The 144,179-nt window shown below is 37.0% G+C and overlaps 7 protein-coding genes, 3 long non-coding RNA genes and 2 pseudogenes across 15 annotated transcripts; 5 read left to right on the top strand and 7 right to left on the bottom strand.

The window, feature by feature from the left end:
- Positions 1 to 33,338: 33,338 nt before the first annotated feature.
- On the bottom strand, positions 33,339 to 42,335 carry LOC147494844 (uncharacterized). 2 transcript variants are annotated; one of them, XR_015199146.1, is made up of 4 exons: positions 42,304 to 42,335; positions 35,392 to 35,458; positions 33,765 to 34,035; positions 33,339 to 33,553 (listed from the first exon to the last, which is right to left on the bottom strand). It is a non-coding gene; the product is annotated as an uncharacterized LOC147494844 (long non-coding RNA). The 2 variants fall into 2 exon arrangements; XR_015199145.1 differs by having other exon boundaries at positions 33,339 to 34,035.
- A 1,257-nt stretch (positions 42,336 to 43,592) lies between these two features.
- Positions 43,593 to 45,028, top strand: LOC147494843 (geranylgeranyl pyrophosphate synthase 7, chloroplastic-like; annotated as a pseudogene).
- Positions 45,029 to 45,249: 221 nt separating this feature from the next.
- LOC147494842 (myrcene synthase, chloroplastic-like) lies at positions 45,250 to 50,731 on the bottom strand. Its single transcript, XM_086568261.1, has 8 exons — positions 50,719 to 50,731; positions 50,337 to 50,458; positions 49,083 to 49,218; positions 46,874 to 47,252; positions 46,552 to 46,763; positions 46,388 to 46,445; positions 45,967 to 46,132; positions 45,250 to 45,848 (listed from the first exon to the last, which is right to left on the bottom strand). The coding sequence occupies exons 1-8, from the start codon at positions 50,729 to 50,731 to the stop codon at positions 45,552 to 45,554; spliced, it is 1,383 nt and encodes a 460-aa protein (XP_086424387.1). The 3' UTR covers positions 45,250 to 45,551.
- A 1,050-nt stretch (positions 50,732 to 51,781) lies between these two features.
- LOC147494841 (uncharacterized) lies at positions 51,782 to 53,716 on the bottom strand (annotated as a pseudogene). Its single transcript, XR_015199536.1, has 5 exons — positions 53,422 to 53,716; positions 53,257 to 53,332; positions 53,090 to 53,159; positions 52,471 to 52,540; positions 51,782 to 52,233 (listed from the first exon to the last, which is right to left on the bottom strand). The product of XR_015199536.1 is annotated as an uncharacterized LOC147494841 (transcript).
- A 604-nt stretch (positions 53,717 to 54,320) lies between these two features.
- LOC147494840 (uncharacterized) lies at positions 54,321 to 58,149 on the bottom strand. Its single transcript, XM_086569327.1, has 3 exons — positions 57,890 to 58,149; positions 57,739 to 57,804; positions 54,321 to 54,555 (listed from the first exon to the last, which is right to left on the bottom strand). Exons 1-3 carry the CDS (start codon positions 58,037 to 58,039, stop codon positions 54,541 to 54,543), a joined length of 231 nt encoding a protein of 76 aa, XP_086425453.1. The 5' UTR covers positions 58,040 to 58,149; the 3' UTR covers positions 54,321 to 54,540.
- A 431-nt stretch (positions 58,150 to 58,580) lies between these two features.
- On the top strand, positions 58,581 to 68,155 carry LOC147494839 (uncharacterized). Of its 4 annotated transcripts, XR_015200238.1 has the most exons (9): positions 58,641 to 58,697; positions 61,011 to 61,124; positions 61,262 to 61,612; positions 61,743 to 61,872; positions 62,026 to 62,096; positions 62,233 to 62,571; positions 62,702 to 62,833; positions 63,528 to 63,633; positions 66,884 to 68,155. It is a non-coding gene; the product is annotated as an uncharacterized LOC147494839 (long non-coding RNA). The 4 variants fall into 4 exon arrangements; XR_015200239.1 differs by having other exon boundaries at positions 58,581 to 58,697; positions 61,054 to 61,612; positions 61,983 to 62,096; XR_015200240.1 differs by lacking the exons at positions 61,011 to 61,124; positions 61,262 to 61,612 and having other exon boundaries at positions 58,635 to 58,697; positions 61,983 to 62,096.
- A 2,738-nt stretch (positions 68,156 to 70,893) lies between these two features.
- On the bottom strand, positions 70,894 to 71,226 carry LOC147494838 (uncharacterized). The gene has a single exon (XM_086568260.1). It carries the CDS (start codon positions 71,224 to 71,226, stop codon positions 70,894 to 70,896), a length of 333 nt encoding a protein of 110 aa, XP_086424386.1.
- A 1,860-nt stretch (positions 71,227 to 73,086) lies between these two features.
- LOC147494837 (uncharacterized) lies at positions 73,087 to 75,061 on the bottom strand. The gene is made up of 3 exons (XM_086568259.1): positions 74,949 to 75,061; positions 74,801 to 74,864; positions 73,087 to 73,821 (listed from the first exon to the last, which is right to left on the bottom strand). Exons 1-3 carry the CDS (start codon positions 75,059 to 75,061, stop codon positions 73,087 to 73,089), a joined length of 912 nt encoding a protein of 303 aa, XP_086424385.1.
- Positions 75,062 to 89,533: 14,472 nt separating this feature from the next.
- Positions 89,534 to 91,539, top strand: LOC147494836 (uncharacterized). The gene is made up of 4 exons (XM_086568258.1): positions 89,534 to 89,687; positions 90,827 to 90,870; positions 90,933 to 90,992; positions 91,063 to 91,539. The coding sequence occupies exons 1-4, from the start codon at positions 89,534 to 89,536 to the stop codon at positions 91,234 to 91,236; spliced, it is 432 nt and encodes a 143-aa protein (XP_086424384.1). The 3' UTR covers positions 91,237 to 91,539.
- Positions 91,540 to 99,560: 8,021 nt separating this feature from the next.
- On the bottom strand, positions 99,561 to 108,584 carry LOC147494835 (uncharacterized). Its single transcript, XM_086568255.1, has 18 exons — positions 108,534 to 108,584; positions 108,056 to 108,154; positions 106,764 to 106,961; positions 106,613 to 106,672; positions 106,190 to 106,501; positions 105,943 to 106,108; positions 105,435 to 105,489; positions 105,269 to 105,332; positions 105,114 to 105,165; positions 104,890 to 104,992; positions 103,974 to 104,082; positions 102,192 to 102,289; positions 101,811 to 101,936; positions 101,578 to 101,714; positions 101,406 to 101,485; positions 101,159 to 101,283; positions 100,245 to 100,279; positions 99,561 to 100,035 (listed from the first exon to the last, which is right to left on the bottom strand). The coding sequence occupies exons 1-13, from the start codon at positions 108,582 to 108,584 to the stop codon at positions 101,900 to 101,902; spliced, it is 1,404 nt and encodes a 467-aa protein (XP_086424381.1). The 3' UTR covers positions 99,561 to 100,035; positions 100,245 to 100,279; positions 101,159 to 101,283; positions 101,406 to 101,485; positions 101,578 to 101,714; positions 101,811 to 101,899.
- Positions 108,585 to 111,283: 2,699 nt separating this feature from the next.
- LOC147494834 (diphthamide synthesis DPH2 family protein) lies at positions 111,284 to 123,854 on the top strand. The gene is made up of 10 exons (XM_086569324.1): positions 111,284 to 111,442; positions 111,542 to 111,762; positions 111,837 to 111,945; positions 114,875 to 115,241; positions 115,600 to 115,669; positions 115,799 to 115,866; positions 116,797 to 116,912; positions 116,998 to 117,104; positions 120,714 to 120,850; positions 123,200 to 123,854. Exons 1-10 carry the CDS (start codon positions 111,362 to 111,364, stop codon positions 123,442 to 123,444), a joined length of 1,521 nt encoding a protein of 506 aa, XP_086425450.1. The 5' UTR covers positions 111,284 to 111,361; the 3' UTR covers positions 123,445 to 123,854.
- Positions 123,855 to 126,874: 3,020 nt separating this feature from the next.
- LOC147494833 (uncharacterized) lies at positions 126,875 to 127,735 on the top strand. The gene is made up of 2 exons (XR_015199636.1): positions 126,875 to 127,063; positions 127,559 to 127,735. It is a non-coding gene; the product is annotated as an uncharacterized LOC147494833 (long non-coding RNA).
- The last annotated feature ends 16,444 nt before the right edge of the window (positions 127,736 to 144,179 follow it).

The following is a 144,179-nucleotide window of genomic DNA, read 5'->3' as shown; positions in this document are numbered from 1 at the left end:
ACGTTTTGGTAAATATTTTCTTCTTATGTATTCAATTTATTGTTCTTCTAGCATCAAATACTTTATTAAATGACATATTATTATTTTTTAAACAGTATCTATGCCCGGAACAAGTGAAGAAGAAGCTAAAATAAATAGAGCTAAATGAAAAGAGATGCTGAATTTGAAGAGCATTGGAAACGATAATTACATTGACGATGAAAGTGATGATGATTACCTATCACAAATGAGTGGATCAGATTCCGACATTGAAGTGGACAATGAAATTGAAGTTTCCATTTCACGTGGAATAGATGTCTCACATAAAAGTAATTTTCTTACAACAATGTTTTATATTCTTATTATAATTAAATTCTTTAATTTTTATTAACTTTTTGCCTTGCAGGAAGTTGTTTTGAGCCTTTGGATTTTGGATGTCCAACATCCATATGTTCTCACTGTGGAGCTATTGTCTGGTACGAAGAAAGGAATGATAGGAGCAAAAAACCTATTAATCCTAAATTCTCCATATGTTGTCAGAATGGAAAGGTTCAATTGCCTCTTCTAAAAGATACTCCAGAATTTTTGAAGAATCTTTTGGATTGCAATGGAGGGTCAAAATCATTAAATTACATGGAAAACATCAGCATTTACAACTCAATGTTCGCATTCACATCTACTGGTGGACAAGTTCAGAGCTCAGTTAATGATGGAAAGGCACCCTTTGTTTATAAAATAAAAGGGCAAAATCACCACAAAATTGGAACATTGCTTCCAGCTGAAGGAGTACGTCCAAGGTTTGCACAGTTGTACATACATGATACTGAAAATGAAGTCACCCACAGGTTGAACTCTCTTAGTAAAAAAATTGTTAAGAGGAATCCAAAATATACTTTAGATTCTAGCATTGTTCAAGGATTGATAAATATGTTGAATGTTACCAACGAACTCACTAAGACTTATAGAATGGCAAGGGATAGATTTAAAGAATGTCATGTGGCCGACGTCAATATACAATTGATTAATAGAAGATAAAAAGATGGAAGACTTTATAATTTGCCATCATCAAAAGAGATAGCTGGTCTAATCGTTGGCAATGGTGATGAATTTAATGAGCACAGAGATGTTATTGTGGACAAGAAAGGATTTGGCTTGAAGAGAATCAACGAATTGCTTTCCAAGTTTCATGGCAATGCAGTATCCACTTTTGTTCCCCCATGCTGAAGATGGATATAGACTTGACATTCCATATAGAAACAATGCAGTAGTTGGAAAAAGAAAAAATATCAGCATGAGAGAATACTATACTTTTAGATTACAACTCAGACGCAATGAAGGCCAAACTATAGTTCGTGGGAAAAAATTGAGACAACAACTTTGTGTAGATGCTTATACAACTGTTGAACAAAATAGAATGGATTGGGTTCGAAATAATCGACAAACGATTCGGGTAGAATTGTATCAAGGATTAGTAGATGCAGTTGTTCTTTGGTGACACGAGGCCCTGCAATCAGTAGGCAAACGGTTAGTTCTTCCTTCATCTTTCACGCAGGTGGTCCAGCGGTACATGGTACGAACTATCAAGATGCCATTGCAATATGCGAGCACACAGATCCCCGGATCTCTTCATTACTTTTACATGCAACCCTAAATGGCGAGAAATCCGTAGATGTATTGACATGATAGCTCCCGGTTATAAACCCGTAAGACTTTCCGATATTGTTGCAAGAGTTTTTGAGATGAAATTGCACGAACTGATGACTGATTTACAAAAGCGCAAGAAATTTGGGAAGGCTTGGGCAGGTAACCTATATACTATACTGTTTTAAATAATTTAAAAATTCATAATATTTTATGAAAATATTAATAAATACGGGTTTTGTTAATGTTTTGCAGCATTATACACTATTGAATTCCAAAAGAGAGGTTTACCACACGCTCACATTTTACTTTTTCTAGACAACGCTTCGAAGCCTACTACTCCTTCACTAATCAACAAGCTCATATCAGCAGAGTTACCCCGATTAATTGGTGACAAAATTGCCTATGATTGATTGCGAATTCATGATACATGGGCCATGTGGAATAGAAAACTTAGATTCCCCTTGCATGAATGAGAAAAAGTGTACTAAGTTCTATCCAAGACCGTTTAGTGAAGAAACAACTATTGACGACAATGACTTCACAGTTTACAGGAGGCGAAATAACAATCAAAAGGGAATGAAAAAGAATATAGAAATTGATAATAGATGGGTTGTTCCACACAATGTTGATTTGATAGTTAAGTACCAAACTCATATTAATGTGGAACACTGCAACAAGGGAAGATCAATCAAATACCTTTTCAAATACATTAACAAGGGAAGGGACAGGGTTACTGCAATTATTGTTGAAAACATGGTTACAGACAAAGATAGTACTCATCAAATAGTAAAAGACGTTGATGAAGTTGCAAATTTCTTAGACTGCCGATTCTTATCTGCTTCAGTACAGAAGACCAGGCGTTGAAAGATTACCATTCCATCTTGAAGGTGAGCATTTGGTTTATTATAGTGAGAGAGATGATGCAAGAGATGTAGTAAATAGGAAATCTTCATCAAAAACCAAGTTCACAGAGTGGTTTAAAGCAAATGTTGAGTATCCAGAATTAGCTAGGTCTTACGTATGTCGATTTTCCTATTAAATTCGTATGGGATAAGAAGGAAAGGAAGTGGAAGCCAAGAAAAAATGGGAAGAAAATTGGACGTGTCTACTACGCACATCCTACTTCAGGAGAGAGATTTTATCTGCGGCTGTTGCTGAATATCGTCGAAGGTCCTTTGTCTAGGAGATCCAGTTTTTATTCCAAGAACAGTTTTGTCCCCAAGCGATACGAAATGGCCATTTGAATTCAGAAGGAAGCAATTCCCTGTTAAAGTTTGTTTCGCTATGACCATAAACAAAAGTCAGGGACAAACATTCGAAAAAGTTGGAATATATTTGCCAACGCCAGTTTTCACTCATGGCCAGTTATATGTTGCAGTTTCAAGAACAAGCTCACGAGAGGGACTGAAGTTTTTAATCAGAAAGAATTGGGACGAGCCTGAAGGACATGCACAGAACATTGTCTATAAAGAAGTTTTCAATTCAATCTGAAGATTATTACACTCAAAGGTATTTTCTTAAAACAAATGATTATTATATTTTTTATAATTTAGACACTGATTTTATTTTTTTTACATTGTTTAATAGGAAAATCTCCTTTTAATAGAATATAGGGAAAACAAATAGAGACAGTATGGCCATAAACATCACAGAGATCAAATCCTCCTTACTTCAGTGTAATTGATTATCTCCTAAGTGCTTTGCTACTAATCCCTTTTTATAAGCCATGTAGTACTAGGGACAGTAGGAGATAATGTTAGCTACCTTAACGTTTCCTTCTACTCTGTCTTCTTCATGGTTCTATTAAATCATATTGTATGGAATATTATCTATTCTTAATTATTCTTCTTAATGTTTGGAATTCTTCTTAACATGCAAACTTTATTAAGTACATTAATGTTTGGATTGTGTACTCATTCAACAATGCAGTGAGAAGACCATTTTGGAACTGAAGGTGATGATTCTAAACACTCGATGATTCCAAACACCCAATTTTTTGGTTTCTATGTCCTGATTTCTGTAAGTGCTCTTAAGTTTATTAGAGTATGTATAATAAGACATATACTGACATGCAAATAAATTGAGGTGACCAACATGATTACTTGGATCAGTAATAAGTCCAGATTTTTCTCCAGTGAAATACATCTGCAAGTATCATCTGGTGTTTTGTGTTATTGCGTTACAATATTTCAATGACAGCGGTGGTAGCGTAGATTTCACTGAGCAAAGAATTCAGAATTCCACACCTACTCCGTTATATCGACGAAACAGATACAAGAAACAATATATGTTTTTCATGCAAGGATAAGAAATATAACATAAAAATTAACCTGAAGTCCAAGAGCACATTTCCGCTCAACCGGGAAGTGAGGTTTCAAACCGATTCCCTGATAATCCATATACCCAACAAAGCGATGCCCCATGGCTAAAGCTGCAGGTTCACTTGGATGCATACGACTGAAACTGCTATCCGGTTTAAGTACAGTCACAGAATATAATATAAAAACAACATATGCAACAATAATATAAAAACACTTATGATGCCACATGCCTAGAACATGACGCTAGTGAGAAAGTTAACAATGCTCCCAATTCTGAGTTTGTACATGCACTGCAGAGAGTGTGTGTGTGTGTGTGCGACTGTGCCTGTTGAACAGCGCAAATCAACGCCAGGTATCACGGTGTCACCAATTAAGTAAGTCACATGATAAAACTGATACCAGAGTATCTTGAGCAGCGAGTATTTTGACCACAGAGTGTTGATGACCTAAACTCACGTTGTATTTTTGTAGCGTCTAGAGTATAGATTATCACACTTTACATACAATTCCTAATCATGTGATTTAGCATTCATGGTATCTTTGAGCATTCCTATCTGAACTCACAGGTAACTGAAACGAGGGTGGTTTCACATGGGAAATATTATCTTAAATAAATATAAATAAATAAATAAATAAACTCTTTATGGAGATATGCACCGCTGATTCCTGAAACTCTGCCCCTAGATAGCTGCTGGTGGAACGAAACCGATTGTCAACAGCAAATAATATGCAACAGTTGCCTGAGTCAAATCTTAATAAGTTAGCTAGGAAGATGCTCATGCTGAAGAAGTAGCGTGCCTCGAGGAGCAGTATGAGAAGAAACTAGCTCAGGAGAAGCGCCTTTCAATTCAATCATCTGTAAGATGCACATTGCGTGTTCTTGGGCTGTCTTTTGAGGAGTATCAAACTAGGTGCAAGCTTGAGCCAAATGGTGACTTTGTCCCCTTGGTGGACTTCGTGGACCTGGAATATGAGGAAAAAGGCAATGACAATGATGCTGACGAAAAAAAGGGCACCAGTGGGGTTGAAAGTGAAGCAACTCAAATGGAGCCTGTAATAAAATCACAATGACAGGGAGATGGGGCAGTAGTGGTTACTAAAACACTTCAAGAAGCCAGCCGGACAATGCAAATACCAACCAACAAATCCGAGGTGGAGAAGGATATTTCTCTTCCAACGGCTCTTGTTTTGATGGCATAGGATCCTATCTCTAGCTGAGGGTTTTTTTTTTTTTTTTTTTTTGATGTACAAGCTTCATTTTCTTTCTTTTTATTTTTTTGACCAAAAACATAATTTATTAGAATCAAGAAAAACCGTCGGGGCAAACTATTGTGGCTTTACCAGAATGTGGGTCCTTATGGTTGGATTTACAATGGGGCACTGGAATGACGAGTTATTAATTTGATCTAGAATACTTTGGTGTCCTGAGAATGCAGGATGACAATGCATCTAGCCGGAATGGTAATGGCCTGCTAGCAAGAGGAGGCCAAGTGTCCTAAGTTTAAGAACACTGAATAACACCTAGAGTTTGAGCTGTTCTAGCGAATCTCTGTACAAGTTTAAATTGTTGTTAACTCAGTTAGATTTGCACTAAATACGGGCCAAACTTGGATTGGTCCGGCCTTTACCATACTAAAATCAATTCTATTTTATATACTTATCCGTTTCTAATTCAGATAAGTATTCCTTAATTCAACTTCTACCTACGTTCAGTTTCAAATTTAGATAAGTATTGCTTAATTAAACTTATACATACGGTACAAGTCCAAAGCAGGTATACTTCTAAAACTAGAACAACACCTTCGGAACTTATAAATACAACACAACCGATTAATATAATTTACAGAAAACTATAGAGCTACTACAGAGAAAAGGTACACATGACAATAATTTCTTTTTCAATCTTATTAGATTTTTTAATAGTATTAGTAAACTGTTGTTATTTTAATCCATGAACTCAGCATAAATAATACATCTGTCCATGCATACATACAAAACGGTAGTATATTCATCATAATTGTGATAACAATTGTAATTCTAATAGCTGGATATACTGTAACAGAGCATTATGACTGGAAAATTCAATTTTTTCGATGAGGTGAACGACAAATCTGACAGTTGGAAGGTTCGAGCACGTATAAGCAGAATGTGGGAAGCTGTTAATCTATAGGACAAGACACAATCATATGGTCTACACATGCTGCTACTTGACGAAAAGGTAGAACAGACTCAAAAAATTACTTCTTTGATATCAAAAGAATTTTTGAATTTTAATCCACTTACATTACATTGTGCAGTCGAATCAAATTCATGCAAAGATTTCACCAGGAATCCAACACATGTTTGAAAAGAAACTAATAGAAGGAGACATATTTGTAATTGATAAATTTGAAGTCAAAGAAACAACTGGAAGATATCGTCCAGTAAGATCTAAGTACACTATTTCTTTCACAAAAGATATTATAGTATCTCCTTCAAAAGAAATTGGGACGACATTCAACAGATATAATTTTTCGTTCGTAGAATTTGAAGATCTTATGAAAACAAAGGATATCTCAGTTTTTCATACCAAAGGGTGAGTTCTTTATAAATACCATATTGTTTATTATAACTAATTTCTAACAATGTCTACAAATCAGATTTCATAGGAAAACTTATCAGAGTCGGGCCAAAGAAACCTCAAGGATTTAGGGAAATCACAATACAAAACGAAAGGTAAGCAAAATCTACATAAATTATTTTTTAACTTAATTTCTTACAAAGCTAACTATGTAAATACGTAATCAGGGGAAGTGAGCTTACTATAGCTTTATGGCGTGACAACTCCGATAGACTGGCAAATATCAGCAATGAAGAAGAAGATATGATGCTCATCATCACATCATTATACCTAAAAATGATTGGAAGTAAGTACAATTCTTAATCATCAATTATATAGACTGTTAAACATATATAATGGAAGTAAGTACAAATCTAATATTTTGAATTTTCATATTTTACAGAGGAATACAAACTTTGTTTAACATCTGCGACAAAGTTGTACTTGAATTTGGAACATTTTGGCCACGTTGACCAGATGAGAAACAGGTGATATTCGTTAACAAAAGCATTACTATTCCTCACAAAAGCATTAACAAATATGACTTATCCCTAATTTGTTTTTCGTAGATATCAAATTAGAAATACAAGAGTTCAAATTGAACAAACAGTGAGTGACGAACCTACTTCAATGAAGGAACTAATGAATCAAGACAGAGTCTCAATTTCGGAGCTAATTTTACTAGGAAAAGAAACACACAATCAGGTATACCAAGTAAATGCCTAAATAATACCGTGCTGAAATTAATAAAAACTGAACTAATAAACATATTTTTTGTAGGGAAAGCAATTCACTTGGAGGGCAAAGTTTGTGAAGATATTTGGAAACCAGTGGAGCTACAAATCAGGCGAGAACTACACTTATAAGCATGTTGACAAAGGATCAGAACCTTTTTGCACTAATTGTGAAACAACATACAAGACTCCACAAGACTGGTAAATAAATAACTAATAAATACTACATCTTCGGTTTTATAATTCATTACTAATTCCAACTTTAAAACATCAACATGTACCTACTTAAACTATGCATACAAGATGAGAGTGGAGATCAAACAACTTTTGTCGTCTTTGGTAAAAAGGCGCAGAAAATAGTCGAGTTTCCTATCCAAAAAATAATGGAGCTAACTTCTGAGGCAAGTACATAACTTAATACGAAAAATTATTTTATAGAATGATACAAAGTTCGTAATTGAACCGTACCTACATTTATTTTGTCAACAAGCAGGGAAAAAGTACTGAAGAAATTAAGGAAAAGCTTGAAAAGAATGCGGGGAAGGAGTATATTTTCAAAGTTAAGCTGAATGAGTATAGTATAAAAGAAAGGTTCCCTTCATTCAGCATTACAAATATATTAGAAGACTATGAAGACTCTGTTGAAGAAAATCATCTATCAAAAAAACCCCGTAAAGATTCAGAAACAGAGGAAAATGAGGACAACAAAGATATCAAAGGATGAAAAATATCGCCTTAGAATGGAAGATTACTAGGAATTCTAATAGGATTTATTCATATTTCATCAACAACATCTGTACTTTGAGATACATTAATGATGTTTAGGTTTTAAACTATTTGAGGTATTTAGTAGTGTCATTGGATTAATTTACTTTAATTCATTAATTCAATCTGAAATTTGTGAGTTCAATTTGAAATCTTTAGGATAAGTTATTTGTCCAAGTTTGTGTACGCAAGTCCTACATCTTGCAATTGTTGCATGCCACAAGTTGTCTCATGGCAAATTCTTAACATGATTTTCTGGAAAATGTTCCAATAAAGTTTACTGAGAAACACAGGGAAGCTTCAAAATATGACTTCGTAATTCCAGTTCCAACTTGAAAATACAAAGTTTGCATACAATGATAAAACTATCGTCTCTCATCAGTCAATCAGTTCTGAGCGAAGGAACAAGGCAGTCACTCACAGGTCAGTGTATCTCTCGAGTCCAATCTACACAGCTATGTTACACTTAAGTACATTGCCATTAAATAATTCTAACAGAAACTGGTATCTGCAGTTCAGCGCCTCCTTTGCGACACTCTCTTTATCATCTGGTCTTTATCTAAATTCCCTTCAGTAGCAACTTTTAAAATCATGTCAAACACTTTCTGAAAATTTGTGTTCAACCCGCTTTCCATGCCTTCAAGAGATTCCTTCTTGGAGCGCAAGTCGTATCCCTGGATCACATGAAGCTGAGGCTTGGCACTAAAGGTTATGACCTTGCCATTCCAAGGATTTTCACACAACTATGAAAGCAACAAACCAAGCGCAATACAAACCTTTAGGGGCTTATCATCATCGATATCTTGCATACTCTCATTAAATGCAAATTTGGCTAAGCTTTGGCCCCATGACCAACATCACTTGCTCTCCATCATTGTTTGTTGTCAGTCCTCCACTTCCTCAACTCCTACTCAATTGCTAGCTTGCCTTCCTTGGCCCTCTCATCCTTCTCCATTGCAATTCTCCTCTCTTTCAACTTTGCAGCCTTCTCCAGTTCCACTTCTTTTAATCTCTGTAGAGTTCTTAACTCAGATTCCTTGGCCTCTTCTATCTGAGAGATGGCAGCTGCCACTTTTAAGTTTGTTTGCTCCTCAACGTTGTGAGCCTTTTTGCTTAGTGTGTAGTACTCCTCTAGAGAGAGTGTCACCCCGTTTGGTGCATTTTCATTACTACCACTTCCAGCCAGTTCACTTTTTTCTAAGGTCATGACTGCTGCCAAAGCTAACCTTTCTGATGCTAGGGACTGTCTTCTCTACTTCTATGGATGCGGGAACAGCTTCCTCTGCTCTCTTCAAAGCCATCTGTTTCTCCAAATCCAAAGAAGAATACTTGACCCGCAATTTTTCCAACTCATCTTTCACAGATTTAAGTTTTGCCACTGTAGCAGAATGTCTTTCTTGGGCCACTTCGAACTATGCATTGGTCGTAGCACTTGCTTCATCACCTATCCCTTGGTGCATCTCCTTTACCCTTAGATTAGCAAGTTCTGAGTCCTGTTTTGCTTGCTATTCTTCCCTTTGTGCTCTCTCGAGGTTTAGCTTCAGCTCTTCTTTCACTCTATTTATACTGTCTAACTCATCCAGTGCCTTGGCCTTGGCATCAAGGGTTGCCTCTGCCTGTTTTTTATACTTTAAAAGCTCCTCTTCAGACTTCTCAAGTTCAAGTTCCATGAGCTTGCGCTTACGCACTCATCCGGATAGTTGAATTCAGAAATCTAATAAATAGCAAGTCATCGGCCGAGGAAAAATAGATACTTAATTAAGTCGTGGTCACTAAGGGACATTAAATCGATCTAAGTTCCTCATTTATTTTGTTTCATTCTTTCATATCCCGTCACTCTTTTTCAATGGATTTCTTTCTCTTCAAATCCAAAGTAAACTATGAGAACCGGAGAAAGCCAACCACAACAATGAGGATAGAAAAGAAGAGCTACCTATTGTTATTGTTGTTATGACTTACGATTACTTCACACCATGTTTTGCAAGGACACGATTAAGTTGCATGGTATAAGTACTGGTATAAGTACATTCCCAATAAATAATCTGAACAGAAACTGGTATCTGCAGTTCAGCACCTCATTTGGGCAGTAGGTGGTAGTTTCTCTGAAGGACCACATGGAAGCTTTTGCGCTGTCTCTCGCTCTATCCGACTTTTGTAAGGAGTCAGTTTACACTTCAAGTTTTTTACTACCGATTATAATTCCCTTCATCTACCACAAGGCCTCCCTATGCAAATGATATCTTTCAAATTTAACCGTATTCTCATCCTCAGCCTAGGTAATGACTGATGAACTTTTGTACTCAGCCTAGGGTTTTGTTGCATATGGGCCAGGCAGGCAAATTTCAGAAAAACTAATGTGCATATCCGTTTTCAAAAAGGAGCCTATCCTGCGTTGGAAACAGTTAGGAAACATGAACGTAGATCAGCCAGACACTTATGGATGGTATGAAATCTCACGTTCATGTCATCGTTCTTGGGGCTACCAATAGGCCTAACAACATTGATGCAGCTTTGAGAAGATTTGGAAGGTTTGATAGGGAAATTGAGATTTAAGTTCCAAATGAAGTTGGACGTCTTAAGGTTCCTCGCATCCAAACAAAGAACATGAGGCTTTTAGATGATGTTAACTTAGAGTGGGTTGTGAAGGATACTCATAGATATGTTGGTGCTGATCTAGCACCATTGTCCACTGAAGCTGTGTTACAGTGCATCAAAGAAAAAATGGACTTGATTGATTTGGAAGATGAATCTATAGATGTCGAGATACTTAATTCTATGGCTGTTACAAATCAGCACTTTACAACTGCCCTTGGAACCAGCAATCCCTCTGCTCTGCGTGAGACGGTTGTTGAACTGCCTAACGTAACCTACGAGGATATAGTGGGGGTTGGGAACGTTAAGAGGGAACTTAAAGAGACTGCGTAATATCCAGTGGAGCATCCTGAGAAGTTTGAAAAGTGTCGTATATATGTCTCCTTCATGAGGAGTGCTTTTCTATGGACCTCCAGGCTGTGGTAAAACTCTGTTAGTGAAGATGATTGCAAATGAATGTCAAGCGAACTTCATTAGTATTAGCCTAACCAAGGTGGCTACACAGACAAGATGCCATCAGTAAACTCGGCAATTGCCAATAAAGCTCTTTCGGCAAAAAACGTTGTGGCATCTAAGAATGGGTAACGAGACTTTAAATTATTACTAATAAAAGAGGAGGTTTAAAATATCTGAAGTTAAGAACGAAACTACAGATATACATATATCATATATGTATGTACATTCAACTTTTTAGAATATCTCTGCCCCTCGACAATCTTGTAAACCTAGAATTGAAATAAAATAATTCAAGAACCTTAATAAATGAGCAAGCAAAACAAACATAAAGGACTTGAGTGAAAAAAAAAGGAACCTCCATAGGAAAGTATGCTAGCTTTGAATCACTTCCCTCTTGAAGGGCTGGCCAATGACCATACCGCAGCTTGACATCGTACTTATCATGGAAGTATTGAGCAACAAGCATCCTTCGGCCACCCTCATCAACAGTAAACCTAAATAGGCAGCAAAAATCAAAACATAATATTAAGAAACATGACTACGCCTAGGACCAAATTATAAGAGACTTTCTTATTATGATTATTATACTTTTAATGCAAGAAGCAAGTAAATACATCAGTAAAAGTATAAAGTGCACAACTTCATCAAAATTGCTCGATGGGGATACAATCCCACTCCAACTCACGCCATAACTCTAACCATGGGACACATCATTCTTGAGAAGCAACAGAAGACTCACCATTAGATTGTTCTGAATCTAAAATACCAACCATCTTCTGAATTGAATCAACATCCCCAAATTCGAGCGCGTGTGTCCCAAGAGTAATCAAGTCCTCACTGCTGCGATGAGAAAATTATAGATCAATATAGATAACCTAGGATGGCTTAATTAGATTGTACAAGAGTTCCAGCAAAGGACCATACTCTGTAACTCCAAATATCTCCTTGATGATTAAAGAGCTCTCCCTTGAACAAAAATTCGCAACCGGGTCCACAATCCCCAAAAAAAGGAATCAGTTCAATATGTGATATACACATAAGATGCTTTTCACTTCAATGTCGTTCAAAATAAACTAAATCAAGCAACTCAAGAATGAAAACCAAGATCCAGTATCCACAACGGAGTGTGGCTTTGAACAAAGCTTGAGCATATTTACTCGGAATGAGTCGTTAGGGGAATCTAACTACAATCAAATGACATCTCTACCCAAGGACCCAACTAATAATTAAAATTTCAACTACTATGGTCTATGGCCAAATTGATAGAGTCCAATAAGTTTTATCAATGTAATTACAAACTTCAAAAGCCAGATGTATTCACACAGTTACCTCAGATAGATAAAATATCTTCCCAAAGAGTGCCTGCACAACAAGTTTTCTCTTAAAACCCTTCTCTGAGTATCCTGAAATATCCATGACAACTGGACCTGAAATGGATAGCAAGTTGTGATCAGAACACCATTACAATAATCCTTGAGCATTCATGTTATTATGTCAACCTTACTAAATTCTGAAGTAAATCATCTTTTTATATGAGATACTTCTGTTAAGATATCCAACAACATTTCTTCATTTCATTAAATCAAACTTATTTACTGATACTGTCTAACGTATTCTATTGTCTACCGTCAAACCATATACCAGGTGTTTTCTTCACTTTTCAAAGATTTTTCATATTTTCAACAGATGTGTTCACCTCAACAAGTTCAGCTGGTAACATCATATTCCAAAACAACATCCCGCATTTGATGCTTCTATATCTCCATTTTGTGCCAAACACAATAAGTGGTATCATATTGGTCGGTGATCACAACTCGCTAGAAAGAATAATGATACATACAACAATACCCCAAGTATAACATTCAAAATAATATACTACAAAACAAAAAATGTACCGACCCTTTTCAACTGCTGTCTCTTATATACAATAGGGTAGCCAAGTAGGATAGTACATTAAAGAACAAAGTATTATACCTGATATTTGTTTGATATGCCTATATAGTTTCTCTTAATACGTAAAGATGCAAATGTTGTTAAATGTAAATGGAAAGGTGGTTGAGATAACCACGGTAATACAAGTTAAAAAGTTCATACGTGGAGGGGGGGGATCAAAACACTAATCCTCTTAGTGCACCCAAAAGTACAACACAGAGTAGTGGGTGAATTCAATATACAAATTTTAAAGTATTTACAGCTTGCCACTTCATAAGGTACATTACATTTTTTCAATCTGAGGGTTATGGCCCCTTATTGATGTACTTTAGCAAGCTGTGAAGGTGAATAGATTCTCCATAGGTTTATATTTGTACGTTGTATTTACATCTCCTTTGATCAGTGTAGTTTAGCACACAGTATTTATGTCCTTCAATTTGGTGCATTGTTAAATTTAAGTTTGATAGCTATATATCTCACGCTTTGGTTCAGCACTTTGTCCTTCATAGAAGGTTACAGTTAATGCAGTAATATCCATTTCAGTGGTGAAGTTTCTATTTGAAACATAACCTAACATTTTGGTTAATTAGGGTGGACAGGAGCAAAACTGGCGCAGCTACTCCAAGAGGCTGCATTGGTGGTAGTTCGAAGAGGGTGTGGTTCAACTTCTATCCTTCAGTCAGACATAGATGATGTTGTTGACCGCTTAACTATGGGACCAAAGCGTGTAGGGATTGAGTTGGGTCATCAAGGGCAATGTCATAGAGCAACTACTGAGGTTGGAACTGCAATGACATCTTATTTACTGAAGGCGCTTGATTTATATTACTGGTTGGACAGTATACCACAAAGTCTGATTAGTTTGAGATGTTGCTTCTGGATCAGATGTCACTATAGAGGATATTCTCAAGTCCAAGTCGCAGGAAGGTGTGAGAGTGCTGCTTTTGATATGGGATGATCCTACTTCAAGAAGCATCTTGAGTTTGGATTCATGATTGTACCCGAACTTCATTGCCTGAGGAAGATCTCCTGGACTAGCAAGGAAGTATACGGTCTAATTCGCAGGCCTACATAATGACTTCTTCTACCAAAAGAATCCTATTTATACTTAACTTCTTAAACAAACATATCTAATAAGAATCCTATTAATAATAAACTTCTAATGACATAATAAAACCTAAACAAATCTATATATATAAAAAACCCACAATCCTCCTAACACAAAACAAAAAACAAAGGTAAACTTTCAGTTTTTTCTTTTAGTCTGATTTACATTAGTTTTACATATATAACTGAGTTCTTTTTCTTTTTTTCATTGCATGCAATAGAAGATATTCAATCAAGGCATTAGAAAGAGTTAACAAAAATGGATAAGGTAAACTATTTCTTTTCCAGTATCTTATTTAATAATTTTGTTGATTTCTCTTTTATGATTCAACTGATGATAATATTAAAGTTTAAACACATGAGATATTAGCGTAAGCCTGTAACGGTTTGTTTTTTATGATTCTTTTAATTCAAAATTATATTGAACTATATTGAACTTAAGACTTGTATTAGTGTAACAACCACTCACTATTAACTGTTTCTAGAACCCCTCTTACCCCTCCTCTTTATAATTCTTCTCAATATTGTGAAATCAGTGGGACTGTGGGAGAGACATGTCTCGAATTGAAGCTATTGAGTCAATCAATCCAACACGACAATTATTGATAAAATTATATGAAATATAAGAGAAGACCAAAGGAGAACATATCAACTTTCAAATCATCCATATGCTTTAAAATTTATTTCAAGGGGGTAAGGTGTGTGTGTATAAGGTACGGTATAGTATATATATGTAACTAGAGTACAAGAAAATGCATGTTTTTATATCAAAATTATGTAATGCTGGAACCAAGTTTAGTGGTATATATATACCTGCACTTATTCACTATAGCCCACTTTGACACACATTTGGTATCCTCCCACAAAGCCTACAAAACAGTAAAAGATCCATCAATAAAACAAAACCTAAAATTTACATGTTCTAAAAATACCAAATTACTATATGCCCTGACAATGGTGAGATCAGATATTTCGGATAATATAAACTAATGTAATTTTTAAAATGCAGCTCATGGAGTATGAAACCAAACACAAAATTTCACTCAAGACAGCATTGAGAGAAATTCTAATCAAGGAAAAAATTCAGGGAGAACCAGTTTACATATCAAAGACTAAAAACAACCGATACGCTGCAGACGTCAAAATAGATTTGCCGATAATGAGAGAAATCTTCAAAAATCCGAATTATCCTATAAGTCAATCATTTCCGGGGACGTATCAAACTAAAAAAGTGGACTCAGAAAATGCGGCTGCAGGAAACGCTATCTGCTTTCTACAGCAGATATACAAATTTGAGGTTTTAGACGTCAACTACAAAGAAGTCATTACTAAACGTGAAGAGCTACATGAAGCAAATACTAGAGAAAAACAACTTCATCAAGATATTGAAAACTTGAGAAAAGAAAATGCCTATTTGAAGTCAATAAATGAAGCATTGCTTATAGGAGGACCAAATTGGGATATGGACTACCTAAGCATCCCAAATAATTCATCAGATTTGGCTGAGGATTAACATAGTGTTTTTCAAGCTGAATTCTATATTGGATGAGGATTAACACAGTGTTAGATCTATCAAATTTATGTTTTTGTTTTTTCAATTTGAATTATCTATAGTTCATTATAACTTAATGAAATATTTATTTTAGGACATATACAGAGTCGTTTAGAATTTTCTTTTGATGACATTAAGAACCTGTTTTGGCTTGAATCCACCTAAGGTCATCTGAAACAAAACCTTTTGCTCCTCACGTGTTAGCCTACCCCCAATATGTATGACCCCCCCCCCCCCCCTAAGTCGGTCTTTGCAATCATAGATACATAATTGCCAGCTTTATGTATGTATTGGTAGCATGACAGTTTTACAGATAATGGAATTAAAAATGCAAACATTATCCGCATGATAACCCGAAACCTTCGCTTCCAATCCAACACAGCATGAACAAGATCTGGAACAGTTAACCTCCCACCAAAAATCTCATTCACAGCTACAGCTGCAGCAGCAGCACTCACAACACTCAATCCCAAACCACTCTCCAACTCAAAATCTCATTCACGCTACATACCACAAGCTTAAAGAACACTTCATAACTCGACCCCAAACCACTCTCCCACCAAAAATCTCATTAACAGCTACAGCAAAGACTCGCCGCACTTTTCGCCGACTCAACCCCAAACCACTCTCCCACCAAAAAATCTCATTCATCTTTCATACTACAAACGGCATCACTCGCCTCACTCGAACCCAAACAACTCCCTAACGGCAACCCTTTCTCAAGCGAAAGCAAGCACTCTCTTCGAACACTGCTAGGTAAATTTGTAAAGGAACACACTCACTCTCTCAAGTATAGATCGAGAGTAAGACCAAATTGAAAGGAAACCTATTGTTAAGGCATATGCATTTTGTTAAGTGGGTTTCAATGGTCACAAATACGTATCATGCAACCACAGAAGTTTAAGATGAGGGGTTGGGGAAAGACATTGCTCGAGCTACACAGTTCAAACAATACTCAGAGGAATCACAACACAGAAAACGGAAACAGCTCAATATGAGAAGAAATAGCATAATTATATCATCAGCAAAAAAAAAAAAGCATCAGCTTTTTACCACCTCTCAGAAAAACGATGCTTACAATTCTCATGAAGATAAGCAATTCCACGAGCTGAACAAGCAGCAACTTTAGACGTGGTTCCCCATTCCATAACAACCCTCCCCTAGCTTGAAAAATGTGAATGACAAAATTAAGAGAAAAGCTAAAGATACAATTCTTGAGAACACATCCACATAATCAGATACATATCTTACCATGAAGATTGGAGCAATTTAGTTGAAAGGAAGCTGCGAGGGAAAAAGAGGTAGCAATTCAAATTTGAATTGAATTTGAGATACAATACCCGCAATTTGTTCGGCCCAGGCCCAACAGTAATAGTATACTTATGGGTTTCTAAACCCAATAGCTTCTACCTAATTAAAAAAAAAAATCTAATTTAAAATAAGGTGATTTAGCTTTAGGTTGTCCCAATAATATGAGTATTTGCATTGGACACAAAGTTTTACGTTTCTTAGCTTTAGGTAACTCTATCGTTAGTTAACGACTCATTTACCAAGTTTGACCGTCATTGTGGTGTGTCTGGTGTTATGCCCTTTCAAAATGCAACAACTACCCCTCACACGTTTTGCACGTGCTCACACCATAAAACTCAAAATCCAAATTTCAAAATACCCGACACGTATCATAATCCATGCTCCTGATAGAGTGGAGGTTGCAAAAAAGGATAAGCCCACTGTTCCAAAATAGCAAAATTTAAGAGATATACAAAACTAAAAACCTACGAAAATTGAACTTCCAATCACTTAGTAAAACATAATCTATTAACCTAAAAAAAAAATTAACTACACATATTGAAAAACCAGGTAGCCCATTTTCTTCCTCTTCTCTATTATTTACAATTATTTATTGACTTCATTTTATTATGTATATTGCAGATAATGGCGTATGAAAATTACAGACTTATGTAAAAAAATATGCTAAAGGAAATTCTAGAAGCGACTTAACATTCAACAAGATCCAGTCTACAACACGTAATTAGAGAGCGACGATTCAAAAGCACCGGTGACATTAAAGTTACCAAAAGACTTATTCTTTAACAAAGTGAAGACGCCATAGGTAAAGAAATTGATAGAAGCCCAACATATTACATTGCAAAAGCAGAGGATTCAAAGACTTTTCACGCAATACGCTTTATAAAGGATGAACGTGATATGGAAATTGAAGACTTCAATTTCAAAGAACTTATGAAGAAAAGAATAGAAGTTGAAGAGAAACATAATCAACTCGACATCCTTAAAAATATTATGCTAGATTGTTTGGTTGATGATAAACACAACAAAGATAAAATATATTATCTCGAAGAAAAAATTAAAAGAATGAAGGGCATGGAAAGTTCCATAATAAAGAAAAGAAAACCATGAGGATTAGTACTTTAATACCAAAACTTTATTATGTTGGTCACATAGTATTTTTTTAATGGCCGAGGTTTAACGCTTCTTATTTATGAAAGTTTGTCACTATTGAGTCTGTTAATTTTTAGTTTAAATTTATAATATTAACACACTCACTTTTCCAATTCAACTACTTCAAGTTATATTGTGTTCGATATCGAAAAAAATATAAGTCATTTGTCACCTTTGGAGTAGGTATTCGTATCATAGCATTGTTTCGTTTGCTGACCTTCTAAAAGAAGTGAGTAATTGTAAATAAGTGGATGCCCTGAACATTCAACAATGTAAATACTGGACAATGTCTTCCAAATATTAATGAGATAGTGAGTTCCTCCTTCAGTATTCTAATGCCAAATACCAGATGATCTTTAAAAAAAAAACACACACACCATTGGGAGTGCGAAAGAATTAGGCAGTCAGCAACATTCTTAGATGTCTAGATTTTTTTAGTATTATCGAGGAAGTTTTGCAACTCCATTATATAAACTCTCCTAAATCACCACAAATTACCACAAGAGCACAATCGATTATGAAAATGGTGAAACATCATGTTATCCCTCAACAATCTCTCTCCTCATAATCCAAGGCGCACTACACATCACAGTGTGGAAATCCTCACACACTCTGAGTTTCTTTACAATCCTAATGGGGATTCCAGCAGTCGTAGTAAATAGTCAAAATGATGTCTGTAAAAGATCATCCAGTGCTTCCTTAAACTCTTTTGACTTTGGGTTCGTAATGTCACCAGCAAATAACTCACGTATGATCCCATCCTCTGCTTCCATCAAGCTGCAGCTAGGTTTCTTTCTAACTCCTTTTTCTCTAATTAGGATTTCAATGGATCCGACAAGCACCAAACAGTGCTCCACACATGCCTCGATAGGCATCGTCGCTGCAAGGTTTAAGCCTTCTTCCAAGTGTCCAGCACGACCAAGAAGATCTACCATTACTACGTCAAAAAAACACCAAGAAAATTAATATCTAGATTTTGGGCATATTCACATTTTGGACACTGCATAGCCACATGACTCGTTCGGACAGTCACGACCCAATATTGCCTATCAAATTTTTATAATTCTGCCATATCATGTCTAATAAGTTAATATATTGTTTTAAATATGGATCTACAAAAAGTATAAAAGGTACGATTTACATTTAGTTATTTCGATTAAAAAAATAATCTTCTACTTACTACAATGTGAACATAACATTTTTTCTTGGCTATCTTATACAAAAACGCATAAAAGGATCACTATGGAGATGAGAACAGAGCAATATTCAGGAGGGATTGAAGTGTCATTCAAACCTATGCTGGAATAAATATTTAAAAAGCTAAATCTGGATCAACCTATTTACGAAAGTTCAATACATAACAGAATGTACAATGCAAGCGTTAGGGTGAGAAATGATGTAGTTGGTGTGGAAGGTGCATCTGAAATCATAAGTTTTAAAGGATGACCATCAAAATTCATTGAAGAGATTGAAAACAATGCAACAAAACGGGCAATTGAATTTACAAAAAAAGTTAATGAATACAAAGTTGTTGACTACAACTTCAAGGAATTGAAAATCAAGCGAAAATTCTTCAAAGAACAACAAGAAAGAATATAATTCCTCAAGAAATCAATGAATATCAAACAACAAACAGAGTCAAGTTTTTTTTATTTAATATGATTTTTATATGTTATATATCACTAACTTTTTAAACTTTAGGTTGGAAGAATTGAAGCACGTAGTGGAATATCCAGTACAGATATTAAAAGTATTATTTTAGACAATACCAAACTCATGATCAAGGAGAATAAAGAACGGTACTCGAGTCTTAACAAATTCAATAAAAAGGTAGACAGATTTAACATTCATATTTTTTTGGTTAATTGTAATTTTAAAGTGTTTTACTAACAATAAATTGATCTATAAATTTCAAATTTCAAAAACTTATCCCTCTAAAATTCAAAGATATGCTGATACACTACACCAAAATATTAAAGATAGACGACCCAGAAGATTTAGAAAATTCAACAACTCGAGAAGATTCAGAAAATTCAGCATCGAAGAAAGCAATTGATTTTCTGCGCAGTGAGATAGGCTTTGAAGTAGTAGACTATAACTACGAGGAAATAGAAAAAATTTGCAACAAACTTGAGATTGCAGAAAATAACGACATGCTTAGAAATCAGTGCATACAAATTTAGGAAGAAGAAATTCAGAGTCTGAAAAAAAATATTGATTATCTAAAGGCAATTATAAATAGGGAATGGTAGAGTTATGATTCTCTCTACGTAATTATTTGTTCAATCTTGGAGATGAGATGACTTATTAGACATTTTTACATATATGGAATCATATTTTTAGTAATAAATGTAATCATTTATCTTTGAACAGATAAATTGCTCTAATCATATATATTAGAAAAATAAAATCAGAGATTAACTAATGAATTTTATCAATGTCTGCTGCTTCCATTTTAATTTGAATGAGTGATTAAAAAAAATCATATCTCATAGCTATGCATAGTTGCAAATATTTTTTTAAATAATTCAATATAACGGCACCCGTTCGTAGGACGGGTTCGAAAACTAGTATAAGGATAAAGATAAATATTTGTTTCCTATTTTATCTTAATTAGCCTTGACACGTGGACACTCTAGAAACGCTTCCTCAATTGAAAAGGGTAGAGCTATAATATATATATATATATATATATATAAAGATCTCATTGAAAGCAAAGCAACCAGTCAAGAATCCTACATATCTTAAGCTTTCAATGTTTTTGTATTGAAGAATTCAACTAATAATCATCTAATTGTGTGCCGGGCGCGGGTGCACCACTACTCTTGTCTTTGTCGTCCATAGTAAAGTGTTGAATAATTGCATCACCATTAAAAAGTAAAGCGGCAACCGGCAAGACCACCTGGTAGTAATGTCCACGTAGACGCAACGTTGCACATTAACTAATCCAACAGCAGCAGCAAAAGGGAGGACCATAACAAAGTTACATCATACCAAGGTTGAATCAACAAATCAGTTTCTACGATTCAGTTCAACTTGTGTGTTAACTTGTACTCATTATTTAAAGATATTTATTTTCACTTTTAATTCTTATTTAGTATGAATTTGGAGGAAGTATGCAGGATTTAACCTTCGTTAGCAAATAGCCTTACGAAGCTGACATGACTGAATTAACTTTGATGACAACAAAACAACCTCATTCCACAATCACAAAGCCCAAAACTTTTTCTCTCGAAACGCAGAAAACAAAACAAAAATAACGAAACACCAACACCAACAACTCCAAAATCAAGACCAAGACCAAGACAGATGCCTCGAGTATCGTGTAGTTATCAAAATCAAACGACATTTTTCGGCTTATATTGGAATGGGGTATTTGTATGTTAAAGGTTATGGAGTTAAGAAGAAGAACTACACTAAAGTAAGTTTTTAATTTTGTTATGTAAGGTTTTGTACCTTAGCTAGTACGTAGTAGAATTTTGCGTCCATTGATATCTTGTTTACTAATCGTTTGTTAGTAGTTGTCCCTGATATATTGACTGCCTGAGTTATACGATACCTGTTGGTAATAAGCATTTTTATGATAGATTGTAAGAATTAGCTTATTAAACCTGAAATACTGATGTACTGAAAGTCCGAAACTAATATTGGCATTGCATGTCCTTGCATATGCTAGTAACTATCAATGAAAAAAACAGCTTATTTATTTAAGCAATGCCAAACACATATATTCCGTAATAATGACTAAGATGACATGTTCCTATCAATACAATTTGAAATGTTTAGGATATTTGAGAGTTTTTTTGTTCGCAAGTTTGGATCATAAATCTTTCCTGCCCATTTTTCTGGCCTTTTGGGTAGTTACTTCGATGTACCCAGATATTGTTTAGACAATTTTGTATTCCGTTGATGACCAATGGCACTTTTGAATGTTTTGACTTTTGACCTATAGAGTCAGTTTTGCATTAATAGGTTTTATAGGCCATAGTTTGTTTAAATCCACATCTTATGAGTTTTTAGTTACTTTAGGCAAGTGAAGCTCTAGAAAGAGCTCTTTCTACAATAATTAACATCTTGCTTTAGGACTGTACCTTTTCAGGGTTAGCAATTTTAATGATACTTTATTTATTCTCAATATGTTTTCTTATTTATGCTTCTAAACAAGAGATCACTTTGGGAATATGATTCTCTATTACCAATACTTAGTCTCAGGCGATTGCAGATAAAATCGTCAAGAAATCTGTATAGACCCCTAATTCAGTACTCCACAATGTCTAGCTCCCTAGTTCACTCTTACACCAAATGTATGGACCCTCTTTTTCTGTCTTTTTACTGTTCCTCCCTCCTTTTTTTTTTTTTTTTTTTCCAGCGGCCCCCCTTTTCTCCACATCTTCTCCTTTTTATATTCCCCTTTCCTTCCTCAGGACCGTCCACTAATCCAATGTCCCCCTGTCCTCCCTCATGATTCTTCGATGTCGACCGTACACTTGCCACCGTGGACTAGGGTTCCGCGGCCTTGATCCGCTGCTCCTCCTCGTCCTTGCATATGTTGCTCCCTATCAGCTGCACCGCGGACTTGGTCCAAGAGGTACACATAATGCTATTACAAATGCCCCTTCTCGACTCCGCGGTCCTGTTAATGGATCCGGGGTCGAGAACACTTACCGCTATTCTCTCTCCACCGCCCCTTCCTTTTCCTTGGTTTGCGTGTGCACTTTATTGCACTCATCACGCGCAATTTCAGCCCTCCCTCGATCTTTGTGCGTCCACGTGTCTCGCGCTGGCTGGGCTACTCCACTGACTCCTCGAGTTCCACGACCCCTAAAATTACTCTTTTGCCCTTCCTTATTTAAATACCCTTCCCTCTCCCCCTTCCTCACTTCACTTTTCATCTCCTTTGTTTTTCCACTCCTCTTCACCCCCTTCCGCTCACCCTCCGGTTTGCGAGCACACTGCTGGTTTCTTAGCGATTCTCTCCTCCTTTCGGACTTCAACTCCGGTGTATCTACTCTCCTTGCTCCCCTTGGTACGTTTTCTAGGCCTATATTACTTTTGTTTAACTAGATAGTGCGTTCTTTCCATAATTTGCACCTGTCCCTCCATTTTTCCGATGTCGGATTCTAATTCCGACGACTCTTCCCCTTCCCGTTCGCCTCAGATAGCATCCCCACCTCCTCCTACCCCCGCTGCGGCCCCTTCCACCTCCGGGCGCCCAGCCTCTTTGTTACCTCCGCCCTCACGATGCCGCCGCCCTGACCTAGGTTCGATTAGGGCTGCTTATGGCATTCCGGCCAACATAACCCTAGAACATGTGCCATCCACCACCCATTACCCTCATTTGGTTCCCCGCCGACCCGGGCACCTTGTGATCACGGTGGGGCAAATACTTGCCGGGCTGCGGCTGCCCCTCACTCTCTTGGATGTCGAGGTGTGCAATCATTTCAACATTCCCCCTTGTCAAGGTATAGGAAATTTCTGGAGAACTATGTATGTTGCAACGCTTACAATAGAACCGACGAGCCCAAAATAACCAGCCGTGATATCTTCTCCCACTACTTCCTTAAGAAAAGCACTAAAGATGTCGGTGTGGGCTACCAATCATTTTGTGTGCGTCCTCAGAAGTTATCCCTCTTGCTCCACATTACCTCTTCTGACAAAGTATGACACCATTACCCCTTGTATGTATTGGGACAATTTCTGTCCGTGGACCTTCCTTCAGATTTAACTCTTAACCACCTCGCCTTCATCCCCCGTGGTGAGTATCTTTGTACTTCCCTTCTCTCTTATTGCATTATTACCGTTATGCTCTAACGCTCTGATCTTCTCTGTTTTGCTGGTTGGCGGCCAGATTCCAAGTCCCAAACTTACTCCGGCGTGTCTTGTCCCATTTTCCAAAGACTCCGCGATCTCGGACCCGATCAAGGCAGTCACTTAGGCATCCATCCTACCACCGCTACCCCTCTGCTACAAATCCCCAGTCTGCACACTTTCCGTGGATTCTCTTATCCCTTCTACCGCCCTCCTCCTCCCAAAGAACGGAAACCCAGAGCATCTCCCCCTATCCGAAAAAGATCTCGCGTCTCCTCCTCCCACCGCCGTTGTCCTCGCACCTCCTCTCAACCCCCCAGATCTCGTGACTCTCCTGCCGACTCCGCGCCCGAAGACATCCCCTCTTACCAATCCATTTCCAACTGGGACGACCAGTATATCGATCCCACCTCTCCTACCGATGACATGGACGTTCACAAGCAGAAACTTTTTGACAGTGACTCCGAGGAGGATGAGGTGACCGAAGTCTCCCCGTCTGAAGTGGTGGCACCTATCTAAATTCCCCCGTCCAAGAGGCAGCGGACCTCAACTTCTGAAGGGTCCGTCCCTGTCACTCCACGGACCTCTGTGCCCAACGCACCCTCCACCCTTAACTCCTCGCTTCCATCCGCGGTCTCTTCCCCTAGCATTCGCCGGCCTGGTAAAGAACCGATTCCTCCAGCCTCCAACCTGGCTCCTGTCGAAGACTTCTGCCCCGTCTTCAATGTGCGGAACCGCCGAGTATCCACTGCTGACTCCGCTCTAGATAATGCAGCCGTAGCTTCTTCCTTGTTCTACAACTCCCATCTGCCCAGGGACATCGCATATGCCGATGGGGGTTCGTTTGACACCCACCGCACTTCCTTTTATACCAATTGGGAACGGGTACGTGTTTTTTTTATTTATTTATTTTTTTTTAATCTCTATGTTTCTGTCTCTAGGTGAGCTTGGACATTTCTTTCATGATCCGCGGCCTTCTCAGCACCAAGAACAAACTTGCTGCCTTGGAGAAAGAGGTCAATGGCCCTTGTGGTCTGAAGGTCGCCCATGCCAGTCTTCAAGCTGAGTTGGCCGCTGCTAACCTGGCCAAACTCAAGGCCCAGGATGAACTGCACTCCACAGAGTCGTCTTATCAATCCTACATGGATTCGGTGAATGACCGTCTCAGCAGTCAGCGGGAACAGCTCCTCGAACACCATCAACTACACCTCTCTGAACTGTCACAACATCACCAAGCTGCCGTCACTTCACTCCGCCAAGAGCATGAGGCTGCTACCGCCACTCTGCTCCAGCAACATCAAGACGATATGACTATTCTCTGCGAATGCTTCAAGACCCTAGCTGAGAAACGGGTAGCCAAGAAGATCCAAGAAGAGCTTGCCCGGCTCACCCAAGAAGCGCGGCTTCTACCTGACAAGCCTTCCACCCCAGCCACCGACCCCTCCCCTGTGCATGAAGAAAACTCTCCGACAGCCGAGGCCACCGAAGAGACCCACACTGGAAGCTCGGAGCATGCTACTACGGCCCTCCCTACTGAACCCTCTGAAGAAGTGTCCGCTGTCCGTACTGCCGCTGACTCCCCACTCGAAAAGCAATAGAAATACCCTGTCTTTTGTAATCAGTCACTTTGTTCACTCTGAGCCAATTACGGCCTTACATTAGTTTGATCATTTCTGTTTGTGTTTGGATATTCACGGGGTTTCCCATCGGTTTATGTTTACGTTTATGCTTGCACACTACTCTCTTCCCCATGAAGTTCGATTTTGCTTAGCATGTTTGCCATCTCTATCTCTTATGATTTGTCTATTTGCACAACCAATCCTGTGTCTCCTGCCCCTTGATTAATAATGGCTAATGTTACCAGAGATTCTAGTTCAATAGGATGAGTACTTCTCTTTCTCGTCTCTCTCCTGTAACCCGCGCTTAGCCCTTTCCTATGAGCCTGGCTATCCCCTCAGTTGTGATCCGGCCTCTGTGCTCCACGATTGGTTCATCGTATTAGTAATAGACTCGCGGTGGATGAATATCTCTGCGGAGTACTCCACCTCCCCAATATTTCTCTTTATGTTTGGCCTCCCCCCACATTGGTCGTTAGTCTCTGTAATCCGCGAAGGGCTCCTCCCACTCCGCGGATTATATAACCACGGGGAGTCGCATGAGACAGCTCCTCCTGCCCTCGACTCCCTCTAGCTACATGTCAACGAAGGGCCCTTCCCCCCTGCTGTCTCTCTCCACACGGGGTTCTAATGCCCCATGTGTGATTTGCTCCCCCGCGGAGGGCTCATCCCACTCCGCGGTCTCGGTATTCTCGGCACGTCTCTTGGGGATGCTCCTCTTGCCCCCAACTCCTCCCGAGCCTCATATCAGCGATGGTCCCATCCCCTCCGCCGTCTCTCTCTATCTTCAGGCTCTATGCCCCATGTGTGTCTCGCACCTCTCGCCCCGCTCCGCGGGATTCATAGCTTTCGGGAGGCGCTGGGTTCAAATTTGGTCTGATGCCACCGCCGCCCATGTCTCACTGACATTCTCAGTTTCAGGTTTTATTTAAGTCTCCTATTTTCACAAATGGTGATTTCTTCTCAAAAGTGCTGGTGTATTATATATTTACATACAGCCACAAATTCATGTATTACATTTCCCTTACACTCAAGCGTGGAATTTTTTTAACATCCTCACGTTCCACGGTTTCTCTATCAGCTTGCCTTCTTGTGTCCGCAATCTATATGTGCCCGCCCCTCCGATATCCACCACCGTATATGGTCCTTCCCAGTTTGGGCCCAACTTTCCATCTTTCTCCTCCCTGGTACTAGGTGTCACTCGGCGGAGCACCAGGTCGCCTAGCCGGAACTGCCTTGGCTTGACCCTACGGTTGTACTGTCTTTGCAATCTCCGGTGATATTCCTCCAGTTTTATGCATGCAGTGTCTCTTCTCTCTTCTGCTAAATTCAGGTCCGCTGCCAATATTCTCCAGTTTGATCTTTCTTTCACGGACCTCGTCCGCGTTGTAGCTGCAACCATCTCCGAGGGGATCACAGCCTCCACCCCGTAGGCCAAGGAAAATGGAGTCTCTAGGGTGGAGTACCGGGGTGTGGTCCGGTAGGCCCATAGCACGTGATTCAGCTCATCGGCCCACGCCCCTTTCCTGTCCTCCAATTTTCTCTTAAGGTTGTTCATGATGATCTTGTTGGATGCCTCTGCCTATCCATTGCCCTCGGGATTGTAAGGGGTCGAGAACCCCTGTTTCACTTTATATGCTTGCAAGAACTTGGCCACCTTCGCTCCCGTGAACTGAGTATCATTGTCCGCGATGATTACATATGGCAACCCAAACCTGCAGATGATATTCTCCCATAGAAACTTTATGATTTGTGCTTCATTCACCTGTTGCAAGGGCACGACTTCAATCCATTTTGTGAAATAATCCGTTGCCGCGAGCATGAATCTCCTTTTGCTGCTGGCCATGGGCAGCGGCCCCACTATATCCATTGCCCACATAGCAAAAGGCCACGGACTTGAGACGTTATGAAGGGGTTTTGCGGGGGCAAATATCAGTTGAGAAAATCTCTGGCATTTGTCACATTTCTTTGCAAATTCCACATCATCCCTCTTCATGTGGGGCCAGAAATACCCCTGTGTCAGTAGGTGATGGGCCGTCGTTCTCCCCGCTGAGTGGCTCCCACAATCCCCCTCATGTAACTCTGCCAACACTTCATGCGATAGCCGCGGACCCAAACATTTTAACAGCGGTCCATTGAAGTTTTTTCGATATAGCTCTCCTTCCAGTAGAACGTATCTCCGAGAAGTTTGCTCTCGTCTCCTTCTTTCTTTTTTATCTGTCACTTCCTTTCCTGCCAAAAAGTCCTTAATTGGACCCATCCAACTCTCCTCCTCTTCCGCGACCTGACAAATCTCTATCACCTCCTCAATGCTCGGTCTCTCCAGCCTTCCCACGCGTATTGTTCTTTCCTCCGACCCGGGGATGGCAGCCGCTACATATGCCAGGGCATCAGCATGTCTGTTCTCTCCCCGGCCCAGATGAAGGAAACGGAGCTTTGTGAACTTCGCGAATCTTTTACGCACCACCTCCAAATATCTGGCCATCCGGGGGCATCTAGCTGCGAACCCTCCATTCGCTTGGCACACCACTAAGTTTGAATTAGAATATACTATTAGCTCCTGAACTCCCAGATCTTCGGCCATTCTTAGTCCTGCAACCACTACTTCGTACTCTGCCTTATTACTGGATGCCGCGATAGTTTCATGGTTTGCTCTATTTTACTATTGTCGGGCGTAACCAAAACCACCCCTATGCCGCTGCAGGTATCTGTCGCTGATCCGTCGGCGAATACCCTCCACCCATTCCTCTTATCCCAAGGGTCTAGGATATCCGGATCACCTTCTCGTTCTGGTTCCATAATTTTTTCCTCTCCCCAGGTGGGATCCTCTGCAGGAAACTCTGCCAGAAATTCAGCCATTGCCTGCGCTTTTTCTGCAGTCCTTATCTGATATTGTATCTCATAGAAACTCAGTATCACTGCCCACTTCAACATCCTACCCGAATTTTCTGTCTTCAGTGCTTGTCTTAGAGGCAGATTCGTTACTACCACTACCACATGTGCTTCAAAGTAGGGTTTCAGTTTGAGGGTGGAGAAAACTAGCGCCAAGGCATACCTCTCAATCCTGCTGTACCTCGTCTCTGCCTCTAACAGTGTCTTACTCTAAAAATACACTGGATTCTCTATTTTGTCCACCACACGCACTAGAACTGAACTAACCGCATACTCCGTGGCCCCCAAGTACAAATACAGCTTTTCCCCAATCTCGGGCCGCGATAGCAAAGGCGCTTTGCCCAAATATTTCTTCAAGTTCTGGAATGCCTCCTCACACTCCGCGGTCCATACGAAGTCCGGTGTGCTCCTTAGTAATCGATACAGCGGTCTACATTTATCGGATGACTTGGAAATGAATCTATTCAGTGCCGCTACCCTTCCTACTAACCGCTGTATTTCCTTCACATTCAGCGGAGATGTCATCTCTACCAGGGACCTTATCTGCTCGGGATTAGCCTCGGTTCCCCTATGAGTAACAATATAGCCCAAGAACTTCCCTGTAGTCACCCCAAAAGTACACTTCTCCGGATTCAGTTTCAAATTGTACTTACGTAGTATCTTGAACGTTTCCCGTAACCCCTCTATATGTTCCTCCTCTATCATGATTTTCTCCACCATGTCGTCTATATAAATCTCGATTCCCCTCCGGATCTTGCTTGCGAACATTTTTTCTCCCAACCGCTGGAAGGTAGCCCCTACATTTTTCAAACCAAACGGCATTCTCGTGTAGCAGTATGTACCGCCCTCCACTACAAATGATGTCTTCTCTTGGTCTAGCTCATACATCGCAACCTGATTAAACCCCATCGAGGCGTCCATGAAAGAAAATATTTCGAACCCGGCCGTCCTGTCCACCAACTCGTCTACTCGCGGCATGGGATAGCTGTCCTTCGGACACTCCAGGTTGACGTCGGTAAAGTCCACGCACATATGTACTTTCCCATTCTTTTTCGGTACCGCGACTATGTTTGACAACCAGTCCGTGAACTCCACCTCTCGGATTATCCCTGCCCCCTTCAATCTGGCAATCTCTTCCCGAATCCCCTCCACGTATTTCGGTCTGAGACTCCGCAATTTTTGTCTCACTGGTTTGGCATCCTCTCTCATATGCAGGTGGTGACATGCGAACTCTGGGTCCAACCCTGTAACGTCCTCTATCGCCCATGCAAAGACGTCTCTATTATCTGACAATAACTGTATCAACTTAGTCCTCCACTCCTCAGGCAAACTTGACCCTATCGACGTGATCTTCTCCTCTTCCCCTATCCCAATATTCACAACCTCTATCTCGTCAAGCGTCTTGGGATCCGTCGGCGCCTCTTCACCCCCCTCCCCCGAGGTGCACTATAACTACTATGCCAGCCTCTTCCTAGGGTTGGAAGTTTCTCCTTCTGACCCGCCGATCAAACGTTTCACGGTTCCTCTGTGACTATTCTTAGCTGTTACCTGATCCCCGTAGACCTCATACATGCCGGTAGGCGTGGGGAACCGTATCACATGGTAATACGTAGATGGGACCGCCTTCATCTCATGAATCCACCGCCTTCCCAAGATTGCATTATATTGTGAAGCCGCATCCACTACCATGAAGCGGGTGAAGACGGTCACCGGCCCCGCCGTCACGGGCAATAAGAGTTCCCCCATGGGCTCTGTCATACTCCCGTTAAATCCATACAAATTAGTGTGTGAAGGGCACATCTGCTTGGGATCCACTCCCATTTCCTCTAAGGCTCCTCTGAACAACAGGTCTACCGCACTTCCGCAATCAATCAACACCCTTTTCACCATGTAGTTTCCCATTGCCACTGTAATGACCAGCGCGTCCTCGTGTGGCGAATCCACTACCCGTAGGTCCGCATTGCTAAAGACGATTTTATCCTTCTCGGCCGCTGTGATCTCTCTTTGCCGTGGCCTATTCGCCTTCTCATTAATTTGTTGGATGCTCGCTGTCCGCCGTATCTTGTCTCTATGGGCATTATGACTCATAACTTCCCCACTGTAAATCACATTGATGGTTCCCAGTATTCTTCCTTGCTGCGGTACTCGCTTTTCGTTCAGGCCGTCTCTCACAAATTCTCCCATCCTCCCCTTCTCCACCATCCTCTGTACCAACCACTTGAGAGCGTAACAGTCATCCGTCTCATGATTTCTTATCTGATGGTATGCACAGAGTGGCTTCCCAGGTATCTCCGTTGGCATACTTCGCGGTCCTTCATATCCCGGTAAACCCTTTATTAAGGGCAAAATCTCACTGAGCGGTTTGTTCAACGGAGTTTGTTCCACTTCGCGGTATGGCTTCCTCTCCCTGTACTCCCTCCGAATCCCTTCCCGGCTTCCCTCCGTTCGTGCTCCGTATCCGCGGTATCGACCACTTTCTTTTTCCGACGCCCCCGATCTCCGTCGTTCCTGTTCCTTCTCCAAAGACAACACAGCCTTCCCTGCCCTCTTAGAATCCTTTTGCATAGAGTCTTCATACCTTATATACTTTTCCACTTTCGTGGATCTGGCTTCATCTGGCGCCGCTATCTCATTTTTTGTTACGGACTGGTGAACTCCGGTTCCCGGACGCAATCCCCTTTTAAACGCTATCACCACTGTCCTCTCATCCAGATTCTCTACTTTCAGTGTCTCCGCCTTAAATCGACATAGGAACTCTCTAATTGACTCCGCGGACCGTTGTCGCACATTGAACAGAGCTGCGATGTCCACCACCCTCTTTTTCTGGTGTATGAAATGATCCACGAACGCCTGCTCTAACTCTTGAAAGTTCTTAATGCTCCCAGACGGCAATCTGTAGTACCAATCCGACGCGCCCCCTTTCAGACTAGCCGGGAACATCATGCACCGTAGACCATCAAACCGAGCCTCCTGCCATAGCGGCATCTGCTGTCTAAAATGATGGATGTGGTCCGCCGGGTCTCCTTTGCCACCGTACCTCTCAAACCTCGGCTGGGCAAATCGCTTGGGAACCTCTGATGCCCATATGTCATCTGCTAGCGGGTTACAGTTCAACCCAGCCACCACCACGCGTGGCCGCTCCCCCCTTTTCGCTTTTTTCCCGATTGGGCTTCCCTATCATTGTCTATCATTTCTTGGACTTGCTCCATTGTTAACCCCGCCACCGGGTTTTCCACCAAGTTTGGTCCGGTCTCCTCCTCGTCTCCAGATTCCTCACTCTGCTCTTCCCCTGCCTCCTCATCCATCTTCTCTCTCTCTCTCCGCAGCTCATTGTTTTCTTTTCTCAGCCTTTCGATCTCTTCACGCATCAGACGCGCCTCTTCCGCTGCTCGTCCTTCTTCCAGTTCTTCCCCCTCCTCTATCATAGCTTCCAGCATCGGCTCCTGATCCCTAACTTTCGTTAGCCTTCCCGCTGCTCTCTTCGGTGACATTTCTGAATTGATCTTCTCTTCCCCACAGACGGCGCCAAATGTACCCCTAATTCACTACTCCACAATGTCTAGCTCCTAGTTCACTCTTACACCAAATGTATGAACCCTCTTTTTCTCTCTTTCTTCTCTCTTTTTAGTGTTCCTCCCTCTCTTTTTTTTTCCAACGGCCCCCCTTTTCTCCACATCTTCTCCTTTTTATATTCCCCTTTCCTTCCTCAGGACCGTCCACCTGTCCTGTCATCCTACGACCCCGATGTCGACCGTACACTTGCCACCGTGGACTAGGGTTCCGCGGCCTTGATCCGCTGCTCCTCCTCGTCCTTGCATATGTTGCTCCCTATCAGCTGCACCGCAGACTTGGTCCAAGAGGTACACATCATGCTATTACAAAATCGAAACTTTTTGTTCTTGAATAGAGATGCTCCTTTTGTAAGCATTGTCATAGTGGGATCATTGATCTCTCCATGAGATAGAGTCAATATTTGCTTTTTATCCCCTTTCTTAAGTATCACAACCTCAGTACATTCGTTATTCGAATGCGATCTAGTTAGAATATGTGGCATAACAACAGAGTTGACATCGGTATGGTCATCAAAGACCTCCCTTTCTTTTTCAGAGATATCATCATCCAAGAGTGAATGTTCCTCTACCAATGCTGCATACTCTTGATTCTCAGAGTAAAAGAGTTGTAATTCATCATTGTTCAGCTCTTGGGTCTCAGGAATGATGGTTACACTGGTATCATCATGTCTGTGTAATTGCTGAATGCTACATAAACTGTCTGTGTATCTTCTTCCCATCCTCACTCTCTCTCTTCCTTACCTCGCATGTCATTGTTTTAAGCAGTTAAATGGTTTCTTTCTTTTATTTAAAATAGTTTTGGTCTTTTTTCCCCACTTGTGATAGCCTCTAATAATGCTTGTTACGTGTTAGTAGCTAGTTTTTTAAAAGGCCATGCACTTATTTATGAAGCTTAATCTTCTAATCATTGCAGGCGAAGGAGTACTTTGAGAAAGCTGCCGAAAATGAGGAGGCTGGTGGTCATTGTAATCTTGAGGTGTTATATCTCAAAGGGATTGGTGTGAAAAAGGATGCGAAGATGGCATGCACATATTTCATAAAAGCAGCCAATGGCTGGTCATTCAAAGGCATTTTGTTTTATTGGCAAAAATTGTTCCATACAGGGATAGGGCTTAAAAATCTATCTTGCGATGGTAAGTTTGTTCATTCAGGTTACTTATTTTTTTTTTTATGCTCTCATTTGTAATCATTGTTTATCTCTGCTGGTTGGTGTTTCACTTCCAAATGAAAAATTCCGTGTAAATTAATTTTAATGGTTTTTATAAAATACTCTGTACCTTTGTACAAATAATATTTAACAGCATAAACATCTAAAAAAAATAAAAATTGCCAATTACAACATCAAAATCTCTCTTTACAAAGTTTAAAGACTCGTGTAGAGTTCCTCTAAAACCTTCTATTCTAGCACTGTGTTCCATGACTTCCATCTGAGGTAAACTCAATTTCTTCCGCATTTAACAAAGTTTCATCACGCCAGTGTCCCATCTTTGACACCACTCTTCACGATGGCGTAAAGTCCGGACCCTACATGCACATTAAGAAACATTTCCTGACATGTAACACGATCACTAGACAAGTATACTTTGTAAGCAGTTTATAGACCATAGATTAAGATTTATGCAGAGTACAAAATGAACTACCAGTATGCTACTTTTGATGTTCTAACCACTAAAATATGATCGGTTTTATACAAAGACCTATATGCTTAGTAAACTTAACAAGGCAAAATTCCTACTCGGTTTGTTTTTGGGCTTCTACTTTGGGCTTTTGAATGATTTTTTATTATCCAAACCAGGAACAGAAGGGGCATTTGCCTTGCGGAATATGTCAGGAGAAGGTTTCTCCGACTCACGGGGGCTCATCAGCTTCTTCTCAACATCTTCAAATTTGGCAGTAGCCCATGGTGCTGTTCCAACATTCCGAGCAACACTTGGTACATCAATGGTCAGTGTAGAGACTTCATCTCGAAAAGCATACCATGTGTTGCCGCATGCAATACATTCCAGCTGAACATAACCAAGAAAAAATGTACGAGGGGAGTTAACAAAAATATGGCTCCAGTTGATATACCACCAAATAGAGCAAAAAATATGTGCTGGTAAAACTCAAGTAGAACCGCAAAAAAATTATTGGATCTAAGTCATTTAACATCTGTAGGATGCCTTTGGGGTGAATTTTTTACAAGGAACTGTCCTGATTCTAGAGGCCATATGTTAAAAACATTATAATAATGAGTCGGGCTTTTGTAAAGCAAAGCCTATATTACAACTTTTCATAACCCCGAAACACATCACACTGTTTGAATTTAGTGTACTAAAATGGGACAAAGCGTTTATTGCAAAGACAATTGACTAAAAGGTGGAACCAGGATGCTAGAGACGAGTAGTTAGAAAAGGCAAGATAATGGGGATACTAAGCACCGATTCGCTAAACAAGAAGCTTACACATAAAAGTACATTTTGGCGAAGTTAAAGGTCAAAGAGGGATTCCGTGATTCTGTAAGATTTTTACTGATTAGGAAAAGCTGCTATTAGCTAGTTAAATCCTTGGGCAGGGCGCCTGTGTATCAGAGTAAGTTCTATTCTCAATCAATAATCTAGACAACTAGATGTGACATCGTGCATTGTTGATGAGGACTTGGTTACATTGTCACTCCCATCACTTCAACAGGGCAGTGGCATTGAATTAAGTTTAATTAGACAGAAACAGCGGAAGAGAAAGTATAAATCTGAATATCTGAAAACTTGACACACAAAATTCTGTGACAAAAAACCATCTGGACTTCTTATTGTGGCCTTTAGATAGATTCTATCCAAAATATTGTCTGAAACAAATACAAAGCGAGTTTACGGGTGTGGTAACCCTAGATAATCAAACTTCTTCAGCTGTGCTAGGCTTGGCAAGTCTAGGTTATCGGTCCTTGGAGGTCGAAAGGCCTACAATGAGTATCAAACACTTGTAAAGTGTGTGGTTGGTTCAGGATGAAATCCATTTTGATTTGAGATAAGCATCAGTAAATAAAACAACTTGGTTATTCTTCGGAAATTGGTGCTTTCAGGTTTTCTACTTGATTGGACTCTTACTTTGTTTCACAGCTTCCAGTCCCGAAGCAATGAGGTATTGGGAGGCGGACTAGAACTATGTAACATATAAGAGCACCTCTTTTTGTATCAACAAGTAGTAAAAGAAGAATAAGGAAGAGTGGAAGCCAAGAGAAGCATAGAACGAGACGAGGCACTGAGGTCATAAGCCCTATGTCTCGTTTTCAATGAACTTAGTAAGTTATTACTTACGTTGTTACACAACTTGAAGGTTTCTCTCTGATGGGAAAAAAAAAGAATATCACAGGGAAAGTATTGAACCTGATAGCGGTCTCCACGTGCTCCAGCTTGGATAATGTCTGTCAAACCCACTTTTTTCTCGTGGCATCTTTGGCATAGAGTGTAAGCATAAATTTAATAGAGAGGATCATGAATCACATATTATTTCACATAATATGAAGAATGTAAATAATGAATCAATAAAAGGTTGTATCTTGATCCATAGTGAAAATAATGTGTAGAATCCGATAATGAAAAGCAAATCACCATTTCTCTTCCAAACCTTTATAAGCTTTAATGTATTGATTGTTGTAGTAGAGAAATACGGGGTTTCTCCACTCTTATCTAAAGGATGGAGAGAGGACGGTGGTTTCAAAGTCCTTTAGTCTTCCACCTTCTCATAATTGGTGGAGTAAGTTATTTAACATTCTTCTCTTAATTAGCCAATGTAATTAAGGCATGAGTAATAGGATATTTACTTAAAAGTAACCCACATCAATTTAAAAACTGAAACTCTATAAGGTTTTGACTTGTTGACCACTTTATGGAGGATAATATAGTGGTCTTTGGACTATTATATCATATCTTACATTCTCCCACTTGGTCTATATGACAAAACTATATAGGGATTTTATTTTATAAAACGTTTTGTAAAACGACTCGTGTGGGTTAACAATAAAAACAACATAATTGCGATCGCATTTTGAAAATATATCCAATACATGCATTTACATAATTTGGTTATCATAATATCATTATCAAACAAATTACTAATGTGAGTTATGGCGGTAATATATCAAATATACACGTGTGCGACATCTTTCCTTCCATATACCATGTCACTAGCAACTTGTTTAATATGATCTATAACTGAGAAGTTAGGCAAAAATTTATTGCCTATTAATAGGGGTGTAAAATGGGCTGGGCCGGGCCAGCCCGGCCCTCAAATCATAAAGCCCATATGATTTGAGGGCGGACCCCCCCTTTTATGCTATGAGGGTCGGGCCTGTGAGGGCCAACACTTGAATTATACAGCCCTTGCCCTCACCTCAGCCCTCTTTAGAAAACTGTGGGCCGGGTCTATGGGCGCTACTTGTCATAACTTGTCAATTATTCAAAACTCTTGAATACAACTTGTTTAGACTTCATTAACATATTTGGTTTTATCAGTTTCATTAACTCGATTAACATATTCATTACAAAAATTCTTGAAAACCTATCAAACTTCATTAACATATACAATAGAATATATGAATATATTATATAGGATAGAGATATATCCATATAATACACACCATCCCTATAGAATATATTCACATATTCTAACAATATATTCATTACAAGAGAGAGAACCTCCATCAAGGACATTATACGTACAACTAAGGGTATTATACGTAATTTTATTTAGAAAATCTAAATATCAATGAGGGCCTTAATACGGGCTTTGTGAGGGCTTTAGAGGGTCGGGCGGAGGGCCGCCCTCATGTTTCCATATCTAGGCCCTTACCCTCCCCTCAAAACATGAGGGTCAGGCCGGCCCTGCCCTCAAATTGCATGCGGGCTTAAATTTGAGGGCTTTTTTTGTCTATGGGCTGGGTCGGGTTAGGCGAGGGGCGCGTTTTACCCTACCTATTAATGTCCAATAATAATATTCGGTTTCATTCATAATAAGTACGTACTCCCACTAATGAAACAGAAATGATAGAAACATGATAATTGAGCTCTTTAGGTGTTAGATGAAATAAACATAAAATTTCAATCCAATTAACCATCATTGCGTCATGGGTTATATCAAATACTCTTATTTTAGTCGACATTTCATAATTATACGTGCTTGATAGAAACCAAATGGTTAATGTATCAATTATTATAAGTTGGTGCTATTATCATCAATATACACTCGATGTTTCTACAGTTCATAAGTGTTCTCCAAATCCAATCTTGCATCTAAATCTCAGGTATAACTCTTGGAGAAGATAAGGTACAACATAAGTTTTAGCAACTTGGCAATAATGTAAACAACTAATCCAAACTCTAAGATAATATGCACACTATATATCATAAATTGTGGCCTCAAAGCAAACCACAAACTCAGCAGTAGCAAGATAATCTGTCTTATCTGAGTTTAAATATTCAATCACACGAATATGTGATAAATCATCATAAATGTGAGCAGATAGTCACCTATTCATATAAAGTACGTTAGTAACTGAACAAATCAATATAGATAATCTATAAGGAAGTTTACTAAGATATATATGCTTTATGAGACAACTCCATAATTTGCCTCTTCAATATTCTTAGTTTTGTGTAATAAACCAAAATCATAGTTGCTTAGCGTAAAAGTCATAAACATACAAGACTGAAATTATAAACTAACTCCCACTGACCTTCAAGTATATACATTGCTAGACAGTGTTTTCCATGCAACCGAAGGAATTAATGATATCGTTAAACTTAAGCTATCATTATGGGAATTTTGTTTAAGTTCATACTATGACTCTTACGTTTACAATATTTACATAAAGTTCCATGAAGGAAAGCGGTTTTACATATATTTGGTGTAATTCAAAATTAAAATGAGTCACCTAGCCATGATAATTCTATATAGAGTCATTTTAGGATACAAATAGAGACTCATAAAATAATCAACACCTTTCTTTAAGATGAAATCTTTAGAACAAGTCCATCTTTATTTCTCTCAACGAACTTGTATCCTTTACGCAATTCGAGATGATCTTAGACGTCATTATGTTCCATAGATTTCAACTTTGCTTTATAGTGTTAATCCATTTTAGTATAATCAATACATATACTATGGCCTCTTAAATGAAACCAAGTCTTCATAGTCCTTTTACTTAGACTCTTGTAGATATACCACAAACTTATTTGGAATTACAAACCTCTTTTCTATTTGAGATTTTGTGCAATTCCTTGTGGTTATTCTACTATATGTTCATTGGTGACATTTCATTATGGAGTGTACGTGATCAATCAATTGGTGTTCATTATTGTCAAACTAATCAACAACATGAGGAACAACAACTTTCTTAGAAGTGAAAGGTATGGGGACAAGCACCCAAACTTCTATATTTACCACATTTCTGAAATGAATCACAATATCTTTGTTGTATGTCACTCCCACTGATTTCACCAATCTTACTTATCTAACATTATTGGTTTCAATTATTCTTGTACCACAGTTAGATAAGTAAATACCCTTTGGATTTTCTAAGGCAACTTATTAATATAAACAACCAATAACTTGATTGAAAATCCAATTTTCTTTCATAGAGAATATAAAACTCTAACTCCGCTAAGCATCTTTAATTAACTTGCTGGTGCCTTAATATGTTTCTATAAAAGAAGTTCTTTGGAACTGTTTTTATAGAAACTTTATACATACATAGAAGCTTTTAGAGTTTCAATCCACAATGACATGGGTATAAATGATTTACTTAACATTCTCCTAACTATGTCTATAAAGGTCACGCCTTTCTAGAAACTTTATAGATACGCCAGGACATGGAGTTTAGCTTTAGTAATATTCACCACTTCGATTAGCTATGACATCTTCACTTTATGTCTAGTTGCTTCTCAAACTTAAGAATGTACATTCGTAATGTACATTAAAGAGATTTATTATGCAATAAATTGACACAATCATAATGTGAATTTTCATCTGTAAGTGTGTTAAGATAACCTCATCACGAAATATTAAGTGGTAGAATGGATACAAATGTTGAAACTTATTGTGGCTCTTTAGGGATGTGTTTGAATCATTTTCATTAATACAATTCACACACATTCACCTAAAAGATTAGTAAACTAAGATCCAGAAGAATCATACACTCTACCAATCTATCAATAATTGTCTTGAAGATGACTCCAAGCTAAGTCTTTTATGCCACAATAAAGACGACACATCACTAACTTAGCTACATTTAGTTCCAACTCGAAGATGTATGATCATTGAGGTTCCATTCAAATGGTTATGGAATTCTTGTTAGTATTAGTCATCACATAAGGTTCGATAATGAATAAAGGTGAAAAGACTCATATATATATATATATATATATATATATATATATATTCCATTACCATATCAAAATGATCATCCATTATCATCATAATAAGAACATGTACAGTAGCACTTAAGTAGATACACCAAGTATTAGAAGAATATGGTTTGATTCGAAAATACAAAAGCAAAGTGCTGACTCTCTATTTCAAATCATACCATTCCGTTATGACAGTCTTTCTAAAGATGCTTCAATTTCTTAATGAAGTAAAAGCACTTCATGTCTTATTCTTCTTTAAAAACCTAAATAACGTGAGTAGGTCATTTTAGCTTGGACAATCTCTTCTCCTTATGTCCTGGTCCTTAACGCATAAGATGAATTATCCTTACAGTTTAAGTCTTACTTCTTCTTAAATGACCAATTTAGTCAACCTAATTAATGACATTCCATTACCCTTCATCGTACTAAAATGAATTCTGGAATTGCTTCAACGAAGAATGTAAGAAATTCATTCAATGTAAGGACTCATCACATTCTTAACTAAATTTTGGTTTAACCCATTATATACATTGTCAGCTAAGTTCTAAAAGTTTCATATATAGACATATCATATAAGAAACTCTTAAACATTTTAGATTTTTACAAACTTTATGCAATATGAATAGGGACTCAGAAAAATAATGCTCACTATATAAATATTTTGATACACAACACGTAAATTTTAAAGTGAAGTGATGAGCAAAGTAGAATCATTACAACATTGCCTTTGGGCTAATGATGCAACACACAAAGCGTTCACTCACATATTAATATTATTATAATAGGGCTAAATAATATTGTATATCAAAATTGGATAAGTCTGTTACCTTTGCATATCCAGTTTAGTTCCAATTAAAAAACACAAACGGATTACCCTATCTCAATTTCCTAACCAATGAAATGATTATCAACCTTTGGGCCAATAAAACATTCCTCATGATTAGAAAATTGCAATATAATGTCATTAACGATAATACGAATGATACTTACAACTTCTTGATGTTAGGGTCACTTTGGTGACTACCAAACGATAATATTCGCAAATATCAACTCATGGAATGACAACAATCACCATGATGATCCTAATAGATCGCCATTTGTTACCATAAATAGCAGCAATTTAATGTCAATAACAATAATAATAAAGTATTCACAATATCATAATATTGGGCCACTTTGGCAGCTCCAAAGTTAATTTGTGAGTACCAAATCATGGAATGACATTGATAAAAAATTCATAATCATAGTGAAATATAAATATGCAACGGAATAACAAACAAACGTACTATCATAATATACGAATTACTAACGGGTTCAAATTATTTTCACTATACAACCATCATTGAAGTAGGAATTAATAGACAACGTTATTGGTAACATAATAGAAATAACCATCCTATCATATGCATGCTATTGAACATAAAGAACAAGTAATGCATGCAAGCTTAGCTCATTAATTAAGTCAATAAACCCAACTTGACAAACCTTAGAAAAAAAATAAAAAATAAAAAATCATATAGATATATCCGACAATGTTATCAAAAAAAATATGACTTCAAACATCTAAAGTGAATTTAAGTTTGTCATCAATAGTAATATGACATTCATAATTTCTCAAGGTTTTAAGCCACTTTGGTGGCTACCAAAACGGTAAATTGTATATACCATGTTCTTAATTGACATCAATAATATTATAATGAGTAACAACATTAATATCATAATATGCTCATATAATTAAAACGTGATATGCAGCGGAAAATAATCATGTATTCTTCGTTAAATAGAGCATGCATTCATATACCTGAAGTTGTTCCCAAACAAATTCAAATAATGTTTTAAGCCTTTATATAATGTGGGATTCGTAAAAACCTACGTAATGGCTACTTATGCGTTAAAAACAGACTTAAAACGAATTATATATGGCCAAAAACAAGTTATATGGGTCTGTAAACCGGTTTTGGGTTCGATCTAGTTCACTGGTTCGGGTCTGTTCTGGTTCAATCATAAAAAACAGAACAATACAAAACAGATTTTAATAACCAGAACAACGTAAGGGTAAATCGGAACAATTGCATTAGATTCCAAAACATAAATGGGAAGTTGGAACAACATAGTAATTTAGTTGACTTGACTCATCATCTTCCTCAATGAAACCCAAAACAAAACAGTACCATAAAAGAGAGTATGGGGGGTGATTTAAACACCCAAAAAAGACGGTGATTATAACTTCAAAACCACTGTGTAGGACAAAACCCATAACTATTACCAATAAATTTCGACCTCCAAACAAAACTGTTCATTAAAGAAAAACCAGATTCCGATTGAAAGTTTATGGGTTTAAGAAACCCTTCATACTAGTATACGTTAAAAGCCATCAAAATTAATCTTGTAACTCTAATGGATCTTGACAAATAAAACGGCATAATATCCGCACTATCCATCGGTAACTAGTCAGAATCCGGAGAAGAATGATAAAATATCATAATATGAAAGCCTTTCTAGTACATGCTCAGAAGAAGCTTTCTAAAATCTAACCTTAATTAAAATGGAAACATCCAAACTAATTAAGTTTCTAACCGAAGCCCATTACACATGATACGATGATATTAGATTCCCACACATGCGTAACGACCATGAATCAGTATATCAAATTCTTTCGCCGGTATAGAATCGACAAAACTTGGTCACCCAATCATGCTACGACTATCATGTTATAGCTCTATGACTTCATTATACAATTATAATCATATGCTTTAACGGAAAATAAACGTAATTCAAAACCTTGCGCTCCGATACCAAATGTAAGCATAAATTTAATAGAGAGGATCATGAATCACATATTATTTCACATAATATGAAGAATGTAAATAATGAATCAATAAAAGGTTGTACCTTGATCCATAGTGAAAATAATGTGTAGAATCCGATAATGAAAAGCAAATCACTGTTTCTCTTCCAAACCTTTATAAGCTTTAATGTGTTGATTGTTGTAGTAGAGAAATACGGGGTTTCTCCACTCTTATATAAAGGATGGAGAGAGGACGGTGGTTTCAAAGTCCTTTAGTCTTCCACATTCCCATAATTGGTGGAGTAAGTTATTTAACCTTCTTCTCTTAATTAGCTAATGTAATTAAGGCATGAGTAATAGGATATTTACTTAAGGAGTAACTCCCACATCAATTTAGAAACTGAAACTCTATAAGGTTTTGACTTGTTGACCACTTTATGGAGGATATAATATAGTGGTCTTTGGACTATTATATCATATCTTACATTGAGCATCTGTCATCTGTTGACATACCAAGTAACAAGTTGAGTGCATACCGTACTATACTAGCAATAAGTACTATCAAAAAGTATTCAAGAAAGAATTGTTACCTGCATGCGCTCTGATTCCTCAGGCAGTTCAAAAGATGTTAGTTATACAAATACACGAAAAAGATAATGCGCCCAATGTGAAAAATAACTGAATAGAACTAACCATTCTGCATATAGTATCTAAAATAAATACGAACAAGTATTTGTTTTTTCTTTCTCTTATCATTTTCTCGGGATTCGTGTTGTTTTTGGGATTTGATTTCACCTTCTTCATCGTCATCACTGTCTGAAATCCTCGCTACTCTTCTGTGTTTTCCCATCCTCAAAATACTAAGTGTTCATTTTTTTTTTATATTATATATATTTCACTATTTTTCAAGCATGGGCCTTTTGCGTAGGAACTGTGGGCCTATAAATGCAGGCCCATTTAGTTTCATACTCATTGTCAAGATACCAAATATATTATATATATATTTCACTATTTCTCGTTTTTTGACATAAATTATCATTTTATTTTATAGAACCAAGACGACGTTGTGTTTGGATTTTGGTATTTCATTTAATTGGACTATATCAAGATAATGTAAAATGAAATATTAGCTGGTTTGGTCATGGGATCAAGTCATGGTAAAACACCAAAAAGAAGCAAAACCAAAAAAATTAAAATGTGACTATTGATTCCAAGGTCTAGTTTAGAACTTAGACATATCAAGGTCATGAATATGTTGATCTTGTCATCGAACTGCGTTATATACGTCTACTTTTTGAGTTGTATATATAGTTTTTCTTCAAAGCTTGTTCACCTATACATACGACTGCAACTATCATAGAACAGAACACTACAATCCAAACTTGTAGGAAAAGAATAATGTTTGCCAAGAGAAAGGCATCTTGAATATATGTGTATTGTCTTCAACAATCATATATTTAACGTACGAAAGCTGGTACTTATAAGAAGCCATTAGTCCTCTATCAAGTTTTGAACTATCCTATAAACTAATTTCCATGGCTTCTTTTGCACCTTTGTGTCCTCAGGAAAATTCTCTACTTCTCGAAAGATTTCCTAGTTTTGGTCTCAAAAGCACTAGAAGAGTTTCCCATGTTGGACTTGATTTTTGGTTCCAGGGACACCATATGGTTCCTTCTACTTTGATGCGATCTGCTAAACCCAATCAATTTGTCAGTACAGAGACGCAAACTCAAACTGGATCTCTTCAATTTGATACTTACATGGCTAAAATGGCGAAACAGGTCCATGAGGCCCTTGATGAGGCAGTACCATTGCGACATCCCCTGAAAATTCATGAAGCAATGAGATATTCGCTCCTTGCTGGTGGAAAGCGAGTCCGACCAATTTTATGCATTGCCTCATGTGAATTAGTGGGAGGTGATGAAGTAGCCGCACGTCCAATTGCCTGTGCAATCGAAATGATACATACCATGTCCCTCATTCATGATGACCTCCCTTGTATGGACGACGATGATTTTCGTCGTGGAAAGCTTACTTGTCACAAGGCTTTTGGTGAAGAAACAGCAGTACTTGCAGGTGATGCACTTTTATCTCTTGCATTTGAGCATGTAGCAACTGAAACCACGAGTGTGTCTTCTGACCGTGTGGTTCGGGCCATAGCAATACTGGCTTCAGCAGTTGCATCAGATGGGCTGGCAGGAGGTCAAACAGTTGATATTGCTAGTGAAGGAAAAATAATTGATCTGAGTGAATTAGAGTACATACACTTGCACAAGACAGCATTGCTTTTAGAAGCTTCCGTTGTTTGTGGAGTGATCATGGGTGGGGGACACGCTGTCGACATGGATAGATTGCGAAAATATGCAAGGTATATAGGTCTTCTGTTTCAAGTGGTGGATGATATTTTGGATGTTACAAAGTCTTCAAAGGAATTGGGGAAAACGGCAGGAAAGGATTTGGAAAGTGATAAAGCAACATATCCTAAGCTGATGGGGATTGAGAAAGCCAAGGAATTTGCAAATGCATTGGTAGCAAAAGCTCATGAGGAACTTTCATACTACAATAGCACAAAAGCTGCACCCTGTATCAGTTCGCTAATTACATTGCACAAAGACAGAATTAGTACTGCAGGTTAGGAGAAAGATGTTATTATTGCTTTCCGTAGAACAGAACAGATGAACAAAAAAAAGCTACTCAACATATCAGCAGTCCAAAATCTTGGATAAAGAGATGTTGTATTAAATTACTCTGTAGATCATCTAAATAGACTTGGGACTTGCATTTTGGTTCCACAGTATACTAAGCTTTTGTGAAAACTAGGTTCCCAGTGCTTTGTTTCCGTTATGTGTATGCCTGTTTATAAGTGCGGTCGTTCTACACTATACTCTTCTTTATAATCGTAGATCTCATTTAGCCAGTTGTGCTGATATTGAAATTTACTTTTGGCTAAACTACAGATTATTTACATCTTGTTGCTTTGAATTGTTCTGATTAATTTGAGTAAATTATACAACAAGCTGGTATCCATTAAGGCATTTGATTCATGACTGGTGGCACTACTAACTTGAAAACCCTTGTGCACTGCTAGCGCACCACACCTCCATACCTTTGTTCAGTCAGTTGCTGGAGTTTGCTTTCAATCTGATCAACTCTGTCTTCTTTTCCAAATGGCTCCGGTACAATACCATGGAGCTTAGGTGTAGCACCAATGTTGTATCTCGTCGACTAATTTGTCAGCTTCAGCTACCATCCCAAAATCAAAAAAAAAAATTCAATTACGTTTTTTTAAAAAATATTTAGAGGGTTAATTCAACAATTATTTTGTAGTACAATTCAAAAAATAACAAAGCATTCATATCTCCATTATGGGCTCAACCAACAATGACAAAACTCGGCCTTTCGTCTCTCTGTCAGGAACACCATGTCCATCTCCATACTGATACATGCATTGAGCCATTCGAGCAAGGTTCACTACAGCTTCTATATAAGTTTGTGAAAAAACTGAATCATCCAATCGATCTTTGTTCATCTTCTTCCATAAGTTGCCGATCATATGTCTAATATACTCGCAAGCAACTTCTTCTGAGACTCCAGTTTCATGCATGTAGCATTGGATTGATTTTGGCACATCACCTCTTTCAAGCTCGGCCTATGTATAATAAAGAGAAGGAATTTGTAGGTTATATATTCTAATTATATTTGTAATACTCTATCCAAGGCAGTTAGGCAGCTGAGACTAGTTTAAGAAATGTTGCATTATTACACACCTTTGATGTTCCTAAATCATCTGAAAGTCGAAGAATCATTGATGAAGAACGTATAACATTTGGGCAGCTTCCTAAGCACTCTAGAGCCTCTTTAGTGATATCTTGTTCTATAAAGAAATAAATATGAACTAGCGAAGGGGGGCCTGATATTGAAATACATGCATTGCTTAGATATTAAGCCAAATGTTGGTGTATACTTGTTGTAATACCACTTTGCCTCCACCAAATAACTTTTGCATAAATCGTCCAATCGCGATAAAAGTTCAAAGGAATTAACTAATTAATGTGGTAACTTATATCAATTTATCAGTGACTGAATTAACAGTAAGGAAAATGTATTATCTATTAACATGCTTAATTGGGGGCATACCGATTGCTTTAGGTATGGTATGGCGTCCCAACCTTGTTCCTTCAGAATAACATAAGCCCAACCTTGTAGAGGGCTAGGAAGCATATTTTCATATAATCTGGAAGTTCTCCTATTGTGTTGATATCCCATCTAAAAATGTCAAACAAATTGAATCAGCACCATATATAGTATATGATACACTGAACTGAAGTAACGTGAGCCAATCTCCTACTAACCTCTCAAAAGCGTAAGCTCGTCCAAAGTGCCATAAACATCATAAACATCATCAATAGTTGTTACCATTGTATTTAGTTTTTTGTACCATTTTCTATAGTAATAGAATCTGGGATCACCTATCACTCCAGTTGTCCAAAAGAAACACTCCATCAACCTGTCTCGAGCAAAGCTCAACTTGGGATGGGAGCCTAGACCAAGATCCTTCCACCACCTAAAACATAAAGAACTGAGAGACAGTATATCACTGAATTTTAGTTGGAGGTATAATAATTCAAACTCTTGCATACATCAAGCAACAAATATTAACAACCAATCCCTAACCTTGACATATCCTTCAGATCATTCTGGTGTGTTTCTTGTACCATATTAAAATTCAAAATTGCAAATTTAAGTAGGTCATGATCAATATCTCCTTCTTTCATGCATACTTCAGTATACCACCTAGCCTCTAATCTTTGCATTCTCCAGTGCAGTGGAAGCTCCAAAGAATGACTCACTAGCTTAGGTAGACTTAGGCTTGTCCCTATAGGTGTTTTGATTTCCTTCAGATATGTGGTTGTTAAGTACTTGGCCTCATCCAGGATATCTTCCCCTTCAAATGCAAGGTGAGAAGCATCATTAAAACTTAACATTCCTTTAATGTCTTCATGTAGGCTTGATTTAAATTGTCTGCTATCATCCTTGAAGCAATTAAAAACATCTGCATCCACACACAAACGAGGAGTTGTGTTGTGCCCGACACGAAGTATCTAATTTCAATAAGAGAAACTAGCTAGCTTGGCCAATGTAGTACCAATGTTCTGAATTGCAACTGGAGTAGCATTGATCTTTGGTATTTTTGAAACAATAAAACCACATATGAAATCAAAAATTTAAGCAAAACTGTGAAACACAAGAAAACAAACACTGAAGAAAAGTAACAACAACAAAACAAGATCAAGGACAATTTTGGGCCAATCTACAAAAATGTAATAGAGCAACAAAGATAACATCTTGGTAATCGTACAAAAGACGCTTGGGCCAACCAAGATCAGCCTAGTGCAGAAGTTGAGATGATGTGTTTTCATTACCTCTCTTTCGGTTTCAGCTGAGCTAATTATTAATGATTGTACCATATTTCTTGGAGAGCCTCCAAAAAGAACGGTAAGGCAAGACTCTAAGTTGATGCAAGTTACCTATGATGGGAAGCATAGGAGGGCTATGTGGAAGATTGGGTTTCCTTCCTTGATTACTCTTTTTCATAATACACATTCATTGAAGGAGAAGAAGAGGAAGTAGGAAAAAGATGCACAGATACAAAATTGGGAATGCATCCATTACGATTAGTTCATTTGTTATCCCTGCAATGTGGATAGAGCACTGCATCATCAAACTATAAATAACAAAGTATCTGCATGGCAGTTGTTATTACAGAATTCCAAGAAGTAACCATCTTCTTGTATCGTTAACAAAACTAAAAAAACACCAGTATGCGTTTACTGGAAAATGATTAACACTTTGAAAGGGGAGCTTCAAAGGGACACACCTAGCCCCATATATAGAACTGAATGTTGCGCTAGACGTCTAGTCCTAGACAGTTGGACAGTTGATCAATTCACGATCATTATTCACAACTTAATCCACTGGAAAGACCATTAAATACTGCTAGTCCGACCGAAAAGGCCATTAAATACTTTGTCATCCAACTATGTTCGACGCTAGAATAAGTGAACAACTAATGAAAGAAATCATGTGAGCAAAAGACGACCGGCAACATAAGATGGTTTGGAGTGAAGCCAAGTACAATGTTGGTCTCTCACACTCTCTCGGTTTACTCGGTATAACCGCATAAGGCCCTCGCAATTTGATTTCCAATCAAGAAACAATGGATGATTGACTAGTCGATATGGTCGGATTAGGGAATTATTATTGTGACTATCGATAATAACGCCACACACCCGCAAGATAACCAAACTTTTCAACCAAAGATTGAGACGTGGTGATTGTGATTTGTGTTCATTAATATTCGGATTTTACTATATTGTTGATACTTCAAGAGTAATTTTTCTTTTACCGGGCCGAGTTGATAACATGAAATGATATACATGGCATGTCAAATGCAATATATGTTGATCTCAATTCTACACCGTTAATTCTCCCATCAGGCTCACTCAACATAATTGAAATTTATGTTGTATGAGACCACCAATAGGTAAATTGTGCCATGGCAATCAAGAGTCAAGACCATAAATTTCCGTGATGTATGACATTAGTCAGAAGTGATCGATCCGCAAACGATCAAACAAAACTCAAATGGCCCCAAGTATTTCATGTTTTGCTCTAGAGACAATTTATACTGTGATGCAACACAGATATTTAGGTCTGCATTACGAACAATGTATACAAGAAATACCTAAAGAGCAAGTGCCAACTAGCAAAGTCGGTAAAACCTTTGGGTGATGATACCAGAGGCCTAGGGCTCGAACCCCGCCAGCATCAAAGAGTTACTGATCTCATTTAAAACAGGCTTGCCAATAAATAAATAAAATACCTAAAGAGAACAATTTGTCGTCATCATCATTCTGACCCTTGAAAACACCTATCTCTTTCGACCTGACAGATTCTGCTATATGCAGGCCAAAATACAATGAACGAAAGAAAGGTCCCGCTAGCTGAAATTGGTATTGCTACAACAGCTTCAATGCACTGTGACATCATCTACCAAATCGGCAGTCCCGCCAAGAGAAAACACACAAAAGATATAAATAGAAAGAATTGAAAACTGTTCCTCCTCATTAAGTTCTCGCACAAACAAGTAGAAGAAAGAGTAATTAAGTGCCAAACAGAGACACCCAAATGCCATCTAGAAGAATATTTGACGAGTGCTAGACCAGAAGAAGGGAATTCAGGTAGCTCAACCCAAGTATCAAAAATGAAAAATTGCAATATTTATCAGGTGATTTACCAATAGAAGTACAATTATCTTGGTTAGATAGAAATCTTATATGGCTTCAATAAATAAAATGCAAAAGGTGAGATAGTAAGAGGGATTCGACCGTTACTGGTGCTTGTTTTCATCTACTAATAGAGGAACACTAACACTAAAAAAGATAACAATGACTGTGTTGACGATAATGATGCCGAACTTAATCACAACAACTTCTCATAAGAGCTTCTAGCTCAATTGGTTGGGTACCCCTCTCCTCATAGGAGAGGTTGCAAGTTCAAATCCCACCAAGTGTTGGTTGGGATTTCTTTCTTGTGTAATTATGTGATGGGCCAAGTGAGCCTTCAGGTAGAGACAAGGTGCTGCTACAATGGGTGGACCGAGCAGGGAAAGCAAGTCTTCATGGACAAGGTGGAGGCGGTTGGGTCTACTCAAAATGGCGCATCGGCGAGAGCCTTCGGGGTTGGTGAGCCTTCGGGCTAAGTTCCCTTCGAGGTTGATGAGCCTTCGGGTAGGGTCCTTCAATGTAACTAGTGTGGATCTGCCTTAACTCTCTAAATATTTATAAAAAACACAAAAAACTTCTCATAAGGAAAATAAATTCCCAGGGAGTGTTGTGTTTATATTGTTATCTGATTGAAAATCAAATCATTCAACTTGGGAGCATTTATAAAGTCCTTACAGCGGGTAACTCCTAACATAATTCCTAATTCTCCAAAAAAAAATCAATCGATCGACCATTCAAATTTCTTCCGTTTATGCGCTTCTACATGTGTCACCTTATACTCTAAATTTTTTTTTTGTGAAGTACTAGGTTTAGACACACATTAGAGCCAGATTCACATATTCACCCCTTACCACAAAAACCTTAGGTCCCAACTTATCACCAGAATCTCTATACACACCAATCCATGCAAATCGAAAAACATTCAACAAAAGAAACTGCGGTAACACCTCCTTTAGTCCAACCAACTTGCTTCCTGCAGCACAAAATGCCCATAAGCATAGTGAAATTCCCTATAAGCACCATCAACAATGGTCTTATCGGAGATCCTCCGAGATGAAATAGGGAATTTCCAATCAAACGCCAAAGCACATACAAAGTTATTCAAGAGGGACTATCATTTATAGAGATTATCTTTCAAATGCTTGTCACATAATCAATGACAATATAAGCACGCGATGGAATGCCTTAGAAGTCAATATATTCACCAAAGCCAATAGTGTCATTCTAAACTACCATGTGGTACCATAATGGTTCACTTCGCACAATCAATAGCCATGAATGTGAACTTCGAAAGCTCCCTCATTGGTCAAAGGTTCAACGAGTGCCCCGGTGCCAACCTTTTATTATTCATAGGTCTCCCTAAGTAAACCACCTTTAGCTTCTCCCTAAAGAAATCTCTTTAACCAACATTTTCTTTTCTCAAATCAACTTCGGAGATCGTGTTTTTCAAAGATAGAAATATCAATCGCAATGAAAGTGAAAGAAAATACAAAAAAAAAAGGACTAAGAAAACGTTAAAGAGGTCTCAATGAATATGAGGATCATCATTCTATACTCTATCCATATTGTCATCTCTTTCTCTCGAAGTTCACTATTCGAGCCAAAGGTGTTTTCTTTTAATGGATGGAGTCTCAGATAAATATATTAATCATTTTCATAACAGAGAAAATTCCTTTAATTTTTTTACTCGGTAAAAGAGGAACTCCATTACCAACGATAAAAAGATTGCATGGCACACATTAATGTGGTCTCTTATCTCCTCGATTAGATCCTTTCCTGAATATCAATGGTCTCCATCTTGTCAAAACACTAATTTGTTTCTAATAATAATGGAGAAAAACAGGGAGATCTTTTCGAGAACGATAAAAAGACATTCATGTGGTCTCTTATCTCCTCGATTAGATTCTCTCCTCGAATATCCATGAGCTCCATCTTGTAAAATACAATTTTGTTTCTAATCGGTGTAAGAAGATAGTGTTTGACTTCGGTCTCTATCGAAGAAAATTAATCCCAAATCCCATGTTTTTGAAGAAACTTTGTCCTCGAGTCCACTCCACGGTCGAGATATATGATTGCTCGCAAGGTGCTTCGCGATGGGTGCATGGCAATGTTTTCCTTTTACTTTTGCCTCACTCATTGTGTTTCTTTGTGTGTGTGTGGTGGGGTGTCATATAAGCAAATATTCACTCAAGATCGCTTATGTCACCCTACAAAGATCCATGACAATGGTTTGTTGGGCATTCTTTTCCATAGTCCCTACCCCCCAACCCCACCCCACACACACACACAATCTTCCTTGAGTACATAAGTACATAACAATACTCCTAGTACAATTTACTTCATTATTACAGTCTATCCACATTTTAATCTGATCAAGATCTCTACCCATTTTTTTTTCAATAACCACCACCCTTATAAAGATCTCTACCATTTTCATAATCATCGTATGTAATGGTGTTGTTTCAAATAGTATTCATATTTTTGGTACTACTGCCTATATACATCAGTTCTTAACCATGCATGAGCAGATTACTACAAGTTTTAATAATGTAGTGGCTGTCCAAAAACGCAAATACATTTCAATATTCAAATGATATTACCAATAAAAATTACCACAAAACTCAATTCAGATTGAAACAGTACGACTTCCTATAGAACTTGTGTCATTTAGTCAGATCTAGCTAATAAGTGTCATTTGAATGGGAAAAGTAAACCACTCACCAAGCAAAGCCATCACTGTCCTCGAATCTAGAAAAGGAAATAAATAAGAAAAAGAGAAGGATATTAATCAAGTTGGAGAACACAACTGAGGTAAAAAATCAATCTAAAAGTTATGTAATTACCTTTGCGGTGATATATCCTTGTTATTTATTTTTCAGAAAACTGGTATATATTCTAAGCAAATTCAAAACTATTAGCTCAATCTCCAGCACACAAAATGTATTGAACAAATTTGTAAAAGAAGTTTCATGCAAACCCACTCACTTGGTGCAATCTGTGTTCTTCCAGCATCAATTGTAATATGGGTTGGTAAGTTTAGTGATTTGGCCCTTTCCTGTAACAAATGGAATCCAAACAATTAATTATAAGACTCTATTATTTCATGATTTCCTATGGTGCTTGTTTGTTTGCTGGTGTGTTCCTATTTTAGCTTAAGAATTTGCTCTTACTCCTTGATAGAAGTTTACAACCGCATAACAGGTACAAGTTGTATTACTAGTAACCATATGGCATATGCATGAGATGAAATTAGAACTAGTGATTTTCTTCTGTTCAAGGTCATATTTCAAGTCGACTGTATCAGGAAAAGGATGAGAGCTAGTACAGAAGTGGAATAAGTTGGACCACATGACGACATTTAGAAACATATCGTGTTTGACCTATTAGACATTAAAACTTATTAAAAAGCTGTAATAAGTTTCGGAATATGTTTCATTATCAGGATACAAACTGGGGGTAAATACTGTGTTCATTAGCTAACCATTCTCATTAGCTAACCATTCCAAAAAGCATGAAGAAGAATAAAATGGTCACTATAGGACCTCCTAGATGTCAAAGAACACCAATAACAACTCAACTATATGCATATGCCATATAAACTTACTTGCAACACTAGCAAATCATCTTCACTTTCACTTTTCAAAACCACTTTCACTTGCCCACACATCTCCCACCTGCAAATAACAGAACAATAGAACTAAGGACTTGCACTGAAACCAAATTAAATAAACATAGGTGCAACATTCTTATAGTGGTAGTACGAGTGCGTACCTGTTCAAGGCTTTAGGTGCTCTATGAAGAAACTTCTTATAAAGGCCCAATGTCGCATGACTACACGTACAACAAAAAACACATGATTAGACAAAAATGCAAATGAACATCCTAAAAAGCGAAAGTGGGCGGGGATTGACAGACAAACCCGCATTGGCAAGCCGATCTTTCCTTTGCCCATCTTTAAGTCATTCTTAACAACCAAAACCATTTTAAAATCTTCCAAAATCTCAAAGAAGCTTTTCAACCTCCACAATACTCGACTTCAACTTCTTATTTGTAGTATTATTATTACTCCCCGCTTGCTTCTTTTTCTTAGTAAGAGAAGCCCCCTGAAGGTAAGTGAAGTAGTTTTCTAATAGGAGCAGCAAGCGGCAAAGACAAGTACCAAGGATGTATCCAATTGCAATGCAGCCATCCAAGCGCCAACAAGAATGGCACTCAACCAGACACATCCATTTTATTATTCCTTTAATCTAACTGCAACCACGCCCCTCTCTTTTCACATTACACCAAGTGGAGTTAACTCCGCAAAACCGCTTATCACTACATGTAAATTTTAAAATTAAAATCCGTTAATAGTTCGGAGATGTTACCTGATATATATAATAATAATAAAAGCACGGGTGGTCAATGGGCGGCCGGGGGTTTCGAACTTTCGAAGTCTCAGGCCTGCTTTGCTACTTATTTGGACTCGTTTGCCATTTTGCTTTCGTTCCTTTTGCTTTCGCCAATTTTGAAGTACAACGAAAATTTTGGATTTGCAAAGAGCAATATCCTAGATATTCATACTGAGTTCCTTCACAGTTGATTCACCTGTCAATAGGGTGTACATGTCTGTATGAGACTATTTTTTTTGTGGCTAATCTCTTATGATTACATTGAGCGTAATGTCTAACAAAATGCCTCCTTAATATTCTTTTCTCCTGTTGTATCAGCCAATGGCATATTAAGACTTACGAGCAGAATAACAGACAGGTAGGAGAACAACACCCTTGAGAAGTAGAACATTATTCATACTTATTATGTGTGGATCAACAACCATCAAGGACTCATAAAAACACTTGAAAGAAGCAGCATTCCATTTACCAAAACAAAGACAAAGTCAGATAAAGATAACTACATGTTAAACAAAAGCAATTAACAACTGCCACAAGATTCTATATAAAACACACTCCTGCCAAGAGTTATGGAAGACCATATCTATTTATTTTCATTCAAAATTACAATAAAGATCAAAGGGATTGAAAGTAGGAGGGTGATGTCCATTTCAGCCTTTGTGAGTCATTCTCCATATTTACGTAGATAAAACCAACATTAGCAAATAAATGGTTAACAAGAAAAACAAAACAAAACAAATTATAAGTAGACTATCAAAGCATTCCTCCTACAACTATGTCCGCTTTGAACATGCTATATTTAGAGTAGAGTCAGCCGCCTTGTGCAAATGTAAGATGAGGTAACACTGCTCTTCAAGAGTTGAAAGTGAAAATTGAGTGGGAACAAGCATCTTACATGCCTATGAGCATTACTACATATTGAACGTAATAAAAATCCACGTAAAACGGATCCGAAAGAATAGGAGGGGTGCTCAGATACATAATTTCTTGGTAAAGGCTCTTGAAAACAAGAGATAGAGCGAATAGGATATTGAAGAACATAGGGAAGAAGAGCTACAAACTACACTACACCATATGCTACTCTTTTAAGGAGAGTGGATTACCAATCAAAAAAAGTATTTTGATTTCCTAAGTTGGGTACCCTTTGCAAGGAGCACAATCTGTGGCTATGCTTGCAATCTAGTCATGATTATCAGCTACGTGTTCTTTGTTTGCAAATATATAACCCTCCCAGGTTTTAGGATTCGCATAGTTGTACGCATCTAAAAGAGGAAGTGCACAACCCAGTTAAGATATGCTAACCAGATTTACTAAGCAGGTGCCATAGAAGCACGCCACAATGCTACAACGCATGTTCCTATAAGAAACTAATGTGAAATATCCGCAACAAGAATTCTAATTTAGTATGCAAAATAAGTGCATACCCCCAAATATAAATTCCCATGAAAAGGGTGATTGCTTATTTATTGTAGCAGTAAATGTTCATGTTCGCCATCAAAATCAACAAGGTTCAAAGATACATTAAGATCATTAGGGCATAACTAATGGATCCCTTAATCGGTCTTTACTTTCACAGTTTCACATATGAGGGAGCAATTCAAAAATCACCTCTCCAATGCACCAGTGCACCACCTATATGGGCCTCTACTATTGCCAATATGCCACCCTTGAAAAGTGTTCAATTTTGAATATATTATATAAGGTGTTTGGGCGTAAAATAAAGTTCCATGCAAAGTTACGAGTGAAAGCATTTCATGCAAACAATAGCAGCTTAGTTGGTCAAGGTCATTGGACTCACAATCCTGAGTTGGAACACCAACCCCAGCATAACGGATTGATTTTATAATTACAAAAAATGGAAAGAAAAGGTGTTCGTATAAGAGTCGAACATGCGACCTACGGGTCTCGAGCCATGCACGTCACCTATAGACCAATTACACATGAATCGAAAGGTTTTGCAGAATCCAATCAATATTTTGAATTCCTGCGCTGTGGAACTCCTCCTTCAAAAGCCCTTTATACCATTTATCTGTTTTATAAAGAACTTCAAAGGCTGATGTGGCCCTTTATACCAATCGGCAATGCCCTTAAGTTGTTTCTTCTACCACTCCTTTATATGCATCACCTCGTTCCCCACACTAGGGGTTGATGAACGCTTTTGATTATTAATGACCAACTCAACGTCATGGAGGGGAAAGTTATCTTCTGGTGACATGTAAACCAAAGTAATAAGGTCTTCGTCTCCCTCTCCCTCCCCCTCTCCACTCCTCCCTCTCCCTCTCCCTCTCCACTTTCCACGCCCTTCCAATTTTCCGCTCATGCCCCCTCTGCTATGTAGTATACTAGTTTAACTCACCAGGCTCAAAGATATACTAGGTGTTGAACGCTACTTTTCACTATTAATGACCAACTCAATGTCATGGAAGGGAAATGTATCTTCCAATTGTGGTCTATCACACCTAAACCAAACTCATTTTCATTGAGAAATAGGTAATGGCTATTATAGATTAAGCTAATCCGCCTTTCTTGCGGTGACTTATTAAATGAGACTTATACCACGACAATAGTACACCATAAAAACCCACAATAATCATTTCTATAGTATTTTCCTTTCTACAAATTGTCCCTCACAAAAACCAAACTAACTAATAAACCATATCACAAATAAATCATATTTAAAAACATAAGATTGCAACAAACCTTGTGAGATATCAGTTTTTCTCAAAGAAATGCTTCTCGTTTCACCATTCGCGTTCCCATTTCTTGCAACACCTTGGACTGAGGAATGTGAGCAATATTAGGTGCATAAAACACCACTGCTTTCATCGTTCTATAATTCGCCTCCAAATAATGAGTGGGTAGTTCTATTTTTTTTATTCTTCGCTTCCTCAAATTCTAATTCATCAAAATAATTAACACAAACAATTAATAAATCAATTAATAAACAAATAAAAATTATTATTTTTTATTTTTTTACCATTCAACTTATTATTTGTTATTACCATTCTATTTTGCCAGCCTTTTCTATCACTACTGAAATAACGAGGAAGAACCCCCCTCATCATCATCGTGTTTCGTGAGGCTTTTAATAATAGGTTTAGTGAATAGCGATTTGAAATTGCAGCTCTCATTGCCATTGATGATGAACAAATGAGATGATGAATGAAAACCAATTTCTTAGTTTTTTTTTTTTTGTTTTTATAGTGTTCAAGATATCGGTAAATATCGAGTAAATATCGGTAATTTATATGCCGATTTAATTTACTAGTATACTGCTAAGCAGCCCATGGAGGGGAAAGTTATCTTCCGGTGACATGTAAACCAAAGTAATAAGATAGAGAGGTGTGTATCCAACATATGAATAAGCATTTATCCTCATTTCCCCTACAAAACTCATCTTTATAGACACACAGTGACACTACCAACCACAAAAACTAATCTAATCCAGTAATCCCTCCTCCATGACATCCCCAACCATTTGTGGCAACCACTTGAATATTACATAACGATAGATACCGCAACAAAAATACACCTTAAACCCCTCAAAACCCGCACAAATTTTTCTCTACAAATTTTGATTGATACCACCGCTAGTCTAACTTTCTTGCTAAACTATATCATCCTATAGTATACTCTTACTTCCTATCTATAATCTATATTACCCTATATACTACTATTTGTTTTTCATAAAATAGTATTCCTAACTGTAACCTCACAAATGATGAAATCTGCTATTACTCCATCACAAGATCAAAATAACTTGTATTTCTAAAATGGATCTAATATAAAAAAAACAAATCTTTTTTACGACAATAACACAAAATCAATTAAAACATGAATAGAAACCTTATTATAAATATACCTTGTCAGATTTGTACTTGTAGGCAGCTGGTTTCTCTTTCTCCAACTTCTTTTCTCTCTCCATTTTCTTCAAAACAAAAATGAAACAACCCCAATACTCTTAAAAAAATCAATCAAAACAATTAAACAATTAGCAAATTGAACTGGCTGACCTTAATGTAGATGTTCTCAGCTGCTTTTTCTTCTTCGCTAAAAACTCTCCCATCACTACTAAAGTAACGAGGAATCATCGTCGTCATCATCTTTCGTGAACTTCCCATTAGACAAACTTGAATCTTCGCAGCTGCAGCTCTCATCGCCATTTTGTCAAAGGAGACAGTGAATGAAAATCCACTCTTTTATTTTTTTTTGTTTTGATATATATATATATATATATATATATATATAGGCTAAATCTACGGCGCGCGAGATGTACCGAAAGTTTTGGTGCGCGCGAGATGTACAAAAAGTTTTGGTGCGCACGATTTCTAGCTACACAACAGGAGGGTAGAACCGGAAGAAAAAGATTTTAAAATATAGCCTCATAATTTTGTCGACAAAAACGAAAAATGGGTTTCCATTTCTAAAACTGAACCTGAACGAATCAAAGAAACTACTCCAAACTTCCAAACTGCTGCTTTTTCTTCTTCTTCTTCACCTTCAAACTGGTTCTTCAATATTTAATGAGGTTTTTGGACAACTTAGACTGTATTTTACTTTTTTGGTTAGTTCATCAATGGTTATTTGAAATGATGAACTTTTACACCATGGAAACTAAAAATTGAACTAGAGTTGAATCCTTTTTTTTTTTTGGTTTTCTGTTATTATTTGAGTCTTTACACCATGGAAACTAAAAAGAACTAGAGTTGAATTTTTTTTTTTTTTCCTTCTGTTGTGTCTTTGGGTTTTTTCACGTGATGATTGGGTCATGGAGAAAGCAGGATTCAGGGAATCAGGGGTGGAGCAAACAAGATTTGACAGGTTTGTGAATCTTAGGCAGCTAATTGGCCTAGTAATGGCTAGTGGTAAAAAATGATACTTAATTATATACATTCATATTTATGAAATATGATTCTTTGACAACATTTAAACAAAAGATCATGTGTATTGATTTTAATTGATGTTAATGTAGCATGAGATTGTATTTATGTTTGTCGAATCTCGTTCTTCAAATTTCTATGTCTAGAATCTATGAAAACCCGGAAGCAAAGTACGCACAATAATAATCATAAGAGGAATTAAAAAAACTAAGAGAGTGAGTACTTGTGGTGCTAGAAAAACTCTTGCTCAAGCTCCCCAATGATTTCTTCGTTTCTCAATGCTACAATATGGGATGATGTTATCGTCAAAAAATCTCATCTTCTTTTACGACACCAAAATAATATTCACAAAATCGGTAAATATATCAAATTACCGAGATGATATATTATATATACTAGACAACATAAGAAACTAACCTTGTTGTTGCTCAGTGGCTTTAGGGGAAATAATGAAAACCCGATGCCGAGGTGATAGTTTGTGGTTAATAAGTTGGACAAATGGATTGAAGTGAATATTTGAACAAGTTGGTGAAGAATAAGATGATGATGAAAGGGAGAAGAAGGGTTTGGAGGGAGGAGAAAAGAGTAAATGAGGAGAAGTGAGTGCAACCCCGAACTGGGTCACCATGTTTGAGTGAAGTAATTAGACAAGGGGTTGAAGGAGAATTAATTGGTGCAAACATTATAGAAGTGAGAGACGAGTGAGATGGAAATAAAGGAAAGATAAGGCAATGAGAATGTGCAGATGGAAGGAATTCAATAACTTGGATTGGACTGTTTTGCTTGACAAGATATCACTAAGAATTTGCCAAGTTGACTTGCTCTCTTATAAAAGAAATTAGGACACTGGAGCGGTCTTTATGAATTCTTCAAAGTGATATTTCGTAGCATTTTTGGCAAGTATTTTGGCAAGTATGCTTTTAAAGAAATCAATAACTTGATAGTGTGTAGCGGGGTTCGAACCCCCGACCTCTAGTATCATCACCCAAAGATTTTACCAACTAAGCTAGAAGACACGTAATATCATTTTCATATAGACCAAGTTGGCAAAAATATTGAGATCCGTATCAATTATAATATGGCCATCAAGTCTCTCAACTCAGCAGACCTTTGACAATCTTGAAGCTATCTTTTGCCAAACCATAATTTCTACGTAAAACTCAAGACTTCGAACAAAGTGTGAGTGTGTAGGAATAGTAGCCTTAGTAGGAGTGTGAGTGTTGTGCCCTCATACATTGTTTCCAAGAGTGGTGTGGCATGGGTCGGTCCGGTTCGGTTTTGGGCTGAAACCGTTATCCGAACTGCCCTAATCGATTTAGGTATTACAAGAACTGAACCAACCCTACACCTTATGGTTAACAGACCCGCAACCAGACCAACACCTTATGGTTAACCGATATGCAACTAAACCAATGTATTTTACAAAACCAAAAATTGACCCGAACTAATAATTTTATGGTTAACTGTCTTTAACCTCTTTAACCGTAACCAAACCAATATTATGGAAGAATAATCAAATAGCTTTTAAGTAGATATATATATCAACTTGTAATTTTGGTAGTAATATGGTTTAGTTCGGTTATTTTTTATTTATAATTCTAAAAACCGTTGACCGAACCAACCCTATTGGTATTCTATTTTTTTAAACTGATCCGAACCAACCCAACTCATGCGGTTCGGTTGGTCCGGTTAAATGGTTTTGTGACACCCCCTAATTGTTGCCAACTAATTTTTTCCCGCTGGTATCTCGGTGAAAAATTTAAGAATGCCGCCCAAATTCCAGTTTCCACTCAAAATTTAGAGACCGTGAATCCGTGAGCCTAGGCTTAATTCTTCGATTCGCTTTTCAAAAGTCTCCCAAAACCACTTACCATCTCTTTTTCTTTCCTCTTTCGCCTCCAACATCTCCCAATCTCTCCTCTTTGTCCCGTCGATACCTTCTCTGTCTCTCAACTCCTCTCTCATTCTCGCCACGGACTAATCTCTCACTCTCGCCTCTCTAAACCCACTCCAAATTAATCAACACGCACCTAGAAAACACAAAGAAGAAGAAGGTAGATTTTGTGTAAGTTTTATTCCTCTTACAAACTCTTCAATTCAAAGGGACTGATTACCGAAGTTAATTTAATAAGTTGGAGTTCTTTGAATTGAAGTATCCAGTGATTGGGGTATAATTATTTTAGTGATACTTGATGTTTTTTGATAGTTTTAGAACTTAGGGTGTTTGATATTTTTTCATTTTCATGATGAGAAGTTTGTGTAGTGAAAGAACAAGTGGTGTTGTTATGGCTGTGTAGAAATCATAAGAAGAGTGGCCGGCTATTTTATCTCCTGAGCAATTTGGGCTTTTGAGGGCAAAAGGGACTGAGTAAGTTTACCCTTTTCTCTTTTTTTTTAGCTTTGGGGGTGTTTTAATTTGATGTGAATTTTGATTTATCTAGAATAGACTCACACATTTTGCGTAGCAATCTTTCAAATCCATTCTTGTGCATCATTTCGATGCAGGAATAATGCACTGTTAGTTAATTCCCAATGTCATGGATGGGGACCAATTACATTCTACGGTGTAATTCAGATTTCATTTTGGTTAACTTGCTTTTGAGCAAGTTGGTCATGATGGGGACCAATTCTGTTTCACGGTGTAATTGAGCTTTCATTTTGGTCAACTTGCTTTTTAGAGCAAGTTGGCCCTTCCTACTACTTTCCTTCAATCCACTGCTGCTCGTTGTCGCCGGGTTAGCAAAGATAATAAGAGCCGCAAGTGGCAACAAGAATTACTACTCCTCATTGAATGTCAAGAGAAATGCAACACCTGCTGGAAATCAAGTTCTCTTTTTATCAAAAACTCACTCGTCGGTACAATTAATTAACAATCATCTTTTCTTTGCTGCCATGCATCATGATCTCTACGTGTTTGTGTTTATGTCCCAATATGTTTATTACTTATTTGCTGATGAACGCTGGTCACATGATTTTCTTGTTCTAGGGGCATAGCAAGTGACCTTTATTTGTTCGTTAATGTCAAGGAAAAACATGGAGTTGGGAGGGAGGGTCTTAATCTTTACTCCAAGATTAGCATTGATTGCACTGAGGCTATACTAGGGACTTCTATCATGGTAATCTGCGTTCATTTTTTCTTTCCCCTCATGTCCTATAGGACAGACAAGTAGTTTTATCAGTTTTAGAACTTAGGGTGTTTGATATTTTTCGTTTTCATGATGAGAAGTTTGTGTAGTGAAAGAACAAGTGGTGTTGTTATGGCTGTGTAGAAATCATAAGAAGAGTGGCCGGCTATTTTATCTCCTGAGCAATTTGGGCTTTTGAGGGCAAAAGGGACTAAGTAAGTTTATCTTTTTCTTTTTTTTTTAGCTTTGGGGGTGTTTTAATTCGATGTGAATTTTGATTTATCTAGAATAGACTCACACATTTTGCGTAGCAATCTTTCAAATCCATTCTTGTGCATCATTTCGATGCAGAATAATGCACCTTGTTAGTTAATTCCCAATGTCATGGATGGGGACCAATTCTGTTACGTGTAATTCAGATTTCATTTTGGTTAACTTGCTTTAGAGCAAGTTGGTCATGATGGGGACCAATTCTGTTAAGGTGTAATTGAGCTTTCATTTTGGTCAACTTGCTTTAGAGCAAGTTGGCCCTTCCTACTACTTTCCTTCAATCCACTGCTGCTCGTTGTCGCCGGAAGCAAAGACAATAAGAGCCGCAAGTGGCAACAAGAATTACTACTCCTCATTGAATGTCAAGAGAAATGCAACATCAAGGAAATCAAGTTCTCTTACTGAAAACTCGCTCGTCAGGTACAATTAATTAACAATCATCTTTTCTTTGCTGCCATGCATCATGATCTCTACGTGTTTGTGTTTATGTCCCAATATGTTTATTACTTATTTGCTGATGAACGCTGGTCACATGATTTTCTTGTTCTAGGGGCATAGCAAGTGACCTTTATTTGTTCGTTAATGTCAAGGAAAAACATGGAGTTGGGAGGGAGGGTCTTAATCTTTACTCCAAGATTAGCATTGATTGCACTGAGGCTATACTAGGGACTTCATCATCAAGGTAATCTATGCTCATTTTCTCTTCCCCACTCATGTCCTATGGGACGCATAAGTAGTTTTATCAGTTTAATAGGGACAAGTCGGTAATTGTAGTCGAAATGGATGTAATAGCATTAGGGCACGTGTCGGGTAGAGAAGTCAGAAAATCTCTTGGATCGGGTGCTTAAAAAGAAAGAAAAAGGATTGTAATAGTTAAGAAGGCGGCTCTAGTTTTCAAGGAAAACAGAGATAATTTTAAGTGTTCTTTGTTTTTGTTCTAGTTACGATTTTCTATTCACGATTTGGTTTTTGGTTTACTGTTACGATTTTGTGGTCTCATGAATGTCAATCTAATATTGACTTTATACATAGTTGGAGTGGTAATTGATATGACCATACGAGGGTGTTAGCAGTGGTTCTAAGTTTCAAAGTTCAAGTCTTACTCTCATAGCAATGAGAATTGAAATGCAGCATCTTTTTTTTTTTTTTTTTTTTTGCTAAATGCAGCATCATATCTTGTTGAATGGATATTTTTCGCTCTCTAGCTATATAAAGTAATGGCACGATTGATATTTTGTTCAGAACATGCACCATGAGTCCATGATGTATAGGCTATCATTTATATAGAATTATAGATGCTATATGCAGATGTTCATGAATAAAATATGTTTATGCATTCTTTCATCAAAGTGATGGGGGTGTTTTTTTTTTTTTAGAGAGCTGGAAGCCATAGATTGTGAAAACAAATTCTTTTGGATGATGTCCTGCAAAGACTTACCCATCATACGACAAAGATTGTATGGTTTTTGCCCTTTAAAGAAGGTAAGTTATTCTTCTACACCTTTTAATAAATTTTGTTTATTTCTTCCGATGAAGTTTTTAAAATTTGTTTTTGAATTGGGTTGGATATTTGGTAGAAGGAAACATATTTCTTTTGGTATGCAACAAACTTGAGAAATGTGATAGATAGTACTCATGATTAGAATCCCAGGAGTCAAATGAGTGTTATGGGAGACAAGAAGCTTCGTTGAGGCCTCCCAAAGGCTTAAAATTCAAGGTGGGTGGTTCAGAGATTGAAATTCAGATTTTCAAAAATCACATGGTGGGGATTGATTGTTTTTGTTCCTTTCAACTTATGAAAGAAAAAGGTTATTGCATGTGTATCAAAACTCCATTTTTGACGTTTGCACTTTGCACCATAAGGGTCTTTCAAATGATTGAAGAGTTGATTAACACATACACCCTCTTTGGTGGTTGTGAAGCATCTATATTCGATGTTATGTTAGTATCTATTATGCTATACTTATGGGTCTTATGTGTAAACATAAAATTACATGCTGTCTTCTTAATTCTTCTGGTTTATTGTCCATTTTCATGTTAAGAACAATGCGAAAGTACTTTTTGAATATATATTGTTCCATGTCGTTATGTTCTTTTCCAGAAATGATATGATACATGCTTTAGTGGGACTAAAGGTTCTATTTCTTGTCTTGTTGTGTACTTTTTTGCTAGTTAAGTTGCTTTGTATATTATAGAATGGATTAAGATAAGATAAGAGAAGATTACAAGGTTTCCTAGAATGATTCCCAAGTTTAGTGTAACAATAAGTAGACTACAAGACATTTAATTTCTTAGGCATTCAAGAAAATCTTAAGTAAACAACATTAGGGTCCTCCCACATATAGATTTGTAGGGGTTTCTCTTCATACAAAACAAACACATCTTTTTGCAATTTTGCTACCTGTTTTGCAGCAAAGTTGGTTTCTCCATGTATGTATATCATACAAAACTTGAGTTTCATCTGACATAGCTTTCACCTTGTATCAATCTCTAGTTCCTAAGGGATCATAATTGAACCGAATGCACAACCAAAGAGTCGTCGACTCTACCCACACCTCGATACCCTTTCTCTATAGCAAGTTCAATATTTTCAAGTATAGCCACGACCTCAGCTCGAAACTTACTAGTAACCCCCAATCCATTGCTCCCATCGTCCCATTTTTTTGGTTTGTTGAGACCATTTTATATGATATTTTTTATTTAGAATTAGATAATTGGAAACACTACTCATTTATTATATAAAGAAAAGAAGTGAGTGCACATCCTCAAATATAGATCAATTCAACTTTTCGAAGTGAAGGAAATTCTTCCCTCATTTTTTTTTTCGAACTGGGTGTCCGGGATAGCTTACATGCACCTCGACTAATCTCGGGGCCCTGGTTGAGGGGAATCGAAATTTGACCAGTGGCCTTGAGGGGAATCGAACTGGTGACCATTGGAGAGCAAACCCAAGGCCAAACCAACCGTGCTACCCCTTAAGGTAAACCTAGAAAACTGTTAAAAGAAAATCAGTATATTGCTTATTCATGTTTTTCCTAATAAGCAAAAGATATTAATTCTTAAAACCAAAAAAGATTACAGTCCTGCCCCAAGGCAGTATACTGTTAAACAATATTGATTATTGGGTATTAAACGATATACCCTCTTGGAGCTTGTAGTGGTATTGGTTTCACTTTAGTTTTATTTTGATATGATTCATTGGTTCCTTGAAAATAATTGTATGCTTGTGTGTAAATCCCTAGTCCGCTATAACTCGTTTGATATGAAAGTCATGTAATGATTGATTTTATTGTATGAAAATTCCTCGGGTGAATCTTCTGGGGTGTAGTTAACATGGTAAAATTCTTAGCTTGCTTGATCACGAAATTCCTTAGCTGTATTCCCCGAGGTGTGATTATATATATTAGCTCAAGTGTGGTTGTTAGCCCAAGAGTGGCTGTTGTGATATTTATGATATGATTTAGCGCGCGGATGCATAGATCTAGCTCTCTTAGCGTTCTGTGAGCCGGAGTTGATATCCCAGCTGAGATGGTTCCCTGTTACTGAGAGTGGGAGCTGGTTATGCGAGAAGACACAGATGGATATATGTGTCAGTCACAGCAGTGTGTAGAGGTGACTATCGTGGTGCGACTAGGGATATTTGTGTGTAATATTATAATGAATTCAGATATGTAGTTAAGTGTGAATTATTATAAATGTTAACTAGTTTCACTTGTTTAAAATATGTTTTGTAGAATGGTAAGTATATTAACCTTCTTGTAGGGGTGTACCATATAAAGATATTTGAACAAGGTAAATCTATTTTATTTGCTGATTAATTTTTTTTTTAAAAAGGACGCCTCACACTGTATAGAGGAACTAACTGTCCTGATGTAAGTTATATAATGTTTTTAGTAGATGTACTAGAGAAACTAATGCCTTCCGAGGGAGGGAAGGAACTAAATTGTCTTGAGGCGTGAAAGTTACTTAACTATTCTGGCATTCGCTGAGATGGTTAAGTAGCTAGGTTGAGCAATGAAATATATATTGTTATGATTTACAAGTTATGACAAGATTTAAGTTCATGAAATGTCGAAAATACAGAGGGGATTCTATCGAAATTTTTGTAGGATTTCTGTTTTTGTTTATTTTGGGTTTTGCTTGGTTGTCTCGTATCACGTTCTGAGTTTCGTAATGACTGTAGATATCATGTGTCTTTGGTATTCAGGCATTACAAAATTTGGGGCGTGACAGATTCCTTTCTAAGATGGCTTGTAATTCATTGTGATTTTCTTTCCCTCTAGTTCTTTGTTTTTCTGCAACTAACTTCACTTTTTTTTCAACCTATGTTTTTGGAAGACTACATGAGGCATTGCTAATCACAATGATTGAAATACAAAAAGATAAACGAAAATTTGAGCATTGAAATATGAGGGCTAATCTTTTTCCTTATAGTGGGGAGGGCTAATCAAAAGGGGGGAGGGTGTCTAAATTTAACCCAAAAAAATATTGAGCTAAAGCTTTCTATGATATTGTGGTAGTACTTTTTCGGGTTGCTTATTTCAATTATAATTGTAGCGGAAGCAATTTATTATATTGTTAAATGCGTTATGTGACTATTCATAGTTTTTGATAATCTTGAATCATACAAGAAACTTATGTCATTACATAACACATACTTATATTTACGACATAATACTTGTTAAATTGTTATATATATTGATCTGGCATAAGGATTATTTATTGGCTGCAGATATCAAGGCATCATGCTTTTGTTGATGAACGTATGTTAACTCTCGGGGCTAGTCGAGTTGTTGGTAGGTTAAATTTCCTAGCCTACATCTTCATCACTAGAAGCTCAAGATCTTATGGTCTTTTGTGTTCTCCTTCCTTGTAAATATAACACTTTATAGATTGTGCCATTGATTTTTAGTTGACGATTTTAAAAATTAGAGATGCGTTGTTCTTTTTCATCCTTTTATAGTTTAATTTGGTGTGTTTTTTGTTATAGCAATTTGAGGCATCTAATGTTAGTACATGTTATGAACACATTTTTATCAATATCACATTTTGTGTAGTATCTCTAATTACTATTTTGTTGTGGTGATTAATTTGGTTATTTTAGATCTTTGTGTTTCTATTCAACTACCTTTTATTGAATGCAATTACTCCTTTACTCTTGATGATGTTAGTTCAAATACTTGTATAACCATATTCTAAGGATTTTATTTACAAGTCCTTTATGGATTGAAGCTGCATACCTTAATAATTATTATGATTGGTATCCAACAAATTCCGCTTTCTTCATCCGAAAAAAAAAATCAGAGTCGCTTGGATCTTGCAACTGGGGGGTTGGGTTGGGTCTAACACTAACTGCAACTAGTAATGGGGGGTAAGTCTAACTAACTAACCCTTAAAAGAATGTGGATTGGTTATATAGAGTTTCGATGTTTATTATTGGCTGAGTAACTTATTTGGTTTAATTGTGTATCTTGATGTGGTGGAGGTGGATTTGGCTTTATTTACAAATATAAGGATTTAACTATTGTGAGTGTTTCAATAACTGGGAGAGGACAAGTGGCGTATTTCGAAGTTGATTTATTGCGGAGAAAGCTGCAAAAGAAGAGTTGCACCAAATTGATGATAGAAGTGAAGTATACTCAACATGCTACAATTACATCTTTCAATGTGTAATTAAGCCTAGATGGGGCAAAAACCAAGAAGCTAATGCCCTTTAAGCTCACGTTTGGAGTGAAGACGATTCCTCTTAATATGTTGTGGTTATGACAAAACATGTAGCATACATCGGTGTAGTTTTTAATCATACATGCCCAAATTCTAATGTTATTTCATATGACATACTTAAGTTTATGAGAAAATAACTAGCGTGACTTAAAGTATGATGAATATATTGTCATAAGTTTTGCTACATGAGCAATATTACAGCTCGAGGTGATATTTATAATCCCAGTATTATCAATTGTACTTAGATTGATTTTTTCTTGGTAAAACAATTTATTTATTATGTGTCATATAGCAATAAGGGCAGTTGACATTAGAATATGCCCATTTTTGTTTCATTATACGTTTTTTTTTTTGCTAAAGGAAACTTGATGTGGCATTAAAATAGGAAGGAAAAGCTAGGGTGTTGAGGATCAACATCTGAAAAAGTAACACCAAAATTATGTTAGTGTCTTTGTTTTTTCAACTTAGTGTCATGAGACCAAACTTGGTGTGGCATTAACAAAGGTTGTACTTATGTGATTACAAATTGCATAATATAAGTATGTGCCATTCCAAATGATATATAGGTACTTAGTGAGTTAGCGTCTTTAGGTGGAGGCAAATACATGGGTTTGCCTCTACCAATTCGGAATTTACCAAAATTCCATATCTAGGTGGAGGCAAATCTAGCCTCAAACCACTATATTTGCATCTGTATTCGCAAATTTGACATTTCGTTTGCGGATACGGCGCGACTTTGGCAATGTCATGTGGGTATTCTTTTGACTTTTCAACTTATAAGGGCGACTTTGGGACTGTCGCGAGGGTTTTCTTTCAACAAACTATTGCCACTTTTTTGGCCAAAAGAATTTTTAAATAATTAAAAAAACTAACTTGGGGCCCACTTTTAACAAAAAATAATTATAAAATAAAATTGGGTCCCACACTTTATTTCATTTGGTTGCTACCACCTATAGTTGGAGACGGTTTGTGAGTGACTATTCATATTGGTGGAGGCAAACTGTGGGGATTTGCCTCCACCACCTAGAAATGCTCTTATGTCATTACAAATTACGTAATATAGGTATATGTCATACCGAATGATATATGAGTCCTTATGTCATTACAATTGTGTAGTATAGGTCCATATCATTCCAAATAATATATGGGTTCTTATGTCAATACAAATGGAGTAATATATATATGTCATTATAAATGGCGTAATATATGTATATATCATTCCAAATGTTATATGGGTACTTAACATCTTTAGGTGGATGCAAATACATGGGTTTGCCTCCACCAATTCGAATTTACTAAAATTCCATATCTAGATGGAGGCAAATCTAGCATCAAACCCCTATTTGCATCCGTGATTTGCAAAATTGGCATTTTGTTTGAGGATATGGCGCTGACACTCCCAGCGGCCACACTACACTGGATGTCGCTACGACTTTGGCAATGTCGCCGTGGGTGTTATTTTGACTTTCCAACTTATAGGGTGATTTTGGGAGTGTTACGAGTTTTCTTTCAACAAACCATCGCCATTTTTTGGCCAAATTAATTTTTAAATAATTAAAAAACTAATTTGAGACCTACTTTTAACAAAAAATAATTTTAAAATAAAATTGGGTCCCACTATTTACTTGATTTGGTTACTACCAATTAGAGTTGGAGATGGGATGTGAGTGACTATTCACATTGGTGGAGGCAAATTGTGGGGATTTGCCTCCACCGTCTAGAGATGCTCTTAAATCATTACAAATGACGCAATATAGGCCCGTGGCAGTCGGCACTCTAGACACATTGCTTTTGAACAACACCCCAAGAGACCATCTCTATAGTAGCATTGGATCGATGATATAACTATTTTCAACAGTTTTATACTTCTTAATCATTTCATACGCATACTTAAATGAGCTTAATTATTGCAATTCTATGCATTTCATTTCTCACAAACCAACTCATTACACATACCTTAATTCAATACATATCAGAATGAGAATGATGAAAATAAAGGGAGAGAGTCTTCAATTAAGAGCATCATCATTTTTTTTAAAAAATAAAAAATTCAGCAGAGTCTCCTTTGTATTTTCAACATTTCAAAAACCTAAATCCTGTCATAACCTGAAAATCAAACAATACAATTCTCATAATAGATCAACCATACCAAAATATATAACTTCATATTTATATACAACACAAATTACTTCTAAAACTAAAAGACAACTCATTAAACATTAAAGAAGACTTTGCATAATTTTTCACCTGGGGCTAATTCTAGTAATGAAAGGGAAAAATTAAATAAAATAAATACTCCACGCCCACTGATCGAGTTCTTCATTTCTCTCATTCTCCCTCTATGCATACTGTTCACCATTCTACTACCATATGGATAAATGCTTCATGAAGTAAAGACTACAATCATGTCATTTGAAAAATTATAGCAATTTAACTTGGTACCTGCAAACAAACCACATACACATGATTTTTTTAGACTAGATACATTTAACATATTGTTTACAAAAGAAATGGTTCTCAAAATAAAATAATCTCTATTATTATTTTTAAGTATCCACGCTATCATAAAAAAAAACTATCATAAAAACTTACATAGCATATATATGGATACAACATATTCTTTAATTTATAAACCAATAAAAGTAACATTCTTTAATTTCTCACTCGCCTTTTCTCATTGGTATCAATGTCTTTAGAGAAGAACTTCTCGATATACGACATTTGTGGTACAATTTCTTGCATTAGGTGGAAGAAAAACAGATATTCTTTTGAAGAAGTACATCCGACATGGCCACATAGAGTTGCCCATGACTGAAAACTGGTGTCCTCAAATCAATGCCAACATATTTCACTGACTGGCCATGTGACTTATTAATTGTCATGGCATAAGCTAGTCGAACAGGGAATTGTCACCTTGATAGTTTGAAAGACAACTTTGAATTTGAGGGAGCCGGAGATATTCTTGGGATGAGTACCGGATTTCCAAAATTTCTCTCCAAAATTTTGGCTTGAAGGACTTTACTCAAGACATTGAAGCACCATAAGTTGTGTCCCATTGCAAAGGCCATCTTTAGGTGCTATGTTCCCCGAAAGCAACATTATAGGGCATCCGTGTTTTAACTTGAGATTGAAAGGTGGTAAGCTAGAATGGTCGAGGGAGTTCAGAACTCGGTGGATAGTGATCCCCACTTGATTATCAATATCATCTTCGATGATTTTATCCGCAGCCAAATACTCAAGCGCTTCACCAAGGAACAAATTCATTGCAACCTCATTAATTGCACTCACATCATCATTACGGGCAGCAAGAATAGTACGATCAGTAAAGAAATTTGGAGACGGTGTGTCCATAACATCCAATTGGGGATAGACAGAGAAGATGAGTTCTTGGATATTGGTACACTTTATGTGATTCCATTCGCAATTGCGCATTAATCTTTAGGATTCGAACCAATTTAAATGAATCAAAGCAAAACTGAATTCATTAGTTTCTAAAATAGTTCGCTTATATATGGAACTAATGGAGAAAAAAACATTCTAATTAGAAAGCATTAGTAGCACACCTCCAACAAAAAAATCGGGCGACCCGACATTCTCGACTCGCCATTTCAAGCCGCATGTTCCGTACCAACCGCAAAACTTCTAAATAACTCCAAAGGAAAGAGCCCGTAGTGATGCACCAACAAATTGCTCTCTCGCCTAACGGTATATAAGGCGTTTTGTCGAAAATCACCACCAAGAACTCAGAGGATACCACCAAATATCTTCTTGTTTCCACAAATATCTTGAAGTGTTCTATCCACGACCTCAACACAAGATCTATGTTGCATGGGCACCTCGTCCCAAACAATTAGTTTTGTTTCTTTAAATAGGTCAAAGAAGGTCAATAATGTTTAGTGAAGCCGCAAAAAGTGGTATCCATCACATCAATTAGAATTTTAAATGTAGAATGAGCAAGCGGTCCACCACCATAATAACAGATGCAATTCCGATAATGCCACCATGATGACAATAAGACCCATGCATGGCAGGCCTTTGCAATTGTATTATACAAAAAGTTTTCCTTGTACCAAATTGCTCCATTCAAAAAGAAAAGTTTGCCCTTGTCACCACATACCGAATCACTCACAAAGAAGTTGTAAGCATAAAGTTGTTAGTCATTAAGATCGACTCACATCAACCGCAGCCTCTTCTCCTATGCCTTCATGTCAAGTTGGCGTTGCTCCCCAAATGAGCCTATTGCCAACAATTTTTCTCCAATCCTCTTTTGGCTTTGGCATGGGCGGAAATTTTCCAATGTCTTCCCATATTCTAAAAGGACTTGTTCCACCAAATATAAGTCAAATCATTATTTGCTCATCGGTTGATCCGGATGTCGTGCTTTGTTCGGGCCGCTGTCCAAGATCATCACATATACTCGATGAAAATTTGCTCCAAAGTAGATCCGGTTGTAACGGATGACACTCTAAAAGAATTACACAAAAACAACCTCCAGCGCTTAATATCCGGTTTTCATTATCGCCTCTTCTAGGCATTGTATCCACTCATCATCGACTTTCCAAATGTTCCCACGGGCAATACATGCTTCTTTGTATGTGTTGTACACGGTATCACCAACTTTATAAAGATATGCAAAGGAGGTAGGCCCTTTTACAACAGTAAGTAGCAAGCGTAGATAAAACCGCTCCCTGGCATTGGGGCTTGCAAAATACATCCTACCAATGGAAGGTCCCTGAGTCCTAGGAGTCCACTCTTGAGAGTCTTTGTGGAAAACATAGTGTCGTGGAAACTCTTGATAGGTATATCTTGGCGTGCATCCGATCTTTAGCACAAAAGAAAGCCGTTGTTGAAGTTTGGTCTCTGGCTCGGGCAAGAATTGCATCCATGGGATCTTTGCTATTGAAAACAACTCTATGCATACCTTCTAAATGAAGCGCCAATCGTTGGACACTTGGAAACTCTTTATGCATTGGATTCCGAAATAGATGTCATGCGCAGCCTTCATTGGTCCAATGTACCTTGCATCGATATATTCCCCTCAATCTCATCATTTGTTCTTGCCGCACCACTATTGCTTTGTCATAGCCTTTGTAGATGTAATTTGTTAATATATTTAACAGCTTGACACGATACACAAACTTCAACATTGATATGGCAATCAAACATTTCGCATGATATGCATTGTAGGGAACAACATCTTCATTATCAACTTTAACTATTTAATTCTTCCTCTTCACAAAATATTTCTTGCCGCTGTCGTCGCTTCCGGTAAATGGAGTACCCTTTTTTATCCATAATTGTTTCCTCCACAAACTCTTTTGGATAGCCTTTGGTGCATCGACCATTTTCCATACATGAAGCACTCGGATCTCGATCACCACAGGGGCCATGAACCATGCACTTCTTCACTCTTTCAAACAATGCAGGGTGGGTGTCAGGGTCTGGGAATTCAGCACATACAAATTTATCCACTTGCTCACTGTTTCGGATCTTGTCATCATGCGCAAGAAATAAAAGGCAATGCATGTGTGGAAGACCACGCTTCTGAAATTCAATGGTATAGACATATGCAACCACCTGACCGAAGATATCATTCTTCAAAATTTCTTTCATAATTGCTTTTCGTTTCAGCTCGAATACCCGTGCAACTATTTCAGGCCGAAGTCTCGAAGTTTGGTGTTCCTTGAGCGCATCTTTAATTTCCTGCCAATTAGGGTTTGCAGTCACCGTAAGAAAAATATCTGGGTGCTTATAGTGCCGGGTGATAGCTATTGAATCCTGAAAAATCTCGTACATGTGCCTTGGACTTCCAACATGCGAGGAAGGCAAAATGAACTGTTGGCCAATTTGATCAAGACTTAATCCCTCAAATGCAACATCTATCAAGCATTTGTACACATCCGAACGGATGGTGTCTTGATTTAGTCTAATGTATCGCAGCCGGTTCTGTTCATATGCAGCCCAAGCATCAACCAAAAATTCATGCAACAATTTACACCCCAACAAGATAGATGAGTACTCTGTGGGTCGTTCAAACAAACGGTAGGCATAATACAATAATTGGGTGAGTCTTGCATTGCTTGGAGCATTTCTCTTGACATCCCACAACTTCAAATTAGGTGACCAACCCAAATTCCCATAAGGAAACAGAAGAACATAATGCAAAGGCAAATAAGCGGGATGACATTCGCTTATCCGCTCCAACTCATGCCCTCCTCTCAACCGGTACAATATCACATGACATCAACCTTACTCCCATCTCCGTGCAATATCATTGCGATCTCATCGGTTGTCGGAAGATTGTACCTTCGCCTATCCAAACGCCGGATAATAGTGTAGATGGACCGAACATTGTTATTCTCGAAAGCATTTTCAGTTAAAACCTCAAATGCTTGCTTATAGATATCACAAAACTTGTGGGTCTCGCAGAAAGAGTTTCTTGTACAGCTTTTCAACACTTCCTTTGACAAATTCGGGTTGCGATTGTGGCGGTGATCCAAAGTAGCTAGGGGATCATAAATATAAAGTTGTGAAAACTTAGGTTCCATCCCCGGATCAGGCAACAATGAATCGATTTGGTGCCGCAACTCTCCATGAACAGTGAATGAGGTAGGACCACATCCATGTAACACACGATCGTTAAATTTACAACCAAGACTGGTAAAGGCATTACACACATTGTATTGCCGAATCTGCTCACGGAATAATTTTGCACATTTATTAGATCCTTCGAATAAATATTTAAGTGCCGGAGGCAAAGAGAAAAAAGGTAGCTTAACTTTTCCTTTTAAAAAGAAGTTCCAAATAAAGGTCGGTTGCGCTTTGATTTTGATAACTGTTCATCTTTCCAATGAAGGGCCGAACAAAATGGACAGAGAACATCCATCTTTCCTAGAAAGTGGCGGTGATTTGGAATAGGAAGCACATGGCCTCTATGAGGATTAAGAATTTCTTCTTCACTTTCATCAAATTCAGTCATATCATGATCACTGCAAAAATAGACCTATGATATATCATGTTTTACAGTATATTGAAACCTAACATAAGAGTGAGAATTTAAGCACTTGACTTACATAGTGTTATCCTCACAACTTTGCATTGTGACATCTTCCGTGATAGATGAAGAGGACCCAATTTCGTACGTTGACCTCGTCTTCTTAAAGGAATCTGATATGTAATCAGACATAATGTCTTTTTCTCTTCGTCTCCGATTTTGTTGTGCTATAGTCCTTTGATCAATATCTTTTTCTCTTCAAAGACATTGTGCAATAGATCTCCGATTAGGAGGTGCAATAGAGCTTTGACTGGGAGGCACAATAGATAAGAGATTGGGAGGCGCAGTAGATCTTCGATTATGAGAAATAACAGATAACACATTAGGAGCCGCAGGAGATCGTCGATTAGGAGGCACAACAGATAACTCATTAAGAGCCGCGGGAGATCTTCGATTAGGAGGCACAACAGATAACCTATTAAGAGCTGCGGGAGATTTTCGATTAGGAGGCACAACATATAACCTATTAGGAGCCGCATTAGACCTTCGATTAGGAGGCACAACAACAGATAACCTATTCGGAGCCATATTAGATATTCGATTAGGAGGCACAACAAATAAAATATTGGAAGTCGCAGTTGATCTTCGATTAGGAGGCACATATACCAGATTAGGAGGCATAACATTTCTTCGATGTGGAGGCACATATACCAGATTGGGAGGTTCAATAGGATGACATGCTATGGAATTGTCTGGGTGAACTAACGATTCCCTTCCTCTCTCTTCCATGCTTTTAACCATGATTGCCTAGGAAGGCCAATTCAAGAAAAATTTGGAAACACGCAGTTAAAGAATCAAAATGGAGCTCTAATCAAAGAGCACGGTGAAGACTCAAAGTAGTAAATAGTAGAACACCTAATTGAAAAGCACTGAAATACATTGACTTTCAGATATATTTAGGAATTAACATAGAAAATTCTAATTCAATTAAGTCTATTTTTCAGCTTTTGTTCTTTTGTTTAAAGTGGTTTTAGTATACCTCTCATTTTATTTACATTCTCCACTATCGATGGTTTCTAGTTTTTGTCATTTTATTTACATTCTCCACTATCAAAGAAATGGAAGAAAAGAGGAAATAGTCATAAGAATTAAAAAGAGGAATTTGAAAGCATTACAACGCCATTAAACAACCCCAGCACAAAGTTTAAAAAAATGGTTCACATTTCTTTGATACCCATTTCTTAATTCGAAAAGAAAAAACAAATAAGCTAGGGGTTCAATAAAATTCGAAAAGAAAAAAACATAAGCTAGAGGGCTCAATAAATCACCTTAAATGGCTTCAGATCTCTCGAAATAGTTGCGGAACAGCAATGACGCCAGCTTCGGTCTCTCGGAAGTTGTCTCCACCTCTAGCAACGATGCCAGCACAAAGCTAAAAAATGGTACACATTTCTTTGATACCAATTTCGTAATTTGAAAATAAAAAACAAATAAGCTAGAGGGTTCAATAAAACTCACCTTAAACGGCTTTAGATCATCAAAGTATCAAACCAAACAGTAGCAAGGAAGTAGAGCTATGGTCGTCCAATTCACTATCAACTTGACTATTCCAAGTCTTGCTATGGTTGTCCACTCCTAAACTGGATTCCAACTGAAAATTTTCTTCTCATACTCCTAAACTGGATTCTAGAGCTCTTCCTTGTTTTCTCACCAAGAAACAATTAATGGCAAATTGACAACCTCAGCTCATTGATCCAAAACGAAGTTGGTCATGAAGAGATGAAGAAACTTTCCAACACGCTATCAGTAATTCAAGATATCCTTGAAGATGCAGAGGAGAAGCAAATGACGTAGAAAAGCAATCAATAATGGTTAAGTGTATAGCTGCCGCTCCTTCTTCTTCAATGGCTACTCAATCAAGAAGACATGATGATTCCCTTTTTGGGATTTGGGGATTTTGGAATAAGGAGAGTTCGAGTGCGAGAAAGGGTATAAAATCCGAGCGAGAGAAATGGTGAGAAGATGTGTTTTGGTAAAAAAAACCGAAACTAATATTTTTTGGGCTCGAACCCACGCCGTTAGATCTTGCTCAAAATGATCCCGACCATATTTTATTATAATTTTGTATTTTAGTGCTAAAAAAATCCCTATCTTATTAGATAGATGATATATGAGTACTTATGTCATTACAACTGCATAGTATAAGTCCATACCATTCCAAATAACATATGGATTCTTATGTCATTACAAATAGATCGGAATAACTACCTTGAAAGCCCCAATTGACAGATTATCTTGCCAGATGTCCGTTCGATCCCATCTAATCCAATGGCCAGATCACACACCCAAACAACTAAAGAATAGAACGGGGGCAAACTAGTCATTTAACTTTCTTGTTGAATAAACCCAAAAAAAAACACACAAACCTCTCCCTTTCTCGCTGTCTCTCCCCTCACTAACAGTGAACAGTGAAGATGATGAAGTGGCTTCCTCCCCCTCAACAACGAAAATGAAATCCACTACCACTACAGAGAAATGACCGGAGAGACCCACCACCACTCAAGAGAGACCCACCACCACTTCTGGATCGAGAAACTCATCACCACTACAAAGAAAACCCACCACCACGCTTGATTAACTCAAAAGATGTAAGTTTTTTTTTCTATTAACTCTCTTTTCTTCTATTATGTAGTGTTTGAGATGAATGTTGAGTTCTAAATTGATAAATTGATGTTTTGTTATGATAAACAAATGGATTTCAATGCAATTTAATTTTCCGATGCTATTTAATTTGATCATTTTTATTTTTTCCCTCTTTGATAAACAATGAATTTAAGTTGTGGGTGCAAAATTTTTGCATCCGGCCTAAACTAAGGATCTCATATTTTTCAATAGAGGATATTGAATTTCAATGAGATATATAGCACTTGTCCTGCATCCACACTATCCTAGGTAGAATGAACTATAACTCAGAGTCTGTGAGGTGCATATAAGCATATTATATAGGAGCTTATAGATTTCTTCTTGCTAAAATAGTACTAATTATTGCAACCAAGCATATAAGCATATGGAGGTTTGAGTAAAATAGTACTAATTGCAACATTTCATCACGACAATAATAACTCCTGGTCGACTTGTGAAGAAGCTACCGATGAACTTTTTCATGATGTAATGGTAAGTCTTCTTTTACTTGACATTTGCACTATATGAAAATGAAGTGTTATGCATATTTGGCAGGTTCCTTTGGCAAAGCAAAGATTCTTTCCTGGTCACTAATACAATAATGAATGAGTTTTGGTAAGTTGTTTGTTTCACTACAATTCTTAAGTGTAATTTTTCCTTTTGTTCTTATATTATGTCTCCGGCTGTTGCTAGGAGAAGGGTACTATGACGAATCTAACATCCAAGCAAACCGTCGATATATTACAAAGAAGAGGAAAGGCTTTTGGGACTCTCAAGTTGATTCCCTTAAAAGCTATAATGTTGGACCTTAAAACCTATGGCTTTTTTTTGGCACTACAGCTCTCGGCGCAGTAAGTTTCATTCGAATTAATTTTTAATGTATTACTTCACTTAGTTGTACACTTGGTCATTTAGCTATTAAACTCACCCCATGAGCCCCCCTTCCCCACGAGGGGTTGCTAAACTAATCGATCTACCACTCACCATTCTTTCTTGGCTCAAGCAAGTTCATTTGTCTTTGTAATATGGGCGAGTATGAACATGCTGAAATTTGACTTCCCCGACAAAGTATTAGTGAACTTCGAAGCTACTTTCGAGGTTCTACCGCTTCTAGCTCCCTCAAGCTTGTTTCATGTTGCAATTTGAGCTGAGCTTAAATAACTTTTTTTATGGAATTAAGAAAAAGCAATGTTTGATTAAGAAAATCTAGCCATTTCTTGGTTTGCATTTTGTTAGCTGCTTTGTGTAGCTTCAAGCATTTGATCAAGGTGTGTTAGTGTATACATTGAAAGCTTTGTAAACTTAAAGCTTTGTTATCAGAATGTAAAAAAATAATTCAATGCTATGCTATTGTTTATATGGGTTCATTCATTATTGTTGTATTTGAATGCCAATTGGATACGTAAAACGCTTCTTTGTGGACTATGAACAATTTGTGGACTATGAACAAAGAATGTTCATAGCTCATGACTATGAACAATCAATGTTCATAGTCCAATTAGAAATGAACAATGAGTATTCATAGGCTACCTAACTATGAACAATCAATGTTCATAGTCCAATTGTTCATAGTCACAAAGCCCACAATCTACTCACCGAAAATAACAACTGAAAAGTAAAACCCAAATAGGCTACCTATATAGTGCCTGGGATATAGGCTCGCCCCTAAACCCAAATAGGCCCACCCTCTTATAGTGTTCGAGATATAAGCACACCCCTAAAACCCAAATAGGCCCCGCTCTTATAGTGTTGTGGACTATAGGATCTATAAAGCAAACCCAAATAAAGCCCCCCTCTTATAGTGCTCGATATAGGCACCGCCTCTTATAGTGCCGGGATATAGGCATGTCGACAATGTGCACAACTCATTTTTGAATGATATGAACAAAGAATGTTCATAGCTCATGACTATGAACAATCATTGTTCATAGTACAATTGAAATATGAAAAAATGTTCATTGCTTATAACTATGAACATAAATTGTTCATTGCTCATGACTAAGAACATTGATTGTTCATAGTCCAATTGTGATATGAACAAAGAATGTTCATAGCTCATGACTAAGAACAATGAGTGTTCATAGCTAATGAAAGTATAGACTATGAACACTCATTGTTCATAGTCTAATTGTTCATAGTCCAATTGTTCATAGCTCATACAATCGGGACAACAATTTTACTAATATAATCGAAAGGAAATAACTTTAACGAGAAAAGAACTCTTACAATTAGGACATCTTCCGTTTCTTCTCCGAAAAAGAGTATGGACAAACATTTTCAATGAACGACATTATTCTGCCAATTTAATTTGCGTATATTTTAACTTTGAACTCACTACATAACATGGAAAACTCTGAGCACAAACCGAAAAATAATTATAGTCTACAAACCATATCAAAGATCATGGGCAAGATCACCATTTGAATTCGGTTCCACACCAAATGATTTGATCTGCGCTCCCTTGACAAGGAATTCGTAAAAGGTTCTTAATTTTTCCTTGTGAAATATTTTCCAAAATTGCTAGGTTTTAGACTCCCACCAAATCTTGACATACCACATCCTACTGGCCCAAATTCAGCTACCTAAGCAACAATGTACATCCTCAAAACCAAAATTTCTCAAAATTGTGTCTAATTGCCCGTATCGATATGTTTCAAAATCAAGTCCCATTTCTTCCATGCCTACAAGGAAATTCCTCACATTCTCAAAATACTTGATATGCACACAAAGTCGCTCCATCGGGAACAACAATCAATCACTGACTTTCTATAACCTAGGATCACCTCATGCCATTTTTCTAAGTATCAATTATCCACATAAATAAAAAAATGTAAATCACCATGTAAGCTCCCAAAAAATTGATAGTTTTATAATCCTTACAATTAAAAAACTCTTGATGTGGTGGAGGTGGATTTGGCTTTATTTACAAATATAAGGATTTAACTATTGTGAGTGTTTCAATAACTGGGAGAGGACAAGTGGCGTATTTCGAAGTTGATTTATTGCGGAGAAAGCTGCAAAAGAAGAGTTGCACCAAATTGATGATAGAAGTGAAGTATACTCAACATGCTACAATTACATCTTTCAATGTGTAATTAAGCCTAGATGGGGCAAAAACCAAGAAGCTAATGCCCTTTAAGCTCACGTTTGGAGTGAAGACGATTCCTCTTAATATGTTGTGGTTATGACAAAACATGTAGCATACATCGGTGTAGTTTTTAATCATACATGCCCAAATTCTAATGTTATTTCATATGACATACTTAAGTTTATGAGAAAATAACTAGCGTGACTTAAAGTATGATGAATATATTGTCATAAGTTTTGCTACATGAGCAATATTCTGATTTCGAGGTGATATTTATAATCCAGTATTATCAATTGTACTTAGATTGATTTTTTCTTGGTAAAACAATTTATTTATTATGTGTCATATAGCAATAAGGGCAGTTGACATTAGAATATGCCCATTTTTGTTTCATTATACGTTTTTTTTTTTGCTAAAGGAAACTTGATGTGGCATTAAAATAGGAAGGAAAAGCTAGGGTGTTGAGGATCAACATACGAGAGAAAAAAAGTAACACCAAAATTATGTTAGTGTCTTTGTTTTTTCAACTTAGTGTCATGAGACCAAACTTGGTGTGGCATTAACAAAGGTTGTACTTATGTGATTACAAATTGCATAATATAAGTATGTGCCATTCCAAATGATATATAGGTACTTAGTGAGTTAGCGTCTTTAGGTGGAGGCAAATACATGGGTTTGCCTCTACCAATTCGGAATTTACCAAAATTCCATATCTAGGTGGAGGCAAATCTAGCCTCAAACCACTATATTTGCATCTCAGATTCAAATTTGACATTTCGGTTTCTTGAGGATTTGACTTTGGCAATGTCATGTGGGTATTCTTTTGACTTTTCAACTTATAAGTATTTACTTTGGGGTTTGGTTTTCAACAAACTATTGCCACTTTTTTGGCCAAAAGAATTTTTAAATAATTAAAAAAACTAACTTGGGGCCCACTTTTAACAAAAAATAATTATAAAATAAAATTGGGTCCCACACTTTATTTCATTTGGTTGCTACCACCTATAGTTGGAGACGGTTTGTGAGTGACTATTCATATTGGTGGAGGCAAACTGTGGGGATTTGCCTCCACCACCTAGAAATGCTCTTATGTCATTACAAATTACGTAATATAGGTATATGTCATACCGAATGATATATGAGTCCTTATGTCATTACAATTGCGTAGTATAGGTCCATATCATTCCAAATAATATATGGGTTCTTATGTCAATACAAATGGAGTAATATATATATGTCATTATAAATGGCGTAATATATGTATATATCATTCCAAATGTTATATGGGTACTTAACATCTTTAGGTGGATGCAAATACATGGGTTTGCCTCCACCAATTCGGAATTTACTAAAATTCCATATCTAGATGGAGGCAAATCTAGCATCAAACCCCTCTATTTGCATCCGTATTCGCAAATTTGGCATTTTGTTTGAGGATATGGCGCGACACTCCCAGGCGACACTACACTGGGAGTCGCGACTTTGGCAATGTCGCGTGGGTGTTATTTTGACTTTCCAACTTATAGGGGTGATTTTGGGAGTGTTACGCGAGTTTTCTTTCAACAAACCATCGCCATTTTTTTGGCCAAATTAATTTTTAAATAATTAAAAAACTAATTTGAGACCTACTTTTAACAAAAAATAATTTTAAAATAAAATTGGGTCCCACTATTTACTTGATTTGGTTACTACCAATTAGAGTTGGAGATGGGTTGTGAGTGACTATTCACATTGGTGGAGGCAAATTGTGGGGATTTGCCTCCACCGTCTAGAGATGCTCTTAAATCATTACAAATAACGCAATATAGGCCCGTGGCAGTCGGCACTCTAGACACATTGCTTTTGAACAACACCCCAAGAGACCATCTCTATAGTAGCATTGGATCGATGATATAACTATTTTCAACAGTTTTATACTTCTTAATCATTTCATACGCATACTTAAATGAGCTTAATTATTGCAATTCTATGCATTTCATTTCTCACAAACCAACTCATTACACATACCTTAATTCAATACATATCAGAATGAGAATGATGAAAATAAAGGGAGAGAGTCTTCAATTAAGAGCATCATCATTTTTTTTAAAAAAATAAAAAAATTCAGCAGAGTCTCCTTTGTATTTTCAACATTTCAAAAACCTAAATCCTGTCATAACCTGAAAATCAAACAATACAATTCTCATAATAGATCAACCATACCAAAATATATAACTTCATATTTATATACAACACAAATTACTTCTAAAACTAAAAGACAACTCATTAAACATTAAAGAAGACTTTGCATAATTTTTCACCTGGGGCTAATTCTAGTAATGAAAGGGAAAAATTAAATAAAATAAATACTCCACGCCCACTGATCGAGTTCTTCATTTCTCTCATTCTCCCCTCTATGCATACTGTTCACACCATTCTACTACCATATGGATAAATGCGCCATGAAGTAAAGACTACAATCATGTCGCTGAAAAATTATAGCAATTTAACTTGGTACCTGCAAACAAACCACATACACATGATTTTTTTAGACTAGATACATTTAACATATTGTTTACAAAAGAAATGGTTCTCAAAATAAAATAATCTCTATTATTATTTTTAAGTATCCACGCTATCATAAAAAAAAACTATCATAAAAACTTACATAGCATATATATGGATACAACATATTCTTTAATTTATAAACCAATAAAAGTAACATTCTTTAATTTCTCACTCGCCTTTTCTCATTGGTATCAATGTCTTTAGAGAAGAACTTCTCGATATACGACATTTGTGGTACAATTTCTTGCATTAGGTGGAAGAAAAACAGATATTCTTTTTGAAGAAGTACATCTGGACATGGCCACATAGAGTTGCCCATGACTGAAAACTGGTGTCCTCAAATCAATGCCAACATATTTCACTGACTGGCCATGTGACTTATTAATTGTCATGGCATAAGCTAGTCGAACAGGGAATTGTCACCTTGATAGTTTGAAAGACAACTTTGAATTTGAGGGAGCCAGAGATATTCTTGGGATGAGTACCGGATTTCCAGCTTTCTCTCCAGTCAAAATTTTGGCTTGAAGGACTTTACTCGCACATTGAAGCACCATAAGTTGTGTCCCATTGCAAAGGCCATCTTTAGGTGCTATGTTCCTGAGCAACATTATAGGGCATCCAGGTTTTAACTTGAGATTGAAAGGTGGTAAGCTAGAATGGTCGAGGGAGTTCAAACTTCGATTGGGATAGTGATCCCCACTTGGATTATCAATATCATCTTCGATGATTTTATCTGCTGACCAAATACTCAAGCCGCTTCACCGGGAACAAATTCATTGCAACCTCATTAATTGCACTCACATCATCATTACAGGCAAGAAGAATAGTAACGATCGGTAAAAGAAATTTGGAGGCGGTGTGTCCATAACATCCAATTGGGGATAGACAGAGAAGATGAGTTCTTGGATATTGGTACACTTGCGTATTCCATTCGCAAATGTATGCGCATTAATCTTTAGGATTGAACCAATTTAAATGAATCAAAGCAAAACTGAATTCATTAGTTTCTAAAATAGTTCGTTTATATATGGAACTAATGGAGAAAAAAAAACATTCTAATTAGAAAGCATTAGTAGCACACCTCCAACAAAAAATCGGGCGAATTCGACATTTCGGACTCGCCATTTCAAGCCGCATGTTGTCGTACCAACCGCAAAACTTCTAAATAACTCAAAGGAAAGAGCCCGTAGTGATGCACCAACAAATTGCTCTCTCCGCCTAACGGTATAACAAAGTAAAGTGTTTGTCGAAAATCACCACCAAGAACGTAGTGATACCACCAAATATCTTCTTGTTTCCACAAATATCTTGAAGTGTTCTATCCACGGCCTCAACACGATTATCTATGTTGCATGGGCACCTCGTCCCAAACAATTAGTTTTGTTTCTTTAAATAGGTCAGCAAGGTCAGAATGTTTAGTGAAGCCGCAAAAAGTGGTATCCATCACATCAATTAGAATTTTAAATGTAGAATGAGCGGTCGTCCGCATTAACAATGAGAGATGCAATTCCGATAATGCCACCATGATGACAATAAGACCCATGCCGCGGTGCCTTTTGCAATTGTATTATACAAAAAAGTTTTCCTTGTACCAGCTGCTCCATTCAAAAAGAAAAGTTTGCCCTTGTCACCACATTTGAATCACCATCCAGTTGTAAGCATAAAGTTGTTCGTCATTAAGGCGACTCACATCAACTCGGCCTCTTCTCCTATGCCTTCATCTTTGGTTGGCGTTGTCCCCAAATGAGCCTATTGCCAACAATTTTTCTCCAATCCTCTTTTGGCTTTGGCATGGGCGGGAAATTTTCCAATGTCTTCCCATATTCTAAAAGGACTTGTTCCACCAAATATAAGTATGTAACATTTATTTGCTCATCATTGATCACGGGATGTCGTGCTTTGTTCGAAGCCAGTGTCCAAGATCATCACATATACTCGATGAAAATTTGCTCCAAAGTAGATCTGGTTGTAACGGATGACACTCTAAAAGAATTACACAAAACAACCTCCGCAGTTAATATCCAGTTTTCATTATCGCCGCCCCTTCTAGGCATTGTATCCACTCATCATCAGCTTCCAACAGCCCACGGGCAATACATGCTTCTTTGTATGTGTTGTACACGGTATCACCAACTTTATAAAGATATGCAAAGGAGGTAGGCCCTTTACATGATGAAGTAGCAAGCGTAGATAAAACCGGCTCCCGGCATTGGGGCTTGCAAAATACATCCTACCAATGGAAGGTCCCTGAGTCCTAGGAGTCCACTCTTGAGAGTCTTTGTGGAAAACATAGTGTCGTGGAAACTCTTGATAGGTATATCTTGGCGTGCATATCTGGATCTTTAGTGGTGGCTTAAAAGAAATTTGTCGGTGTTGAAGTTTGGTCTCGGCTCGGGCAAGAATTGCATCCATGGGATCTTTGCTATTGAAAACAACTCTATGCATACCTTCTAAATGAATGAAGCCAATCGTTGGACACTTGGAAACTCTTTATGCATTGGATTCTGAAAATAGATGTCATCACATTGGTTGGTCCAATGTACCTTGCATCGATATATTCCCCGAATCTCATCATTTGTTCTTGCCGCCACTATTGCTTTGTCATAGCCTTTGTAGATGTACTTGTTAATATATTTAACAGGCTTTGACGATACACAAACTTCAACATTGATATGGCAATCAAACATTTCAGACAGATATGCATTGTAGGGAACAACATCTTCATTATCAACTTTAACTATTTAATTCTTCCTCTTCACAAAATATTTCTTGCCAGTGTCGCGCCTTCGGTAAATGGAGTACCCTTTTTTATCCATAATTGTTTCCTCCACAAACTCTTTTGGATAGCCTTTGGTGCATCGACCATTTTCCATACATGAAGCACTCGGATCTCGATCACCACAGGGGCCATGAACCATGCACTTCTTCACTCTTTCAAACAATGCAGGGTGGGTGTCAGGGTCTGGGAATTCAGCACATACAAATTTATCCACTTGCTCACTGTTTGGATCTTGTCATCATCATGCTTAAGAAATAAAAGGCAATGCATGTGTGGAAGACCACGCTTCTGGAAATTCAATGGTATAGACATATGCAACCACATTTGAAGATATCATTCTTCAAAAATTTCTTTCATAATTGCTTTTCGTTTATTTCGAATACCGTTGCAACTATTTCAGGGCGAAGTCTGAAGTTTGGTGTTCCTTGAGCGCATCTTTAATTTCCCGCCAATTAGGGTTTGCTGCGATCCACCGTAGAAAAAATATCGGGTGCTTATAGTGCGGGTGATAGCTATTGAATCCTGAAAAATCTCGTACATGTGCCTTGGACTTCCAACATGCGAGGAAGGCAAAATGAACTGTTGGCCAATTTGATCAAGACTTAATCCCTCAAATGCAACATCTATCAAGCATTTGTACACATCCGAACGGATGGTGTCTTGATTTAGTCTAATGTATCGCAGCCGGTTCTGTTCATATGCAGCCCAAGCATCAACCAAAAATTCATGCAACAATTTACACCCCAACAAGATAGATGAGTACTCTGTGGGTCGTTCAAACAAACGGTAGGCATAATACAATAATTGGGTGAGTCTTGCATTGCTTGGAGCATTTCTCTTGACATCCCACAACTTCAAATTAGGTGACCAACCCAAATTCCCATAAGGAAACAGAAGAACATAATGCAAAGGCAAATAAGCGGGATGACATTCGCTTATCCGTTCCAACTCATGCCCTCCTCTCAACCGAAGTACAATATCACGCATGACATCAACCTTACTCCCATCTCCAGGCAATATCACTGCGATCTCATCAGTTGTCGGAAGATTGTACCTTCGTCTATCCAAACGCGGATAATAGTGTAGATGGACCGGAACATTGTTATTCTCAGAAGCATTTTCAGTTAAAACCTCAAATGCTTGCTTATAGATATCACAAAACTTGTGGGTCTGCAGAAGAGTTTCTTGTACAGTTTTCAACACTTCCTTTGACAAATTCGGGTTGCGATTGTGGCGGTGATCCAAAGTAGCTAGGGGATCATAAATATAAAGTTGTGAAAACTTAGGTTCCATCCCGGATCGGGAGGCAACAATGAATCGATTTGGTGCCGCAACTCTCCATGAACGATGAATGAGGTAGGACCACATCCATGTAACACACACGATCGTTAAATTTACAACCAAGACGGTAAAGGCATTACACACATTGTATTGCCGAATCTGCTCCGCGGAATAATTTTGCACATTTATTAGATCCTTGAATAAATATTTAAGTGCGAGGCAGATGGAGAAAAGCGGTAGCTTAACTTTTCCTTGTAAACAACAAGTTCCAAATAAAGGTCGTTCTTGGCTTTTTTTTGATGTTCATCTTTCCAATGAAGGGCGAACAAAATGGAATGAGAGAACATCCATCTTTCCTAGAAAGTGGCGGTGATTTGGAATAGGAAGCACATGGCCTCTATGAGGATTAAGAATTTCTTCTTCACTTTCATCAAATTCACATATCATGATCATCGCAAAAATAGACCTATGATATATCATGTTTTTACATTATATTGAAACCTAACATAAGAGTGAGAATTTAAGCACTTGACTTACATAGTGTTATCCTCACAACTTTGCATTGTGACATCTTCCGTGATAGATGAAGAGGACCCAATTTCGTACGTTGACCTCGTCTTCTTAAAGGAATCTGATATGTAATCAGACATAATGTCTTTTTCTCTTCGTCTCCGATTTTGTTGTGCTATAGTCCTTTGATCAATATCTTTTTTTCTCTTCAAAGACATTGTGCAATAGATCTCCGATTAGGAGGTGCAATAGAGCTTTGACTGGGAGGCACAATAGATAAGAGATTGGGAGGCGCAGTAGATCTTCGATTATGAGAAATAACAGATAACACATTAGGAGCCGCAGGAGATCGCGTCGATTAGGAGGCACAAATGATAACTCATTAAAGAGCGGGAGATCTTTGATTAGGAGGCACAACAGATAACCTATTAAGAGCTGCGGGAGATTTTTCGATTAGGAGGCACAACATATAACCTATTAGGAGCCGCATTAGACGCCGATTAGGAGGCACAACAACGAGATAACCTATTCGAGCCATATTAGATATTCGATTAGGAGGCACAACAAATAAAATATTGGAAGTCGCAGTTGATCTTCGATTAGGAGGCACATATACCAGATTAGGAGGCATAACATTTCTTCGATGTGGAGGCACATATACCAGATTGGGAGGTTCAATAGGATGACATGCTATGGAATTGTCTGGGTGAACTAACGATTCCCTTCCTCTCTCTTCCATGCGCTCTTTAACCATGATTGCCTAGGAAGCGTCAATTCGCAAAAATTTGGAAACACGCAAAGTTAAAGAATCAAAATGGAGCTCTAATCAAAGAGCACGGTGAAGACTCAAAGTAGTAAATAGTAGAACACCTAATTGAAAAGCACTGAAATACATTGACTTTCAGATATATTTAGGAATTAACATAGAAAATTCTAATTCAATTAAGTCTATTTTTCAGCTTTTGTTCTTTTGTTTAAAGTGGTTTTAGTATACCTCTCATTTTATTTACATTCTCCACTATCGATGGTTTCTAGTTTTTGTCATTTTATTTACATTCTCCACTATCAAAGAAATGGAAGAAAAGAGGAAATAGTCATAAGAATTAAAAAGAGGAATTTGAAAGCATTACAACGCCATTAAACAACCCCAGCACAAAGTTTAAAAAATGGTTCACATTTCTTTGATACCCATTTCTTAATTGAAAAAAAAAACAAATAAGCTAGGGGTTCAATAAAATTCAAAAAAAAAAACATAAGCTAGAGGGCTCAATAAATCACCTTAAATGGCTTCAGATCTCTCGAAATAGTTCTTGAACAAACAATGGCAACTTTCGGTCTCTCGGAAGTTGTCTCCACCTCTAGCAACGATGCCAAAGACAAAGCTAAAAAATGGTACACATTTCTTTGATACCAATTTCGTAATTTGAAAATAAAAAACAAATAAGCTAGAGGGTTCAATAAAACTCACCTTAAACGGCTTTAGATCATCAAAGTATCAAACCAAACAGTAGCAAGGAAGTGGAGCTATGGTCGTCCAATTCACTATCAACTTGACTATTCCAAGTCTTGCTATGGTTGTCCACTCCTAAACTGGATTCCAACTGAAAATTTTCTTCTCATACTCCTAAACTGGATTCTAGAGCTCTTCCTTGTTTTCTCACCAAGAAACAATTAATGGCAGTTGACAACCTCAGCTCATTGATCCAAAACGAAGTTGGTCATGAAGAGATGAAGAAACTTTCCAACACGTTATCAGTAATTCAAGATATCCTTGAAGATGCGAGGAGAAGCGGTGACGAGAAAAGCGATCAATAATTGGTTAAGTGTAGCTGCCGTTCCTTCTTCAATGGCTACTCAATCAAGAAGACATGATGATTCCCTTTTTGGGATTTGGGGATTTTGGAATAAGGAGAGTTCGAGTGCGAGAAAGGGTATAAAATCCGAGCGAGAGAAATGGTGAGAAGATGTGTTTTGTAAAAAAAACCGAAACTAATATTTTTTGGGCTCGAACCCTGCCGTTAGATCTTGCTCAAAATGATCCGACCATATTTTATTATAATTTTGTCTTTTAGTGCTAAAAAAATCCCTATCTTATTAGATAGATGATATATGAGTACTTATGTCATTACAACTGCATAGTATAAGTCCATACCATTCCAAATAACATATGGATTCTTATGTCATTACAAATAGATCGGAATAACTACCTTGAAAGCCCCAATTGACAGATTATCTTGCCAGATGTCCGTTCGATCCCATCTAATCCAATGGCCAGATCACACACCCAAACAACTAAAGAATAGAACGGGGGCAAACTAGTCATTTAACTTTCTTGTTGAATAAACCCAAAAAAAAACACACAAACCTCTCCCTTTCTCGCTGTCTCTCCCCTCACTAACAGTGAACAGTGAAGATGATGAAGTGGCTTCCTCCCCCTCAACAACGAAAATGAAATCCACTACCACTACAGAGAAATGACCAGAGAGACCCACCACCACTCAAGAGAGAGACCCACCACCACTATAGATCGAGAAACTCATCACCACTACAAAGAAACCCACCACCACGTTTGATTAACTCAAAAGATGTAAGTTTTTTTTTCTTCTATTAACTCTCTTTTCTTCTATTATGTAGTGTTTGAGATGAATGTTGAGTTCTAAATTGGATAAATTGATGTTTTTGTTATGATAAACAGTGGATTTCAATGCAATTTAATTTTCCGATGCTATTTAATTTGATCATTTTTATTTTTTCCCTCTTTGATAAACAATGAATTTAAGTTGTGGGGTGCAAAATTTTTGCATCTGGCCTAAACTAAGGATCTCATATTTCAATAGAGGATATTGACCAATGAGATATATAGCTTTGTCAATGCATCCACACTATCCTAGGTAGAATGAACTATAATCAGAGCTTTGTAGAGGTGCATATAAGCATATTATAGGAGCTTATAGATTTCTTCTTGCCAAAATAGTACTAATTATTGCAACCGAAGCATATAAGCATATGGAGGTTTGAGTAAAATAGTACTAATTGCAACATTTCATCGTGACAATAATAACTTGGTTAGGACTTGTGAAGAAGCTACCAGATGAACTTTTTCATGATGTAATGGTAAGTCTTCTTTACTTGACATTTGCACTATATGAAAATGAAGTGTTATGCATATTTGGCAGGTTCCCTTTGGCAAAGCAGCATTCTTTCCTGGTCGACTAATACACACGAATGAGTTTTTGGTAAGTTGTTTGTTTCACTACAATTGCTAAGTGTAATTTTTCCTTTTGTTCTTATATTATGTCTCTGAAGGTTCTGTTAGGAGAAGGGTACTATGACGAACGAACATCCAAGCAAACTGTTGATATATTACAAAGAAGAGGAAAGGCTTTAGACTCTCAAGTTGATTCCCTTAAAGCTATAATGTTGGACCTTAAAACTGAGGCTTTTTTTTTTTTGGCACTACAGCTTCTGAAGCTGCAGTAAGTTTCATTCTGACTTAATTTTAATGTATTACTTCACTTAGTTGTACACTTGGTCATTTAGCTATTAAACTCACCGATGAGCCCCCGCCTCACGTAGGGTTGCTAAACTAACTGATCTACTCAGGCGCCGCTCATTCTTGGCTCAAGCAAGTTCATTTGTGCTGTAATATGGGCCGAGTATGAACATGCTGAAATTTGACTTCCCGACAAAGTATTAGTGAACTTCGAGCTACTCGAGGTTCTACTCGTTTCTAGCTCCCTCAAGCTTGTTTCATGTTGCAATTTGAGCTGAGCTTAAATAACTTTTTTTATGGGAATTAAGAAAAAGCAATGTTTGATTAAGAAAATCTAGCCATTTCTTGGTTTGCATTTTGTTAGCTGTTTTGTGTAGCTTCAAGCATTTGATCAAGGTGTGTTAGTGTATACATTGAAAGCTTTGTAAACTTAAAGCTTTGTTATCAGCAATGTAAAAAATAATTCAATGCTATGCTATTGTTTATATGGGTTCATTCATTATTGTTGTATTTGAATGCCAATTGGATACAGAAACAGTTCTTTGTGGACTATGAACAATTTGTGGACTATGAACAAAGAATGTTCATAGCTCATGACTATGAACAATCAATGTTCATAGTCCAATTGTGAAATGAACAATGAGTATTCATAGCTACCGAACTATGAACAATCAATGTTCATAGTCCAATTGTTCATAGTCACAAAGCCCACAATCTACTCACCGAAAATAACAACTGAAAAGTAAAACCCAAATAGGCGCCCGCCCTCTTATAGTGCCTAGGATATAGGCTCACGCCCCTAAACCCAAATAGGCGCCCACCCTCTTATAGTGTCTGAGATATAGGCGCACACCCCTAAACCCAAATAGGCGCCCGCCCTCTTATAGTGTATGGACTATAGGCGCACGCCCCTAAACCCAAATAGGCGCCCGCCCTCTTATAGTGCCTGGGATATAGGCACCCGCCCTCTTATAGTGCTTGGGATATAGGCGCATGCTGACAGTATTGCACCAACTCATTTTTTGAATGATATGAACAAAGAATGTTCATAGCTCATGACTATGAACAATCATTGTTCATAGTACAATTGAAATATGAAAAAATGTTCATTGCTTATAACTATGAACATAAATTGTTCATTGCTCATGACTAAGAACATTGATTGTTCATAGTCCAATTGTGATATGAACAAAGAATGTTCATAGCTCATGACTAAGAACAATGAGTGTTCATAGCTACCGAAAGTATAGACTATGAACACTCATTGTTCATAGTCTAATTGTTCATAGTCCAATTGTTCATAGCTCATACAATTGGGACAACAATTTTACTAATATACTGAAAGGAAATAACTTAACGAGAGAAAGAACTCTTACAATTAGGACATCTTCTGGTTTCTTCTCTGAAAAAAGAGTATGGACAAACATTTTCAATGAACGATTATTCTGCACCAATTTAATTTGCAGATATTTTAACTTTTGAACTCACTACATAACATGGAAAACTTCGAGCACAAAACCGAAAAATAATTATAGTCTACAAACCCCATATCAATTATCATGGGCAAGATCACCATTTGAATTCAGTTCCACACCAAATGATTTGGATCGTTCCTTGACAAAGGAATTAAGTAAAAGGTTCTTAATTTTTTCCTTGTGAAATATTTTCCAAAATTGCTAGGTTTTAGACTCCCACCAAATCTTGACATACCACATCCGCTTTGTCAAATTCAGCTACCTAAGCAACAATGTACATCCTCAAAACCAAAATTTCTCAAAATTGTGTCTACACATTCCGGATCGGATGTTTCAAAATTGGGAAGTCCCATTTCTTCCACAGCTACAAGGAAATTCCTCACATTCTCAAAATACTGATATGCAGACAAAGCTGCTCCATCAGGAACAACAATCGAATCACTCGGACTTTCTACAACCTAGGATCAGCTGCCTCATGCCATTTTTCTAGTATCAATTATCCGACATAAAAAAAAAACAGAAATCACTGATGTAAGCTCCCAAAAAATTGGATAGTTTTATAATCCTTACAATTAAAAAAACACACCAAAAAAAACAAGACAGTAAGAACATAATCAGCGGTCCTTCCACACTCAACAAGCATGTCATTCCACACTCTTGTTTTTTAATTTTTCTGGACAATTTCTGGAGTCGTGCTTAGCAATCTTATTACAAGATTTACACATTCTTCCTGGATTCTCTAAGGCTTCCTCCCTGGGGCCTTTCATTCTCTCTGTTTTCTTCTTCCTTCCCTTCGTTTGAGAAATGTTGGGATTCAAAACCAAGAGCTGAAAAGAAGATTTAAGAGTTAAAATCAAATAGGATTTTTATCATTGCAAAGATTAAAAAAAAAACAAACTAAATAAATTACATGTGAGGTATCAACTATAGGCTCTTCAACTGGAGATGCTTCATTATTCATTGCATTCGTTTTGTTGATAGTTTCCTTGAGCTCCGAAACTCCAATAGACATTTCACTCATCTTCTGAATAAAATATGCATATGTCTCAACACTAGTTGATGCATCATAAGCCAATTGAGTAGCAACCTTGATACAATGGGAAACTCTTAATGGCTCCTGGTCTTCATGACCGGCCACTAGTCCACCATCAAACACTGCTCTGTATGTGTTTGCCTTTTGCGTCTACCGTTTCAAAATAAAATGATATGGAATCTCTTCGATGTCATAACGCTGAAAAAGCTTTAAAATGTGAGCACAAAGTAATCCTTCGAACTGAAAATTCTTACATTCACAATCACCCTCCAAAGTTCCTTTATTAAAAGTCACTTTCCAAATTGAAGTTTGCTTAATGTCCCTTGTCTTCACCGTATAAATTCCTGTTCCATGTATGTCTATCTCTTCTCCAACAATTCTATACTTCATCTTAGCCTTTTCTAAATGTTTCTTGAATATATTGAAAGCACTAATGGTATAAACTTTACCTGCATGCTTGAGGAGGAAAGCATCCTTAGCCACAATGCAAGAAGTATGTTCGGTACGGTAATCAGATTCCCTTTCATTCCTGGCTATCGATTCCAAAGACCTCTCATTACCATGGACAAATTCCATAAGTGTAGTCGTCGAACTAACGAATTGATCATAATGAGAATTCATTGATTCACTTCACCCAGTCGTATGCATACCAGCAAAAAAAATGTCATTGTGATAAGCCGGAACCCAAGACGTACGGTTTTTATATATTTCTGTCAACCAAGTATTTTCAGTCAAGTTATACTTCAACAGTAGTGCAGACCACCTGCTTTCAAAATCAGCAATCCTATGACTTTTAAATAATATATGTAAGCTCTGAACACAATACATCGAGCCTATGGTAGACAAATGACAACTTCTCTGAAAATTTCTGCATAATGTGCCAAAGACAAAATCGATGTCGAGTAGTAGGGAAAACTCTTCTAACTGCTGCAGTCATCGCTAAATCTTGGTCAGTAAGTATTAAAGTTGGTGGACGACCACCCATAGCTGCAAGCCATGTCTAAAACAACCACACAAATGTCTCTTCTGTCTCATCAAGTAGCAGGGCACAACCAAACTGAATGAACTGCATGTGGCGGTTGACTCCAGTAAAAGGGGCAATAGGCATACCGTAAACATTAGTTCTATATGTTGTATCAAAAGATACGACATCCCCAAAGTACTCATATTGGACACAGGACCTTCCATCAACCCAAAAGAAATTTACTACTACACATTTTGTATCTAATTGAACGACATAGTAGAACTGAGGATTTTCAGCACTCTTCTGCCTAAAATAGTGAAGCACGGATGTTGCATCATTATTTGTAGGCATTTTTTTCGTCAAACCATAATGGTGGTTCCAACAATGCTTTCTCCTAAACCTAATCTCATCCCCATGGAAAACATCTGCCACTTCCCTACAAGTATATCGTTGTCATGAAAAACCTCTGTCAAACTCTTTGCAGCTTCAAGCATATTTTTGTTACCTTTCATATATTGTCTCTTTGATGGAGTGACGAAACTGTGGCTATGGTGATTTCCAGCCAAACTCACATCATATATATCTTCAAGTTTTCTTTTTGTAACTCGCATTCTAGCTTGGCAACCACACCTAATAGTCGAAGTACTTCTCGAAGCTACACCTTCAATTTCTTCTTTCTTGTTATGGACCTCCTCGCATGAGCAAACCAATAGACAACTAGAAGGCAATTCCACACCCGTTTGTTTTTTATCCGTAGTCCGAACACGAATCTCAAATCCCCCTCACATTTTACCAAACTCTGTAGTAATTCTTTGCTTCATCAACACTATTAAATTTCATACCTAAGTATGGAGCAACTAATTTATTAACGTCATTACTTTGAGAATCGATGACAACAAGAAGAAGTGCAATGAAGCTCTAACATTTTCTTCCATTTCTAAAAAAAAAAAAAAAAAGAAAAAAAAATCAAAGCGGTATAAAATAGATATTAATGACTCCCATATATTATTAAATTGACAATTTTAACGTCTATTCTAATTAGCAAAAACGATTATGGTATAAAAAGAGGGCTATAGAGCAATTCTTCAAGAACAAACAACTAAGAATTCTAATTGAAAAAGAAAGCACTTAAGTTCAAAAAGGACAATATCAAAGCAAAGAATATTAACTTCTTACAAATCGGGAAAATCCAAAAGAGCGATAAAATAAGATTAACTTACCTTGGTTTTGAGAGATGGCTAATTCCAAAAAAAATAGTATAGTGATTTTTTGTGAAGAAGAAAGAGAATGGGCTCAATTGAATAGTCGGGTGATCTTTTGTGAAGAAGAAACGGGCGTGGGTTTCTCTGTAGAGAGTGAGTGAGAAAAAGAAGAAGAAGAAGTCTCGAAGAAGTTTTGTTGTGTTTTTTTTTTTTTATGAATAGAAAATTAAAATGACCATTATACCCACCCTGAATTCTTTGTTTGATAAGGAATAGTTTTTGGACATTGGATGGGTTGTGATCGAATGGACGTGACGAGCTGTCAAGATAAGCTGTCAATTGGAGCTATCAAGGTAGCTAGCCCCTTATGCGCACATTCTTATGGGGAGGGATAGAGGCACATTCTTATGCGCACATTATAACCACATTTTTCACACACAAATGAATTAAGGCCTGGTTTTTTGTAGAAATGATCTACCCACCATGAAGATCATTCTCATAAAAAATTATAATATTTGGATATGTCTAACCATGTAAAAATTAGAGTTCATTATTGAGCTTTTCATCTAACGGTCCAAAATTTTTGTGAGCATGTTCTAAGGTTAGATTTCTTTGAATGAGCTGAATTTTTGTGAGCATGTTAATTATGGTGGAGAGATTATATCTACAAAAATTCAGCCTTTAATTCAACTTTGAAGTCTACGATTTTGCTTCGATTAATTTACAGTGAATGTGCCTCTATCCCTCCCCTATATATATATATATCGTCGACATACAGAAATGACATACGGAATTGACATACGCAATCCAAAAGTGGACTTGAACATTGCTCTAAAGGCTGATTTTTTGTAGATATTTTCTCCCTACCATAGATAGTATCTCCACAAAAAATTAGCTAAATCGGATGTGTCTAGTCTTGTCAAAATAGTGTTAAAATTCTGGACCGTCAGATAAATTTCTAATTTGAACTTAATTTTTGGTAGGGTTAGACATGTTCAAAAGAGCTGATTTTTTGTAGAGATGATCTCCATGTTATGGAGATCACATCCCCATAAAATCAGTTTTTAGTTCATTATGTAGGTAGGTAGGATTGCGTATGTAGGTAGGTAGCCAGCCTAATATATATATATATATATATATATCATTCCAAATAATATATTAGTACTAATGTCATTACAAATGGCGTAATATATGTATATGTCATTCCAAATGATATATAAATTAGACTTGGTGCTCGAGAAAAGCCTACATATATTACTTTAAGAAGTAAATCACTAATATGACATTGAGAATGACATACAAACCATTGCCACTTTTTTGGCCAAATTAATTTTTAATTAAATAATTAAAAATCTAACTTGGGGCCCATTTTTAACAAAAAATAATTTTAAAATAAAATTGGGTCCTACTATTTACTTGATTTGGTTGCTACTACTTAGAGTTGGGGATGATTTGTGAGTGACTATTCACATTGGTGGAGGCAAACTATGGGGATTTGCCTCTACCACCTAGAAGATGCTCTTATGTAATTACAAATGACGTAATATAGGTATATATATGTCATTCCAAATGATATATGGGTTCTTTACGTCATTACAACTGCATAGTATAGATCCATATGATTCCAAATAACATATTGGTTTTTATGTCATTACAAATGGAGTAAATATATATATGTCATTCCAAATGATATATTAGTACTAATGTCATTACAAATGGTGTAATATATGTATATATCATTCCAAATGATATATAAATTAGACTTGGTGCTGGAAAAAAGCCTACATATGCTACTTTAAAAAGTAAAACACCAATATGGCATTGAGAATGACATACAAACCATCGCCACTTTTTTGGGTAAATTAATTTTTAATTAAATAATTAAAAAACTAACTTGGGGCTCACTTTTAACAAAAAATAATTTTAAAATAAAATTGGGTCCACTATTTACTTAATTTGGTTGCTACCACCTAGAGTTGGGGACGATTTGTGAATGACTATTCACATTAGTGGAGGCAAACTATGAGGATTTGCCTCTACCACTTAGAGATGCTCTTATGTCATTCCAAATGACATAATATAGGTCTATGTCATTTCAAAAAACATATGGGTACTTATGTCATTACAACTGCGTAGTATATATCCATATTATTCCAAATAACATATGGGTTCTTATGTCATTACAAATGGAGTAATATATATATATATATATATATATATATATATATATATATATATATATATATATATATATATATATATATATATATATATATATATATATATGTGTGTGTGTGTGTGTGTGTGTGTGTGTGTGTGTGTGTGTGTGTGTGTGATTCCAAATGATATATAAACTTGACTTGGTGCTCGAGAAAAGCCTACATATGTTATTTTAAAAAGTAAAACATCAATATGGCATTGAGAATGACATACAAACCATCGCCACTTTTTTGGCTAAATTAATTTTTAATTAAATAATTAAAAAACTAACTTGGGACCAACTTTTAACAAAAAATAATTTTAAAATAAAATTGGGTCCCACTATTTACTTAATTTGGTTGCTACCACCTAGAGTTGGAGACGATTTGTGAATGACTATTCACATTAGTGGAGGCAAACTATGAGGATTTGCCTCCACCACTTAGAGATGCTCTTATCTCATTCCAAATGATGTAATATAGGTCTATGTCATTTCAAATGATATATGAGTACTTATGTCATTACAACTGCGTAGTATATATCCATATCATTCCAAATAACATATGGGTTGTTATGTCATTACAAATGGAGTAATATATATACACCATTTGTATATATATATATATTACTCCATTTGTATATATATATATATACAAATATATATATTTTGAATGACATATATATATATTACATCATTTGTAATGACATTAGTACTAATATATCATTTGGAATGACATACAAACCATCGCCACTTTTTTGGCAAAATTAATTTTTAATTAAATAATTAAAAAAACTAACTTGGGACCCACTTTTAACAAAAAATAATTTTAAAATAAAATTGGATCCCACTATTTACTTGATTTGGTTGCTACCACCTAGAGTTGGGGACGATTTGTGAGTGACTATTCACATTGGGGGAGGCAAACTATGTGGATTTGCCTCCACCACCTAGAGATGATCTTATGTTATTACAAATGACGTAATATAGGTTTATGTCATTCCAAATGATATAAATATACTTATGTCATTACAATTTAAAACAATGTGGTAAGTAGTATAGGTCCATATCATTCCAAATAATATATGGGTTCTTATGTCATTACAAATGGAATAATAATATATATATATATATTACAAATGGTGTAATATATGTATATGTCATTCCAAATGATATATAAATTAGACTTGGTGCTGGAAAAAAGCCTACGTATGTTACTTTAGAAACTTTAAGAAGTAGAGCACCAATATGACATTTAGAATGACATACGACATTATTGATATTTTCATTACAAACAATTTAGAGTCATATGAGACCAAACTTGATGTGGCATTGAAACAAATCGTACTATGTCATTCCAATTGTCATAAGAAAGATATGTCTTTCCAAACGTTATAATAAATGCTTAATATGTTATTGTTTTTATCATACTTAACAATATGACAGTAAATATATCACATATCATTGATGTCAAAAAAAGAAACAAAAATTATCATAATATACGCATATATACAATTATCTGCCACAAACCATTTTAAAGACTCTGGTACATCAATCATTTGCTCCTGCACAATCAATCATTTGCTCTTGCACAATGCAACCTTATACCCTTAGATTTGAGTAGACAAACTATTAGGGGGTTGAAAACGACTGAAGATGAACAAAATGTTCCAATTCCAAGTGGAACAATTAAACATATTCCTGCCCTAGTCAAGAAGAAGTGGGGAAAGTGTCGAAAGATAATCGGTACTAAAAAGAAATCTCTTCTTTTCTCTTTTCTCGTTGTAGTTTAAGAAGATAAAGATGCACCATATTGATTGTTCCGTTAAGAAGGATGCACATCAAATAGCGGTACTTTTCTATGATTCTTCAAGGCACGAACACCAAGTGCAAGTCTGGATATTAAATTCCTTCACTGGCATGAGAAAGAACATTAAAAAAAAAGTTAGTGAAGAAAGCTATACCAAACTTGGAAAACAAAAACAAAAAGGTTGCAAATTTGACATAATATGACCTCGATGGGATCTTTTGTATGTTCAACAATAAAAAGAAGCTTATTTTCCCATAGAATCTACATAAAAATAGTATTCAACAACTAATAATAGGATAAGAAGAAATGCAAACCTTGTATTGAATTCGAATCAATCCTTGACAATTTCCTACAAACCATAAGAGGATATAAATAAAAAAATTAGTGGCCTAACTTTGAAAAATAAATTCAGAAATCACTAGTGTATTCAAGAAGCAAAACTAGTGTAAGTGTACGTGGACAATTAGATTCACTTGCAATATATGAAGACTTGCAAGCTAAGGAATCTCACATCAAAGAAAAAGTTAGAAAAGCCATCATGGAAACACATTCTCAATCCGGAGGGTCTATGTATAACACAACACAGGAACTCTACAGAACAAACTCAGAAGAGCTCCAAGAGAAAAAAGTCGGTGGAAGTAAGAAAAAAATAAGCTCCTCTTATGATTGTTGAAGGACGAGACGATCTGACAACTCCACAAGACATGATTCAAAAACACAAGCTGATGAACAACGAGGACGAAGAACCTGAGACATCACATTGTAATAGATGGGTCAATTTAGCGGGACTCAAGACAGAAGTTGCAAGGTAGAAACAAGCCAGATTTAAGCATAGTTCCTAGTAATCCATCATTCTCTCCCCACAAATCAAATTGTATTCCTACATATAGACCTATATTCAGAACAAAGTAATACGGCAACCAGCTATTGAATATGAGAGATACCACCAATTACTTAGTTTCCACAAGTTCACAATACTGCTCTATACATGAAAACTTCATGAATTCCATTATAGGGTCGATGTCTAGAATATCGGTCCGCTAAAAAAGCAATTTCACGATACTACTACGGCTATTAAACAATTTGTTGCAAAAAAGGGAAAAAAAAATATCATCTTAAAAAAGACAAACACAAAGAACAAAGAACCAATAACTTTAACAAATCATGTGTAAGAGCAGAAAAACTCAGTAGCCGTGGAAATATAAGGTAACAGATTAAGTCAAAATACCTTATATGTGATACCGCAGGTAAATTGTCTTTCAGCACAGCTTCTCAGCACATAGTTCACAAACCATATCCCCGAGGGGCAGAGGTGCCACTAATGCTACTTCGTGAGTCTTTCTGAATTCTTTGCTGTTAAAAGAAAAGTACAAAAAGATGAGTTCAAATTCATGGTTTTGATTGTCTAACAAGAACTGACACCATACACTCTTTAAGATTAATTTTCGAATTAGACATAAGGAAAAGAAATATACCGCAGACCAGAAGATTCTCCACACTCCCATTTTGCATTGGTTCGTTATGGGGTTTTACAAAACCCTCCATAAAACTTCTTCTAAAGAAAACAAAGTGAAAAACAAACAGGGAATCTCAAATTTTGGCAATTTTGGGACGCTACGTTTGGGATATATGAATATATCGATATACCTTGTCTCTTAGCCCATATGGCTAATCCATTGGCATGCTATAAAACATAGAGTAGAGCACATTACACAGACTATTTGGAAGAGACATCCACCAGCATAAGTGTAATTGTCCAGACACATCACCATTCTCTTGCCCATCTGTTCACAAAACAACTAGTGATAAGTGTCTCTTTAACTCTATAATACGTCTATTTATCTTAATAAAATCTGAAGTTTATATAGACGATCTTTTACCATCCAAGTGATACTAGAAGCTAACATAGATCAAAGTTGTAGATAGAAGATCCTCAGAGTGCTCCTTCTTCCCTATCTATCAATACCCGTCAAGGCAGAACAAGCAAATTGGACCTTTTTTGAGACCTACAGAAGGTGAAACAGAAACTTCAGAGACCACATGGGGAGATGTTGAACATTTATTTGTAGGATATGATGACCAGCAGAAAGCTGCTATCCAAAGAGAGAGGGCTAGGAGGATAGAAGAACAGAACACACTTCTTAATTTCTGCGTTAATCATTAAAAGCTGCACGTCGGGTATTTTCAGTGCGCAGGTATCAGGAACCAGTATAGATGCAAAATAAAACAATGTGACTTGTAACAAAGTAACTGGGACTTACTCATCCTTCAATTTCTGGATCTTCTCTGGATATGTCTCGTGCATGTGTTTCTTAAATTGCTGCCTCACCATATCCACTACAAGCTCCGTATTGTGTTGCTACATATTTTGAAAACAACGTCAGCACTCAATTTGCTGCATAGTTTACATAAGTTAATAGAAAATTGAATGAGTAACTGATAATATTTGTGACTACGTACATAAAAATGGAAAGCTAGATGATAGTTTGATGCTGATCAAAACATATCAACTCAAGGAATTTATAAGTCCATGCAAGCCAAGGAACTCCAGCTTTGTATAAAGCCAACTAATATGGAAAGTAAGAAAATGAAACCTCAAAATTGTTGGAATAGAAAGATGAGAATGGAGAACAACACAATACATTTATTAATCAAAGATCTTCAAAATGCATGCATAGTCTGACATAGCAGAGAAACTTAGTTCTCTACAACCAAAATGAACTTCTATTAACTGAACAAGCATAGTGGGCACTCCCGCTATCTTAATTAGTACCTGAACCCATACACCGAGACACACTAACTACTCTAACCACACAGCAATAGGTCTTTCACAATGAGATCTACAACTGAGTCAACACATTAAACTAAAGAGGGACACATGGCTGTACGACCCAGCCTAAATACTAGACAATAACATAGCGTATGTATTTGTATCATATTTCATCCCTCCCCCATGATGCAAAATTGCAAATATAAGAAACACCAAGACAGGATCTGAACTTCACAAACTTGCGAAATGAAAGAACCTTAGTAAACCCATCTGCAACTTGGTTATTGAAATCGCTGACTTGCTGTCACAGTAGATTACGGTAGCATCTCTGAGTCTGGTGCACATCTTCTAAAAACCTTCGCATCCTATTAGCCTGACAGCTGCTGATAAAGCTGTAACATTTTGAGCATCAGAGGACGACATTTCAACAGTGTCTTGGTTCTTTGAACACCATGAGATTGGTCCCGAACCAAGGCTAAAAACAAATCCATACTCTTCCTGTCGTCTACAAAACCAGCCCAATCGCTATCAGTATAACCAAGCAGACTAAAATCAGAAACTGGTTTATACCAAATTTCATAATGACCAGTCCCTTGGATGTGGCGCAAAATTCGCTTTGCAGCTCCAAGATGATGAATAGAAGAATTGTGCATGATGAATAGAACACACTTCTTAATTATGTTAATTCTGCTAAGGTATTATGATTTAACTATCCAGAGAAAAGAAACAGAAAACCATTTATTATTCTAGTCAAAAGGTAGTGCTTGCTATATAAGATTAGTTTTTTATATAACATAACAAGCTAACGATAATCTTATTCTAATACCCTGAACAAGATTTTTACCCAATTAGCTAGTGCCTTATCAAAATAAAGAAAAGGAAAAAAAAAAAGGTGAAAGTTAGCTTGTGCATGACTGCCAGAGGGTAGCAGAACTTAAAGGCTAACGTGATGTAAGGACCAACTATCTTTTCTATTCATCTTCCTGGCATAAATAATTGCAAGTTTGATTGCTCAAAAAATGATTTCCAGAAATAAATTGAACAAATGAGAATGCAATCTATATTTTATTATCCCACCTAAAAAAAGAAAAGAAAAATCTGAACCAGAATTTTCCCATCAACTATAAAAAGTTAAAAACCATAAAGGTTATTGTTGGGAAAATGGTGCAGAGGTGTCTTGACGAGTTTTCTCTTTTTCTTAATTTATTTTATTTGTCCATGAGGAGTTAAACTGGGCTAGATGGAAAAGGAAAACACATCGACGCAGCCTGACCTTTTCATCCGAAAAGTAGAACGCATTATAAGCTGAGAATCCGGTGCAGCTTTTCAACTCAGAATCTCCACATGTGGCAAACAAGCACAACTTGGCAAGTCCTGCTGCCCTGATGCAAGTAATCCACAAATAAAATGGAGAAACTACTATTAGTATGTGATGAAGTACAACTTTTATCATAAACAATTGGAATTTAATCCTAAACTCATTCGACCTTGAATGTCGCAGTTAACATGCTATCTATGGCATAAATAAGAAATCTAAGTTCAACAAAGAATCATATGAGTGTCCTCCCACTAATATATGAAGAAGGCCCTGCTAGTCCACTAGTGAATCCCACATGAGAAAACAACAAGGAAAAACAAAAAACCACGGAAGAAAAAAGAAAAACCATGGGTATGTGGACGAAGCCAGGAATTTGGACTTTCCTAGAGAAAGTAATTTTCAATAAAAGGTAATTGTTGTTTAGTATCAGTTTCTATTGGACACTAAGTTTCTTTTTGTTTCCTGTTATTTTACCTTAGGCTAGCAAGCTTTATGAGCTCCATCTTTATACAATGGGGAACAAGCTGTATGCCACAGAGATGGCAGAAGTGCTTGACCCCTCTGGGGTGTGGTTTGCTAGGCGAGTTATTTCAAAGGGAGATGATGGGGACCCTTTTGATGGCTTGACGAAAAAGATACCAAAGAGTAAGGACTTGGAAGGGGTTCTGGTATGGAATCATCAGTAGTGATCGTAGATGATTCTGTAAAAGTATGGCCACACAACAAACTGAATTTGATACTTGTAGAAAGGTAACAGGCTCAACACCTCCTTGTAGATTTTCCATTTTTTTTTAGTGTATAACAACTTTGGTGTATTTCAACAAATACAAGTAGGCAAAAGATAGAAGATTTATTTCAAATGTAGACAGACCTGTCCATTACGTTTTTCCTTCCCATGATCTCGCCACCGGTTTGGTTGTAAATGAGGTTTCTCCAAGAGCTCTCCACAGACTCTCTATCTTTCACCCCATTCACTGAAAAAAACAAACAGAACTTCTGCTCGGTGTAAGTCACCAAGTCATTCGAGAAGAGTATAAGCTGAATTAAAATAATAAACAGCGCAAGTTAATTTGTCCCAGAAAGCTATAACTCTACCACTTTTCTGACTCTTCTGCACTGTCCCACTCATCCAGCCATAACTTTTCCCCTGTAATGAAGCAAATACCACAGTTTTGAGTTAGAGGAGGAGAGGAAGAGATATTAGGGGAATAATGCAGCTTACTGTACCAAAGTAACCAATAACCCATAACTTCTTCTTCCTCCCTTAGCTTCCGCTTTCGCTTCGTGCAACAGCGCATCCAGTAATCCCCAATACTGTTGTAATCCACCACCTCGATGCCAACCAAACTTTACTTAGTGAACTTGAAATTTTGAAAAGAGTGAGATGTAAATATTTCAAAGTAGAATAGCGCATACCTATGTTTCAACATTCCTTCAAGTCGCCAACCTTTTTCCTCCTCCTTTATTCGGGCTTGGGACCAACAATGCAAATAAATTGGCAGAGTTAAAAAGGGGTTAGTACAATTGAGTAGAGTCCACCACCTAAATATCAAACACATACATACATATGCAAGTTCCACATTGAAAAAATAAAAATAAATAGATGAATAAGATAAACTATTCCATCTAACAAAATTATCCATAGAAAGACAAAGTCTGCACAAAATGAAGCTTACATGTCTAATAAAAGTACCTTAAGCTAATTACATGGAACTCAAAATGAACCTTACATGTCTAATAAAGTACTTAAGCTTACATGGAACTCAAAATGAAGCTTACATGTCTAATACAAGTTAAAACTAGTTCAAGTTTGCTTCCTAACAACGAGGAGGGAGAAAATTGAGAAACGCTTTAGGCCATATAACATTTCCCTGCCCAATTTGTCCAAGGGTTCGAAAGTGGTTATATGGTTCAGGTATCTCACATGAGCTTTCGATAATAGCTTCAATGCAGACCAGGAAATTGCCCTCCCCTATGGTTCTTCTACCAATTTTATGTCCTGGATCAACATTTATCACCCTCCCAAATGCAACTTTTCTCAAAGGCCAACGAGCTCTAACATCCACTTCAACATCAATGTAATTGCTTTCCTGAAAAACAGTGCAAGAAACATTACTAGCCGAGTCTAGTTGTTTCATTAAGAACATAAAAAAGATTAAATAGATTCATACATTGGAAACTGCGTTATGTGAAGAGAATCCAGAAGAAGAAGATGGTCCATGGGAAGATGGTCCATTAGGGGTACTAGGCGTGATTGGTATCATACGGGAGAGAATCTGCACTGTTTGAGTCAGCTGATCTACTTGTCCTTGAAATTTGTTAGTCACCTGATCAAGTTTCTTTTCAAACAAGGCAGCTAAGTCCGAAGTCGCCTTCACTTGTTTCTGATTCCTCTTGACATAAGGAGATGAGTTCTTCAATTTTGATTTGGAGCAACCCGATCCCATCAACCGCATGCGTCCTCTACCATCCTTGCCAAGAACCTATTTAATTGGAAAATTTTAATTTATGCTTATAACTAATATTCTAGACTAATTTACCTTTTGAAAAAAAAAAAAAATATATATATATATATATATATATATATATCAAACCACAGCATCACAAGTCGGGTCTGATTGAGGATTGGAGGCAGAATGTGCACCAATCTTATCCTATTGACAGATAAACATACCAACTCCGGGTATCAATACCATATATGTATACAAATTGAAAAATCACAAAAGGTACCATATAAAGACTTACCACCAAATCTTGTCTTTGCGGAAATTTGTTTTTCCCATGGCTATGCATGCCTAGGTACAGGTCACCACGGAAAACTTCTACATCTGGCACACCTCTTTCCTTTGCAATCTCATGGCGAACAAGTTGCGCTGGTGTCCATCCTGAGCAATTGGGTTCTGTTTGCTTCGCACGATTAATTTTATTTTTCACACTTTTTGCCTACACGTCATTGATAAAATATTATAAGACAACATATTATCAAATAGGTAATGTAAAATGATTGGGTATATCTAATTGAATTTCTAAGTTTGCCCCTACATATGAATTTCTAATTGAATTATTTAGCAACCAAGGAAGCAATAAGCTCAAGTGCAAGACAAGTATATGTGGATATATACCATGTCAAGCCATGATACATTGTAAATAATAAACAAACGCATCTCCGACCAATTGAACCCCAAACAATAAGTGAGCTTCGAAAACACTAGGCTTCATGGAGCAAAAGATAGCAAGGACTTAGAAGTTGTTATAGAAACTCAAGTGCACTTGGCTTGGCTCGAGCTGAATTAGAAAGCAAAGAATTCACCATTTTGACTCGACACGTGGCAATCTTTCAGCCTTTAAACTTTCAAGATCCTGTGGTTGTCCGGATGAGTGATTTTGTATGTCAAACATATATGTCCCTAGAACCCGTTAAAGTGTAAAAAATCCTCGGTAAATAGATATAACTTTCAGTTATCAATTAATCAAAAGTTTTGTATGCATGTAATATTTTCTAACAAGCAAACACACCTAACATGCAGAGTTTGGTAAAAAATAAATAAAAAATATAAATAAAAATGAAAAATGAAAGGGCAAAAGGGACTGCAAATGATGCAACTTTCATCTAAACCATGCATATGGTAATAACTAAACTAGTGCACAGGGAAGCTCATGAACAGAAAATGAGAATCTCTAGTAGCATTGCCGAATCAGATAACAATTTAACAATTCTTTTCAGACTTCCCAAAACATATCAATTGTCTTCCATGACAATAACTTAGGCAGTAAAATGTTGAATGTAAAACAGACATTGGTTATACCTTTTGGAAAGCTTTGCGACTTCTTCACATTTAAGTAACTCTACATACAAGCCATCGATGGCTAACAGTTCCTCATGGGTACCCATTTCAACAAGCTGTCCTTCCTCCATAGTTAGCATTTCTTATTAGGCTAAGACGTCGAGCTATGATAATAGTTGATCGCCCCAACCTGAGAATATCTAGAGCCTCCTGAACAGCCCCTTCTGCTTCAAAGTCAAGGCTACCAGTCACCTCATCAAGAAGAAGAATAGATGCATTTGAAAGCACTGCTCTGGCAACAGAAAGTTTAATCTTTTGTTCTTCCGTTAACGCCAACCCAGCTCTGCCCACCTAAAATGCATAAAAATAGAGGAATATCAACAAAAGAATAATTCTTCCATTAATAACTTAATACCAAGCATTAAGATACATGACTTTGCTATGATAATAGTCATTGTTTAAGAGCTCCCCACTCAGAGGTTCTGGGGGTATTCTTTGCGAGAGTTTTCGAGTTTTTTTGGATTGCACTCTTAACGAGACGGAAATATCTATAATTCTAGGACTTCACAAGTTGATACTTTGTATATTGTCAAGATGAAAAATGAGTCGTGGGTTGCATCTTTACTTTTCAAATATAGTTATATAATAATTCAATGAATGCCTTTACTTGTATAATTTTCACCAAGGTTGAAAAAAATTTGAACAAAAGAAAATATCACATATATTCTACCTGTGTTTCATAGCCCTTCTCAAAGGAGCTGATAAATGTATGTGCATGCATTGTTTTAGCGACTTCCTCGATCGATCGGGCATGGCGATCGTCCGACGCTAATGTTATCTCTAATGCTCAAACTAAGTAAAAGCGGGTTCTGTGTGACCATTCCTATTTGGCTTTTTAACCATTCAAGTTTAAGACTCTTAATATTCTCACCATCCAACAGGACTTCTCCTGAAAGCAGGCCAAAATGCATTTAATATCAAGTCTGACAGATGATATAGATGAAACATAACTAAAAATTCATAATAATAAAAATTAAATAAATAAAATATTAAATCAATAAAAAAAAAACATACCAACAGTGTATGAGAAAATGTTCATCCAAATATCCCTAATATAGGATCATAAAACCTCTCCATGAGAGGAATTATACTGCTTTTTCCTGAACCATTGTGACCAACTAGTGCTACAATTTTTTTAGCAGGCACAGTCAATTAAAACCCATTTAAGATGGGAATTTCAGGACGAGAGAGGTATAAAAACTCAAGTGTAGATGAAAACATTAAAAGTAACAGGCCAACGAGACTTCCAACTCACTCGACATATCTTTTAATATTATTTGCACAAGACATCTTCTGACCACTCATTCTCAACTAGATCTTAAACACATTTATATGAAAAAAAAAAGGACACCTAAAATGGAAAATAAAAGGTCAGATCATATGAAATGTTTATAAGAAAATAAGGAAAATTTCACAGCTACTCCATCAAGATATAATAACAATGTACTAAAGAGTCACTCATGCAGATGAACAATTTTCTTTTACTCATAAGAATTTCTAAATGCTTGAGGAGAGATTTTATGTTATATTTTTCTTGTTATTTTTAACTTTGTCATTATATTTTTTCGACTTTTAATTTTCTTGATATCTCAAAGACAAACATGCAACCAACTTGAAGTATATGAATGACTAATTCTAGTAAATATGGTCTTGACATTCAAGAGGTAGAAGTTAAGGTTGAGAAAGAAATGCTGCTGTGCTTCTGTGTTACCCTTTTCCCCCTATGTGAGAAACTTAGTCACCCGTTCATGTTATTAAACATGAGTGGCTGAGAATCCTATGCACTGATACACCCCGCGCACCATAGCTTTTCTATTGGTATATAATAGAATACTTTGTTTTGAATGAAAAGACTCTACTAGTACTAAAACTATTCTATGAGACGAAGTTTTAACGTAATACACTACTAACATTTGTCTATAAAATGCAGAGAGCTCAGAGCTAAAGTTGGAGTGTGGAACAAAGTGTGGAACCACCATATTCATCACAAATATGCTTTTACTACCCAGAAGTTTAAAAATCGCATGAGAACATGTAAATCTTGCTGCTAAAAGCATAAGTGTCATTGTGTCAAAATAGCATTGAGCTGAAATGTCCTTGTTGCCAGCAAGATATGGAGCCTCTTATGGGAATGTAAATTTGATAATAAAATATGGGATGGCTATTGAAATGGTTTAAGAATCTGGCAATACTTCACCAATTTCAATGAGGCATCCTGAACTAAACAAATGAGTCTATTCACTTAACAACTATGAAAAGCAGTTGTTTTCCATTCAATGGTGGTGCTATGGAAACGTAAGAATTCAATTATTTTTTCAGTAAGAAATTAAATGTTCAATTGAGTTTTGCCAGAGAATGATTTAATCTCTGCTAATGAGTAGAGTTTTCCTAGTTAAGGGGCATTCCTACAACTTGCTTATGCACCGAGTTATAAGTCAAAGCTTGAGTGATATTAGGACAACTAGTAGAGCACCTATGCTCACAAATACTATCGGTGACCTCCAATCCAATGATAAGTTAAGTTTAAACTTTGACGGCGTATTGAAAAAAATTATTGAATTATTGGTTAAGGTATATATCAGTTTAAGATTATAATATAATTTCATATTGGTTATCCAAACAAAAATTAAAGAGATAGTAAACTCGTTCAAGCATCTTAAACATTCAGAGAGGATGATCCTTGTAATATAACCTATTACAAATCCATACTTAAAACAACAGAAACCACCAACAGGCATTTCGAATGCAGTTTCTCTACATCAGTGCAAAGCACATTAAATAAGCTTGATCAATAATAATTACAAATCAACTCACTCAACATATCCTTTATTCTACTATATTCATTTTTTTCGGTGTGTATACACTCATTTGTTAAAACTTTTCCAAATATTCATTATTTTTATTTAATTATGCATCAAATAGTCGTATTCTAAATAGTCAAAGTTTCGAATAATTAATCAAATTAATACTGACTAGCCACACCAATTCAAACATTGTATTGTTAAGTGAAACTTACCACCTTTAGTAAATTTACCAATACATGTTCCTAGTGAAATTAATTTCTCTCTACTTATATTAGTTGCACGTTTTACTAATGACTCACTTACGTAAAAGCGGTAAAACACTTTGTTCTTTTGTAAACGGAAACAGTAACGTCCTTGATTGTTACCATCTTGTTGTGGGCCTTCTAAGGAGGGCTTTTCTACTATGTTTTTAAGGTTGTTGCCTGTGAATTTGAACAGCTTTTCGAATACCACTGAGGTTTCTGTCTCGTCTAGTGCTCTCATTTTTTTTTTTGGGGGGTTTAGGGTTTTTGGAGAGGAGGAAAAGAGGATGGGTCTGTTTTTTCATTTTATAATAGGTTGGGCGGTTGTTATTTTCACCCCACCAACTTGTTTTTTCTTTTCTATTCTCACCCACTGACCCCCTCATTAATATTAATAATGTCTTTTGCTTCGGTATAGAAATGAAATATTTATTTTCTCCTCCTTCTTTCCAATGGATTTAGCTTCAAATTACGAAATTGCCCACACAGCCCAGTTCATCCACGCCAGAAGTTTCACCCGAGTTGCATTACAGGTTAGTCTTTTTATTCCACCCCTCCTCCTCCTTTTTTGTTAACATAATAAACTTATTATTATTATTATTATTATTATTATTTATATATTATTCATGCAGTTTCCAGATGACCTTTTAAAAGACTCTACAACAGTGGTCACTGCTTTACAACAGAATCTACAGTCTCTTAAAGTTGGTGATGATGATGATGATGATACACAAGTTGCTCAACTGTTTGTGATGGCAGATACTACTTACGGTAGTTGTTGTGTTGATGAAGTTGGAGCTTCACATGTGGATGCAGATTGTGTTGTGCATTATGGACATACGTGTTTAAGCCCGTGAGTTTATATTTGTTTTTATTCTTCTGTTAAACTGAAATTGTATAGAGACAAGCTTATGTTTTTATATGCAGAACATCGAATTTGCCAGCGTTGTTTGTTTTTGGAAAAGCTTTTGTCAGTGTATCGGATTGCGCCAGCTCATTATCCAATTGGTTATCAACCAGTTACAAGTCGGTTCTGGTATGTTGTGAATAATAAACTACCTTACTAGTATACTGCTATGGAGTGGGGGTGTGAGCGGAGAGGGAGAGGAAGAGATTGAGAGGGCGTGGAGAGGGACGAAGAGAAGAGAAGAGATGAGGAATGAGGACATACATAAACCAACCAAATGACTTTTTGTCCACATACCCCCCCTCGGCCCAGAACATTCGCTCCGCTCACTTGATTATTGCTACCATTATGAAGTGGAAGATTGTAGTCCCAGATTGGATGTCTTGGAGTTTTATAGATTTTCTCAGGGGACTGAGAGTGATCGGAAGAGTTTTATTACAAGTAGAGGTCCAATTAGCCTGAAAAGAACTTAGCAGGGAACTATAAAAACATTCAAAATGAAAATCTAAGGGTGTAATATCGGGATGTGATTTAATATAATTTATTTATGAATACGTTATGGGGTTAAGGAAGACCCCACTTACTTTATCAATTAAACAAAGTTGCATGCCCTCTCATTTGAGATTCTGCATTGGGAAGGGCCCAAGTTTACATGGAAAATCTATTGGCTACATACTGTACAATCCAAGTCTAGCACTAGTAGCTAAAGAAAAAAGTTTCTATCTGGACTAATGAGGCCTGCACTTTTAAACTTGTTCGATCTCGTTCCTTATCTATTCTTGCTATCGAGTCTCTTTCTTGGTTTCTTTAGGAGTTTTAGTGGTCTTGAGACTAGGCCACCAGGGGAACTCTTTCCCTTGTGAAGGCCTTGGGTAGAAGTGTGGTTAATATAGACTCTTTGGCGGTTTTGTTACTTAGTTTTGATTTTTTTTGGATGCTGATGACCCCAATAAACCATAGTCGTGGTGTACAAGCGCTAGTTTTCAATCCTTTGGATTTGAAAGTGTAGTTGATACAGGTAACTTAGATGGTTTAGTCACTAGGAAATACAATTGCAAACCTTTTCATTACTAGATATTTTCTTTAAATCATCAAATACGGATTTCATTAATGATGAGGCTGTCTCCAATCTCTAGATAATCAAGAGAGAGGGTCTACTGGGATCTGCATGGTAACTAAGACATCCCAACTAGGTTGATACCCCTTTGCCCATCGCCCCATACATCAGGTGCTATTGGTATAGTCAAGGCACAGGAAGGTGCGCGCCTATGGCGTGAGGCACGGTGATGTGTAGTTTTGGTGCCTTGCCTTGACCCAGTTCCAAGTGCAAACATAAGGCACACCCCTATTGCAGTTTTTGTCGATGCATGAGGCGTAAAAATCCGCATTAGATGTGCTCCTCATGAATATTAGGTTCCATTGCACCTTTTGCTCCCTTTTCAGGGTAGTAAGAAAAAGAAAGCACCCACAATTAAAATAAGAGGTCTACGTCCGAACTGTATCCCAACTAAATACAACGCTTTGGAATTTTTATAACCTTCTAAATGTTGAAGTCCCCGTAGTCCAATAAAAAAGCAGTCTCTTGGTTTCAATGACGATAGGATGGATATCATGGTGTTCATGATATAAAACCTTCTATTTCTTTCCTTCAACAAACCCAAATAATGGTTAGGGTAAATGCTATGAGTGCATTTTGCCCAAGTGGAAACTGATGGACAAAGTGTTTATTATCTAAAGCTTACATGATTCTATTACGAGGAGCTGACGGCTTATGAAAGCACGACGTGATCTCCCAGATAGTGACCACAGTGAAGAAGAGAGGAGAGGATCTACTTTTTCTTCTAATGTATGGCAAAGAGTGCAATTATTGGGAGTCCAATCATCTTTTGTTCAAGTAACCAGTGGGTTATATCCCCTACAACATGACATCGTAGTTATCTTAGGGGCAATACAAGCACTAGCACTGTTTACTTAGATAGCATTTTTGACGACTGAGGTAGTCTCTTTTCCAATTTCTGATTGATTTTAAGTAGATATGGATTCAATATAATGTTGTTTTTTGTTCTTTGGTTCCTGAAAGATAATCCAGTCCAAAATCAGAGAAGAATAGCAATCTCAATTCTAATATTATCACCAGTGAATATCACAAGTGTTCATCAAGTTTCACATGTCTCGTAAGTTTGAGCGTGTAAGCGTGCAGAATTACTAAGTGGAGGAAATAGTGAAGTTTAACTACTGTAATGGTGTAATGTAAGAGGCAGCTCTGAGATTTTGGTGCATATGATTTCACTAATGTATGTGAGATAAATAAGCTTTCATTCACAATCTGTTTTTCGAGTGGATGCCTTGTTCTTCATTGTAGGATTTGTAGGCTTGTAGTACCATTATTAAGGATTTTCTATTTCAAGTAATATGCCAAATATGTACCAAATTACTGTTTCTGCCAAATACCATTTCATACATATTTTATGTGTTCAGCTATTCCCCCCCCAGTTTGGATCTGTACGGGTTATCTCATTGATCCTATAGTCTGAGTAAAGTACTTCCAGTTAGGTAGCTCTTATCAAATGAAGTAAACTGTATGGACAATTTGACATACAAAGTTTTGGTTTCAGAGTCTGACATTGTCAGTGATGGAAAAGGGAACTCCCCTCTTGTTTTTTTACATAAAAATGTATGTAATGCATAATTGTTCAATCAAACTCTGTTCCTAGGCCAACTATTGGGCGGTTATTAATTTTGTAAAATGCTTGGTACTTAAATTGTTGGTTTCTTACTCTGAAAAAATGGACCATGGTTTTTTAAGCTTAAATAAAATGTTTGCTTCTTTAAGCATGTCTGATAGAACTGTTGAACTCCTTATTTGAGTATATGTGTGTGTGTCTTTAGCGAAAACAAAAAAAGTATATGGGTGGGTGGGTGGGTTTGTATGCATATTTCCCCTCTATGGTAGCTATTGTCTCAGTTCATCTCTTTAGTGTTTCAAAACTAAAGAAGCTCTTTAGTGTTTCATTTTCCAATGTAGCTTCTACTTATCATTTTACTTTTTTGAATCTAGGTTTTGTATGGACTTGAATATTCACATGCAATACATCATATAAAAGAAGCTGTGATCAAGTTGACAATTGGTGGATCAAAACGTGATTCAGCACTGCATTATGCCAATATTATTCAATCAGTTATGGATCCATCAGAAGATGATAAAGCATTTAATGGGCAACTTGAGTCCTATGGTTCTGCTCATGGAAGTTTTGATAAGTGCAAGCAAATTGGTGTCGATGTAGCTGAAAACAGATATGGTATTGGAGGCTTGACATGGGATCTACCAGAAGGCGACAAGATGGAGGAATACTTGATTTTCTGGATTGGTTGTGATAATGCAGCATTTACTAATGTTGTACTCACATTTAACAGCAGCGAAATAGGTAAGTCTCTTGTTACTTGATTTCTAGGTTACATGGTCACGCCATATTTTGAAAAAAAATCCTTGTCGGATACGTATCCACATGTCCGTGTCGGACACATATTGCATGTAATTTACCTCGAATTTTGATATTTTGCCGTGTCCGACAATTCGTATCCGTGTCCGATATGGCATGTCAATGTAACCTAGCTAGTTGATTTATATATCATGTTGCTAGAATCGCTTCGTCCAATGTCAGTATCTTTGTTAACAGGAATTTTCATTATCAGTCTCTTGAATTTTCATATTCTTCACAAATACTATTTTCTTTAATGTACTTAATTTGTTCATATTGGGGTTTTTTTTGGCGATGATTTCAGTGAGATATGACCCTGTGATGAATCACTTGGTGAAGGATATGTCTCAGCAGAAGAAGATTCTCATGCGTAGGTATTGTTTTGATTTGTGGTTCTTTTTTATTTTTTATTTTTATTTTTTTCAAATAATATTGGTGCCACCTATGCTTGAGCATTTTGAGAACTGTGCTTGTATTTCACACGAGAGAGCTCCATAATGTAGGTATTACCTAGTGGAGAAAGCAAAGGATTCTAACATTATTGGGATTTTGGTGGGGACTCTTGGTGTAGGTATGTTCCCTAGCAAGTTGCTTTTATTCCTTGCTTCATGTTATATTTACTTGGAGTTGTCTTCTGGTCAAAGCTCATATTGTTGACATCATTCTCAGCTTCTTAGGACAGTTCATATAAGCAAACATTGTATTTAAAAGCATAAAAGAAAAGGGCGAGGGTGATACAGAAGAAAGCTAAAAAGGAAAAGATGGCATAGAAGGAACTGAAACCGAAAACCCCAAATGTCAAAAGACCCACTCCGACTTTTTACATAGTTTGACTTTTTAATTACTAGACATTGAACTATGGTCCTCATCTCAGTGTTTATCAATGTCCAGAACCAAATAAGAGTCGTAGATTTTACGTTTGTTTTCCCTACTAAAAACGAAGTTATTCTTCAATTGCTTCATTTAAGTATCATCGTGATCAGTAAAGTGCACAAGGTATTATTGGTATCTTGATATGCCACTATGCTGAAGGCATACATGCTGTACATGTCATCTTTTTACCTTGTTTAGGCTATTTTTAATTTTTGGCTAGTTTTTATTACAAATTTCAGATGCCAGAGAGATATTTACTTATTCTGCATAAAAATTAATAATGGGCCCAGTGTGAAGATAACTATTTGACTTTTCTATATTAAATTAAATAGCTGTAGTTTGTTGGTACCCCCCAAATTTTGATAACTCCGTGTCGTATCCAGTATCCTGGTCTAATATCTGTGCTCGTGTGCTGGTCTAATATCTGTATCTGGGTAACAGAGTATGCTTTTAGGGCTGTTTCAAGTCTTAATGATTTTTCGATCAATACTATGCAATTCTGAGCTTTTGAATACTGTTGATGTCACCAATAAAACAAATATGTTGTCTGATGTTTGTCAGCTAAATTTATACATCCTTTTGAGTTTGGATCCAATCTAAGTATTCTATTACACAACTACCTTTGCAGCTGGTTATCGTCGTATGATTCATCAAATGAAAGAATTGATCACACAAGCTGGGAAAAAAGCCTATACTCTTGTCATGGGAAAACCAAACCCTGCAAAATTGGCAAACTTCCCTGAGGTAAATTATATATAGTCTAGATTATTTTTCTTTATGGCCTTATACAATGGGAATGACTGTGTTCTGATAAGAATTGATTTGGCAGTGTGATATTTTTATCTATGTCTCTTGTGCGCAAACTGCTCTATTCGATAGCAAAGAGTTCTTAGCTCCAGTGATAACACCTTTTGAAGCCACACTTGCTTTCAACAGGTAATGTATTATAGCATAATTTCTTTCATTTTCATATCTTTTTTTTGGAAAACAACTACAACGAAGCTTTATTTATTGGATTATTATTTGATTATATCCAATTACAATTAGGACCTACAGAATCTAATTTGGATATAGAATTAGGATCTGCAAATGTAGTTTGGGTGAAACTTTTCTCCCTGATCCAAGCACGCACATATAGTAGGAATAATTAAGAAGCTTTTGCTTTTGCTTTGTTTTGGTTTACCGTTTTTTTTTCTTTGTTAATATTCCATTCATTGGAAACTTTTGTTCGCATGTCCCCATTTAGAAATTCGGGCATACGATAATCATTCAGAACGTGAAAAGTCTGAGTATTATTCGATTTTTTCCAAATAAGAGTGATGCCTATTATTTCAACAAAAAATGATCGAAGCACACAAAATGAGTTAAACCAAGATTGATCTACACACTCTCAAATTTTGGGAAGAGGGTGGTGGAAGATGTAGAGACTGTGCCTTGTGGCTGACTATGTACTGACCTATTGGATTACTAAGAACTTGTTAAATGAATGGGGCTTGTTCCTGTGGATTATTATACATTTGGCATAAATATGAATCAATGTTTGGGTTATGTATTGGGGGTCTATACATCTCCCCCTCTTTGTCACAGGTGCGTAATGTGGGTCAAAGAAGAAATGAGAATGTGAAGGAAGAACAATATTTAAATCATTGTTTTAACTTGAGAATTGTAAGTAGGGTGCATATGTTTTAAATAATTAAATTTAATAAAAGTATTTTAGCTTAGGATGTAGAAGGGGAGACCATAGGATCAAAACTTTTAAAAGAGTAAAGTGCTTTTTGGTTCTTAGATAGACGGAGAAAATTTAACAGAGAGTAGAACGAACTTAAAGAGGGAAAACAAGTGTGTTGAAAACGAACTGTCCATGCTTTTGAGATTCCTTGAAGTTGTTGCTGACTTGATACTCAAGGTAAATCTCATCCATTGTTCAATTTTTATTTGTTGAAGAAGAAATATATTAGAGTTTTCCCAATCTTTTCGCTGGATAAGGGGTTATGATTTTTAGTTGAATTGCTTTGTGAAAATGACTACTCAGTCTCGTAGATGGAGGCATAAAGATCCCCACTACGCGACCCAAACACTGATTTGTATTTATGCCAAACATATACTACTCCACAGGCCACATGCCTAATTCATTTAAAAAGTTATCAATAATCCAGTAGTTCCTTATAGAAACATTACAAGGACCAAAGTTCAAATCCATGTTAGGCATGTGCTTGGCACATGCATACAAAATAAATTGATGAACAGTTCATACTAATATCCATGACCTAACTGTTTTATCCACAATTCAAATAACTCGTTCAGTTACAAAACGTGGATGCACAATCTTAATCCACTTCTCCACGTTCAAAAAGTGGGGGCTTAATATTCAAATTTATACAAACTAAATTATAAATACAACATCATCTTGTCTATAAGGAACTACAGATGAGACTTGATCCCATAATACAAGGGAAATGTAGTCACAAGGCACTACTTGTACATCTTCCACAATCATCTTCCTAACATTGGAGTGTGTGTAGGTCGCTCTTGGTTTAACTAACTTTGTGTGCGTAGATCATTTCAAATTTATTTTGGTGGAACTTGTAGACTCAGGATCTATAGAATCTATCTCGTGTGCAAGTCGTCTGCAACTGAACGTTTTCTTATTGTTCCAAGTTGACAAAGTCAATGCTGGAGTTTCTTGATGAATTGAGCTTAAAAGTTGCCTCTTATTGTCAAATTAGTTTGCTTAATTGTTAACAATGTCTGTTGGATACAAAATTTGGTGGTTGACACCTTATACAGTGATATGGGTTCTCTGGAAGTCGAGATATAATTGTGTGTTTAGGAATAGGGTAATCTCTGTTAATAGAGCAAGTTTGGAGGTTAATGCTTTCCTTTGGTTTTGGGCAGTAGCATGGTTGGAGAGGAATCAATATCTCTTCAAGGACTTCATTAATAATTGGAATGATGTTATTGGCATCCAACTTAAAACCAATTGGTGATAAGTGTAGAGGCTCCATGACTTATATATTTCTGTGTGGCTTAACATATCCCATGTGGGACTAAACATCTCAACATGCCCCCGACATGTGGCTTTAATTGAGCCTAACACGTAGACAAATATACTTGGGTTAGGTTGAGTAAACAACAAGCCCTTTGGGCCAAACACAATAGCCCACTCTGATACCATATTAAGATTGACATCCAACTTAAACCAATTGGTGATAAGTGGAGAGGCCTTAAGACTTGTATATTTGTATGCATGACATGTTGGACTAAACATCTCAACAAATGTCATGTGGGGAAGAATATGAGTTTTCTCAAGGGTTTAACTAAGGGAACTGTAACTTAAGTCGGGGGATGATTTTTGGTAATTTTATTATATCGTACAAAAAATGAGGACCTCCCTCATGCTCATGTAAAACGTTGTGTGATCTTTCTCCATGTATATTTTCTACTTCAATACATGTTATTAAAAAAACAAAAAAATTGTTAACAATATGCGTATGGTACTTTAGGGAGCTTACATAAATGGCAAGTGAAAACCAGTTGTGCTTTAATGTCCCAAGAGATAATTTTTGGTATATGCATTGTTGCTTATGCTTTATGCCACCACGTCCAACCACCCTACTCCCAAAGTTTTTCAATTTGTTTTCTTCATAACTTACACTGCTTATGTGAAGATTAGAAAAGTCGTGTATATCGCCATATCATTTTTACCTATGTTTCTAATCTTTCTATGATTCATTTTATCTTAAAAGTTATCAGTTCTTGTATTACATGGTATGTTATGACATAGTACACATAATGTGATATCCATAACTTTACCCACCTTGAGTTTTAAAGGGTTAAATGAGCTTGGGAAGTGTATAGGCCAGTCAATATGCCATCACATGCTTCATAAACAATTCCCCTGGTACTTCTAACCTAAGTTACATTGATACGGATACGCGTGTCCCTATCCAACACGGATACGAAGTGTCTGACACGGCGAAATGTCAAAAATTGAGGTATATCACATACAAAATGTGTCCTTGTGTATGGACACGTGGATATGTATCCGACATAGGTTATTTTAAAAATATGGTGTGTTCGTGTAACGTAGTTTCTAAAAGTGTTTACAACTTTACATACGTTCATACGATTAATTTTTTTTCTTAAAAGTTCTTGTATTACATGGTATGTTATGACTTATTACACATAATGTGCTATCCAGAACTTTGTATTCTTGAGTTTTGAAGGGCTTCATAATAAATTTTCCCGTTACTTCTACAATGTTTACTTGATTGACCTATTTTGGTTCAACCTTTGAAGACTTTAAATAGGTCGTTACTTTGCCGTTGTAGGCTAAATAGGCCATTTTGATATTTAGACTTTTGTATTTTAACCATTTTTTCGGTCATGCTTTTCTTGTTTCTCTCGTGTTCTTCTTAAGAATCGAAAAAACACATTGTACATTGCTATCATTGGCTGCATAAACCATTGAACCATATTTAAATTATGGGCATTATACTACGCTTAAGTTTCCTTCACCGAGTTTTCTTTCTTTCCGATTTCCAGGGGGAGCCAGTGGATGGGATCATATGTGTTGGAATTTCAGGATTTGATTGGTTCATTTACATTAGAAGTTAATGGAAGCTCAGAAGCTCGGTTTTCCTTCTTTAAGGGGGGCTATGTAGAAGATGTTGAGCTGCAAGGTACTCCCTCCTAACCATTTATGAAGGCAAAGTGCTGTTTTTTGGCTAAGCAACATTCTACCACAATATACTAGTTGAAAGTGTGAAATCACAATAATAGGAAGCCCAAAAACTGTCTTATAAATATTAACTTCCAAACAAAAGAGGCTTCCATGCCCAAAAAAGGGACCAGAAGAGGTTCTATAATCTAAGAGAGTTAAGGTGGTCAGAGCAGCTAAGTCTGTTTCCACCTTTGTGATGTTTCTTTGAGTGGCAATCTTCAGTGCAAACTCACCATTGCCAGTAGTTTGGCTTTATCAACGTCCCTAACCTCCAGCTTTTTCAAGCAGCACCAACAAACTTACCATGGTCATCTCAAGATAGGTGCCCAGCAGTTACTTCCAAGTTCCAACGAGTCACTGAAAAACCGGCCCCGAAATTAGCTTTAATCCAGCCATTTTATGGTGGCGTCCAGTGTTCTAAGTTTCTAACACCAAGAGTTGAAGTAAAACAAGGCATTGTTAGTCATGGCTGCAACAGTAGGCATCTAGTTTATAAACAATTGTTTATATCTAGCTAACTGTATCTGCTCCAAAGAGAACATATCTACTCTCGACTATTTTATGGTGGCATCCAGCGTTCTAAGCAGTGTTCTAAAAAACGCTAGGCGGTAGTCGGGTGGTGGGAGAACGCCTAGCGCCTAGGCCTTCTAGGCAGTGCCTAGACGGGCTAGGCGCTAGGCGGTTTTTTTTGCTAATATATATAGTAATACATACATATACTACAAGAAATGAAGAAAATTATTTACCATAACTCAAAAAATAAACACAAACAAAAATACTTATTACAAAAATGCGTAATAGTTGAGGAATATTGACTTTATATAAAAACATACTCTTTGTTATAGTGACATATAATTTAGATTAGACTTAAGTCTTTTAAACTCATTCAAATCTTAAACCTACAAAGGCCTTTATTTTTCGACATTTAATCATTCAAAAAAAAAAAAAAAAAACTTGACTGGACCGCCTAGATCGCCTAATCGGTCCGCCTAGACCCGCCTAGTCTGTCCACTGATTTTTTAAATGACTAGAGCCTAGGCGAGTCGGTTGGGCACTGCCTAGCGCCTAGAGACCGCCTAGGTGGCCGCCTAGACCGATTTTTAGAACAGTGGTTCTAAGTTTTTATCGCCAAGAGTTGAAGTAAAACAAGGCATTGTTTGTCATAGCTGCGACAGTAGGCAAATAGTTTTCAAATCATTGTTTATATCTAGCTAACCGTATCTACTCCAAAGAGAACATACCTACTCTTGACTATTTCTTCATTATCCTATTCATATTAGGAAAGCCTTCTGTAAAATCTGAGAATCCAGGTTTTGAATCTCAGAATTGAAAATGGGGTAAAATGATATTATCAGTCCTTAGATGATTGTAATTGAAAAGGGTGGAGGCTAAGCATCCTTCTCAGTGTTCTAACCTTGTAACTTGGACACTTCATATTCTTAAAAAAATCTGTCCGTGTGTCAGACACGTTATGCATTTACAATTTCAAACTAGGGTTTCTTTTAAACCCCGAAAGGCTAAGAGTATCTTTAGGTGGTAGTATAACTTGCCTTTTTCTTCATATTTGAAGGAAAAGTTCGGAATATCTCGAAATTCCATCTATAGGTGGTAGTATAACCGGTCGCATCACCTGCTTGTTCGCATTCTTTTTCGCAAATTTGGCAATTTGGATGCGGAGCGACATTGGTAATGTCGCGCGCTATTGCAAATGTCGTCCCAATTTTTTTTTTTTGACTTTGACCAGCACCACGCGCTAGTGGTACTGTCACGCGCCACTCCTAATGTCGCGTGGAGTTTTTTTTTTACTTGCGCGCCACTCCTAATGTTGCGTGGGTTGTTTTGGAATTGTACATGGGCAACACTCTAACTGTCGCGCGACAGTGGTAATGTTGCGTGGGTTGTTTTTTGGTAATCGAATTTGCGACCACCTAGAGTTGGTCGAAATTTGCGACCAGCTTCTTCAAACTTTTTCTTCAAATATGAAGAGTATGCTACCACCACCTAGAGATGCTCTAAGATCATATTCTATTAAAATAGTTATAACTTGTTGATATGCCACTTTCATAGTAATTTATTTATAAGAAGTGCTTTGTAAGGTCTTGACTCTTGAGCCCAAAAATTAGTTGTGTAACTAAACAATAGTGATAGTTTCATTTTTAATTAGCTGTGTCCCTGTGTCACTTCATGTAGTTGAGTAGTTCACTAGTCAGGCGCTATAAACATATGTTGATATATTGTTTAGTTGGCATGTTCTTTGCCAACATTGGAGATTAACTCTACTAATGATTAACTTTATTTGCAAATTCAGCGAACGGTGTAGACGAAGAGGAAAGAGCAACAACTCTTGCAGAAGTAACACAGAAAGCTCTGCAAGTGCGGGACAAGTACTCAAATTCCATTGACAGAGGAATTGCTGAATCCGGGGTAGAGTTCTTCAGTGCCCGTTCGTATCATGGTCTTGATATGCAAAATGAAGATCCATTGCCTCGATCTTTCGTCGTTGGAAGAACTGGAAAGGCATCAGGCTATTATGAAGGTGAGACCAACAAGTGAGAAAGTTCCAACATATGAACCGGGCTTTTAGTGTTGTTCAATTGGATCTTATCTTATTTGTGGAACCTGTTTGAGTGTAGGTAGAACTTTTTCAAGGCCTCCTAAAAGTAGGAAGTACTTTAGAATTTTGAGTTTCTGGAAATATTTTGGAGTATTATTTTATTTTCTATTTGAACTTTAGTAGATGAATATAATACCAAACTAGAATACTAGATAGGGTAGTAGTTTTTCAGTTTGGCAATGTCAGAGGTGGGGTAATGTCGGTTTGGTTAAAGTGCAGCATGATTAGCAGGTTCTGTGTATAGGGAAATAAATCTAGAAAACAGCCTTGTATCACCAAAGATTTATAGATTCATGTAATGTCAGTGAAATATAATTTTCTTATATATGCTCTGCAAACCTTTCAAGTCTTCATGGACTCTAGCTAAGGTAATGGTTAACTAGGAAAAGATAATATAATTTTCTACGGAAGATACATGTAGTCAAGTTGAAAAGTCTAGGGATCACAAGTCCAAAAGTTGGTCTGGACTCTTGATATAGTTTGTCTTCTTGACCATCGAAAAGACCAAGGTTTCAAACTAATTCGTATAAACTAAAGGGTTAACCAACTCCCCACTAGATGAGTCAATTAGGATTCTCCCACTAGATGGGAAATTAAAAAAAAAATCAAAGTGGATTGACCCACTAGATGGGAAATTAAAAAAAAAATCAAAGTGGATTGACCAAAATTTTTTTGTGTGTATTTAGGGGGAGACTCTAATTTCCTATTTAGTGGGGGGAAATCCTAATTGGCTCGGGTAACACTAATCTAGTAGGAGGGTAACACTAGTTCACCCTAAACTAAACTCTTGGGAACATGCGCAGTGAAACCTGGGAACAAAATTTCCACACATGCACGGCACTGTCTTATGCCAGTGCATTATTTACTGGGGCAGTGCCTCATCTCCGCTTCCCGAAAAGCTATTTGTTATTAAATTACGAGCAATCTACCGGGTGCAACTTTGTTGGTAGCTGAATAACCTACAAAACATCTGAACGTGGAAATAGATCAGATGGTTAGGTCCTTAATCAGTATATTCTCTGGGCTGTAGTCCTAACTCCTAACATGTTGTTGTCTGCGGCACCCGTACTGCCAGTTCAGAGAACTATTGTAGCCATATTAAACACTTCCATATATAGGCTATTATTGTCAGTAGTACATACGTGTTTAACGAAATACTGAGAAATGCCACTTATGACTTATCTCATCGGCTCATCATATGGCTACAGTGGGTAAGTTGGCATTTATAAATATCACATTCACACATTGTCCTTCATTTCATTGATGAAGCTAGGTGAGAGGATCGTGGCGGCAAGCACTAATTTCCAATCGAGAATTACGCCAAAATATTCCAATATACCTACCTTCATTGGTTCCTATGATGGCTTGCTTCTATTCAGAGTTTCAGACATTTCCTAGATGATGCTTTCTTCATCTTTATTCCTACGACACAACACAAGAAAAAGTACTTATGACTAGTCCGAATTATGATGTATGTTTATTACACTTCCACACACCGACAAGTGAATATTGAATTCTCTACAAAGTTCAGAAGAAACAAGATTCTTAGGTTCTTTATACTTGGCCTGAAGTCAATTTGAAGAGAGAGATTTCAAACAGCGCCAAGGCTCCTTGTGCTTGTAAACATTCCAGGCCAGATCCCCTGTTTCCTTAAATGGGGCGCTGCATTGCATTGGATGGCTAGTCTTTGTCTTAATTTTTGTGATGATATATCCCTCCTAGTTTTTTTTTTTAAACTAACAGTTTCCGATTTCATTAACAGATAGCGAATAGTTCATACAGACGTGACTGAACTTCAGAAAAACCAAGTCTCACATGCATAGGGACTTGGTTATTACAAACAAAAGGACTATGAAGGGTTGCTGTAGCTGCCATGAGATGGGCATGGCTAATCAACTCCCTCGGGCAAAAAACAATTTTGCAGAAACTGAAACTGGTTTTGAGATTAAGGATCTCAAGCAAAAGACCCGCACAACACCAAGACACTGTAGATGAAACTCCATTTAGCTCTTGAACAATGCCCATATTATCTGAACAAACCACCACCTTGCTAACACTTAGCTGACGAGCTTGTTCCAATCCGACTTTTACTGCTTGCAGCTCTACCTCTTCTGCTGATCCTGCTGAGACGAGTCTGCTTCCTACAGAACATAAGCCAGAAGCCCATTTATTTAAAGTGTAGCCTACAGCAGCCCGTGATGAACTAGGGTCGAAACTGTTGGAAATGTGAAGGAATTTGTGTCCTCATGGGTTTGAACCCATGACCTTTTGTATCTACTACACTCTAATGTGGGGGGCTTTAGTCCCACATTGGTTACTAAACTTAAGACTCTTAAGTTTATATTGGTTGTGTCCTTATGGAGGGATAGTGTAGAGAGATATAAGGAGGTGCTCGCGCGCACACAAGGCCTCCTTGGTTTGGGGGCTCTCGGGAGGTGGGAGCTCCAGAAAACCTTAGTGCGCGTGTGCCCACACACGTCGCGCGCAGGGGGTGGGTGCGAGTACTAGGCTTGTTTTTGCGTTTTTTGGTCTTCTTTCCAAAATCTTTCCTTGAGTTGCGTTTTTTCAGATCTATAAAACTAAGGTCTCTCCTGTTTATAGAAAAGACGAAAAACGAAAACACAAGATTATTTTCCTCTGATTAAAAACTTGTCCGAGTATCTTTGAGAGTTCCCGCAGAGTCGGGTCATTGGTCGGTGACACGCTCATCCATCGTTGTATCCTCGGGACGCGACGCTTGAGGTCGGCAAAGAACCATACCGTGGCGTTTTTGCCTTAAGGAAATTGTGCCGAGCACAATCCTCAGTGATAAGTTTTACTTGCATTCTTATTACTGTTTTCTGTTACTAGAGATAATTACAATCTTAAGACGAAAAATTAAACTGTGATTATCTAGTATTGTGCTCGCTAAAATGGAAAAACCAAGTGGTAAGTCTGTCAAACCTGAGATTTTTGATGGCATAAATTTTAAGCGCTGGCAGATGAAAATGCGGTTTTATCTGACTACTCTGAAACTGGTTGAATGGATTTCGATTGTGAAACCCAATTACAATGAAAATGAAGATGAACTTGGTCGTTCTGGTGGTGTGGAGAGATGGGAAAAGAAAGATTATTTATGTAGAAATTATATACTTGATTGTCTTTCCCTTGATTTGTATGATGTTTATCTTTGTGAGTAACGACCGCTACGTAATTGTGGAATTTGCTTGATAAGAAGTATGCTCAAGATGCGAGGTTCTAAGAAGTTTCTTGTAGGAAAGTTTCGAATTCAAGATGGAAGATGGGAAATCTGTTGTTTCTCTCAAGTGGAGGAGCCGCAAATAATCATTCATGAGATTTTGCAGGAAGGGTATAAAATCTGCAAAGGTTTCCAGGTTGCTTCCATAATTGAGAAACTCCCTTCCTCGTGGAAGGAGTACAAAAACAGTCTCAAACATAAGAGAAAAGAGATGACCCTAGAAGATCTGATCGTCAACCTTCGGATCGAGGAGGATAACAGGAAGGCTGAAATCAATGTGGAGACTTCAGAAATGAAGGCTAAGGCTAACCTGGTTGAAGGTAACGCTGCTAGTTCTTCTAAGTCTAAATCAACTAAATTCCCCGTCAAAAAGAAACCATATGCGAACAAGAATAAACAATCCCAACCTCACTTTAAAAAGAAACCTTACAATCCTCGAAATTCATTGCTATGTGTGCGGATCTCGAGGTCATATAGCCCCGGACTCAGAATTCAAAAAGGTCCGAATGATGGGAAGAAAGACAAGGCACAAGCAAATGTAGTTCGGGATGGTAACTTTTTTCTGCGGTGGTTACCGAGGTTAACTTGGTGAGTAACATGATCGACCGGGTGGGTAGACACTGGGGCTACCAAAACACATCCGTGGCACTAAAAGTGCATTTCAAGGCCCTTCACTCCTCCGGGGGAGAAGGAGAAAGTCTGTTCATGGGTAACTCATCTGCTTCTAGAGTTGAAGGAAAAGGGACTATTAATTTGAAGTTCACTTCTGGAAATGTTCTTAATTTGAAGGATGTTCTTTATGTTCCTGATATTAGGAAAAATCTGGTTTCTGGTTCCCTTTTAAGTAAGAAGGGGTTCAAACTTGTCTTTGAGTCAGACAAATTTGTTCTGACTAAGGGGGGAACCTTTGTGGGTAAAGGTTATTTAGATGAAGGCTTGTTTAAGCTCAATGTAACTGATTTTGAATTTAATAAAGCATCTACTTCTTCTTATATGGTTGAGTCATTTGATCTGTGGCATAGTAGACTTGGACACGTTAATAATGTTTCAATTAAAAAACTGATGCATCTAGGTAACATATCCAAGAATAATATTTCTGAAATTAAGAGATGTGAAGTATGTGTAGAATCTAAATATGCTAGGAAACCTTTCAAAAAGGTAGAAAGAAACACTGAGTTGTTGGCATTGATTCACACTGACTTATGTGATCTTAAAGGTTACATGACTAGAGGAGGTAATAAATATTTTGTTACATTCATTGATGATGCTTCACGTTTCTGTCATATTTATCTGCTTAAGAGTAAGGATGATAGCTTAGCTAAATTTATTTTCTTTAAAACTGAAGTTGAGAACCAGTTAGACAAGAAAATAAAAATAGTTAGGTCTGATAGAGGAGGTGAATATTCTGGTCCTTTCAATAAATTTTGTGAAAATAATGGTATTGTACATGAGACCACTGCCCCTTATGCTCCCCAATCCAATGGGATAGCAGAGAGGAAAAATAGGACTCTCAAAGATATGATCAATTCAATGATCAATAGCTCTGGGGCTTCTATGAACCTATGGGGGGAGGCTTTGCTAACGGCCTGTTATATTCTGAATAAGATACCTTTTAAAACACACAGATAAAACTCCATATGAGATGTGGAAAAATAGGACACCGACTTATAGATTCTTTTAAAGTGTGGGGGTGTTTGGCTAAGGTATCTATACCAACACCCAAGAGGACTAAACTTGGCCCTAAAACTGTAGATTGTGTCTTTATTGGGTATGCACTGAGAATAGCAAAGTGCCTACTGAGTTTTAGTTTTCAAATCTAAAAATAAATTTGTTGATGATAATACCATTATTGAGTCTAGGGATCTTTGTCTTTTTGAGGATAAATTCCCATTTATTGAGAGATCGGGAAGGACTCTGAGTTCTTCTACACTTGCTCCTAGAGTTCGAGAAGATTCTTCTGGTGAAGATGAAATTGAACTCAGGAGGAGCAAGAGACCTAGGACTAACACCTCTTTTGGACCTGATTTCCTTACTTTCTGAGTAGAGGAGGATCCTCAGACCTATTCAGAGGCCATGTCATCTTCTGATGCGATTTTTTGGAGAGAGGCCATTCTAAGTGAATATGAGTCCATTATAACCAATAACACTTGGGAGCTGGTTGAGTTGCCCCCTGGTAGTAAAACTATTGGAAATAAATGGTTATTTAGAAAGAAACTTAAGGCAGATGGATCCATTGATAAATATAAAGCGAGATTAGTAGCAAAAGGCTATAAACAGAGAGAAGGGTTTGATTTCTTTGATACCTACTCTCCTGTAACGAGGATTACATCTATCAGAATGTTAATAGCCTTTGCTTCTACTCGTAATCTCGTAATTCACCAAATGGACGTTAAAACGGCATTTCTAAATGGGGAATTACAAGAGGAGATATATATGGATCAACCAGAAGGGTTTGTTTTAGAAGGCCTTGAGAGAAAAGTTTGTAGGCTAAAGAAATCTCTTTACGGGCTCAAACAAGCTCCTAAACAGTGGCATGAGAAATTTGATAGTGTGCTAATCTCTAATGGTTTTAATATTAATGAGGCAGATAAATGCATTTATTGTAAATTTGAGAAACAATCTGGTGTAATTATCTGTTTATATGTGGATGACATGTTGATTATTGGAACCAGTTTAGAGACCGTCAATAAGACTAAATCTTTTTTGAGTAAGCACTTTGACATGAAAGATTTGGATATCGCTGATGTCATTCTTGGCATTAAGATAGTGTATAATTCTGATGGAATTACTTTGTCTCAATCTCATTATGTAGAGAAAATGCTTAAAAGATTTAATCAATTTGACTGTGTACCTGCCAGAACACTATATGATCCTAGTATACATTTGACAAAAAATACTGGATTAGGTGTATCTCCTTTAGAGTTTTCTAGGGTTATAGGCAGTCTCATGTATCTTATGAACTGCACTAGACCCGACATAGCTTACGCCGTAAGCAAACTTAGTAGATACACCATAAATCCCAGCAATGGGCATTGGGATGCTCTCATCAGAGTATTGAGATATTTGAAATATACTTCAAATTATGGTGTTCATTATGGCAGATATCCAAATTCTGGCCGAGAGGGTACAGATGATGCCAATTGGATTGTTGATTCGGGAATCTAAATCCACTAGTGGCTATGTGTTCATTATGGCAGGGGGTGCAGTGTCTTGGAAATCATCTAAGCAAACTTGCATTGCCCGTTCCACTATGGAATCTGAGTTTATAGCTTTAGACAAAGCTAGTGAGGAAGCAGAGTGGATCAGGAATTTTTTGATGGATATCCCGCTTTGGCCTAAACCTGTTCCACCTGTCTCTATTCACTGTAATAGCCAAGCTGCTATCTTGAGGGCCAAAAATACTTCCTATAATGGGAAATCTCGACATATTCGTCGAAGACATAACACTGTGCGACAGTTGTTAAGAGATGGGATCATAGCTATTGACTTTGTGAGGTCAAAAGAAAATTTAGCTGATCCTTTAACTAAAGGCCTGGCTAGAGAGCTGGTTTTTAGTACATCGAGGGGGATGGGGCTAAAGTCTATTAAAGACTAATTGCCTATTTAATTAAATCACCGATAACTGACACCCAACCTTGGTGAATGGAGATCCCAGGATCAAGGTTCAATGGGGAAACAAGTTATCTGCGTGATTTGTGGGGGTACTACACCTAGAGTGAAAACTCTGTACCCATCCCTATGATGTAGTAGTACCTTCTGTATCTTTTAAAGGATGAGTGAATACTCTTAATGCTTTCTATAGCTGGTTTTTCCAGTGGGGTGTAATGATACAGTACACTCCTGATAGAGGCACCTATATGAGTGAGGAAGTAAAAGCCGCTTCCTATGAGAACTTATAGGCTTGTTCTCTAGAGCACTCATGAAACCTGGGAAGCTCATGGCTATACGAGCACAACTGAGGGAACTCTATGATGATTTTTGAAGTTATGTGTGTTACCTGTTGACTTGGCTTACATATAGGTTGAACAGTTCAAGACTAAGGTCACTGGTCAACTAGTAATCCCGACAGACAAACACCAAGCGAAGGTTCAAGTCGTATGACACCTTCAGCCCATTCATAACTTCTTCATACTCCAGACATTCTTGTTTTGTTTTTTCTTTTCTTCTGTTTCTTAATAATTCCATTCATGTGGGGATTGTTGGAAATGTGAAGGAATTTGTGTCCCATGGGTTTGAACCCATGACCTTTTTGTATCTACTACACTCTAATGTGGGGGCTTTAGTCCCCATTGGTTACTAAACTTAAGACTCTTAAGTTTATATTGGTTGTGTCCTTATGGAGGGATAGTGTAGAGATATAAGGAGGTGCTCGTCGCACACAAGGCCTCCTTAGTTTGGGGGCTCTCGGGAGGTGGGAGCTCAGAAAACCTTAGTGCATGTGCCCATGTGCCACACGGGGTGCAAATCCACCCAATTGGGTGCAAATCCGGGCTTGTTTTTGCGTTTTTGGTCTTCTTTTCCAAAACCGTGCGAGGTTACAAAATCTTTCCTTGATTTTTGAGTTTTTTCAGATCTATAAAACTAAGGTCTCTCCTGTTTATAGAAAAGACGAAAAATGAAAACACAAGATTAAAACTTGTCCGAGTATCTTTGAGAGTTCCCCGCAGAGTGGTCATTGGGTGGTGACGCTTATCCCTGTTGTTGTATCCTGGGAGGCGACGCTTTGAGGTCGGCAAAGAACCATACCGGCGGCGTTTTTAGTCTTAAGGAAATTGTGCCGAGCACAATCCTCAGTGATAAGTTTTACTTGCATTCTTATTACTGTTTTCTGTTACTAGAGATAATTACAGAAACTACCGTCACATGCTAGCATAAAAAGGTCAGGAAGATGAGAGTCAGATATCAAGTATTTCAAACCTGCGGAGCATGAGCGGGGAATAAGACACCTTCGTGCTTGTTCCAGCACCTGATCTGGGTTAACAGCTTTATGACTGGGATCAAAAACCAAATAATTTCTATCTACCCAAATCATATAGGCAGTAGACGCTAGGATAGATAAGTTAACAATAGTATTATCCTTGGAGGTACATTGAGAGATAACCTTAGTGATCACATCATCAAGACTAAACCTGGCGATTCGGATTGAAAACGCATAGCAAGGGGTGAGGCAAACCAAATTTTATCTAAATAAACACAACTGAAGAGGGCATGCTCAATGCTTTCAGTCGCATGGTGACAACGAGGACAGGTATACACAGGACAAACATGCCGATCAAATAACACTTTCCTAGTTGGCAAAATGCCGTTAAGCATTTTCCACAAGAACATTTTGACTCGATGTGGAAAATGAAGTTTCCAAATATAGCACCAAGTATTTTTGGCAATAGATAAAGATCTAAGAGTCCTACCGACCTTAGATTGACTTAAAAACCAACTATATGTCGATTTGACAGTGAAAATACCATTTTTTTCTAAAGTCCAAATGATCTTTTGATCCAAATTTTGTGAAAAAATACGAGTTTTTAGAATCTCATCCCTAACATCTGTAGTGAACATCTCGTTTAACAAGCTAATGTTCCAAGCATTTGTAATATTATCAATCAAGTCAGAAACATACCTCACAGCTCTCATAGGATCCGGTTTAGGTCCAAAAGGTTTCTTAAAAGGCATAGAAGGAATCCAATTATCCTCCCAAATATCAATGTTTTGTCCATCTGTTATCCTCCAACAGTGAAGAGAGGAGATGTCATTTCTTACCTTAATGATGTTTTTCCACCACTTCGAATATTGGTTTTAAAAAATGGACAGTGAGGATTTCATTACATTGCCACATCCTAGAAGCAAGTCTTGCTCTAGAGAATGTTATAAAGCGATGCAACTGTTGGAGATGGAAAGGCATCTATGTTTATATGAATTGTGATACTTCGTTATCCAGTTGGGAAGTAAAGGGGCGCGGTATTGGCACCCCATAAATGGGACTAGCACCCCTTTGACAAAAAGTAAAACAATAATGGTTATTTCTTATATGTCCTTTTACACCCCACATGCCCATAGTTCTATGGTACGCAGTTGCCATGAGATTTCACAATCCATGACATCGGGTTGCCGCGAGATCCCATATCCCACGGCATGCAGTTGCCGCGGCATATATTTTTGTGTGTTTTTTGTTTTTTTTTTCACTTCAAATTTTGCGTATTGAATACACACAACAAATGAATACTTTATTTTCTTATTTAAAGTTTCATTATACACTCCAAGAACAACACCAAAACCATGACAAAAAAAAATATACAATTGAGCCATAATTTTGCTATCTCGCGGCAAATACTTTCATATGTTATAAAAAAAAATTATGATCAAATTAATGAAGGAGAGTTTTGATAATTAACACAAGCAAAGACTCCATTTTTAGTAAACAAAATCATCTCGCGCAACTAATTTTTTTTACGGTGGCTATTAAAAACAAATTAAAAAAGGACTCATGGCAACCACCTTCCATGGGATATAAGATCTCGCGGCAACCCGATGTCGTGGATTGTGCGATCCCGCGGCAGCTGCTTGCCATTAGTGTTTTTTGTGTATTTAATGGAGGAGTGCTAGTACCGTTGAATTGGTCAAAAGGGTGCTAGTCTCATTTATGGGAGTGCCAATACCGGGCCCCATTTATGAGTCTTAGTGCTACACACATCAGGTTTTGATCAAAATTAAGACACACAATCAACATTGAGTCACTGAAAATAATGTTCTTGGATGATTCTCATCTACGTCCAGTTGTACAAGTTTTGCAAATGCAAGGTAACCCATTACAAATTACAAACACAAACAACACTATTCTAACATTAAACACCAAATTTTCAATAATTTTGTGTTTTTTCATCTTCTGGAGAGACACATGTTGATGAAAACACCAAAGTAAACACCAAATCGACCAAAATTTGGTGTTTGCTTTGGTGTTGTATCAAATCTCTCTCGCGGTTTTGGAAAAACCGTATGGGTTTGGGCTAGATTGTGGGCTTTAATGACGCGGTTTTGCGAAAACCGTGTGTTGTTTATAACAACATGTCCTCTAAACGGGCAAAAAACGACTATATTTTTCTTTCACTATAAATTGAAGCACTCACACAACAGATTTTGCACTCACTTCTATTCTCCACTCTCTACTCTCTACTCTAAACCACAATGACTAGTGAAGAACCAAAAACAAAATCTATAGGGGCTTCATGGATACAAGAAGAAGATGTTGCTCTCACCAATAGTTGGCTACAAGTTAGTCAAGATGGTGTAGTAGGAAATGAGAAAAAGTCAAACAAATTTTGGAGTAAGATTCTAAATGCATTTCATGCAAATCTAGGAAGAGTGATCGAAAGCAACTTCACGGGCATGAAACATCGTTGGACTCTCATCCAAGCTAATATCAACAAGTTCCATGCTATTCTTTCTAAGATTCAAGCATCTCCTCCAAGTGACTATAATGACAATATGATTGTAAGTATTTATTTTTTATTTGTTATTTTAATTCACAAAAATATTTTTCAATTCTAATTTAGTTTTTTCTTAATTGGTAGGTTGAGGAAGCAATAAATGTATATGGGATGCATAATGAGGTTTAGAAGTGGATGTAATGCTATAATATAGTGAAAGACTCACCCAAATAGAAGAGGCTACAATTGATAAATGAATTGCGAGCCACCAAAAAGTCGAAGTCAAATAGTGAGGAAGGAGGTTTATTAGTTCTAATATCAACTGCGACAACTCAACCAATGGATTATGATCCACACCAAGTTGATAGGCTTGAGGATAGGCCTATTGGAAAGAAAGAAGAAAAGAGAAGAAGGCAAAAAGAGAAAGAAGAAAGTGATTCTAAAGTGGAGAAATTTGTTAAGAAACTTGATGATTTTCTTGTAGAACTTTCTAAAACCACCAAAGAAAGCAATGAATTGGAAGCTCAAAGACAATTAAAGAAAGATGAGATGGAATCCGAAAAACTTCAATTGAAGAAAAATGCGATGGATTGGAAGCTCCAAATCCAAAAAGAAAAACTTCAATAGAAGAAAGATGCGCTCCGAGTTCGAGAAGATGAAAATAATGCTAAAATACTAAGAAAGAAATTAGAAAGATTACCCGAAGATGATCGCGAAATTTGGCAACTCAAAAAGGCAGAAATTTTACAAAATATGAAGAATCGAGTTGCCAATATCATTGGTGGTAGTCAAAGTAGTGCATAGTTTAAATGATTTACTTCCTACTTATGTCTTTTAATTTATGACGTACTTTAATTTGAGTTTGTATTTTGATTTTAATTAGAATGTACTTTAATTGAATATTTTCTTTTAATTTGAGTTACCTTAGTTTAAAGTTGATACTTTTTATCATTCTAAAAAAAATTCGGCAGAGTCTACTTTGTATTTTCAAAATTCTCATATACACAAATCTTTTCATAAAACCACAAATACATATAAATAAACTTGGAACACAAATACATAGAAATTGAAACGATAAATAAACACAAAGTCCAAATGAAGTCCAAATAGAAATAGAAATAAACGCTGACCATGCCGCCCACGCCTACTCCACGAATGCTCGACCAAGTCATTCTTCAATCTATCATGAATAACTTTTGAACGAACCCTCTCAATGCTAGATGCCCAACGAGATAGAACAAAGTGGCGTTCATATTCAGATGCACCTTCTCTACTTGGCATTTCATAATCACGAATATACTGTGGGATATCCGTTTCACATTCATCTTCCACAATTATATTGTGTAAAATGATGTAAGTCTTCATAACAATAGTCATGGTCTCCAAATACCATAACCTGCACAGATTCGCTAAAATAGCCCAATGCGACTGTAATATATCAAACGCCCGCTCTATGTCTTTTCTAGCAGCTTCTTGCTTCTTTGCAAAATATTTGTCTTGTGCAACAGTCAGCTTAGAAATCGTTTGAATCAAGGTGGTATAATTAGGATATATACCGTCAGCCAAGTAATGGCCCATATCATAATGATGCCCATTCATAGTGTAGTTACAAGGAATAGCGTCATCATTGACTATATCATCAAATATTGGTGAGCGGTCAAGCACATTAAGATCATTGTGAGAACCCGCCATTCCAGGAAAAGCATGCCAAATCCACGTGTCACGAGAAGCAATCACCTCTAGAATCACTATTGCTTTATACACATGGCCAGTGTGAGACCCTTGCCATGCGGATGAGCAATTCTTCCATTACCAGTGCATGCAATCAATGCTTCCTAGCATTCCAGGCCATCCGCGTTCCTCAGACTCTTCAAGCAAACGATGAATATATGCAACATTTGGTTTGCGCAAGTATTCACCTCCAAAAATTCTAATAATTCGATCACAGAAATAGCGCATGTATTCATGAACAGTTGTCTCAACAACATGTAACATGTCATCTACTAGATCAGCTAGAGACCCATAAGCAAGCATTCGTATAACAACAATTACTTTGATTTTGGGGTGAATCCCAAACTTACCCGCATTATTAACTTTTTGTTAAAAATATGGTACATTATGGTTAAGATGATTGAAAATACGAGTAAACAATGACTCACCTATAACGAAATCGACGTCGAAAGTCGTGGTCAGTGAATATAGAATTTGCGTTGAAGTAGTTAGCATTTACACTATCCAGTGTTACCTCGTACTGACGATTCTTGCATTTTATTCCTTTCTTCGAACCACCATGTGGTTTATAAGAAGACTCCGCTTCTTGCTGACGCAATAAACCCAGACAATGTCGAACCAAAGGTAGAGCAATAACCACTAATTTTTTACGAGTTTTAATTGCAATGTTATCATTTGAAGAGCTCGAGCTCGATGAATCAGAGGAAGATGAATGATCATTGAAAAATCGTCAAGATGAATGATCCAAAACCGTGTCATTTTATGTCAATTATTTGATATCGCTCCTGAAATTGGTTGGTGTTTTTTTGGTTTGGTATTTGGTTTGGTTCAAATATTTGGTGTTTTCTTGGTTTCTCTCCTAATGATGCTCTTAGAACACCATCAACACGTTGCCATTTGCCATTGCCAATGTGACATGTAACAATTAATTTAGCAAAAACATCCTCCAACGCACTGCTAAAAACCGATTGCATCTAAATGCTTTTCGTAGAATTGATAGTAACGGTTCGGATAGCTAAAGCCGTCCCAACAATTTTTTTTTTAAATAATCAAACAGATCGATTTCTGTCCGTTGTCTAATGGATCGAAATATAACTGTTGGCCTAATAGGTCCGTTGGACTATTTCCCTTCCTATATATTGAACATTTTGTGCCCGTAGCATTTTTGTACCCAAATTTAATTCTCTCTCATCTTCTTCTCCTCTCATTCTTTCAACTCTCAAATGTCTTCACAAAGATCAAGATGTAGGGGAGGTGGTAGAAATAGCCAAACCAAAAATCAAAGCCAAGAAAATAGCCAATACATATTAAAAAAAGTTCACTGTTCAAGAAGATGAATTGTTATGTTAAGAGTTGAATTTTAATTCTAAAGACATTGTAGTTGAAAAGGGGCAAAATCGATATGTTTTTTTTGATAAAATTGCCCAAGACCGCAACAAACGTATGTTAGCTGGTGGTAATGGAGGTCTACTACAAACTAGTGGATTAGTATAGATTTGTGTTCCTATATCACTCCATATATGTGCAATTGGCAAAGCAATTTGAGAGAGATAAATCATTCTACGTAGGTTTATCAAACTGACACTATGTTCATCATTATTGCATCACTGAATCAATTCATAAAATTTTGGGTTATTTCGGTTTTAGTCCTACTTTTTGTGGGGTTATTTAGGCTTTTGTCTTAAAATTATCGATTATTAGATTTATATCCTACTTCCATTTGTTGACTGTGAGTCGTCTCAGTTGACCGTAGTCAAATTGTTTAATCCTCTTCAATTTTCTGAAATGGCTAGAATACCCTTGGAGCATGCATGCTACACAACTTGAAATTGGGTAAAAGTAGGACCAACCCTTAATTTACCAAATTATAGTAGGGGTAAATCCTAAAAATGAGATTCTTGAAAATAAAAACTCGACTTGAAATTGGACTGATAAAACCACCACGTGTCTAGTTGTAATTAGTGATGAAATTTCCATTCGATTATTGATAGTTTTCATCTCGAGGAATTAGGTTAGACGATAAGGAGGGAAAATTCTCCCCACTCCCTGCATTTCGTTCAGACACACTCAACACTTCACCTTCTTTAATAAACCTTAACCGAAATTCATCACTGGAACCCTAACCAAACTTTATCATCTCCAGTAAATACTGTACCCTTACTGTAAGAACAAATCCCCATTTTTGCTTAAGTCGTGGAGTTATAGTTGACAAATCTACGAAGAAAACAAGTTAAGAAAATGTTAGAATATAGTGCATGTCAGAATCTCATTTTTAGAGTTTACACCCTTCTGTAATTGGGTAAATTAGGATTTGATCATACTTTTATCCAATTTCAAGTCGTGTGACATGTACGCACCAAGGGTATTCTGGCCATTTGAGAAAATCGAAGAGGATTAAACAGTTTGATCACATGACTTACAGTCAACAAATAGAAGTAGGATATAAACCTAATAATCGATAATTTTAGGACAAAAGCCTAAATACCCCATAAAAAATAGGATTAAAACCTAAATAACCCAAAATTTCATATGTCAATTTCCTTGAGATCTTAAACACAACAGTAAAAACGTAACAAAGACCCCAACTTTTTAAGAATGAGAAAATATTTTATTGAACCACAATTCCTTTAAGAATGGGAACCCATTTTAATTAAAGGACTTCAGCTTATGCACTTGACGCCACCCATGACCGCCCAAAACCCAATTGCTTCTTCACTTCCTCTTATGATAAATCAACAAGAAGAAATAAAATAAGGTTTTAGAAGGTAAAAGTTCAGATTTAATCATTATTATCTCTAGAAAATACAAAAAGGTACCAGTGGGTATACACTATCACATATTAGAGTGTGTTTGTTATGATGGAAACACTATGGAAAGGAAAGAAAAATAAGAGTAGTCCACCTTTTCCATAGTTTTTAAGACGTTTGTTTACCCATGGAAAGGAAATGAGCTTTTCCATATGGAAACAAAATCATGGAAATGGAAAAGGTTTTGTGTCCTTAGCTAATCCTTGAAAATTTTGTGGAAAGGAAAGTAAGTAGATAGCTAGGGACTTACTACTAGCACACCTAACAATACAATTATTTTTTTCCATAGCTTTTGCAAACAAACATGATTATTTCTTTCCCCAGTTTTTACTTTCCTTTCCACATATCATTTAAAATTATTTACTTTCCATTCCATTCCATAGTGGACCACCCATTTTATTTCCTTTCCTTTCCATGAGTTAAAATTTAATAACAAACACACCCTTAATTTTTTTTTCCCAGAAATTTAAGGGGTAGTTGCCCTGCCCGCCCCACCTTGGGTTCGCCCCTTGTAGGGGAGGACTTAAAATATGAATACAGAGTTACAATCTTGCATACCAGTGTTATTTCGTTGTGACTTGTGAGACCTCAAGAACCCGAGTCATTATTTCGGATCAAACATCATTGTATCTATGTTGTATACAAATACCTGGCTATGTATGCTTGTTTGAGAGCAAATCCAATGGGAGGCTATATGGGCTGCTAAAGGCAAATATGGCACTCCAACTACAAAAATGTTATTCCAATGGGACTGCTAAAAGGGTCTTAAATTTGGAAGGAGTCAAAAACCCAACCAAAGTTACGACTTTCGCTTGCAGCTGCTATAATAAGTTCTGGGAGACGGACGACATAGTTTCTGCCGTTTGTTGGTTATTTATATACAAACGGCAGAAACTATATCGTCTGTCTCCCGTTTTAATTAAATAGACGGATGCCAAACACTATGTTGTCCATATATACTTTCTAGACACTCAACCCGATTTAGACTTAGCCAAATTCAACCAATTTTTCACTCACATGCATTTACTTGTTATCAAAATCTCAACCCTCAACTCCTCAACCATCAACTCTTCAACCACCAACCTCATTTCTTGTGTCAACTTTATATACCACAAATTTCTCAACTTTGTCTTTACTTACACTTTTTGCATTACTATTCTCAACTTTGCAACCTTTCTTCTCACATTCATTCTCAACTTTGCAACTTTTCTTCTCACATTCAAAATGACTTCTTCTTCTCGCTATGTTGACTCAAGGTCCTCATCCGAAGATGAGAACATGATAAATGACTATGAGAACAATATGTTCGTACCTATTTTCTCGTTGTTGCAAGACATGCACGAAGCTACTCGTGATCATCGAGGCTCGGTCCCCGGTAGAAAGTACATTTATCGTGATCGAATCGACGCTCACAATAGGATTATGAGGGATTGTTTCGTGCAATACCTGAACTATCCCTTTGATATCTTCCGTAGGAGGTTTAGGATGCACCGCCATCTCTTTCTCTGAATCTTGAAAGTTATCTTTGACCATGACAAGTACTTCACATACAAGGTTGATGGCATTGGAAAGCCATGTTTGACAGGTATGCAAAAGGTGGTTGCTTGCATTGGAAAGCTACCAGTCGCATTGCATGTTTTCGGGAATCAAAATGAGGAAATTGCAAGAAAACTCAACACACTTCCTCACATTAAGAGCAGAGAAACTAATGTTCAACTAAGAGTTGACCTCATCAATCACCTTTGACAATTTCGTACGGATCAAGAAATGTAGTATGAGTCTTTTTATATTTGTAGTTTGAGTATTATCTATGTTTGTTCTATAGTTTAAGTATTATCTATGTTTGACTTTATGTTGTTTCAAGACAATTCAAATTAAAATTGAAATTACAATATTGGAAATGAACTAACAACAACAATAGAAATGAAATAACTAAAACAACATTGAAATTAATCTAAGTAGTAGAAGCACCACCCCTACTAGAAGCACCACCACCACTAGAAGCACCACCTGGAGTTCCAAACGTTTCACTCTTTCTCATTTAGCGAACTATCTCCATTTTCATCGTCTTGAAGTATTCGGCAACTTCCGGTTCAAGAGTAGAAGTATATTGTACTAATATTTTGTTGTCTTCTTTCCACTTCTTGAGCTCCATCATCTTCACCCTATCGGCGGCGGTATTTGTCATTTGTGTCAAATACTTCTCCATCATCTTGTAATTATCTCATCCTTTCTTTCTCACCCCTTGTTCTCGGTGGTCATTTTTTCTAGTTCCACTTCCACTTCCACCTCTACCTCTACTTTCATCCCCAACTTGTGTAGGAAATGGATCAATTGGAATGCCACCAAGAGTTGCAGACGGCGTTGTGGGTGTTGAAGGCACGACTATGCCATCTACATCGAGAATGACGTTGGTTCGTCTCCTCGATATAGTAAATTGAAAGTGTGTGTTATGAGCCAACATATATGCTGTTTTTGCTTCGGCCAACCGATCTTGGATCATTGTGCCACTTCTTGCGGTCCTCTCTGAAGAGGAGATAATTTCCGGTCATCGGTTGCAAGCTTTTTGGATGTGTCCAAATCGAGTGGACATTGAATCCTTGTTTCTTTTGTTGTTTTCGCCAATTCTCTTTCGAAATTTTTCTAATATTCTCTCCCAATAGTGTGTAACTTGTTGCCCCGCACCAACAATTAGATCTTCATTAACATATATCCACGCTTTGCAAAGAGTCTCGTCTTCTTGAATTGAAAAATTGGCAGAGACCTTGTAGGTTTTTTTTTTAATGTGTTTGAATTGCATGTTCATTTGGATCCATTATTGTACTTGGAGTAGTGATTGTTGTAGTTTGAGTAGATAGAAATTGTATGAGATTTGGGAGCAAATGGTGAGAGAGTTGTGTGAAACAGTTGCTATAAATTTGCAATTTTAGAAAAACTAGTCGTTGAGATGTCTAGACTACACAGACAACAGAGTTTATGCCGTCTGTTGCAATTTAACGTACAGACGGCATAAACTCTGCTGTCCGTATCCCGAATTTAAGAGCTGCTAAAAGTCCTCATTGAAATGGTTTTTCAAATTTGGGCTGTCAAATTTAATTGGGGCTGCTAAAGGGCATATGTAGCACCTTTTAACAGCCTATTATAGCTACTCCCCAATGGACTTGCCCTGACTGAAGCATATTTAAGGTGGCAGTTTTTTATTCTTCTATGTGCACGTACATATTTTCACAGTATAATCTTATTTAGAGTCTACATGACTACATTATATAGCTTGGACCACTTAAAGCAAGCATATTATTTTAGTCTTAAATATTGTAATTAGTACTGTAGTTCTCGAACGGAATTTTCTTTCTGTTTGTTTGAATTAAAATGCAAAATAGTTTGTTGACTAAGCATTGTTAGTAGTTTTTTTTTTTAGAAATGGTTGTTGGGGAAGCAGTCCACCAAGTCCACCACCCCTCTGTTTTATTGCAGAAAGTCAAACCTTACCATCCCTTCCTAGAGTTAGATCGGGAGGCACACAGTGACTGCAAGATCAATAGGCTTGCCCAGTGGCGGAGTCAGTAAATTTCTTCAGGGGGCTAGTGTAAAGTGCTAAGAGGAACTCATTTGAGGTAGTGACCAAATGACTTCCACTACATACTTCTACCATCGATGTTTCTTATTTTGCCTCTCTTCGATTCAATTTTGAGTTATGCTCACTCCAAAAATTATTTTAATTTATTTTCAAGCACGAAGGCCTTTGTTTTACTTTGTAAAAGTACTTGGAAAAGCAAGTCTTAGTCCACTATTTCTTGGCATCGACAAGAAATAACAACATCAAATGTATAAATAGAGTCACTAGACAAACCAAACCTCTTCCTAATGCCTAATGGGCCTGATTAGTAGTTTTTTTCATTTTAAAATACTAGGTGGGCCTAAACAAGTACTACTAATTTAGTTTTTGTCCCAAGTTGAGAGCCTACGCCCTACCTGGCCTCTACATGGCTCCGCCAATGGGCTTGCCTAACAAGCATGAGATTATTATTTACTCACGACACATACCAGCCATGTAAAATCGGACCTCAAGAAAATACCTAGTGATAGGATTACCTACTTTCTAGTCTTGATTCGCTTCACTATCTTAGGGGATCCTAAGATGATTATGTGTTTTCTTATAGTTACAAAAGATTGAAACACTAGCCAAGCACAACACACAAAGACGGCATCATCCTTAAACTTTGGTGTAGGCCTTAAGAATATTCACTGTTTTTTGTTTTTGATTACTAACTTTACCGGCCTTCTATTCACCATCTCAAATCCTCGTCAGGTAAAAACATATTTAGGTATTTTCTTTTCATTTGTCTTACAGGAACTAAACCTGATGAGGAAAATGTCCACAAAAAATATCTATGAAGATATCATGCATATAATAAGGGCTTGTTTTTGCTACAAAAAAATATTTATTACTTCTTAATTATTCACTTCGTACTAAGTATTAGCTTACAATTGGCCGGATTCATTCAACCAAGTTGGATCTACTTGTCTCAGAGTGGGAAGAACCCTCCTTGGGCTGGTGGTCTTGGAATAAGTTAGATATATATATATATATCTAAAATACTTTAATTCTCGCGACTCTCAGCTACAATAGGGCAATAGTGATTTAATATTTTTTAATGTATCTTTAAAACTCATGTCTTTTTGTCTTTTTGTTTCCAAAGTCAACAATAATAACTGCATAAAGTCGAGAGAGAAAGAGAGATGGTAAAACAGAAAGAGAAATAGAGACACTTTCGTAGCGCGTGCCACTATATATGGTTTGTCTAGAGTGACACTCTTATCTCACTCTTCTCTTGAGCCGTCGGATCTCGCCCTCAAGATCTGAAGATCCAAACCACTAATAAAACCGATATTTCAATATTTCGCGGTATTTCAAAAAAAAAAACGAAAATCACAAAAATCACGAAATTCAAAACTCTCTCTCTCTCTCTCAGCTTCTTCTTCTCCAGTTTGAACCAAGCTTCTGGATTAAGGTATTTTTCCACTTTTAATTCGTTTGATTTGTTATTTAATTAGCTTGGATTCGTTTGAAATAAACCTAGTAAACTTTATTCTTGGATGCTGTTTATATTGTTGTTTAAAACGCGAAATTAGGTATGAACTAACCTAGTAAACTTTATTCTTGGATGTTGTTTATATTGTTGTTTAAAACGCGAAATTGGGTATGAACTTAGACAAGTAAACAAGTTTAAAACGTTTGGTTAACGCTTGGTTCAACTGTTTATGAACTTAGACAAGTAAACAAGTATGAATTGGGTATGAAATTGTTTATATTGTTGTTTAAAACGCGATATAGTTCGGTGAACTCTGCCGTATTCTGTATTGGAAGTAAACTTTGCCGTATTCTGTCAGAGTTCGGTGAACTCTGTCAGAGCTTTCAACTCATGCGTATTCTTCATGCCGTGATTCTCGCCCGAGTTTTGAACTCGTCGTATTCT

Source organism: Coptis chinensis, chromosome 6, assembly GCF_015680905.1.
Source record: "Coptis chinensis isolate HL-2020 chromosome 6, ASM1568090v1, whole genome shotgun sequence".
Lineage (NCBI taxonomy): Eukaryota > Viridiplantae > Streptophyta > Magnoliopsida > Ranunculales > Ranunculaceae > Coptis > Coptis chinensis.
Note: the sequence above shows the minus strand (reverse complement) of the source record. Positions and strands in the feature narration are given on the sequence as shown.

Excerpts from the sequence above, each read along its gene's own strand:
- LOC147494842 (XM_086568261.1), bottom strand. Across the intron at positions 46,764-46,873 it reads GATCTGAAGGATATGTCAAG|GTGGTGGAAGGATCTTGGTC; the intron begins GTTAGGGATTGG and ends TTTATGTTTTAG. Across the intron at positions 46,133-46,387 it reads CTCTACAAGGTTGGGCTTAT|CAATGCATGTATTTCAATAT; the intron begins GTTATTCTGAAG and ends TTAATATCTAAG.
- LOC147494840 (XM_086569327.1), bottom strand. The coding sequence starts at position 58,039 with ATGGCGATGAGAGCTGCAGCTGCGAAGATTCAAGTTTGTCTAATGGGA. Across the intron at positions 57,805-57,889 it reads CTGAGAACATCTACATTAAG|AAAATGGAGAGAGAAAAGAA; the intron begins GTCAGCCAGTTC and ends TTTGTTTTGAAG.
- LOC147494838 (XM_086568260.1), bottom strand. The coding sequence starts at position 71,226 with ATGGACACACCGTCTCCAAATTTCTTTACTGATCGTACTATTCTTGCT.
- LOC147494837 (XM_086568259.1), bottom strand. The coding sequence starts at position 75,061 with ATGTCTGATTACATATCAGATTCCTTTAAGAAGACGAGGTCAACGTAC. Across the intron at positions 74,865-74,948 it reads AGTTGTGAGGATAACACTAT|TGATCATGATATGACTGAAT; the intron begins GTAAGTCAAGTG and ends CTATTTTTGCAG. Across the intron at positions 73,822-74,800 it reads TTAATCCTCATAGAGGCCAT|AACCGGCTGCGATACATTAG; the intron begins GTGCTTCCTATT and ends GCATATGAACAG.
- LOC147494836 (XM_086568258.1), top strand. The coding sequence starts at position 89,534 with ATGCGAGGAGAAGCGGTGACGAGAAAAGCGATCAATAATTGGTTAAGT. Across the intron at positions 89,688-90,826 it reads GAGTTCGAGTGCGAGAAAGG|GACTTGTGAAGAAGCTACCA; the intron begins GTATAAAATCCG and ends TAACTTGGTTAG. Across the intron at positions 90,871-90,932 it reads AACTTTTTCATGATGTAATG|GTTCCCTTTGGCAAAGCAGC; the intron begins GTAAGTCTTCTT and ends CATATTTGGCAG.
- LOC147494835 (XM_086568255.1), bottom strand. The coding sequence starts at position 108,584 with ATGCATGCACATACATTTATCAGCTCCTTTGAGAAGGGCTATGAAACA. Across the intron at positions 106,502-106,612 it reads ACCCGACTTGTGATGCTGTG|GTTCTTGGCAAGGATGGTAG; the intron begins GTTTGATATATA and ends CCAATTAAATAG. Across the intron at positions 105,333-105,434 it reads GAAGGAATGTTGAAACATAG|TATTGGGGATTACTGGATGC; the intron begins GTATGCGCTATT and ends GGATTACAACAG.
- LOC147494834 (XM_086569324.1), top strand. The coding sequence starts at position 111,362 with ATGGATTTAGCTTCAAATTACGAAATTGCCCACACAGCCCAGTTCATC. Across the intron at positions 115,867-116,796 it reads GGTGGGGACTCTTGGTGTAG|CTGGTTATCGTCGTATGATT; the intron begins GTATGTTCCCTA and ends CTACCTTTGCAG. Across the intron at positions 116,913-116,997 it reads AATTGGCAAACTTCCCTGAG|TGTGATATTTTTATCTATGT; the intron begins GTAAATTATATA and ends TTGATTTGGCAG.